At 44.8% G+C, this 121,896-nt stretch overlaps 1 protein-coding gene across 1 annotated transcript; it reads right to left on the bottom strand.

The window, feature by feature from the left end:
* Positions 1-19,602: 19,602 nt before the first annotated feature.
* On the bottom strand, positions 19,603-70,583 carry LOC142787001 (lysosomal aspartic protease-like). The gene is made up of 7 exons (XM_075884617.1): positions 70,482-70,583; positions 67,202-67,334; positions 43,820-43,943; positions 40,448-40,889; positions 30,791-30,935; positions 28,899-28,997; positions 19,603-19,806 (listed from the first exon to the last, which is right to left on the bottom strand). The coding sequence occupies exons 1-7, from the start codon at positions 70,547-70,549 to the stop codon at positions 19,729-19,731; spliced, it is 1,089 nt and encodes a 362-aa protein (XP_075740732.1). The 5' UTR covers positions 70,550-70,583; the 3' UTR covers positions 19,603-19,728.
* Positions 70,584-121,896: the final 51,313 nt, after the last annotated feature.

The following is a 121,896-nucleotide window of genomic DNA, read 5'->3' as shown; positions in this document are numbered from 1 at the left end:
TCTTTCCAAGCCTATCTAATGTCTTTGTGTAGAAATGTGGTGCGGGCAAGAGGAACATTGTCGAAATGATGGATGTACTAACGGGGAGCGTCCGCTGAGCCAATAAAACTTAGGGATCCAGCAGACATTTAGGTGCACGTGGTATGAAATGAAGCATTGCGCATAACAGAAAAACATTAACATCGCAAAATTCTGATAGGGCACACAAAACGAAGTCTGCGCGACAACAGCGCTGCAGTGTGTTCTGTAAGTATTACGGGCTGCTTTTTTTTAAAGTTATAAGCATAAGTCAAACATCCCAAGCCTGAACCTTAGTGAGCATCACGGCCACGTGATTTGCTGAGGCGCAGCTATCCTTCTGACATCTTGTGATCCAAATGTTCCAGGCTTAATTTATAAAGCACGATTCTCTCGATTTTTTTCGTTAAACGTTCTCGCCGTTATATAATTTTTTAATGTAACATATATAGTCACAAATGTCTGCAAAAATAAGAGCAAACAGTCAAGGATTGTGATTTAATGCACTTTTCTCAAAATTGTATCCCGCCATCGTTACGTTACATCAACGCTGAGTTCGCGGCTGTCACTTCATAAACGAAGACCTGTTCCACCCTGACCCCCCCTTTCCCGCCAAATAAAACGAAAGGTGTGGCGTATGGTGATAGGAAGGCCTGACTAAATCTTATTTAATATAGTGTACTTGTTTATCAATATCGACATTGCCTTCATGTTGTTCGAATCATTGGGATTGCATTGACAACTGCAATCATATTTTATCAAGTAAAGAGATGCATCTGATAGCCCTTAAAAGCTGAGAACATATCAAATTTTTAAAAAGAAGTCATAGTATAGCACTGCGAATGTTTTAAGTGTCCCAGAGTAAATGAGAATTATAAAGTTTGAAGTCTTCCCCAGAGAAGGCTTACTAAATGGGGCTGTAATGCCTCCGTTAACGTTATAATCACCTACTTTTGAAATTTCACAGCATTCTCATTACAACTTCTTTGCTTTAATTGCAGAAATACGAAAGAGGACAGCTGAATGCATACCAACAATTAACTCCGTTGGCAATACTTCCTTTACACGCATATAACCTTTGCGTGTTATTTTCAAAAGGTCAAGTGAAACTTCGCGTGGCGAAATTTCGAGGGCTTGAAGTAGGTTGCTCGAATGTGAATGTTGTTGACTGCCATCAAGCGAAAGATGCGCTTATTGTACCTCGATTCTTGTGACTGGCGGAGGCGTTCTTTCTTTTCGTTTTCGACAAATCGCAAAATGCAGCGAGTGGCCTTAATTTCGCATTGAAGTGTATTAATAAAACTCTTAAGTGCTGTCCTCGTTTCTTGATCTACTCTCAGTAGCGGACACATTATTGTTGTGCGAACGTTGATTCTACTAACGAGAATGTTGCGGGAAGCTAGCAGCAATGTAGCATCAACATTAATTTTGAGAAACAAGCGCTCTGAATGCTGGATTTGATTCCTGCATGTGGTATGCTGGAGAGATGGTGAGCTCTTCATCCAGCACTTGATTTTTTTATTATTCTCTATAACATGTAATCGTGTCCGCGGTACAGAAACAAGTTAGCAGAAATAAAATCGATAAATAACTAGACACACTATAGGACGTCCTTCATTTGCATCAAATTTCGAAGAGTTTTTTTTTGCTGTATCGAGATTTCTGGAACATCAGAAGGTTACCCAAGCTGTATAAACGGAGGGATATTGGAGCTTAGACGAGTAGAGTGTTGGGAAAGTTGGTAAAGCTTGTACTTCTCAACGAAAAAAAATAGGGCGAAGTTTGAACATCAGGCAAGATAAAGAAAACTGCATGAACAGCGCATACTAGCAGCTGTACTACCGAAATGAATGTCCTAGTCTAAAATCTGACTATCACCTTTCCTCGGTATTTCATACGTGAAATTGAGGCCTTCGCCGTCCTTCTAAAGAATCTCGGTTTGGTACTGCTCACACCTGTCGGCTAAATTCTCGCTTACGCTTACGCTCCAGCTCTTTTAAGTTGGTAAAAATGGCGCTGCTGTTTTTTGCTTCACTTCCGCTCTAAAGAAAACGGTCCTTCACCAGTTGGGGGAAAGTTTCACTAAGCAGCTATACAGGCTCCGAGAGTCGCGCTATGCTGTCGCCAGCTTGGACCGCCAATGGGAAAGAACTTTCCGGAGCTTAACATTTGAGCCGAAAGACTCTATACACAATGAAAAGGCTCGCGAGAAGCCGTTTCCCAGTTATCCCTTCGCCTGCAGAAGGTTGGCGCGAAATATCATATAGGTGTTGAATTTTAGTCTAAGAATAAGCTGGATAGGTTATGGGCCGCTGTTGTGGGAAAAGTGAGCGGTATTGCGCAGGAACAGCATGACTGTATGGTGAAACACGGCGAGAGTCCTTCAGAGTCTGATAAAAAAGTTAGTTGCATATCAGGTGCATTTTACGATTGGTACGTGCTATATGAGGCAGACAGGTCGCTTGCTGAGTGTGCACTGGCCAGATCACTGCTTACCTTTGAAGGGTCAGCGTTATTTCAATTCGTGTCTGCGCAGCCGTGAGTGTGGTGGTACCCCTCTCATGCAGAAGCGCACGTTCGTCATAAGCGAGCATGTGAGCTCGTTGAACTTTCGTATTTTGAAAACTCGAGATAACTGCGCGACGAAGCGTTTTCTCGCCTTGTATGAGGCGTAGGTAAGGTAGCTGAACGCGCACATCCGGATTGTTTGGTTCTTGTGTTTTTACCTGAGATGCATATTCGTTATTTCCAAGAAGGTTTGGTTGTAATTAGTATGCACTTGTCCTTTCGCTATCTTCGCTTCACCGCTCGTTTTTTAGTTATATTTCTTTCAGGTTACTGGAGTACACATATTTGCTTACGAAGGCAGGAAGGGTGTAGTTTGCCGACAAGAACCCAATCACGGCGTCAACGACGCAGCCGATGGAACCCCAGAGGCCCGCAAGTTGGATCGTAGCACTGCTCTCCTGTAAATATAGAATCAAATTGCACAGTTATCGTTTTTGTGAACGTATGTACAAAACAGATTTCTCCCGTACAGTTTGTCAATAGCCTGGCAAATTAGCCTGCAGCGCAGTGTTATTGGTGTATAGGCAGCATTGCCACCGTTAGTGTGAGCACCACATGCATATAAACGAGCGCACATCGCCCAGCTGCCACCGCGTTAGCCGGAGGTCGCAGCGGACAGTTGTGAGCGAAGGGCGATGCGGAGATTCTGACCAGAGCCACACAAATTATCTCAACGACGTCATCGTCATTGTGAGTTTAAGGAAAGGAAGATGACCAAATGTTAAGCCACTTAGTGCAAAGAATTGACGAGAAAGAAATCAATGTTCTGACTCCTAGGCATGATTTGAGCTGTTTGGTAAAGTGACGTTATGAAACCGGTACGCACAAAAAGACGGACCAAGAACCAAGGAAAAAAAAAGACACGATGAAGAAGATGACAGAGAGAGCGCGTGTGTGTGCCGTTTTCTGCGCGTCATCTTCTGGCACTTTTATGCTTGCGTTTACCAGTTTTATAAAGCAATGTCCCCCTTTACAAGGAAGTCTGACCACTCGTACTGTTCTTAATTCCGGTAGAATGTTCCTTATAGCCAATACTAGGGATGTGGGTGGTTAAGTTGTCAGAAATGAATTTGATTTTCGACGTTTGATGGGGCAGTGGCAGTAGTTTTTGTTTGAAAATTTTATCTATGCAAGCGGCAGGATTACTGTAACCTTACAGCACGGCATTTATTTCTGTAAAAGACAGGGCGTGGAAACACGGACCCAAGAAACCGCCAGGCCGGCGAGGAACGCGCAGCGCTACGACAGCGAAAGCTGCAAGAGCTACCTACTAGAGCCTTTTGCGTACTTTCTCTAGGTAACTGCTACAAACACACTTGCAGGATACCCATTACGCTATGAATAATATTTTTGTGTATTGGGGAGGCGTCCACTATGCCATTATTCGTCATACTTCGAGCTAGCGTGGTACCCTACAAACACTTTCGAGAGATTTCCTGCATGTTTTGGTGTTGTGGCTGACGATGTAATTGGTTGCAGAATACGACGACCCACACGTTACGCAATTGGAATTGTGTGACGCGTGGTTGTTCGTCTGCTGTTTTAAATGCTTCCTTTCACAAATTAACAAAATTCGTTTCCGGGCCTGACGAGTGCCTATGGACAGTGTGCAACTGAGCTTCAAGCACTGGCGCAGCTCAATTGTAAAAAACGGCGCTGGCACGCAGGGCAGCCTGGTTTGAATGCCACTGTGTCCATGGTGTTTTTATTTACTCATTTTTTTAATATTTTATGCGACAGTAGGTGGTTAAAGACACCGCTCATGGCAGCAGACAACTATAGCGCAACAACCCTTGCGATCTTATAGCAGCTTTCGTTGTAAACGGAAGTCGGCACGGCAAAAACAATAAAAGAAAGAAGTCTGGACACCAGAAATTTCAGGACACTAATGTCAGGACACCAAACACGTACAAAAGAAGGAAGTTGATACATTAGTAAATGTGAATAAGTGGCATGACATCGTAATAAGAATACACACATCATGCTTTAACTTACGCGGTGTTCTAAGAATGCCGTTATGAGCTCATCTATTTCTGTTGCAAAAAATATTATAGTTCATAGGAAGGCTTAGACACAGTCACGTTTCAGTTGAGGTAACAGTAAATCTGAAAAGGTAAAATATTTTGACTCCTGAATGTCTTTATTTGAGAGATGATTTCCTTAAATAAGGCAATCAGTTTTTCACTTTCATTATAATGCTAAGGAAGAGCCGTCTTACATAAAAGAAATGCACGCCACCAATTCAGATGTACTTCTACGTGTCAAGTCTTCTGCATGCCGCTTTTTGCTCAGTTCTCATGTCAAATTTGTTCATCCGATAACACGTCTTGTCGGAATGAACTTGCACAATTGTCCCAACGCGTTATTTCGAATATTTTAACATTAAGTAAAACGTTATCGTACTTAAATTCTATGAAGGCTTTGTTTTGCCAGGGTATCTATTCATAGGTGTCAAAATTTTCGAAGATTTTCTACGTTCTAGAGACTAAAATCTTCCCGCAAGCCAGGACGCAATGACAACATGAATAACAGTAATATTAACATTAGGAAAATCCTAGGTTCACGAAAGTTTGACGAAATACATTCGTTTCGGCGATTGCATGACGCATTGTTATAGGGCCTGCTCAAGAATCTCACGACGGCTGGAAAGAACACGCCTCGCTCTTTCCACACAGTGCCAGCCTAGAAAATTAATTACTTCGAACCTTAATTTTTTATTGACAGTTTTTATACCTCGATGTCGAGTACTAAACATAGCTTCACTGGGTATCCACCCTCAACCTTCACAGCACGGAATGGCTCCTCAATGATTTAACAAAAAAGCTGGTAAACCTCAAGATAAGCCCCGCCACGGTGGTCTAGTGGCTAAGGTACTCGGCTGCTGACCCGCAGGTAGCGGGATCAAATCCCGGCTGTGGCGGCTGCATTTCCGATGGAGGCAGAAATTTTGTAGGCCCATATGCTCAGATTTGGGTGCACGTTGAAGAACCCCAGGTGGTCTAAATTTCCGGAGCCCTCCACTACGGCGTCTCTCATAATAATATGGTGGTTCTGTGACGTTAAACCCCACATATCTATCAAACTTCGAGATAAAGCGTATGACTGAAAAAAAAAGAACTGTCATCATCACAAACTTGTTTTGCCACCAAAATTGAGCAAGTTGGTTCTCTTGAAATAAAGGAGGTCACAGTTAGGTCGGGAATTGGATTTCCTGCTAATTGTTGAAATTATGGTGCTCAACACTGGTTCTGCAGAAATGAAGAATGCAACAGTTAGCCCAAAAACGGCTGCGAAGCGATGGCGACGAGCTCAATACTATGGGTACGTAAAACTAGGTAATACAAGGGAACGGGAAAGGAAACAGTGGCTGCAAAAAGATCTCAAAAGTTACGGAAGGCCAGTGCCCTTGAATGAAGGCCTGTACCCTGCAGGGCTGTACAAGAGACGTGAACACTCGTGTCAGCGCGAGTTCCTTTCTGTGAAGTTCGGACATCCGCATCGTGTATGTAACTGACTCTGGTTTAAATAGAGCCTCTCTAAACAGAATCAATCTGGAAAAAACCTAGAAATTGGCAGTGCCTAGGGAATGAGAGAAACAGTACCCAGGAAATGGCAGTGCAAGCAATTTTCTCTTGATAAATGTCCTATTTCACGTGCCTCATTGCCACATTGATGTTTCTTCACTTGCATTCACATGTACTTGGCTATCAGCTATATCTTGGCAGTGATGTACGGAATCAGACTTGGAAGCACAAGAATTACAATAATAGCATTTATTATGGCTTTATTGTGTTTGGTACTTTAATGAGTCGTTTTGCATTACGAATTCCACGAAGCGTTTCGACACCATAAGGATTCATGGCATTGGTGTCTGAAAATATATACACCGCTCAGTCTTCAGTACGTCATAGTGAGAGTACATCAGCTCGATTAGCAAACGTAGATTTGCAATGACAAATGAGCACAAGTGAACGGTGGCAGCAGCAACACAACCGCGAATAGCGTTCTTAGTTTTAGCTCTATAAATAAGGTACGTTTTCCAGCCACTATCGATTCAACTGGAGGATCGTGCCTGCTAAATCCTTATTTTTATGGTGAGGAAGAAAACGTTCAGTGTCACATTGTTTCCACTGCGGTAGTCATCACACATGCTGGTTACTAAGTCGCGACGGTAAACGCTTGAAGGTGTCTTTGTGCTTGGCGCTGAGAGAATGCAACGAATGAAATTCACTTTATAGTACAAGAGGAGTCTATTAGTATGGAGTTTTTTTTCTGACACTGAAAATCAAGGAGTCAGATTCTGGTCACGATAGTCGCATGCGACGTAGCATACTTCTGTGTTTTCCGGTAATGCGAGTAGTCACAGCTCACTACTCACCAATTTACTGCATGTTAAAGAGTATGGGGCATACACATTTCGATCGCCAGGGGCTGTGCACAGTGAAACATTTTATAATTCGAAATACTTTATGATCAAAGAAATCTACAATTCTCTCAGTCAGCGCCACTTTCGCGCAGACACAAGACAGGTTGTTACCCTTGCTGCTCCAGCTAACAGGAGGACGTCGAAGATTAGGCTGACGCTTGCCAGTCCCATGGTGATCTCGTCGGAGGTTCTGCTGCTATTTACTGCACACAGAAGAATGTTGGGGTGAATTTGCATCCTCTCAGAACCAAAATAAAACGTCATAATGGACTGCTTGTTTGCTGGTGGACAAGGACAAAATGTACTAAATTGTCTGGTAATTACGTAATTTACTCCTGGTAAATAAATGTTTATTCAGAATCATTGAACTTGCTGGTTGAAAGATCAATACTTCTGGGCTAGTTTTTCCTTTGTTAGACAAAATCTTCATGAAAATCAAGAAACAAGGAAGCTACAGAGATTCTCATTAGCGGTCTTTTAACTATGTGTATTGCCACATAAAAGTGAGGTAATTATTGTTGGAGAAAAGACTGTATACTTGCTGCAGGGACCGAACTTGCCATTACGCCGTAGCTCAGCTTGAGAAAAAAAAAGCGCAGCTCAATCAGTAGAGCATTGGACGAGTTAGCCGAAGGTCGCAGGGTTCGATCGCGGCCCCGGTGGTTCATTTTCAATAGAGGGGAAATGGGAGAAGCCAGTGTACTCTGTGATGTGAGTACACGTTAAAGAAACACCAAATGGTCGATATTTTTGGAGCCCTTCACTGCGACGTCTCTCACAATGAGACCGTGGTTCTGGGATGTAAAAACCCAGATAATAATGCTAAGCTTGCACGTTTGGCCCAAGCTGATGGCAAGTTGGCTTAGGAAGTAGCCAGCAAGCGTGAGCACAGAGCTGGAGTTTTTTTTTTCGCTTCCTTAGTCGTTGACTGTACTTTCACGCTTACGTGCTTCGCGTTGCTCATTGTATTCATGAGGCCAAACCAGCTCGCCAACATTTCCATTCTCCTTTAGATCATTGTACTACCATGGCAGTTAAATTGTGCTGCAGTAAAAGGGTGCGTTTGTAACAGAGTACCCTAGGAAACGCACGAATACATCTTATCATTTGTTGTAGTCCTGACACTTTCGACGTTAATTTTTTTTACAGAAGGTGCGCAGCCGCTTATAACGCTTCCATGGGCAGTTGAATGTGGCTTACCCCAGCTTGAAAGGTCGGTGACATCCGGAATGTACGCGGCTATCTTGTGTTGGCGCAGCTCATTCCGAAAGCCAAAGAATCTTGACACAAGGTTGTACCCATTCATCCACTGCAGGCAAATGGGCCATCGACTTTCACTAAACCAGAGAGACGACACCAAGGTTAAGCCGGCATTCTATTTTGGAACTCCCGTGCCATATCTCCCCGCACTGCTCAGACGTAAAAATGGCTAACGCAGTGTGACCAGAACGTAGACGTTCCTCGTTGGTGCTATTGTACAGCGGAGATGATATTTATCTGAAGTGTCTGGAATGAGTACGGGGGGTGTTATGACTAGAAGGATGTATCCAGTTAGCGAGAAGGACACGTCAGGGGGGCATTTAAAACACAGGGAACACAGTGCTCTACAATGTCACAGCGGCTTGCAGAATACAGCGAACGGAACGTTAGGGTTACAACGCAACATTATTTGGGGGTGCGCAACACTTTTTCGGCATTGTAAGAAAACGATGCCGCTGGTATAGTTGAGCCTACTGAGTACACGTGCGCCGAAAAATATAGCGCTGCACGTGGCCTGCTTGATCTGTGTAGTTCATTCTCAGTCAGCTAGAAATCGCTCCTTATTTTGCCTATAAATGATGTCATATTCCCAACGTCACGGCCATTGGCTGATTGGAGCATCGTGCGCTGCATAGTTGCCGGTGCCGCCGCGGAGGCCTTCACGTGCCCGCGCGAACGCTCGCGATCACGCTAATAGTAAGCCGCGAGCTTGAAAAAAAAAGGAGGGGGGCTGAAGGCCTGGACGAGTGCGGGCCGCAACTTCTTTTCCTCGTGCCATCTCTCGCTGCTTAACTTCAAGCGAACTCATCAGCGCAAAAGGAGAAAGCGCCACGTATGAACACAGGTTGCTGTATGTTCGTACGTGGTGGGTTGGATAAATTAGGATGTAAAAGTGGATTCATGAGGCAATACACTCTTTAAATGAAGCTCTTCAATAGTTACTTGGGAAAGTTGTTCAGGGCTTTTTCATGCTGTTTTGGCAAACAGGATGTGAACTGACTATAGTTTAGGATTGGGCTAGTTGGTATTGGCTATCTACAAGATCGCTTTGCTTCAAATTAAGATAGACATACGTCACTACTGCTTTTATTGTGCACGTCTCATCTTTATATGAACTATCTACTTTGATTAGGTGCCTGGTGAGGTATAGCAAACTGGCTCGAGGAGCACGAGCGTAGTGGCGCCTTAACTGCAGCATATAGCAACGTTTCTTGATCTCATGTGACGTCTATCGTGCGCCATATATCAAGTCTGCAATATGCACCAACTAACACAAAATTATGCCGTAGTAGGTAGATATGGTTTGCGGGCTTAACCGGAATTGTGCGATCGACATGCGCATGCGCAGTCGGTTAAATTACCCGTAGCGTTTACTGTACGCACGCTGCGTTGTAGATAGAGAGTTGTCATTTCGTGCTTAACGCAGAGTATGCGAAACATGCCAGCTGTTTCTGACGGCTGCTTTAAACAAAGTTTGGCCTTGATGTGGAAAGATTTATTCTTTTCGCAGCGACCAGCTGTGTAAAAAGGCTGTGCTTGACGTCAGGTCTCTTTGACGACGGTGTATTGTGGCTAACTTAGGGTAGTTTTTTGTTCACTTCCTATTTTGAACATCTCCAAGGCTTGCTTGAAGGTCGATGCAAGGAAATCTGCAAGATGATAGTTTTTGGTTTCGGTTCATATTTATTTACTTTTATCTTTACTATGAAAGCAGTGATATTGCTTTGTTCTAAGATACAGGCAAGCATTCTCATTTTGTCTATATTCACTTTCTTTTATGCATTCGCCTTCCACCTGTTGACGCCATTGTGAAAGCTTGAATACGTGACGCTGTCTCACTAAAATAAAGCGCGCTTTCGTGAAGTAACGTTTGCGGCACGATAACGCTATTCCCTCAACCCGCCCTACGACGCTGGCGCTAAGCTTAACTCTTAAATAATTTCATGAGCAATTTCGAGCGATTATCGTTGTAACAAAGCTTACTTTCACTTCACGCGGAAGCTATGGTCTCGAAATGCGTGGCTCTTTTGGTTTGAGGCCAGTGAAGTGTCGAGATCTTTAGCGAGCCGTATTTGCAAGTTATCTACAAGCTACTTCTAAAATAATAAAAATATCTCCTACATATTTCTATGGTGGTCACACATGTGCCTGAACTCTCACCATGCACATGATGGAGACCAGGGTCAATGTTGTCTTCGCACTCCCCCAGCACATCACAGCGGCGGTCGACTGTCTGAAAGACAGGCAAATGCAACGATGCTATCAGATGTAGCGATGACATTTGATGAACTGTATATCAGATGCAACGATCATGAGAGCAGCTATTACATGTACTATAAAATTTTGCCATATTATTTTACTATAAAATAATATGGTTTACTTAGCTCTCGCCACATGTGAGGTTGTCAACCGATAGAGTAAAACACTTCACTGTTAGTTGAAGTGGTTTTCCTCCATCTCGCCACAAGCAAACACTTCAACTTACTGATGGCAGTAGTAATCCGGCGGGACCAGTCAGCATCAGGCCAAGGCTGTTTAAACTTGCCCACTTTCAGCGACGTCAGCCGATGCTCTAACGGTGACAAAGTGTCCACACGTTTGTTGTCGTTTTGTAACCTATAAGCAAACAGGGAAAACACTGAGCTTTCTAAAAATTACCTATAAGCACGATAGTTCTTAGTAGGTCAACAAAGAGTGAGTGAGACCTTTAACGAAGTCTATAGTTGTTATGATTCTGCATCATGACTTTTCTCTACAGTTGTATTACTGTGTATTATCCTATCTTTACATCTGTCTTAATGTGTGAATATATAAAAATTGTGAACTCTTGAACCCATGGCTGTAAAAATGCCTGACAGAATTGACAGTATCAATAAACAAATAAATAAATTAACAAATAGATGAATAAGTAGATAAATAAATAAAAATGCAATACCAAATAGAATACAATAGCACGGTTTATTTTTTTGGGTAGGAATCAAATTCTTCAACGAGCGAAAATGCCCGAGTCTAGTGCAGCGTAAACGTCGCTTCAAATTCTATCAGCTGCGGCGTTACGTGCGTTAAAGCTCTAACATGATGAGGAAGGCAGGTGTTCACTTAAGGAAACATGTGGCCATACAGCACAGCGCTGGCGCCAGACTGTCATGTTGAAACACAACGAATCAGAGAGGTATCAGCAAAAACTCCACTCTTCATCTTTGATCAAAACTGTCTACTTGAAGCGAAACAGCTATCATTGTAACCTTCACCAATCTCGGCCTACAGCTTCAACGTTTATTGTTCTTGCAGTGTTGTTAGGACAGAACTATTTTTGCAAAAACTCTATAGTTGTTGAAAAACTGTATGGAGGCGCACTGAAAGCATAATGATTCATTAACTCCTTTGCAAGTTACCTTTGACTTGGACACTAAGCAAGATGGAAAAATATTTTGCCCATTATACTCTATTTTTTGTCGATCAAAATTCGATTATCTACTCTTGAGTACCAAGATTTATCAAAAATAACATTGCTCTATGTCTATTTGACTACAAATATGGCACTATATTTAATTGGTTGGGCCACTTAGACTTTCTTTAGCAAGACTTTTGCCTCTTTTTCAGATTGGTCCAGCGGCAACCCCAAGAGAGGCGATGCTTTTTGCACATGGTTACTAAGGCTATATATACAGGTGTAAAGCTGATTTTCTGAGGATAAAAGCAGCTGTGAGTGAAGCCATTTTCTGTTATGTCTCGAGTTTTCCTTAGAGGTTACGTGCCTTTGGTTTTGTTATATCAGAATACTCTACAAACCTCCTGCAAGCTGATGCAATAACACGACAATATTATAACTTCACAGCACCTGCAATGCGCTAGATGTAGTAAATATCTTGTAAAGTTTAGTAATTGCATGTGAAACGAGGCAGTATCCGTATCCACTGTTCCTAACTCTCTGGTGCTTAGGAAAGCATTTTACTAACGTTTTTTACAGGCTTCGGCTGTACTGACCGCGGTTTCCTAGACAAAGAAATATTTTTTCCATTTATTACGCACATTTTCAGTTAAGATCAGGTTGAGTTGACAAAAGGCAATAATCAGCGGTGAAAAAGAATCATGTGAGTATAGGACGAGGGCTTATTCCCACTAAATTTGGTTATGTAGTCGCAAAAACTCTTAGAAGACAGGTGTTATGGGTGTAAGGGCTTCTGAAGAGCGTGGTGACAATAACGAAAAAAGACCTATGGTAATGTGACTTTACTGCGTTTTTCCTAGGAGCGATCAACAATGTAGGTTTCATCGCTTAGTGGTTGACTTTAGCACAAATTCATTTTTTTATCCCGTACATAAAGGTGCACGTTGAATGTCGTTTGCCCTCCTACCTATGCCATGTATAGGATCCTCACTTGCTTTTGCAAATGAACGACCGTTGATTGCTTGACTGCTAAACCTTCGCGAAGAGAAAGCGCTAACACTTGCGAAGCAATTCGTCGCAGTGCTGTTAATAAAACTTACGTTGTCTCGCTGCAGTTCCTGTAACGAACTATTCTTTGCACCTAGAGCGCTCTTCTTCTTTCTTTTCGACTACAAGGATTTACGCTTAAGTGGTTTTGTTCGTTTGATTGTTAGGTGCCTGTACTTACTGGCGCATTCCCACTCTGGGGGATTGTTCATGAAATCTAGTAGAGCTTATATGGGATACACTAATTGAGTGCATGTTAGTAAAAGAACAAAAACGATGAAATAAGTAAAATAATAGAAAAATAAAAAAAATATTTAAAACAATATTATAAAGAGTCAATAGGAGCAAAGGAGAGCTAGTACTATTTTAGAAGACTGAAATTTTGAGTAGACCAGACAGCTCAGTTTATCTCACCCGGCCGAAATCGAATGTTTGTGCGACTTTCACTTACATTATCACAAGTACTCGTCAAAAATATATTTAAGTAGGCGTTTTGATAACATGTGCTTATATTCTTGAATAAAATTGCATACGGCATCGAATACGTTTATGAGGCAATGTCCCAAGTCAGAGGCACCGAAACTAAGAACAATATCTGCAGCTAAATTTAAGCCAACTGTGGAAAACAGAACAACTAGAAGCCTTTTCCTAATTAAAGAATAGTTTCTACATAATATATAGAGTAATTCTTTAGTGCTTCTGTTTCTTCGCAGAATGGGCACAGAGGAGATATTTCAAGACCAGCTCTGTGTGAATAAGCGTTTAATAGAGGGACACGATATCTGACTTTCGTTAAAATAACTTCCAACTTTCTAGATTGACTCCACTGAGATTTCCAGGGAACTTCTGCTACAGATGCAGTGAGAAATTTTGTGAAAAAATAAGCCTTGGGCACCCTAAGTTTTTATCAGCGAAGCTGTTTCAAAAATCGTGCCTTGTTCAGACCGTAAGAAATAACTATCATCGTCATAAAATATTATGCACCACAGAAGTTGGCAAAAACCCACTGCTCATCTCTGTTGCTATAAAAATGAAGAACACAATAGTCAGCCAAAGAAAAAAAAATGCGACACACAACTTTGTATGGGCTATCAGAAAACTATGATCATTGTAAGTAGGTATGTACCACACGAATTTGCTAAATCCCAATAAAAAAAACTTTTGCTAAGTAGGAAGAAGGCAGCAGGTAGCTCAATAAATTGCCTTAGATGAACAAATGGCGACGGAGGTGGGACTAAGACACCGAGCACGTGCAGTGAGAGAATCGGCGGTTTACCGTTAGCGTAAAAGGTGGGGTTAAGAAAATTGCGTTAGCATGCAGCAGACATTCGTTGCGGACAGCGTCTTACAGTTTAGCGAGATAGCGTTTACGTGATTTACGTGCCCCTACGGGGATTGTGATGCCATATATAGGAGGGCCAATAAGTTAAAGAACAGTAAAAAGGAAAAGAAAATGAGAATTCTTGCCTGTGTCCCCACTCGAAGCAATGCTGCAAGTTGTTTTTAGTAATAATAAAAGTAAATAAATACGAAGCACGCACAACACGTGAAGGCATTTATGTTGCCAATTTGTTCACATCGATCTTCTAGTTGGACTTAGAGACGTTCGAAGCAGAAAGCTATCTAAAAAAAATACGCTAACTTATCCGGATGCTCGGTTATCAAAGCTAAATGATTTGATATGTGGGGTTTAACGTCCCAAAACCACTATATGATTATGAGAGACGCCGTAGTGGAGGGCTCCGGAAATTTAGACCACCTGGGGTTCTTTAACGTGCACCCAAATCCAAAGCTAAATGAAAGCAAGTGAAGTCATTTAAACAGTCGCTTGCTCCGAATGAAGCGAATCTTTCAACAACTATGCCAAAATCACTTCAAAGTGGGCGTTGAAGCGCCTCCACGTTTATGTACCATACGGGCACCACACTTACACGGCAACTTAGTCTGAACAATAGCGTGCGTATGGTGAGCGGTACGGCTCACGTACGTTGCCGAGCATGCACACTTCGGTCCCGCTGTTTCGGTAAGCCCGCTAAGTGTGTGGTTTAACTGGGACCCGCATTTAATGAGAAAAAACACAGAAACAACAGAGTGCATTATCTACCTGAAATCTAGAAACGGCTTAGAAGCAAAGTAACAACAGCGTGTATCACCTAGCGAAGGCCTCGAAAGAACCTAGAAGCAACCAGATTTGTCTTCAGCATAGTCCAGTTTGGCTGGTTGAAGGCTTGCACCAATTTTGTTTGTTTTGTTTACGGTACAATAGTAACTAAGCCCCTCCGTTGCAACTTCAAATGCGTGGACTGTGCCGATGGCATCGACAACTCAATACGTGTCCAATTTGAGTACCCGGGTGCAGCGGCGTTCTTGTTGAGTTATTTACCTGTAATATCTCGTTGCGGAAAGCACAATAGCGGGTTGATCGGCGTATCATAGAAGAGGTCTTCGCCCTGTAGTGGGCTAGTCAGGCTGATGATGATGAATATTGCTTCATGAATCATACCATGTACACCAGCAAGGCAACCCAAACAGATATCTTGCGACGAGTGAAAATAAATATTGCTTGGGCTGCAAAAACCAAGCTCGACAAAAGTCTGAATCACGTAGCACATCCAGAAATGCCTGAGTGGAGCATATTTACGCTGGCTGCAAGAATCGTGACGTGATTAACGTTTTGTGATTCGAGTTATATGCCTGGCAGCATATCGATTCCGATGCATCGGTGCCCTTCTGAAGGCTGCAGATTCGCAGAGCTTTAATTCGACGTATAGAAGTAATGGGCACATGAATGAATGCCAGAAGCACTTTTTAGGCTCTACTTAACAGCATGAATTTCTTAGCATTCTCTGGCAAACACAAGATTGGCGTTTGATTTGTGTTTGTAACGCCGAAAAGCGTGATACAGTGTTCAACACAGGGATGCATAGAAAGTGCGGGGCAACATTATGTTCAAGATGCTAGTTTATAGGGAGAGGTCGTGTATTGTATTTTTTAAGGGTAAGAACGCAGCGAAAACGATGGCTGCAAGACAGGAAGCAGCGAAAATAGCCTTCCAGCTCCAAATTCCTTCCAGTTGCCTTCTCCATTTTGCGCCTTGACACATTGCCGGCTCTTCTGTTGGCTGCTGGCATAACCTAATATAGGTGTTTGGGCCAACTTGAAAATCGGGTATGTTAGGGTGCACCGAAATTCGGGGACTGGCAAAATTAGAATGAATAAACAAGTGAACTTTACTAAAGTTCAAAATAATCTTTATATGACTACTTGAAGCCCCGCCGCGGTGGTCTAGTGGCTAAGGTACTCGGCTGCTGACCCGCAGGTCGCGGGATCAAATCCCGGCTGCGGCGGCTGCGTTTCCGATGGAGGCGGAAACGTTGTAGGCCCGTGTGCTCAGATTTGGGCGCACGTTAAAGAACCCCAGGTGGTCAAAATTTCCGGAGCCCTCCACTACGGCGTCTCTCATAATCATAGGGTGGTTTTGGGACGTTAATCCCCACGTATCAATCAATCAGATGACTACTTAAAGCTTTATTTCGACTCGCCTCGCAAATTATGAGTTCATTCTACGACAAATTTAGGGCTGAACCTACTTAGTTTCCACACATTCGGAATGTAAGCACAGCTTTTGTGACAGTGACGCCACACCACATGAGACATCACCCGTGGTATGACAAAATACACATGTGGCGTGTTGAGGTAAACGTATCAGCACACCGTCAATTTGCTTTTTTTTGCAGGGAATTTAGTGTGTGGCAATGATAGCAAGAAAGATGAATGCGTATACTTTATCTTTCATTGCGTGACGTGGTAGGCGATAGAAATTTGCCGCACTTGCGTTTTAATGACCAAAGCACGCTACGGTGGACGATATTCGGCGACTGCAATGTGCCACTACACTCATTCCTGTGAAATCTATAAGCCGTGGTCCGCACGATCAGTTGGTTTTGGAGACGGCAGAAATGCTACACCATATAACAGAGAAAGGGCATCAAGGTATATTTCAGTGGTTGCCAAATCACTGTGGAATCATCGGTAAAGGACGAGCTGATTAAGCTGCCCGTTCAGCTCATGCATACAGAAGATCACGACCAGTCAATACCCCTCTGTAGAACGGACGCTGCTAGAAAGCTCTGCATGCTTGCTCGTCAATGCTCCATGTCACTTTTGAATGAACCTCTTTTTTACGCATGCAAGATTGCGATTCCTTGACCCTACGTTAAGCTTAAGACTTTCACCAAAACTTCGACGAGGTGACGCTGCTGTTCTGTGCAGACTATGATGGTTGGGCGTTGTGTTTCCACGTGCTTACGCGTTCCTCATAGGAACGACCGACACCGCTGCCAGAGCACACTGCAGAGATGAATAGATAACTAGACACCTCCTATGTGACAGCCCGAAATATAACCTATAAAAAACAATACCTTTCTAATATACTCAACAAGCTAGATGACCAGCCGCTGTCATAATGAAGTATACTGAGCCATCTTCATCACTCATCACGAAAGAAGACCGTGCAAGCTTTACTGAGCTTTTTGTAAACTACAGGTCTGTCGTATTTAACCCCTCTCTCTCTCTCTCTCTCTTTCAACCCTCTGTTCTTCAACCATTGTGTAGGGTAGCATACCGGGTACTAGCCTCTGGTTACCCCCCTGCCTTCCTTTTCTCTCGTTTCTGTCTCTCTGTTTCATCGAAGAGCAGGTCCATGCTTACGCATACTTGCGCCACTCATCTAGAATTTCTGTGTGATGTCTGAACAAATAATAACTTAACAGTCATTCACAGCAGGGTAAACGCTAAATGAGTGCACCAGTGAGTGAAAGGGAGTCCATAAACTTCATGACGGTGTGAAATAACCTGCAAAAGACTGTTCAAAACCATATTTGTGGACTAGGTCATTAAACAACCCAGGCAAACACGCAAAGGCTTTTCAGGGATGTGGTTCACGAAAAAAAATGCGCGAAAGATATGTAGCCAGCCTTAAACATATCATTGAATTGTGTGCGTGTCTGTGCTGAGCACTTAAAAACCTAAGTGTTTATACTTTATACTTAACCACTTGTTAGCACCTTAGACGTGGCCAATTTCATTAGCTGACTGTCAAATCATTGATCAAATCAACAGTATTTTATAGTAAATACAGTTTACACAATCCGCTTAACGAGCTCGTCATCACGTCTCGCGCGTCCATCCACGTAATTAGTGCACTGTACGACCGTTGTTGATTTCGTAAGAACCGAAGAACGACCCTGGTATCGTGGTTTCTGAATAGATTATCAGCTATGAACAATCGGTTGAAATTTTACAGTAGAGCTTACTCAGTGAACAGTGAAGCTTATATGAGACACTGAAAAAAAAAAAACACACCATCTATTTCAACGGGTGACCATGGCCCTACCGCGGTGGTCTAGTGGCTAAGGTACTCGGCTGCTGACCCGCAGGTCGCGGGATCGAATCCCGGCTGCGGCGGCTGCAATTTCGCTGGAGGCGGAAATGTTGTAGGCCCTTGTGCTCAGATTTAGGTGCACGTTGAAGAACCCTAGGTGGTCGAAATTTCCGGAGCCCTCCACTACGGCGTCTCTCATAATCATATGGTGGTTTTGGGACGTAAACCCCACACATCAATCAATCAATACGGGTGACCATGGTAGGATGCGAGAGCATCGCCGTGGGTGCGCATCGAGTTCCCGCTTCTATTATACGACTTATGAGGCGGTGCATGGTTGTCGATGCGTTTGAATTACCACTTGCCAACTCGGACGTTTACGTCCGGCTTCCCGAACCTTCTTCTGCTCTGCGGCGAAGGCGCTGCTGCTGCAACTAGCAATCAAGCTGACGTTGTTCATGCCGTTTCGCACCCCATTGCAGAGAGAGAAAATGACGGAGGCACAGTGAACGCGCGCTTTTGCAGCTTCGGTATTCGCTTGCCGGCGTTGTCATTTACGTTCAGCTTCACGAGCGTACAAAGCAACGTTGCGAAGGAGAATGCAACAGGAGGTAGCGTGTGCCGTATTATATATGAGCGCATTGCTGTGGTGGAGACTGGAGAAAGAGCAAAGGGAGAGCAGAAACAAAGGGGAGGCAGTGCTCGCGCCACCTCCTCCACCCCACTTCTTCCCACCTGCTCGCGCTCACGCAGAGGGAGGGGGAGGGTTCGCGCGTGCGTAGTATGGACGATTGATCGATTGGTACGTGGGGTTTAACTTCCCAAAACAACCATATCATAATGAGAGACGCCCTTGTGGAGGGCTCCGAAAATTTCGACCTCCTGGGGTTCCTTAACGTGCACCCTATTCCGAGAACACGGGCCTACACCGTTTCCGCCTCCATCGAAAATGCAGCCGCCAAAGCTGGGATTCGATCTCGCCACCTGCAGGTCAGTAGCCAAGTACCTTAGCTACTAGACCACCGTGGTGTGGTATGCGCAGTATGGTGGCGTGCAAGCCACAGAACGGACACTAATCCGAGCATAACATGAATCCACATATGACACTAATATAGAGCTCTAGAGAATGCGAGTGAAACGACATCCGAATGCAAAGGCTGAATCTATCTAAAGTGACAAAAGATATTGTCAGCATCATTTGATCGTAATTTAGTTCTATTTTTATGAGGTAAGAGGAGCATTTTGTGCTGTATTTGTTGAGAGAGGTCACGCTGTTGTGGTCTTGAGTGATTTATAAAACAGTATTAGAGTGAAGGCATGGAAACAGTGATGTCGTTATTTTATTTATTTTGGTGCGTCCTCTTTCAGGCATGGCGAGTAACAAAAATGATGGACGATCAGTGAATCTTAGGTTGAATAGCAGAACTTGTAGAGTAGCGACAACCGTCTCTTTAAATACGCCGGAACAAACAGTACACCTTAAAAGCATTTTCAATAAGCGTTTGTGAAAGAAAGGGTAAATTTAGGACATTTCTTTTGAAGAGATGCTGACTACCGGGCCTCGGCAAAGCCCACGCGGTCGTTGCCTCTGTCGAAGATGGTGTAGTAGCGGCCTATGAACATGTCGCCCAGAATTCATAGGGGACCCGTTTCCGGTGGAAAGTCCATGGGGGTGAAGCCGCTCATACAGAAGGTTTTTCCTTGTTGTTTCACCTGCATCAGACGGAGAGATCGCCAAGATAGTTAAAGTGCGCCCGATCAACGGTAATCCGGCAGCAAATGTTTTAGCAAATTACCGGAAGTAAGCATTATGCGAATCGATGCCATAAGTTCGCGCAGTGTGAGTTTTCTTTTCGTCAAACAGCCACAGCCAGCCAAAAGCAAGAGAAAAAAAATTAACATAGGTTCACACTAGAGGTGCCAAGTCTACAGGAAGTGCAGAGCTGAAGAAGCTATCCTGTTTCTCTTCGTTTTTCTCCTCCTTTCATCAGCACTTTCTATCTTTTTTGTATTTGATGGTTCCTGTGTCTCTTTTATTTCTGTTTATTTCTATTTTGCTTCATGCTTTTCTCTTTTTCTATATTTTTGTTGTTTGTCGCTTTCTTTTTTTTGATTTTTTATGCGTGGGTTCATTTAGTTCTCCACTCTTATCGTTGTCAAAGCGGCTGGAGATCAAGATATGAGCGACTTGTCTTCGGCAGAAGCGCGCACTCGTAATGCTAAAGATGGCTCTCCTATATGTTGTTTCGCCTGCTTAAAAGCAGTACTTAATGCTATCGGAGAACAAGAAGAAGAAGGCAGCAGTTCGCTGTGAAAGCGGGCTAAAACCTGCGCAACGCAAATAGGTCTTTTCAAATTCTATCTATCCCTCAACATATTGATAGTATAAACAAATTTGTTTACAAAGCCAGGCACTGCCAGTTGTACAGCCGATCCTCCGCGGTGCGTTGTGCTAGTTTTATAAGGGTCCGTCAATCAATCAATCAATCAATCAATCAATCAATAAATAAATAAATAAATAAATAAATAAATAAATAAATCAGATGGCTATGCTATATGTGATTTTGCCTGCGTTACGTGAAGTGATGAACCCCGCCGTGGTGGTCTAGTGGCTAAGGTACTCGGCTGCTGACCCGCAGGTCGCGGGTTCAAATCCCGGCTGCGGCGGCTGCATTTCTGATGGAGGCGGAAATGTCGTAGGCCCGTGTGCTCAGATTTGGGTGCACGGTAAAGAACCCCAGGTGGTCAAAATTTCCGGAGTCCTCCACTACGGCGTCTCTCATAATCATATGGTGGTTTTGGGACGTTAAACCCCACAAATCAATCAACGTGAAGTGATGGGGACATGATATAACAGATTCTCCCCCCCCCATGAAATTCTTTGCTTTTTAAAGATGGTGCAGCATGTGCAAGTGAAACTCAGATCTTTCCGAAGGAAGCCCTGATGTTATGGGAGCAGCAGCGTTGCCTACGGCGATTCGGCGGGTGATTCGGCAGAGGGTGCACTTTCGAGACGTTGCAGAGGACGACGACTTCGAGGATTCTGGTGTTGGCCTGCCGGTGTAGGTGCTTCCACTCGGCTTCCTTGGCTGGCGTCTTATCAGTAATGCCCGCGTGCCGTTTTCATTCTCGAACTCGATCGGCGTGGTTGACTCGCACTTCGTCGGTGTTGCAGGGGCGACGTCGCCATTCGCAAACGAGATCGGCTGTGCTACCCCCCGCAACGCCGGCGACGGCTGCGTTAGGTCAAATCGCTTCGGCGCATGTTTCGGCGGGCGAAGGAGCTTCGCTTCTAGGCGTCTTCTCCATAGCAGATAAGCGAGCCGAAAGACTGTTCACTAGATGAGCACTCGAACGTTGCGAGCGGTGAAGAAGCTGAAGTGAAAGAGAGGTGACACGTGGCGAGTGCGTCAAAGGCGAGGTAACGAGTGACGTCACCGCGCACTGTGAGAGAAGGCGTGCTCTACATGCCACCGCCACAACACATGCGGCAAAGACAGCGCCGTGCGGTGCGTTGGCACGGAGATACAGACGAACAGCGTTACACAGGCTAGTCAAAGAGCTGCTTCGCATTTAAGACATTTGTCATTGTAACAAGAAAGCTCATGGGGAACAAAAATTATTTCAAAATTGTAGCATCTTCATTGTGCGGTGGTTATTGGTTTTTCAGAATAGACCCTTTTTTTGTATCTAAAGGACATTTGCTGAGCGATTATGCAGTTATTGCACAGAGTGACCTCCTTTTATTTCTGATGCGAAATGTGCTTGGACCAATTTATTCTGCTCCAGTCATCTCGGCAAATATTTACGCTATTTTGATTCTAAGGTGGCTACAAAAGCTTCAACATGTTAACACAGCGCGTCTAAAAATGTGGTTATGCTCATCTTTGAGCAGTTATAACAAAGACGGTTAGTTTTTTGCACATGTGACAAGTGCCTTCATATTTCAACATGGTGTGGTGAATGTTAAGGCTAATTAGGTAAACGGGCTAGCTCTGAGAGCAGATCAACATTAGAAAAACATAGGCACTGTAAGAAAGAGTCGATGAAAGCGGGAAGAAAATGTGACCTTGGCGGCGAGAGTAAGAGACGTGGAGAAAAGTTAACAAGGTGTTTATGAGGCTATGGCTAGAGGGAAGATGGTGTGGAGTATACTGAAAATGTTGGCTTTTGCGAAATACTAATACTTAGTGTGGCTTGAAGTTGCGCAAAAGATCTCTGTTGCACTTAACAATGTTGTTTGTTTCTTTTTTTTGGCGCATAATAGGCCAAAATACCAATTGCAGTCGCACATATGAAGGATTTGTATTGAAAAGTTAATAATTCACGATCTTCTAAATGTGACTCATTTACACAACTTTGCCTCTTAGCAAAGTTGTGTAAATGTAGACAGCCATAGTGTGGGGTAGCACTATCAACGTTACTAAATGCATTCGTAGTGCGACTTTTCTATTGCATCTTACTGATATGCCCTTCCCGAAGTCTCAACTTCGAATGACTCAATGTCGCAGGAAAAGGCACGCAGTGTACGCAAGGGTGCAACTGCTGCACCAATTGTGCCAATTGGATACTATACTCTGTTGTTGCTCTGAGCAGCGGCGAAACCATGAAATTTGTGAAAATTGTGTCACGCTGCGCCGAAATTCCCGACCAGCCTCAAGGATTTTTTCGGGTGCGCTAATTTCATCGAGAAATAGAGACTACGTTGGTCACCTGCAGTTTGCGTCATCAATAGATCCAAACACGCAGACCCTAATCCAAATCCGCGGTGTAAAGTGAGGTGAGGGCACATGCGAAAAGGCATTGTGACAGCGCCGCGCAAACATTGATCCCCTGACCACAGCGGACACCTAACGGTGGGACGACGGAGGAGGAGGAGGAAGAGAAGAAATGAAAGGCAGGGAGGTCAACCAAACGCACGTCCGGTTTGTTACCCTGCACTGGGGAAGGAATGAGGGAATTAAAGGAGAAGAGAGAGAGAAGTGAAGGGCAACGTGTGTGTAGGTGTGACCTTGTCCATTGCACGCTTATAAGCGGTCGCGTAGTCCGTTCGTCTTTAGAAAACTTAGCAATGGCCGCGTCGCTTTGCTGGCCTGCGACGCGTAGAGCCATGAACCAAGGATCTTCTCTTTGGAAAATGATCTACTGTCTAGTGTCTCTAACGTTTCACGCAGCAAGTTGCGTTCGCTCGCAAAACGTTCACATGAACACAGTAGATGTTCTATTGTCTCGTCAGTGTCGCACGATTCACGTCGGGAGCTATCCGCCATTCCAATGCGAAAGGAGTACGCCTTCGTAAAAGCTACGCCTAACCACAGGCGGCACAGTAAAGTTGCATCCTGGCGGGAGAGGTCAGATAGAACTTGAAGCTTTCTCGATGGGTCCAATTTGTGTAGGCGGCAGTTCCCGACACTGGGGTCACTCAGCTGTGTTCTGTGTTCTGCGACTCCAAGGCATCCCTTCAGAGCTTGCAATCAGCTTTACGACAAAGGGTGCATCAACAACTAGTGAATGAAATAAGAGAAGTGCTTCACGAAGTTTCGTCGAAAGTACATGACGTGGTGTTCCAGTGGTTACCGCGACATTGTGGTATTGTCGGTAACGGCCTTGCTGATAATGCTGCCCGATCCACACACGCGGACGCCCAGACAACCCCAATGCCATTGTCGACAACCGACGCTGCAAGATGCCTTCACTCGTTCGCTAACACAATGTCGTGGGACGACGGAAATAAAAAACGAAAATGCATTGCCGTAGCCACCGACACTTCGCGGGAGATATCAATTTCCTAATCAGAAAACAACGTAATTGTGGCATGTAGGAAACTGAAGCTTGAAGGTATGCCACGTTTCCTTCACGCAAAAAAGCTCGGTATGCTGCAAACGCCGGTGTTGCCTGCCACCACGCTGGTTGCGATAGCAAAGGCACATAAAACATTTTTCTGTATTGAAGTTTCGTCGTCACTACGATAGATATCCGGCGCCATCGCCGGGACAATTGACGCGTGCAGTTGTTACATTATCCGGTAAAACGCGTTGTGCAAGCGAGCCTAGAAGTGGTGCCTTAAACCTAGCCTTACTGTGAAAAAAAAAAACAGAAAAAGTAGGGGCGTGAAAGAGAGGGGAGTGTTGAGGGTCGAAAATATTTGGGCCTCGTTCTAACCCGCGCATAACGCTCCTTCGGCCACCTCCAACCCAGTACAGTAATGCTTCGCAGAAAAGCGCATTATGTTTTGGAAGTTCTGCCACTCGTGTTTCTGCATTGCGGTGCTCCTGTTCTGGTGTGCGGTTTCAGCGTTGGAGTCCTCGTGTCTATTAATGCAGTGTGTTTGTTAGCTTATAAGGTCTAACGTGTTTTTTTTGCTTCGCACAACCCACAGGCTAAATTTGGGAGGACCGAGGTGCTATTTCTGGACACTTCCCAAAAGACGAGTCCGTTTGACGCAAACATTTAATACCAATAGCTCCAGAGTTCCTAAACACAACACAAGTCCTAAGCACTCAGTTTCTACACAGAGAGTGTCGCGGAATGTCGAAGGAGTGGCGTCTCACACATATCGTTGTGTAGGAGCCTGGGTGCCGAGCACGGGTCGATGCTCTTGTCGTCCTAGTTGGCATCGGTGTTGGGCAGCCACACGAGTCGTAGGAGAAGCAGCCTTCCTAGGCTGTCGGTGGACGCTGCACCAGCTGACGCTGCATTTTGCGCACCGGCCTCGAGATAGAGTCACGGCCGGACAGACTCGCCTGAGCTCGAGCCCGAAGATCGACAGCTCAGACCTGTCCATGGGTACGGGAATGTCAGCGTAGCCTCGTAGTTCTGGAGCCCATCAGGTCACAGGACGATGAAGGTAGCAGCCTTGGCTCAAGTCCGAAACCCCGACGCCCTAATGCGTGCTTTATCTTCCTCTGGCCACCGCTGCGACTCCTCTCCCTTTTCTCTGTCTCGCACGTGCTTCGATGAACGCTGCGTCTGCGTCGAATTGGCGCTTCAGTCATTTCTTGTTATTTATTATCATCCTTGCCAACTTCTTCCTTGCCGACTTCCAACTTCGTTCATGGCGCGCACTTCAAATTCCGCTCGCCCCGTTTCAAGTTCCGCGCACTCCACCCACTTTGAATTCTACGCACTCCATCACATAAGGATACTTGCTTGGGCGAGTTGGAAGTTATTATTGTTACGTTATTGCGCACTGCATAAAAGACCAACACTTGAGATGAAGGACTAGATGGACACAAGTGCAAAGGCTGTTAGGGCTAATCACGTGGCATAGCACATTTTCTTCAGTTACTGATGCATGTATGCGCCGCGTAATTGAGTGCAAGTATGATAGTTGATGCCTAAAAAGGTTACTGGCAATTTATTTTAGCATTGAATGACATTTCCGCTGGCCTAAGAAAAACAATTTGTGCACCCGTATTTACTTTCGCCACCCGTGCTTCTCGGTTTTACGATTCTGTCAAATATAAAGGATGGCAGCTTTTAGTTCGCAGTTTGTCAAAGGATTTGAGAGGCACGGCAAGTGATAATGTGGACTTACTCATTGTTTGCCCAATGTGGTTGTTAAAAATAATATTTTTGTTGAAACAGCAGTAGTGATGTACATTCTGCACGATTTGCGGAGGTTGTATGGTTTGTACATACTTTTTTTCCCCAAATTTGAGCCTAGTTTTTATACGGCTTTAAACTCTGTCTTTTATGATAAAAAGTAGATGTTTGCTTTTACGTAAGCTGCTCCAAACTTGGGCTTTATTGCTCCAAAATTAACATATTGCTGCTCCAAATTACATCTTGGCTGTTGCACCCCAGCCTACGCAAAAATCTACCTTGTGGCTAGGTACACTTATATACGACTACATCGCACCTGGTAAATAGAATTCTATTTTATAATAAAATATTCAAAGAGGAAAGAATGATTTCATTTCGTAAGAAATTCATAGAGCAATTTGAAGCCACATAGAACCAAAATAGCTGGTACGCTTCCCCGAACGGGCAGTGCGAAATGCCCCGAAAAGTTGGCTTTGTCTTACGGATGGGGGCTTTTTCCCATAATTTTAAGACTGCGAACTGTGAAAGGGTTTGTTAGAATCTTCAGGCGCCTCACGTGTTCGCACAGCAGCACATGCAGGTACTAATGTGTTCTTTACAACGTTAATGTATTTTTTTCGTGTATAACTAAACTCCATATAACCCGCACCTCATACTGCGAAACATGGAAATATGAAAAGTAATATCAATAACTTCCCGTAGGTTGCCATCAAATCTCCTTTCCTGCAATATTGAGAAGTGGAGCAATGAAGCCAACATCAGCACCAATGATCGCAAGTTTTATACAGAACTGTGCGATGTCTCGATCTGACTCCCACTTTTTCAAATTGAGATTTCCGAGTGAAGTGTATTATAGTTTAACCAAATGATGCATTTTTATACCTGTGAGCTGCAGTATTATTTCCTCTCACAACATTTCAAACAACATTTACAAATTGCAGGGCGAACAATTTTGTTGTAGCAGTGGTGGTCAGTGAATAAAGAAAATTGATGGCTATATCATCATCATCAGCAGCAGCCTGATTACGTCCACTGCAGGACAAAAGCCTCTCCCATGTTCCGCCAGTTAACCCGGTACTGTGCTTGCTGCTGCCAATTTATACGCACAAACTTCTTAATCTCATCTGCCCTCCTAACCTTCTGTCTCCCCCTGACCCGCTTCCCTTCTCTGGGAATCTAGTTAGGTACGCTTAATGACCAGCGGTTATCCTGTCTACGCGCTACATGCCCAGCCCATGTCCATTTTCTCTTCTTTATTTCAACTATGATATCCTTAACCCCCGTTTGTCCCCTAATCCAATCTGGTCTCTTCTTGTCTCTTAACGTTACACCTACCATTTTTCTTTCCATTGCTCGCTGCGTCGTCCTCAATTTAAGCTGAACTCTTTTTGTAAGTCTCCAGGTTTCTGCTACATAGCTAAGTACTGGCAAGATACAGCTGTTATATACCTTCCTCGTGGGGGATAGTGGCAATCTACCTGTCATAATTTGAGAGTGCTTGCCGTATGTGCTCCACCCCATTCTTCTTCTTCTAGTTACTTCACTCTCGTGGTTCGGCACTGCGGTTATTACCTGCCCTAAGTAGACATAGTCTTTTACAACTTCAAGTGCACTATTACCTATCTCGAAGCGCTTCTTCTTTGCGAGGTTGTACATTACTTTCGTTTTCTGCAGATTAATTTTAAGACCCACCTTTCTGCTCTCCTCGTCTAACTCCGTAATCATGAGTTGCAATTCGTCCCCTGAGTTACTCAGCAATGCAATTAGCGGCGATGGCGTAGTGGTTAGAGCATTCGCCTCGCATGCAAGAGGTCCGTGGTTCGAATCCCGGTGCCGCGCAGTTTTCAACCGGATTAAAAAAATCCGCGTGGTGATAGAAATGCATTAAGAGGTCTGGGGTGCGGCCTCACCGGTAACCACCGCCGGGAACGCAGTCCCTCACCAGAGAAGGATTGGCCACCCTCGTGCAGTATCTGGCCACTACCTCCCACATGCATACGTCAAATAACTCGTGGCCCTCAGTCCCCAGCAGCTGCGAAGCAACTGACCACGGCAGTGGTCAGATCTGCAACGCAGCAGAGGGTGCTAAGGATCTCTGAATCCGGACAGGCCGCCATTGGAACCTGAACTTGGCAACGTTTAACGCTAGAACTTTATCTAGCGAGGGAAGTCTAGCTGTACTATTCGAGGAGCTAGAAGGTGTTAAATTGGATATAATAGGGCTCAGTGAGGTTAGGAGGGCAGATGAGGCCTATACGGTGCTACAGAATGGGCACGTCCTTTGCTATCGGGGCTTGGCAGACACGAGAGAACTGGGAGTGGGGCTCCTAATTCACAGAAACATAGCTGGCAACATAGAGGAATACTATAGCATTAATGAAAGGGTGGTAGGTATCGTAATTAAACTGAATAAAACATACAAGATGAAGGTAGTACAGGCTTATGCGCCTACATCCAGCCATGATGATGACGCTTCAGTTGAAAGCTTCTATGAAGACGTGGAATCGGCAATGAGTAAGGTAAAAACACAGTATACTATAGTGATGGGCGACTTTAATGCAAAGGTAGGAAAGAAACAGGCTGGAGACCAGGCAGTAGGAGATTATGGCATCGGTACTAGAAACGCCAGAGGAGAGCTACTGGTGGAATTCGCAGAACGCAATAATTTACGGATTTGGAATACCTTCCACCGAAAACGAGAAAACCGCAAGTGGACATGGAGGAGCCCCAATGGCGAAAATAAGAACTAAATAGACTTTATAATGAGTGCACACCCAGGAATCGTGCAGGATATGGAAGTGGTTGGCAAGGTACGATGCAGTGACCATAGAATGGTGCGGTCTCGAATTCGCCTAGACTTGAAGAAGAATGGCTATATATAGTTGTCTATTAGCGAGATAGACATGCCATTGTACGACATTTGAACATGGAGCATAAGCTAATGTCTAAAGATGTAGGCTATACAGCAATGGGTAAGAAACTATAAGATAACCACCCGTTGTGACCGGCATATTTCGTGTTACATGGCTGTGCACTGCTGTTCCAAAATTAAATATGTTATCCTTTTCATGACGTTTTGCAGGTACAGCTTGGAAACCAGCGACATCGTCGCATAGTATCATTCTAATAATATTTGAATACATGCAGTCATTTACTGCTTGCCGTAAGGTAGAGTCTATGTGGTACATGTATACATAAGCGGTCTTCTCTAAATGCTGAAAATCCATGCAAAACCGAGTGTAGGGCAATAAAGGCCTCACCTTCAAGATATAGTCGTCCGCACTTAGCACAAATTCCTTCTTGCTAAGGTGAAAGGTGACCTTTGGCAATGACGGCAGCGCTTCGCAGTCCACAAGATACTGCAAGTAACAGCGAAGAGAAATTTAAGTTCCATGAAGTACAGTATCACGGAAGCCAATTCGCAAAGCAGTGAGTAATTGATGAACATGTATCAACCACCCCAGACCTTCCTTCATATTGAAAAGAAAGGTATATACGGGCACATGACAACATTTGAAGGGACTACCGCAGATGGTATCGTGATATGAATCCCAACTTGGTACTCCAGCTGTAAGGTACTGACTATGATACTGTCACGTAGTCGTAACGTGGATAAAGACAGCAGACTCGATGCTAAGTTCAAACTTGTGGCCAAGGAACTGAAGGTGAGATTGCAGCAACACACGGGTGCTGATAACGGCGAACAGAGCGTCGGCCGGCGGTCAACAAACAAGTGGTGATGCGCGTCGGCATTTATACACGTGTCATAAGATATTCTAGCGTTATCACTTGTGGCCACGTAGGTTCCAGAATAATGTACAATGTTCTCGAAGTGCACGAGCGTAATCTTAACGTCATTATCTACAACATTCTGGATCCTTCGTGAACAGTGCATGAGTGGTTCGCGCTCGTAATTACGTGCAGCGTAACGGGGTGATAATAAGACTTGTGAAGGAACTCAGCAATACATACAATAACAACAATTATGCGCTTTAGGCACGCATATTGCGCACTCACTTACAAACATATGTGCACAAAATAGTCAATATGAACTTTGGTTAGGTCCAGTGGTCCCAAAGTAATTAGTAATTCCTAATTGCAAAAGCAGGAATATCTTCGTTCAGTTTTCGAGCGCTCATGTTTGGAACATGCGCTGTTTCAAGCTTTGCTTTTCGAACTAAACTGTCCACAGCTTCGCATATGACGTAATTTGTGTGATTTTTCTTTCGGCATGGCTTTTGAATGTAAGTCGCGTTTACAATAATAAATGGCTTTTGAAGGAACAACAAGGCGCACCGTCACTTTCACGAATTCCGATAGAGTAGCGACTTCCATGTCCTAATATTTATTATTGAGAACTGAACAAAAAAGACCCCTTGTCTACAATGACTCGTTAACAGCCCACGTCGAAAACCCCTAACAAAAATATGTTAATGATCGTTATTTTCTGTATTGTAACGCCGATGGCTTATGAATCGTGCATTGTAAATTTGGATTGGTCTGTAGTTGTATAGTATTTTGCAGCAAATTCAGTTTTGTTTGAATGACTCTGAGGACCTCAATGAAAATCCAGAGAACAGGAAGTGCGCGCTAGAGCAGACGTTTCTACAAGCAGATTTTTCTTGTTGAAAAAAAGTGAGGTAGATGCGCCATTGTACGCCATAAGTCTATAGTGAATTTGAAGAAGGCAAGTCTGCTTGTCGCAATGCCGGCTCCAGCACACATACGAGTTTTTCATCGCAAGCCTCCATCATCCCCTCGTTGCCTCTCCTTCAATTGATTTTCGTCACAAAATAACACGTGAACTCTGCAGCGGAGCGAGGGGCTTAAATTCTGGTGGTCCACGACTTTTCTAATATTACAGTGGAACTTAACTCTAAACAGACTTTGTGCGTCTTTTCCTCAATGAATTGTGAATGCGAAGGCTTCTAATCGCAGCCACCACTCTTTGTTTACCAGTCTCTGTTTGGGGTTGAATGACTTATGATATCAGTAGGCGTCTGACTTGATTTAAGCTCACTTACAATGTTCTTTGTCTGTTTTGAATGAAATTTACCCTTCACTTATTTTTTGAATCATTGATGGGATACGTTCCACTTCGACACAAGTAATATTAATGCCCTCGTGTGACACATCATATATTATGTCTCACCTGACCAGGTGAGGCTTCCTTAGCCCCAATAATTCTGTTGATCTTCTTGACGTCAACGGATGGCCCAGTTAGCAAGGACGTGCCGGTGTCCGCAATTGCTTGGCAGCCCTTTTTACAGAAGGTCGCCTTGTCAGATAGACTAATTCTGTGGAGAACAATATTATGCAATAATGGTCAATGCCGAAGGCGTTCAGTGCTGAGCATAAAAGAAAAAAAATCATCAACGTCCGCACGCATCAACCTCCCACATAAAACACGTGTATACACACATCAACGAAACACTTTGCTGCCATCATGACAACCAATAGGTGATGAAGTCAAGGCAGGTGTAGTGCAGTTTTTTAATTGTGTTAACTATGACACAAGTATGAAAAAATGAAGTGGCCGCAACTATAGCTTGCGCCGGCAAGGATCAAATCAGGAACCTTCACATAAGTAGCGTGATGCTGTATAAATTGAGTTAAGGCACCGTTATTTCTCCCGTAAAAAGACAGTCGACTACCCCCTCCGTATATTACCACTTTCGCTGATTTCTCGGGAGAGAGATGTCTGATTGTTTATAAAATTGGACTCCCCATTTTCGCCCACCTACCTGTGCTGAAAACCAAATCGCAGAAGAGCAACGCTCATGCGCTTAAGACAGTGACTGGGCTGGCTAATGTGCTTGGAGAGTGATAAATTACGGAGGCCTGTTTGATGGGTGCACTGGCAGTTGAAGTGTAGTCCAAGCGTGGTTTCTCTTTGTTCAATATATTTTCATTTTTGGCACATCCACAGCCGCTTTCTTAACCACGTTGTTCGAACAACAGCTGTGGTCATCATTGATTTGACACGCAAAGCCTGAGTGGGAAATTCTGGTAACATATTGCCAGGTGTGTTGAAATACTCCTCCGGCAGAGCCGCTGAAAGGCCACCTAATAAATGAAGACAACGACGCTGTTGTTGTGGGGCTCGGTCTGGATTGTCCTGCTGACTGCTGACTCACGGGAATGTTTGCGTGGCCATATGCGATTTTCTAAAGGCAACAAAACAAATAGAATGTTAAGCTGAGGCAATAATTCAGTTTATTTTATATAATATTAGCTTGATCGTTTTTATTAGTGCTATTCATTTTATTTTTTATTCCACCGTTTAACACTCTGTTTTTTGTTTAAACATCCCTATCTATATATCCCGGCTGGTAAAACAATTCAATCTCACAAATGAAGTGCCGTCCGTTTCATGGCCGATCCCCCGTGGTGGGTTTCACCAGGACTCTGAGGAACAATCGACCAACCAACCAATCATTTTGTGCGCCCTGTACACTGTGATTCCGGAATGGTAGCGACTCACGACCTCTAAATAAATATTACCCGTAACGTCTTCTTTGGCCGAGGTTGTGGGTCTTACAGCAACGCGGCTCTGGATCTCCACCATGCCTGAAGGTGGCCCACAGTCTTCGAAATCTGCGCCAACACCGGCCCTGCGATGCCTTCGTGCTTATTGACCCTGACACGTTTTGCGGAACCGACAAAACAGACGTCGACGAATGCCTCACCTTGTACGAGCGAGTGAGCAAGCACCACAGGTGGGACGAGACGCTTATGCTTGCCAACGTCCTATTCTATGAGGTACGGCACGCGCGAGGTATGAGACCCACGGGGAAGAATCGACTTGTGCAAACCGAAGCTCCGCGATTTGTTTTGTTCGGTCGGTCTCTTGCTCGACAAATGGCAGCCAGACAGGAACTCGCTTCACGTGTTCAATTGGCTACTGAATTCAACATCGTCTACATTCAAGACGTGCTCGCCCCTTGTCGCAACTGCGACAAAGACATGCCAGAGGTAGACAAGGTCAACAATGAGTTTAAGACCATAGCTGACGATGCCTTCAACATTTTCATGTGTACGAACTGTGCCACAGTCGACTGCATCATCACTGAATGTCTGCGCTTTCAGCAAGCTGAAAACAGGCTGATGACTCAGCGCTTCAACCACCTTCCGAACACTGCTGCGACTTGCTCGTGCGAATATCCTGCGCGACCCCGCCCATGCGCGAATTCTGCTATCACCAGGATTGTTCACCAGAAGCTGGAAGCCATGACCCCTGCTACCTGTAGGCCCCCTCCTCTTGACAACATGGCAACTATTTTTATAATTCAAGCCGTCGTCTGGCAGGAGTTTGCCAGCATGGGCTTGCTACCTTCCTCCTTCGCTCGCCTTGCGCCTCAGCCAACATGGACTCCCATCCACAACCCTGACCACAACGCTGCCCCACTTGTTGCCGCAGCTTCTTCAGTTCCACAATTCCCATAACGATACCACAACCCATCTGAGTGGTGCACGAATGACGATAGACCGCTTTGTTTTTTTTGTTCTCACGCTGCCCACATTTCCAGCCATTGCCGTAACCGATGGTCTTCCCAGCCAAGGTTTTCCAGTGACATCCGTCAGGCTGGCGTACAATATATTCCCCTGATGACTCGCGTACAGGACCATATTCCCCTGATGACCCCCTTCTGGACCTTCCATCACACTGCTCATTTACTAAATCTCAACCCACCTACGCGGACGTCGTCGCCCAGAGGAACTTCTCCAGCCGGTCGCTGTTCCCTCAGGTTAGCCAATCTGGCTCCCCTCTGCGCCATCGCTTTCCGTCACCGGATAATTCTCGTCACTCTTCGGAAAACTAACGTTTGCAGATCCTGGAGGTGGCGCTGCACTGGCGAATTGGACGCGAAACCCTCTACCGACTCCTCTTACTGAACGAAATTTACTTGCTGTCGTCGTCGATGGCCTGGCCGTTGCAGCACCTATTGGCACTGGCTACCGTTTATTTGTGGTGAGTTCAAAGCTTCGATCCCATCTCAAGGAAGCCCTGACACCTGCTGTATTTTCAACTGTGCGCGTAGCTAACGGTAGACAAACACCAAATTCGGTATGTGCACTGCTCGTGTTACTGTTGCAGGTCAGCAGACTTCGTTGCTCTTTGCTGTCCTTGCCCCTTGCCCACATGATGTCATCTTAACATTGATTTCCTGGCTAGTCACTTTGCCCTCATCGATTGCTTATCCAGCGTTTTAAAGCTCGACTGCCTTTGTGTGGTGATGCCCCTCCTGCAAGTTGCACGCGGCTACGGGCCACAGACTTTCTTCGAATTCCACCCCCAGTTGCGGTTTACATCCCTAAGATGCCGTTTTCGCCAGTCCCTCATGACGCATACTTGGCGGCTCCACTCCTTCACCTCACTCTTTGCCGCAACTCGTCGCAGATGAACAACAGCGAGATACTGTATTGGTTGTGGCCAACAATACGCTTCTTCCTGTCCTAAACTTTTCGAAGTCAGCCCAAGTTCGTTCCAAGGTATCACGCTAGCAGAGCTTTTCACTTTCGAAGGACGTAGAATTTCTTCCTTCACCCCTGCTACAAATACTGGGACCAAAGCTGTTATACCCGCGAACAATAGTACATTCCTAGGCAAAATGATATCCAGTGACCTCTAGCCTAGTCAAGTTGAAGTCTTTTGTGGTGTTTTGCTTTCTTACATCGATGTTTTTGATGTTCACGATCGTTCACTAGACCGCACAGGCATCGTAACCCACCGTATCGGCGCCGGAGACGCCAGTCCCCTTATAAAACGCCCTTACCATGTGTCGCTCTTTGAGGGCCATGTTATTGAGAAGGAGGTCAAGAAAATTCTAGAAAAAGATGTCATAGAACCTTCTTCCAGTTCTTGAGCATCATCTGGGGCATCACCTGTGGCGTCACCTGTGGCATCCCCTGTGGTGCTAGTTGAAAAAAGGGACAACAGATGGCGCTTTTGCGTCGACTATCAACATCTCAGTTGTATCACTAAAAACGACGTTTATACACTGCCTCGAATAGAAGATGCACTCGACTGCCTCCTTGGTGCCAAGTATTTTTCATCATTCGATCTTCGATCCAGATTCCGGCAAATTTCTGTCGATGACTATGACCGCGAGACGACAGCCTTGATCACACCCGACGTGCTTTACCAATTTAAGTTCCTGCCATTTTGGTTGTGTAATGGTTCTGCAGGTTTCGAACGCATGATAGACTCTCTCCTACGCGGTTCTAAATGTTCAACCTGCCTAGGCTATCTGGACAATGTCATCGTGTTCACGCCCACGTTTGAAAGCCACATCCCACGTCTGTCGGTCATTATTGACGTATTTCGCCTTGCTGGCCTCCAGCTGAATCCGTCAAAGTGCACTTTTGGGCGCCGTCAAACGACGCTACTTAGTCACCTTGTCGACACTACTAAAGTCCAACCCGACCCTGACAAAGTCCACCTTGTCCGTGATTTCTCCATTCGCGTTCCCCAAAGGAGGTCAGCAGTTTTCTGGGGCTCTGCTCATACATCCACCATTTTGTCGTCAACTTTGCGGATATTGTTCGATCTTTCTCAGATCCCCTCGAAAAGAACGTGGCTTTTTCCTTGGGCGCGGACCAGGTACATTGCTTCGCATCAATGATTCCCGCTCTCAGTTCACCGCCAGTACTGGCCCACTTTGAGCCAGCAAAAGAGCTTCGCACCAACGCAAGCGGCAGCGGCCGTGGCATTGGGGTATATACTCGCTCAAGTACAAAGTGGCACTAACCGTGTTATGGCATATTCCAGTAGCCTTCTGTCACAGTCTGGAAGGAATTATTCAATTACCGAGTGGAATGTCTAGCTCTCGTCTGGGCCATCGCCAAAGTTCGTCCGTATCTGTGCGGACGTCCGTTTGCAGTCATCAAAGATCATCATGTTCTGTGCTGGCTGTCAACGCTAAAGAACCCTACTGAAAGACCCGGCCGCTGGGCATTACGACTGAAGGAGTAAATGTTCTCGGTAGTGTACAAATCTGGGAAACTGCACAGTGATGCCGACTGCTTGTCCCACCACCCCGTTGAACCACCCGACTCCCCTAAATTGGAAGCCGACGCCTGTATTTTCGCCATCACAGACGTTCTGCACGTCGCAGATGAACAACGGCGAGATCCATCACTACTCTTCATCATGACCGCTTACAAGCCGATAATGCCGACCCTTCTATCAGCATGTTCTTCTGCAAGACTGTTTTGTATCACCGAATTTTACATCGAGAGGGCGCAAAACATTTATTTATGGTTCCACATCATCTGCGCAAAGACATATTTCTAGAGCTTCACGACCCCTCATCCTCAGAGCCATTAGGCGTCACCCGAACATACGACCTTATTGGACGGCGGTTTTTCTGGAAAGGCCTTTATCGTTTAATTCACCACAACGTTGCTGTTTGACACCTTTGTCAGCGCCAAAAGAAACCTACGACTCCTCCTGCTGGTCACCTCCAACTTATTCAAGTACCAGCTGAGCCGTTGAATCAAGTGGCATTGGACTTGCTTGGCCCTTTTCTAACTTTTATAAATGGAAATAAAGCGTTCGCAGTAGCCACGGATTATGTCACTCGGTACGCAACCACCCGAGCACTACCAATCAGTGGCGCGACTGATGTTGTTGATTTCCTCCTGTACCACGTCATTTTTCAGCATTGCGCTCCTTGCCACCTACTCACAGATCGTGGTCGCTGCTTCCTTTGTCGGGTGGTCAATGACCTACTGCGATCATGTGCTACTCATCACAACTTTAGCACTTCTTTTCATCGTGAGACCAAAGGGCTGACAGAACGAATCGACCGCACACTGAGAGACATAATTTCCATGCATTTTAAGGCAAAATTTCCTGAAAAAGGAGTAATGGAACCCAATAGGCGCGCGCGATGAACGGATAGACCGTTGAGGAGCAACCGCAGAGGAAAGATTGCAGCGCGAAACAACTTAGTCTCTAAAAAGGGATGAACCGCCCGGGGAATGCAGGCAGCGCGTTGCCAAGGTGACTAAGCCCTCCTACTCCACAAAACAGATGTCCTTCTCCTCCTCTGCAGGCTCAGTCTTTCCCCGTATTTTGTCGGTGACAGTTAGCGATGCATCGCGCTCGTTGTGCTCGACCACGGCAGCCTGGATTCGACGATCCAAGAATTACGACGTGGTGCTTGTGTGTACGCTTGGATGAGAGTGGGTGCTGCTTTTGCGTTTCGCTGCACCCATGAAGTCTGGGGCAAGCCTCGACACGTCACCAAGCGGCGCTGTATATCTCTGGCTTCAAGATAGTCATGACCAACAGACGACAGCAACAGTTGGGGAGGCCAATATGGCAGCCGAGAAGTCAACAGGCCTATCGGATATATACTTCAGTCCGACTCAGGGCAGAAAACAGTGCTCTATTCTAAAGCAAGTAGGTTATTATTCTTTATTCTACCTACTTGTCGCGTGTGCGATACGGATCGCGCTTGCCAGCAACGGGCTTGGTCATGTTGTATATCGCACGCACGAAATGCATCGCGAAAGTCAATCTCGGCGTCTGCAGTTCGCTGTGTTTTGCGACCGCCTGGAAATTGGCCGCCATTGCCGTCGGCCACCCGTACGCTCGCTCATCGAGTGCTCGCCTGTCTTCGCCACCGCGATGAGCTCCGGGCTGACGATATTGGGCTGAGACCAGGTCGCTGTGTTGGCAGTCGTCGAAAACACGTTGCCGGTTCTCATAAAGAGCTTGGTCTTGGTTATAGTATGTCGCGTGCTGTGTGTGCACCAGCACGGGCTGGCGTGGTTTTCGCTAGCGTCGGAACTCACTGAAAATCGGTCGCCATTACAGTCGGTCGCAAGCAGCTCAGCGCCGTCCGCTGGCCACGTCGGCGGACTCGCGTTTGCCCGCTGCACTCGCTCGAATTTGTGGAAAAGGGCCGCCTTACCGTCGATTTCTTCGGCGCTAGCTCCAAACCAGCTCGGCGCTGTTCGTGGCGGCGGTGAAGCGTACGCTCGCTTCACCGAAGTTCGCTGGCGGCAGACACTCCGCGTGCAACGCTGTGTTGGTTCTCGCGTTCGCTTGCTCGAGCTGAACGACGTTGCTCGCTTAGGACTCGCCGACTTGTTAGCGGCACGGAGGTTCGCGGAGTTGTGGCTGCAGCTGCCGCTCCTAAGCTGTACCCTACGATGATCGAAATGAATCTTTGACGACGTGTCACATCACGGTGGAATCATTAGCATGTCATATCTCACGTATGTTTTCATTTCACCTTGCACGTATTTCTCATATGCATTTGTATTCATCCTCTGTCACGTGTGACTCACTATTTTACATACTTATTGTAAAGCCGTGGGCACACAGCGTGCTGAAGACTGTGTGCGCTGGCTTCTGCGATGCCTGTCATCCATCTCTTTTGCCAGAGCAGCTTCAGAAAGACATTGCGAGATGTGAAGGTAAAGTTATTAGTGTGTCATATTTTAACGCTTGTTTTTATATTAACGTGCACGTACTTGTCATATTCGTGCATATTCATCTTCTGTCACGTGTGTCTAACTATTTTTACTGTATTGTTGTACATGTAGCCGTGGGAACACAACGGGCAGAAGGCCGCGTGCGCTGTCGTCTGCAATACCTGTCATTATTCGCTTCCGTCGGAGGAGCTCCACAAGGAGTGAACAAGATGTGACAACGAGACTGGACTTGTACACTTCACCATGAATTCACTTCTCTATTTTTTCTACTTTTCGCGTGTTCTTTTCTGCTCAATTTGTTTCTCACTGCGCAGAAAAACAGGCAAAAAAAGTATTAGGCCTGGCGGAAAACAAACAAAAAACAACATTTGAACTGGGGACAAAAAGTTCATCCGATTGGGGTATTTCAGTGGATCAACCGTTCGTTCGGCAGGTGCAACTGTGAAGACTAATGGTAGCCCGGTAAGGTGTAAATGTGAAGATTAACAGTTGCTCTATAAGGTGCAAACGTGAGGACTAAATGTTAGTTCCTTGAGGTGAATTGTTAGACTAACAGTTACTCACTAAGGTGTAAGTGTGAGGACTAAATGTTAGTCCCTTGAGCTCATCTGTGTGGACTATTTGTTAGACCCGGTGCCATCAGTCCTTAATGGGATTAATGGTTATGGCAGCCCCATTAGTCCCCAAAAGAACGAACCACACACCCTTTTAACACCCTTTTGCCTGAGTGTGTACGTTTCAGACGATCACACAGTTTGGGACATTGTACTATCATTTGTCACCTTTGCTTATAATTCATCGCGCTACAAAACTGCCGGCTATGCGCCTGTTTATCTACTCTTTGGGCGTGAACCTTCGTTGCCTTTTGTTTGATGGTTCCATTTGTCCCGAAATTCACGACTTTATACACTCAAGATGCTATCACCCGAGCTTTCATCGCACGCACGGTATTCCGCACTCGGATCTTACTGTCCCAGGCTCCACAAAAGACCCTGTATGATGGCCAACACAGGGAAGGTGATTTTCCTCTGGCCTTTGTCGTCCTACTGTAGCTCCCATCTCATAGTGTTGCCCTCAGTGAGAAGCTTCTATCGCACTACGTTAGGCCCTACCAAGTTGTGCACCAGGTGACACCTGTCACCTATGAAATTTCTCCGACAACCAAATCTTTTAATCTATTTCACTACTACTCTCAGAACCAACATAGTGAATGTCTCACGCCTGAAGGCCTACAATGATGACGCGCCCTTTTAGACATAGCTGGCACCGAGACGGTGCTTTACAAGCCGGGGTAATGTAATGGATGTTGAAATACCCCTCTGAATTAGCCACTGAAAGAGCACCTAATGGAAGAAGATGATGACGCTGTTGTTGTGCAGCTCGGTCTGGGTTGTCCTGTTCACAATCATTTTGTGCTGCCTGCACACTGTGATCCCGGGCTGGAACCGACTCAGGACCCCTAAATAAATACTCCCCGTGAAAAAATCGCTACATGCATGTTGAAATTTTGTGGGACGATGCGCGTGTGTGCCTGACGAAGAGGACGAAAGGTGGTCTCCGTATTTTTTGGGGGGGCTTTGTCCCTGGGATTCACTGACGGGAAAGTTCCCGATGCCTTGCAGGAGTTTATCAAAGCTTCATAAAGATTCAGACTGTAGAACGAATTATTACTCCTAAAGGACCTTTTTTCAAATTGCTTTATTCATTCATTAACCTATTGTTGTTGGTGAAACCATATGCTTCATTTTCTGTATTCGTTATTTCTAGTGTTCTATTTCTCAAATATTTTTGCCCTTTTTCAATAGTTTAAAACCGTGAGCTAACAAATTAACAGTATTACGTCAACCTACCCGGTTCTTTTCCAATCCCCAGCGTGGGTGCGTGCCACAGTTTCCAGGCAATTCTTTCCTTCCTTCCAACCGGTCACAGCGCTGCTGCTTGTTTGAAATATATTTCATTCACAGCCTCATCGATACGGCGTCTCTTCTCTTCCGTAACACATAGATGCTAACCATGTGGTGGGCACATTTCTGAGATTTCACTCGTGGTATGCAGGCGTGGGAATGCAGGTATGTAGAAAAAAATAAAAATCAGAGAGAGAAAGAGCGCAAGAAACGTTTTCAACGTCTTGAAAGAAAACGTGAACTTTGTTTCGTGCAAGTAATTTTGCTAGGTACGATGCGCCTTGTTGACCCAATCAAATTAAGTTGGAGACCGGTAATCGTCGAGGGTCGCGTATTCCAAGACTGGTGCAATGTGCGCTGCGTAACAACTTTGAGCCACTCTAACATAAGGTTCAAGTGTATGCAGAAGCTACAAAAAGTAGACACCTAGACGAAAAAAAAGAAATACTACTCACCCGTCCATGTTGAACTGCCAATAAGCTTTTTTAGTCACCGGTACGTAGGTGATATCGCCCTTGTAGTGCGCTTCGTCGATGCCACCGAAAAGCACTTCGCCTCCACTTGGGTCCTCGGCGTTGCGGTCGAGATAGAAAGAAAACACAGGTTTCTCCGCTACGCCTTGATCCAACATGAGATCGAAAACGGGCGGTACATTGAGGACTGCCATCTGCGGGTAACCCAAGCCCAGTACACCATCAAACTTTCCTGCGGCGAAGCTTTCGCCGTCCTCCTCTGTGATCTCGGCAAAAGTCTGGCCCTTGACTTTCACGTTGCCCAAGCCAAAAGTATCCGAGCTCAGTTCGCCCTTCACGCTGCCGCTGCCGTACTCAATTTCGATGTGGGTGCCATTCTTGACGTAAGTACTGGACTCATTGCTGTAGTACTTGTGGTGTACGCCTGCGTACAAGGAGAAAAGTGAAGGAAAACAAGTTACAGTATGCCGTATTGAATTCTCTGCACGGTGATGGCGATTCTCGGCAAAATATCAATGCTGAGTTTTGTCTTACTAAGATTCCATGAAATGAAGACCAAAGGCTATAAGAGAGAGAGAGAGAGAGGTTTATTGACAGAAAGGCGGAGAGGTCGGCCTGAGCGATAGCTTGCTCTAGCCTGCTACATTACACTGGGGGAGGGGAAAGGAGAGAAGGAAGACTAATGGAAGTCGTTGGTGAGATAGAGAGGTGAGTATATATAATTTTTTCTAGCTGAGAAAAATGTTATAGCGGCGCATATAGTCAAGTTGCTTCCGAAATAGTTATAACCGCTCTTATGACCACAGTTGTACTGTTGGTGTCTGGCCGAGGGCCCAACACGGTCTCATAAGCTAATGACTTGCTGTGATATTGTTCAGTAGAAAAAATCCGTGTTTGTCGATGCTTGGAACTCACAAGGTATGTGCTCTAGTGTTTCTGGCACATCACAGTGTTCACAATTAGGACCGGTGTCACTGCGACCGATGATATGTCTGTAACGTCTGGTGTACGCGACACCAAGACGAATGAGGTGGATCGCACTTGCGAGTTGCCGTTTAAATTTAGGAAGCTTGCGGAACCTCATTTCCGGGTCCCATTTGTAAAGTCACCGGTGTCGCCGTTCCGGTTCGGTCCAGTGCTAAAGTGTGTAGCTGCGATCACACAGCAATGCAGGGCATTCGTGTCAGCTCGTGAAAACGCAGTGTGTACTACAGGGGCACTGGTTAAGGCATTTTTAGCTTCAGCGTCTGCCTCTTCGTTTCCCATCACGCCGCAATGCGCGATAATCCACTGGAAAGTGATGAAATGGCCATTTATTGAAGCAACTTGAATAAGTTCCGTGATTTCTATTGCCAAGATGTAATACGGACTTTGCTTACGAACCATTAAACTCGGCGGTACGTTATGTGGCCGTGTGCCCATTGCAAATTCTCAGTGCGCGGCATCCAAAACTATATCGCCGCCTGTATGAAGCTTATGTGATGATTTATTCTGGAGAGCTAGTATACATTGAATAGAGCTAAATCTACAAGCGCCACGTTTTCATTCCATCACTGATAAAAAAATTCGACAAAAGATTACTCCCAGCCTCACATTACGGTACTGCGTCGACCTTGCACCTTTCCGCACCGCTTTCCTACGGGGCCGCAATATTGTTTTGTTGTGTTTCATGTAACAAATAAAGCAGAAAGACTGCCAATATTTTCTTGTATTAGCGACACCTTTTTCTTCTTTATTTGAAATTCAAAATAAAGCCGTTGATTATGGAACATTTTGTCTGAGGTCATTACATCGTCCTCATTATTTCACATTCTTTTTAAATGCGAAGCATTTCTTGATAAACTTCGGTGCCTTTGAGCGTATCTATCTATCTATCTATCTATCTATCTATCTATCTATCTATCTATCTATCTATCTATCTATCCGTTTACGACTTCTAGTTCTCCTGGTCGTTTTGTTAATGGTATCAGTACCAAACTTGGCATGGCATAACATGGCTGTATAACGAGCATAAATGACTAGTCACAACATGACTTTCATGACAAGTATGTCATGAATGTCATGATTTACATTTTATGGTCTTGTTGCTCTTGCGGTGGTTTCGTTCACATAATATCTTGCAAAACTTGTATGGTATGACATGACTGCATGGCGAAACAAGTGACAGACCCTAACGTAGAAATCATGACATGCATGTCATGCAAGGCATGACTACACACCATGCTCATGATGCGCTCGTAGCCGTCTCACTAGCTTCACATATATCAAATTTGGAACTACATGACGTCAATAGACAACGAAGTTAACTGACACGTCCGAACATGGTAATCATGATATGCGTGTCATGTAAAAAATGATACATGCTACGCTCATAGCGTGCTCGCGGTCGTTTCACTAGTTCCAAATATGCCAAATTTAGTTCACGTGACGTGAATGACTGACGAATGTAAAGGACACGTCCAAACACGATAATCATGACATGCGTGTCATGTAAAACTGGACTACATGCTACGCTCATAGCACGCTCGCGGCCGTTTCACTAGCTCCACATATACCAAATTGGTATCAGTTGGCGTGCATAGATGATGAAGGTAAATGACACGTAGAAACATGCTAATTTTGACAATGTCATGAACGACATAATTTACCCCCGCCTCGTAACGTTGTGCTGATTTTAAACTAGCATATAAACCTTCCTCATTCGTGCTGCATATCATTGATTCCCACTGTACGTCGGATCTGCGAATTTTTAAATTGATATTCTGATTTTTTTAGTGCTATTGTTCATTCTGTTTCTGCTGGTAGTGTTATTTGAGTTTCTATCTATTTCATTCCTTCCTCTTTCAGTGACAATTTTTCACAAATCACTTTCAACCGTCCTATTCTTAGTAGATCCGACTTATCAGATATACCATAAATACTACAAATAGTAGCCATATAAATGCAGAAAATCATCATTAGGCCTACTTTATTCTAAATCTTCTGAACATTACGTAGCATGTGCAAGACTTGCGTTGCTTCCTGACGAGAGATGCCACACATCATATGCCTGTCGTATATTCTAGTTCACCATTGAGTTGTACTCCTCAAGTACTCAGTACGCGTATAGGCACAAAATCCCACTTTCGTTGTCTCGCCTACCACAATCAGGTCACGAGATGTTTAGTTCGCAGTAGCTCACCTTCGTTTTGAAACTACGGAGGTTTATCTATTCCGCAACTGCGCAGAGCATCTACACAAACATAGTAGTGTAGAGGATGCTTTTTTAGGCATCAAAAATATTCAAGGAAGGGTGAAAATGATGCTTTGTTAGTCCGCCTGATGTCTCATGTAAAAGAATATAACAGTACTCACGGCATGCGGCACTGCTCGATGGGCACCGGCTGGAAGGCACCCACAGGTTCGATGAGCCAGTGTCGAAGATGACTGCGAAGACTTGAGGTGGGGTGCCCAAAGTGATGTTGCCATAGTACTGGACCTGTGCCACATCAGACAAGATGATTATATTAGTCGCGTTCTTTTTTTGTTTATAAACTTTAAATTGGTGGCGTAAACCATTAGTTCCACATTTTGTACGAAAGGCTCTAGAATAGAACGTGTAAAAGGTGCGTCTTTGGCATTACGTTAGCTGACAATAAAAAAACGTCAATGATACCGTAGGGTCACCCTCGGAATGAAGTGTACGATGAGAGCGCATGAGCCGAGTTGGCAAGGGTAGGGGACGTGGTTTTTCTTTGAAGTGCCAAGCCCGCATTAAACAGGCTTGGGGAAAATGCAGTTTGCTACTAAAAATGCCTGCCCCAACCATTTGTCAGCACGCTCACTCCCCAAAATGCCTCAAATCTACATTGCAGTTGTAAATATGCATATCTCAGTAGCACCACTACTCAGGGGAAACATTTTGATACCGCTAATGTAGGCAACACACTCAGTGTGGCTAAGTTTGATTGAAACATCTTATTTGGCCTTGAAGTGGCTAATAAAAATGTCCATATCGAAGCGCGTGAACGATGCCGCAAAGCTATGCGTCAAAGGTGGCACGACTGAGTTGCTTTACTTGGTACCGCGCTGAGTTTCGTGGGTCTATAGGTGGTGACTAGATTTGTAGAGTGGCCAGTCTTCTCTGGTAACAGGCGCACCTTGCTGGAAAGTCGGCAGCATTTGCTTATTCTTGGCATGAACTGATGACCCCGTAAAAAAGCCTCATTTCGTATTATCTGTTTTTTACGCAGCACTGTTTGTGTGAACTTCTCATTATTAAATATCTGGGTCGGCAGTTTATTCGCTTTTGTCATTTTATATGCGTAATATATAATCCTGGAACAAAATAGGCATTAAATTGTGGCGGAAAACTTAAAATCATGGCAGAACTGAGAGGCAGAAAAGAACATTAAATGTTGCCTCTTAGTCCTTCGCTAGCTATGCGCTCAGTTTAATTCAAAAATGGGTAGCATAAAGATCGGGGTTTTTATTCTTAACTGCTTTTTTGCAGTCCTCATCAAAACGACAAATGGGCGCGTTTTGATTCGATTTTTTATAGTACAGCGTTTAAATGCATTTAACCTTTCTGTGAAATTTAACACATTCTCGATGTTTGGTGATCGGCTGTTTCAGCGAAAAATCTCTCATATAATTTGTTAGGCATGTGCAGGGAATGACCTAACTTTGCAGCTGCCATGAAAATTAAAATGTCATACTGGCCAAATGAAGAATGAGCTTGTTGTTTTTATTAGCTATTTTACTAGCATGTGTTGCCACAATTCTGGAGCTGCTCTCTATACAGTTTTATAACCAGCACCTGCCTGCTTGTTAGCGTAGCAGGTGCCTCTAAATCTTCATCTTCATACACTTGCATACATGATCAACCTCAAAGGACTGACATTCACGTCATGCAATCGGGTAAGTACGTTTTATTATTACATTTATTCATTTCTTTCATTGTTAAGAAAAGGGTTTGGCGAGAACGAGGTATTATAGCGACATATGAATGCTGGTCGCCCAGAGCGTCCAGCGCAAAACTTTATGTTTCCTTCATTTAGCAAATATAGCACGCTGCAGCATTATGTAGGAAACCCCAGGTGAGTTTACCCATGAACGGCACCATGCAGAAAATAGATTTTCTTCAGAACGCTGGCACACGTGATATTCAAGGCGCGTTACCACGATGATTGCTCAGTTGTAAGGAGAATTCTGTATTTTTTACTTGTCATATTTCTCTTATTTGTCAGATACTGCTCTAGTCTATATTACGTGGTTCCAGCAAATACATTTTTTTAAGACAGTGCCACTGTCTGTGTCTTACTTTTCTTGTCCCTCTTTATTGGCGCTGTTTTTATGTGAATAATTGTGAGTGCTGTATGTGCACAGGCACAAACAAAGAGAAAAGCTTCTCCGTGGTCATTGTGCACTCCGCTGTAAGCAGTCAATGTACAATGGTTTCTTCCCCACGCAGAGTAGCAAGTTAGCGACATACACACGCCGGCTAAATTCTCTGCTTTTCAATGAAAAGCTCTCTCTCTCTCTTTCTTGCCACATAGGCCTCAGTCCGTGATGTCGGCCATCCCAGTGCGGAAAACCTAGGCGTTGGTAAACGCAATGCCTAACCTCAGCCTACCCAGCAAAAGGGTAAAAGGGAGAGAAAGAGAATAAAATGAGAGAATGGCAGGGAGGTTACCCAGAAATTGAAGCATCTGGTTTGCCACCCTGCACTAAGGGAAGGTAGAAAGGATATTAAAAAAAAGCGAGGAGCAAATAATACGCGCGAAAAAGAAAAGCACAAAAAGTGAGCTGGGGTGCTATAGCCTATTCAGTAGGCCACTACCACGCAAAAAGTTCAATAAGACGTTCAATGACTATGTGTGCGCAGACAGATTCTGTCGCCTTTCAAGCACTGAACTGACTGTTTTGACAAGGGTCTGTCGTCAAGGCAAGCTAACGCAGCAGATAGCTGGCCTCTTTGCATGCTGTAACGAGGCCAGTGACAGAAAACGTGCTCTGTCGTTTCATTGCTCCCTAAATGATCGCAAGCAGCCCTGAAAGGCTAAAACATTTGCATGCTCCCCTGAACTAACGTTGATAGATCGCCCTAACTGAGCAATGTATTGCTTATCGAAACTGAATAATTTGATTGATATGTACGGTTTAACGTCCGAAAACCTCCACATAATTGTGAGAGACGCCGTAGTGGAGGGCTTCGGAAACTTCGACCACCTGGGGTTCTTTAACGTGCACACGTATCTGAGCCTATTGGCCTACAGCATTTCAGCCTTCATTGGAAATGCAGCCGCCGCAGCCGTGATTCGATCCTGTGACCTGCGGGTCAGCAGCCGAGTATCTCAGCCACTAGACCACCACGGCGGGGCTGCTTATCAAAACTAAGAAGGATTCTGCACATAACACAGGTGTCCCTCGCGCAGTAATTCTTGACATGTTTGATGTCATCCTTCCTCTACCGAGCAGCGAAACCCTCTCACACAAACTAACAGGTCTGCTTTATGCAGAAAAGGCCAGTCTATTACGATTTCTCGCAGCAAACTTCTTTCAAAACTTGTCGCATCGTGTTTCTCTTCACGTCAAAAATCGAAACATTGGCTCCAGCGCCACTGGTTATGCCTCCTGTTTGAACAGATATTTCAAAATCAGTTGCCCGATTGCGGCTTCCATGATTCATGGTGGCTTTCATGGTTCCTATAGCCTTGAGTCGAACGCGCTTTGTGTTTGACCTCACGAGCTACTTATCCTTTCAGTTTCAAGAGTGAGTTATTCACGTCTACGGGGAAATTGAAACGAGCACATTTTTTTGCAGATAAAAAATGCGATTCAATTTCCTCAACTTTGGCCAAGCACTTGTGTAGTTTTTATGCATTTTCACGCTTTATTTGACAAAACTGTTGGATAGGGTATCTTGGAAGTTTCGTGGGTTTCAACGCTGTTACGTTCCACAAAAAGTGGGTTGACTGTAGTGCTTATGAGCTTGGGAAAGGATTGTCCGGCTATGGATGTGAAGACAAGTCATATAAGCCAGAATGTGCGGACCTATATGTGTCTGCAACAGCTTATAAGTGGGAGGCTCTGCACCAACAAGGCCTATCTTGGCTAATCGCTCACGAAAGCTATCTGTTGCGAGCCTCGTATTTGCGAAACTTGTCCGGGTACAATACAGGCCCTGTGATAAAATGCCGTGTAAACATCTCTGCAAATATGTATACACGCACGCTTGCGCCTTTTTTCCCCTTAACGCTAACGCTTATAGTTGTGCTCACATGAAACAAATACAAACGCACCCTGTATAATAATAATAATAATAATAATAATAATAATAATAATAATAATAATAATAATAATAATAGTAATAATAATAATAATAATAATAATAATAATAATATTATTATTATTATTATTATTATTATTAAAAGGTCCTTTACCTTTCATCATGCATAGGATGAGGAAGCTGGGGAGAAAAAGCTGACGAGCATATTGACTACGACCCCCCCCCCCCCGAATGTACACTTCAGCACATTTACAGATGACTGTGCCGAACACAAAAGAAAAACCAAAAACTGACTTCCAGAAAGACAAAGTGATAGGCAATAAAACAGTTTACGTAAAAAGGGCAGCGAGAAAATCCGGGAAGAGGAATTTAGGAATAGTACAATGCAATTTCATTGAAAACATCATGTAATCACACACTGCAACACTTGCTTGCTTGCTTGTTCCTTTCTTTTGTGGCTCTCACCCACTAAGGGGGATTGGCCAAGAAGCCGCTAGTTAAGGCAAGTCAATTACTTTAGATTTTCTAGACTAGAAGCATATGATTACTGTGTTTTAACTGTAAAATTAATTTGGCGCAATGTAAAAAAAAAGAAAAAAAGGGGGGGGAGAAATAATAGAGTTTGTTGAAAATCGGAGGTGGAATCGCGATATGAAATTCTCCTGAAAGTTGAATCATTGCAGTGTATCAGCTAAATAATAAGTGGTAGTGTGGCTATTAAAATTCGAGAGCTGATCGCTGACTCAGCAAGGTAATCTTTTCGTGTTATATAGGAATTCGCGGAGAGCCCCGCAGATGTTCCTGTCGCTGTGTCCCAATGAAGTGGCCCCAAAAGACATAATGTTGGGAGTATTAAGTGATATTCCTAGTTTTTTTAATAAAGTTTCGAAGCAGTTTTTTCTTTGATTTTTGAAACGGTGACATGTGATAAGAAAATGGTCGATATGTTCAGGTTCGTTACAGCTTGAGCACAGAGGGGATGGCACCAGACCAGATGTTTAAGTAGAAATTAAGAGGTGGTACACGGCAACATAATTTTGTGATTAAGACTTCCAATTTACGCGTGGGACACCATTTATTATTCCATGTGAAGTGCAGATGCGAGAAATCTGGATTCGGTATCATGATGTTTTATGAGTCTTCAAGAAGGGAAAGTTTTCTAACCTCGCTGCTGTTACATAAGCTGTAGAAGGCATGATTGGCACAATTGGAAGATCAAGAGATGTTCGCGCAAGTGTGTCAGCCATCTCGTTTATAAATATACTACGATGGCCTGGCACCCATATTATTCGCACTAGACGAATGATTTCTGGGATTAATTATTTAAAAGTTTCTAGTACTGCTGATGTCGACGAAGATGATAAAAATGAACATACGGAATACGGGTCAGACACTATCACAGCTGTCGAATGAGTCGCAGGAAGTTTACGAATAGCTAGTATAACGGCCATTAATTCCGCTTCAAATATTGGTGTATAATCTGGGAGGCGTAATGAAAATGACCAGAATAATGAGAGAGAAAAAACACCCACACCTGCCTTCTCGCCACTCATAGATGCATCTGTTGCAATTACTATATTAGTACCTGATTGAGACAGGTGTTGTTCTAATAAACCAATCAAATACTTATAGGGCAAGTGTTTAGCGTTCATGGGGAAGATATCGTCAAATGTTATTTGCACTTGGCCGATTGGTTTGACAGATGGTGGGATCTCGAATATATTAACATTTAAAGCATCTAGAAGTGTTTGAACAAATAGCACTTGTGGTTTATATACACGGGACCAATGCTCATTGAAAAAGACACCAGGCTCGGCAAAGAATACGAACTGTCGCCTTCTTAAAGAGGATTCAGAAAATTTTAAATATGTTTTTACTGTTAAAATACGAAATCTGCAAGCAAGGGTGGGTATCTGAGCTTCTTGATACAAAACATTGTTAGCTGTGAATTTTGGCACACCTAAACAACTACGTAGAGCTTCCCGCTCTAAGAGAATCAGGGGGTTTATTTTGTATGCTGGTCCACCAGAGAATAGTACACATCCAAATTTAAGAATCAGACGAACGTACATGCGATAAATCATGATCAGTGTATCTCTGCGAAGACCGGAACGGAGGCGGCCAAGCCTACTTATCATTCCAACAGCGCGTGTAGGCTTAGTTTTAATATATTCAATGTGGTCACACCAGCTCAGTTTTTGATCGTACAGTACACCTAGATATTTAATACAGTTAACCTGGGGAATTCTTTCTTGATGGTACTGAAGAGAAATAGTAACTGGTGCTTCCAATGGAAAAACTATTAGAGCACCTTTAGTTACGTTCAGGTTCATATAAATTTTCAGAAACCAGGTTTCCAATGTTGCCAAATAACACTGTAAAGTCGATTGTAGTAAATAAATATCGCTGTCAGATGCAAAGAACGCGATATCATCTGCATATACATATACTTGTACCTTATCACTCAGTGGTATTGAACTTAACAAAATGTTAAATAGCACAGGCGATAGAACAGAGCCTTGAGGAACACCTCTCGTTTGGCTATACTTCGGCGTGGAAACACCTCGTTGGAAGCAGTAAAAGTTTCTGTCTTTTAAAAATTTGTACATCATATTTGTTCTGTACTGCGGGAACGTAAGCTCTTTTAGGACATTGATAAGAATAGGATGTTCAACACTGTCATATGCCTTGGCTAAATCAAGGGTTACTAGGGCCGCATATTGTCGTCTGTGCCGAGCGAGCTTTATACGAGCCTCTAAATCAGCATGCGCCCACCATATAGAGTAACCTGGTCTAAATCCAATCTGGCACGCTATGAGTATCGCATTATCTGATATGAACTTTTTAACTCTAATGTAAAGTATTCTTTCTGTTAACTTAACCACGTGTGATGTTAAAGCGATTGGCTTAATGTTATCTATCTGCATTCCTAGTCCCTGTTTTTTAAGAAGCGGTATTATTTTTGCAAGTCTCCAGTCAGGAGGTATCCAACTATTTTGAAGTGAATAGCTGACAACGTTAAGGAGGTCTTCAGGAAAGATGTCGAATTACATTTTTAACATTTCTGAAGTGACGCCATATGGTCCTGCAACACTTGGTAACACTTGGTAAATGCAACACTTGGTAACACTTGGTAACTGCAACACTTGGTAACATATAGCCATTCACTTCTTTGCTCTCTTCTGCCACCAACACAAAAGGTCATTTTGAGCATGGATTTCCCGCAAGAATATGGAACAATATTCAGTCTGCGTGATTTGTTTGTCAGTTTTCTCCAGATTCCGACATCGAAAACGAAGATTGTGGCGTGGCCTTACGCGTAGTTGATGATTGCGTCACGTTGCCACCTCGCAGTAGTATCTTCGTGCTTGTTGAGTGTCCACGGGAGCAGTCAAATATGGGCGTCGCCGAAAGTAACCTGACGTTATTGCTTGATCGAGAAGCCGCCATTGCTCGAAGTCTTCTCCGAAATGGCCTGAGTATGTTCTTTGTTACGAACTTCAGTGGCGAATAAAAGCATTTTGCGAAACTCACAACCGTAGCTCATTTAGAGGCATTGCATAATTTGGACGCCTTCCCTTTGATTACGACGACCTCGACTGAGAGCAGCTGCGATACTGACGTGACTAGTGGCCTCATCGTCAATCGCCAGTTAAAACAACCTACGAGGGCAAGGCTTCTCAGTCGCCTCTCATCATTTAGTGACTGTTTTGCCACAACGTAGAAAGTCCGGTAGACCCTCCAATGAAGCACAGAATGATCACTAAGCCCAACGACCAACTAGTGCACCAACACGCTTACCGCGTGTCGCAGAAGTAGCAAGATGCCATCCATCATCAAGTGAAACAAATGCTCGACGACGACGTAATTCAACGACACGCCCGTTACTTCCCTTCCATGAACCTCCGTAGAAGACATTGGCAGGTTGAAATAGATAAATGGGACCGAGAAAACTAGCGTTTAATACACCTGATGGTCTTTATGAACTTAAAGTTCTCCCTTTTGGTCTGTGCTCCACTCCAGCCACATTCCAACAAATGATGGACACAGTTTTATGTGACCTGAAATGGCCCTCGTCTTCAGTGTATTTAGACGACGTAGTCGTTTTTTCTACGACCTTTGAACAGCACATCAAGCGGCTTGTGGCTGTTCTTCGGGCTATTCGCAGTGCCGTCCTGTCTTTAAAACCAGAAAAGTGTTATTTCGGATACGAGGAACTCAGATTCCTTGGCCATATTTTCAGCAGCAGTGGTGTTCATCCCGACCCTGGGAAGGATACGGCAGTGCCTTTGTTCCCGATACCGAAAACGAAGCAGGATGTACGCCACTTTTTGCGCCTTTGTGTATATTACCGCCCCTTCGTGCCAATTTTTTCGAACATCGCCGACCCTCTACAACAACTCGTCAAGGACCACGTCGCCTTCGTTTGGGGTCCCAAACAATCCGACACTTTCCGCGACCTCAACGCCAAGAAACGCCGCTGAAGTTTGGTCACTTCGACACCAAAGCTGACGCAGAAGTCCGTACTGGCGCGAGCAACCTTGGCCTCGGAGCTATTCTCGTGCAATATAAAGATGGCGTGGAACGCGTCATCGCCTACGCTAGCCGCGCGCTGTTATCAGTGGAGAAGAACTACTCGACGACTGAAAAAGAGTGTCTGGTGGTTGTACAGCCATAACGAAATTCAGGCTCCCACTTGTATGGACGCCCCTTCCAAATCTTCAGTGACTACCACTCTCTCTACTGGCTAGCGAATCTGAAAGACCCTTCGGGCCGTATCGCAAGATGGAGCCTTTGGTTACAGATGTTCGATATAATGATGGTTTCCAAGTCTGGCCAGAAACGCACTGGTTCTGACTCTGTTTCCCGCGCGCCCGTCGAGATCACTGCAGAAGACAAGAATGAAGACTTCAGCTGCCTTGCTATTCTCGCATCATTAAACGTCGCCGAGGAGGAACGCGAATACTTAGAACTGCAACCACTGATAGAATACCTTGAGGGACGTCTCCCACAACCGCCACATCAGTTTAACGCGATTTGTCATCTTTCTGTCTACGTCAAGACATCTTCTAGAAGCACAAGTTTCATCCAACGAAAACTCTTTACCTCCTCGTAGTTCCTGCTGTTCATTCCGATGATATTTTGCGTGCTTGTTACGACGAGCCATCGTCAGGGCATCTTGGCTTCCCGCGTACTCTGGCACGTATCTAGAACAAATACTACTGGCGGAAACTTACAAAAACCGCCCGGCAGTACGTCAAGGCATGCGCAGCTTGCCAGCGTCGCAAAAACCCAACGATAAAACCAGCTGGTCGGCTTCTGCCTTTGCGGCTCCCTCGCGCACCTTTTGAAAAGGTCGGGATTGCTTTACTCGGCCTATTTCCGAAGTCCACGTCTGGTAACCGCTGGATTAGAGTTGCCACTTACTACTTGACCAGATACTGCGAAACAAGTGGCCTAGCGAGCAACTGCTTTTGATGTGGCTACCTTTTTTAACAAAAACATCGTTCTCCGCCACTGTGCTCCCACTGTCGTCATCACAGGTCGTGGTACTGCTTTTACGGCATAGTTGCTCCGAGAGAGATCCTGTTGCTGAGTGGCACAATGCACTGAACAGCATCTGCGTACCACCCGCAGGATAACGGGTGAACCGAATGCCTCAACAAAACAATTGCAGATATGCTTTCGATGTATGTCGCCAAGGATCACAAGAATTGGGACGAAATTCTCCCGTATATAACCGTTGCCTACAATACAGCCCTGCAGGAAACCACCGGCACAGCTCTTTTTCGTCTGGTTTACGGCTGTGACGTAACCACAATGCTTGACACCAAACTGCAACCAACTCTGCCCGACATGATTACACAGGACGCAGATGTATTTGTTCAGGGTGCCGAAGACGCCCGGCAGCTTGCGCGCTTTCGCATTTTATCGCGGTAAAATCAAGATGCTCGCCGGTACAGCACCCACCACAGACCAGTAATATACGAACCAGGTGACCTATTATGGGTTTGGACTCCCATACGTTACCGTGGGCGCTCATAGAAATTATTATGTCAGTACTTCGGACACTACCGAGTTCTTCATCGCCTCGGGGAACTCAACTACGAAGTTGTCCCAGCAGACACATCGCACCGTTCTCGTTCACATCTCCAGGTCGAAGCCTTACTATTCGCTCTGACTGCAAGTCACGAACTTCGTCATGTGGCACTTGCCTTCAAAACAAGTGTACATTTATTTCTCGCTCTCTTTTTCATGTCCTGTTTTTCTTCTCAGTGGACACAGACATTTTAGACAACTGTTCGTTGTTTTTCCGAGCCGCGTAATTCATGCGATGCTACTTTTGCTTTTTTTTCTTTGGGGAGAGGGTAACGCCACGCTGTGGTGGCAGAATAAGACAGCGAAAAAGTGAGTGGCTGCTGCGGCTGAGTAAACAGTCGTTCACTTCGAGTTATATATATATATATATATATATATATATATATATATATATATATATATATATATATATATATATATATATATCGTAGTTTCGATTCCTGCTCACGGCTGGTCATTTTTTCACCCACTTTTCTTTCTTCTTCTTTACATTCCATTGGTTCTAATAACTTCCCCTATACATTTCTTGGCATTACTGTCTGTTAGATTTCATTAATATAGTGTCAAAACACGAAAAAACTAGCCCTTAGGCATACACTTCTTTCCCTTATTCATTAACGAGGGTCTCGTACTGGCAGACTTCGTGTCATTAGGTTGTATACGAGGAACTATTGATCAGCTGCCCGCTCGTAATAAGTTCACGTGCTACGTGACGCCACATATGCGCATAAAAATAGTGTTTCACACTCGTCGCTTGGCTTATAGATGGCGCTGACTGACACTCTTACTTCTAAATTCACATATAAACCAAAAAAGTGGATGGAGGGAAGGCCGCTGTGATAGCTCAGTGGCTAGAGCATCGAACGCATTATCTGAAGGTCGCAGGTACAATTCCTGCTCACGGCTCGTTTTTTCACCCACTTTTCTTTTTTCTTATTTACATTCCATTGGTTCCTATAACTTCCCCTATACATTCCTTGGCATTACTGTCTGTTAGATCTCATTAATATTGTGTCAAAACACAGAAAAACGAGCCCTTAGGTATACACTTTTTTCGCATATATATATATATAATTGCAGGGAATAAATTCTTGGACGCCGGTAAATAGTATAAATAAAAAGAAAACACAGGTCGAAAAAAAGAAAAGTTTCTTTACGTTTCGGCCGTGGGACCGGCATATATATATATATATATATATATATATATATATCATGAAGGCCAGACTCTAGGCCGAAACGTCGAAATAAACCACGTTGTGACCGCTCACGGAGGATCTACTAAACTATATATATATATATATATATATATATATATATATATATATATATATATATATATATATATATATATACGTTTGAAAGAGACCTGTAGAGGTTGAAAGAGGCCGTTTATTAGGTCGTGAGGGGCAGCTCAGTAGCGGCTGACTGGTTTTGAGATCTTCCTGATCCTCTTCTTCCTTTCTCGCTCCGGGTGACAAGGGTGTTCACCGTATACGCTTTTTTGTCTTCATGCATGTGCACAACATTCCTCTCCGCGCAGAGGAAGGCCGCCGGACAAGTCAGTCGAGTTGTCGTGGTGTGAACAGTTTCAGGCGGGTAACGTGAATGACTTGAGTTTTGGCAGCTCGTCGACCACATGCCGTGAGACGAGTTATTACATTGTTGACATCTGTAAATCTGTCGACAATGACAAAAAGTCCATCGTAAGTGGCCAAAAACTTTTGGCATAACCCGCGCTTGCGCATCGGATTCCACAACCACATCAGATCACCACGGCGATAAATCACTGGTCGATGGCAAATGTCATAGCGTGCCTTCGCTTTGTCTTGCGATGCCAATTTCGGTAGTCGAGCTATGCGACACGCCTCTTCAGCGAGGCAGAGAGTCTCGGCGACAGTGACGTTGTCATGATCACAGACAGGTAATATTGGGTCGATTGTGTGCCTGGGAGAACGTGCATAGAGCAAAAAGAAAGGGCTATAACCTGTAATCTCATGCTTCGCGGTGTTGAACGCGTACGTAAAGAACGGGAGTACGTCATCCCAGTTCTTGTGGTCGCATGAGACATACATAGACAACATGTCGATAATGGTGCGGTTGGTACGCTCCATCAGCCCATTAGTTTGGGGGTGGTATAGTGTCGAATGACGCAGGCGGGATTCACATAAACGGAGTAGCTCCTCCACGACATCAGCTGTGAATTGTCGTCCGCAATTGCTGATAATCAGAGGGTGGGCCGTGTCGGAGGATGAGTTACTGTATCAAAAATGACGAGACTTCACTGGCAGTTGCGGAGGGGACGGCTGCCGTCTCGCAGTAGCGTGTGTGGTAGTTGACGCAAACAATTATCCATCGGTTGCCCTTAGCCGATTTTGAAAGGGTCCCAGAAAGTCAATCCCCACTTGTTCGAAAGGTGCGCTTGGAGATGGCATCGGCTGTAGAAGACCAGCTGAACCAGTTGATGGGCGTTTGTGACACCGACATTTAATGCCGCTTGCCACATAACTCTCAACGGACTTCTGCATACCAGGCCAATAAAAGCGCTCTTTAGTCCGGTGAAGCGTCCGCGCCAAATCTAAATGTTCAGATGTAGGGTCGTCGTGCATGACACTCAGAATAACAGTTCGCAGGCTCTCCGGGACCACTAGAAGAAAACGCGCACCACTGCTGGAGAGGTTCCTTTTGAACAATAGTCCATCACGCATACTGAAACGGCGTGCACTAGTGGAAGCGGATGAAGCGGCAAATAGTGGTGATAGTTTAGCGTCCTTCCGCTGTTCTGCTCTGAAACTGGGATAGTCCGGAAACGTAGGCGAGACAGACGCTACAAGCTGGTCAAGGTCATCAGATTCACAGTCTGTTGTGCTAAGTGGCTTACGTGAAAGACAGTCCGCATCAGCATGTCGACGACCACTCTTGTAAGCGACGGTAAAACTGTATTCTTGTAGCCGGAGTGCCCAGCGCGCAAGGTGGCCACAAGGGTCACGAATGTTGACAGGCCAGCACAACGAGTGGTGGTCGGTTACGACTGTGAATGGGCGTCCGTACAGGTAAGACATAAACCGCTGAATTGCAAATAATACCGCCAGGCATTCTTGTTCTGTGAGAGTGTAGTTTTGTTCCGGCCTGCTTAGGGAGCGACTTGCGTGTGCGATGACGTGTTCGTGGTCCCCGTAACGTTGTACTAGGACGGCTCCAATACCTATGCCGCTAGCATCCGTATGAAGCTCTGTCGGAGCAGAAGGACTGAAGTGCTGAAAGACGGGTCGTGACGTCACCAAAAACTTTAATCGACGAAATGAAGAATCGCACTCTGGAGTCCACACAAAGGAATTGTGCTTTCGTAAGAGGCATGTGAGAGGATACGCAACGTCGGCAAACTTCGAAATAAAGCTGCTGAAGTACGAACAAAGCCACAGGAAACTACGAAGCTCCTTGACGGAACGCGGCGCATTGAAAGCCTCAACTGCTGCTGTCTTCTGGGGGTCAAGGTGGATGCCAACCTTGTCATAGAGATGCCCGAGCACAAGTGTCTGGCGGTCTCCGAAGTGGCGTTTCTTCGAGTTTAAAACTAGGCCAGCGTTTCGGATGCAGTTTAAAACAGTATCCAGACGAGAGTTGTGTTCACTGAACGTGCGGCCAAAGATGACGACGTCATTGAGGTAGCACATGCAGATGTTCCACTTCAAGCCACGCAGAATGTTGTCCATAAACCTCTCGAACGTTGCCGGTGCATTGCCCAGTCCAAATGGCATCACGTTGAATTCAAAGAGCCCATCAGGGGTTACAAAGGCAGTCTTCTCCTTGTCCTCTGGGTGCATCGAAATTTGCCAATAACCGGCTCTAAGTCTACGGAGGAAAAAAAAGAGGTCGAAGGTAAGCAGTCTATTGCGTCCTCTATACGGGGCAGTGGGTATACGTCCTTTTTAGTCACGGCATTCAGTCGGCGATAGTCGACGCAAAATCTTCAAGATCCATCTTTCTTCTTAACAAGAATTACCGATACTGCCCACGGACTGGCTGACTCTTGTACCACTCCCTTTTGCATCATTTCGTGCACTTGGTTGCTAATAATTTGTCTTTCTGACGGGGAAACATGATATGGGTGTTGGTGAATCAGACTTGCCGCCCCAGTGTGTATGGTATGGCGCGTTCGAGACAGGGCGATAGAGATTACTTTGCCCTTCTGCACAAAGTCAAATACCGAAACGTGCTTCAATAGCACATTCAATCAATTTCGGCGCTCGCTTGAGCTAAGCGACTTATTTATCGTTGCCATAAGCGCCCCGTCCAAATTGTGACCACCAGTTCCGTCACGTTCTTCCGGTACGTCTGTGAGCTCGACCACTGATAAGGTCGTGTGTTCTTTGCTGACCGAAGCTAATTTCAAACCATTGGGTAGTGTCACGGGCTCAGAGGAACAGTTTACAGTCCATAGACTAGTTATTCCGCCATCGATTGACACCACACAATGAGGAACACTCACATTCTTCTTCACGCAAATTATGTGCATTGGTTCTACGCTCGCATCGAAGCTGTCTGAATCCGCGCCGCGACAAACAACAGGAACACGTACAGTAGACAACGCAGGTATGAACGTATAGCCACAGACACACAGCGTAGTTTGGTCATCCACTGGAGTTTTCAGAAGTTCTGACGGCATCTGGCCACTCACAAAGACTTTCCCCATGCGACAGTCTACAGTGGCACCACATTCTCGCAAGAAGTCCATGCCGAGAATGATCTCATGTGTCGACCGAGGAATAATCGCAAACTCTGTCGTTATCATAAGGCCCCCCAAAAATACTTCAGCACTACACACACCAATAGTGCGCAACGGCTCTCTACTCACTCCACATAACGTCGAAGTTTCATCCCAGGTAAAAACAACTCTCCGCCCTAACACGTCTTTAAAGGAAGCACTCATCACGGAAATCGTTGCACATGTGTCCAGCAAGGCCATCACAGGCACATAATCCACCAAAACACAGACTTTGTTTTTAAACATACATATAGTAGGTGTTTCTGTCAGTGGCACGTTTCCAGCGACCTCACCCCCATTGGCCGCGCTGGCTAGTTTTCCGGTGGCGAAGAGGGCGCTTTGCGACGCAGCGGTGAAGGATAACGATGAGGACTAGCTCGCGTTGGGGGCGTTAAACTCCTGTTAGATGCCGGGGAGTGGTTGCGGAAGTTGCTGGGAAGTTGCTGGGTACACCGCAGGAATAGCAGACCGGCCGAGGTCGAAACGTGGTCGCTCGTCGATGAATAGAGCGTCATCATTTGCTCTTGTGTGACGGATGTACTGGTCGGGTACGTCGTACCGAGACGTCGGGTGTCGAGGAGGCATGCGCGGAGAGCGTCGCTCATACCACGCCGCGGGAAATCTGGTTGTCATCCTTGACTGTGGGGCTGGGCTGTACTCCACAGTTGCCGCGCTCATCGTCGGTTGCCATGGGGTCAAAGGAGGCACATCCATAGCCTCACGTGGCAGACACAACTCGGCATGGTCAGCTGTCGAATACGACATTTCTCGGTGGGACAGTTCTTTACGAACAATCTGTGAATGGTAGAAAAGAGGTCGAGGCCAGGATTCATGTCCACACTGGCAATAGTTGTAACGTTAGCCAGCTGACCAAACTTGGGCGCAATTCGACGCATTTGAGCGTTTCAAACGTTCGGCAATGCTGAATGACGTCGGACACAGAACTGAGGCTTTCTTTTCCAATGTAAAAATTATACACGTCCTCAGCAATCCCTTTAGGCAGATGCCCAACTTTGTCCTCTTCCGACGTGGTAGCACAGACCACCTTGCACAGCCTTAACACTTCTTTTATGTAAGTGGTGCATGTCTCACCTGATAGCTGTGCCCATTGAGACAGTGTTTGCTCAGCCCGCTTTTTTCGTGCAACCGAGTCGCCGAAACATGCCCTGAGCTCTTCAACAAAAAGATCCCACGTCATGAGTGCGTCCTCGTGGTTCTCGTACCATACCAGTGCGGTGTCGGTCAGGGAGAACACTACGTTGGCTAGCATAGCGGCTGCATCCCAACCGTTGGACTTGCCCACACGTTTGTACTTGGTGAGCCAGGCGTCCACATCTTCTTCGGTTTTTCCTTCGAAGAGCGGTGGAACTCGATAGTAAGGAAGCGGACCAGACGATGCCGTCCTGGAAATGCCTGCTTCTTCGGGCATGTCGAAGTCACTCACGGCAGATGGTGGGATACCGGCAAGTTGAAGGCTGTGTCGAAGCTGTGGCAGTGATCGTTCCGTAGTTTAAGCGCTTACCCAGCTCCTCCACCACTCTGTTACGTTTGAAAGAGACCGGTAGAGGTTGAAAGGGGCCGTTTATTATGTCGTGAGGGGCAGCTCAGAAGCGGCCGACTGGTTAGAGATCCTCCTGATCCTCTTCTTCCGTTCTCGCTCCGGGCGACAAGTGCGTTCACCGTATACGCTTCTTTCTCTTCGTGCATGTGCGCAACAATATACATATATATATATATATATATATATATATATATATATATATATATATATATATATATATATATATATATATATATATATATATTCTTAACTAGAAGAACTAGTGTTTTAAGTTATCAGCAGTAAACGAGCCAACGTATGCAGTATAATTAGAAAAAACCATTTTGCTAAAAATGGTGTAATAATCAAGTGTAGCGGATGCGGAACATGTTCTCGACTTGAATGATCCACAGGAGTGATTGGCAAGTCACAGCTGCGTTAGCGTTAAGGTAGTAGTACCTCTAACAACATCGGAAACGGGTACCTGGCCGGGTGCAGTGCCAGCAGTACCAGGGTTGAAGCCGTGGAGATTCTCATGCCGCTCCATGGAAGGTCGAGTTCGTAGTTCAGGGACACCAGTAAATGTAACATTCTGAGACGCGGTTTCGAAAACGCAGCGTGGTTTATTCCGCCACCGTTGCCACAACCTCTTGTTTCTATTTTGGAGACTACACACAGCCAGTTCATGTCCCAAGTTTGTCGTGTTAGAAGAAGAAAAAAAGTACGCCACACAAGTGCTTGATTATCAAGGGAGAAGCAATTTTAAAACTATGAATACAATTACCGTCAAAATATAAAAAAACGTACGCAGATTTATTTGTAGATAATCTTTGCGGTGCTATACTTTTGTTGCTAAGCGGGTTAAGTGATTCTGGAAGCTTGTGTTTAAGCATTTGGGTCCCACAATTTGTTCGACATAACGGTACTTTCCAAGTCTCTGGATGGCGCACTGAATATATTTGTATCCTCCTTTCTAAACAGGGTAATTGTGCTAAGAAATGGCCGTTAGCTTTAACTTCTGATTTGTATGCTATGGAGAGGTGGTAGGAGTATAGAGAGAAAATGCGTAGAATATAATGCCTATTGAATAGCAATGCTGAATGGTGGTAAAGCCTAACTACCTGTTGCAGTGTTTACCTACGTGAACAATGCAGCAATCTACATCATATGTCAAGCTCCTGAGATTTGATCACTGTATTTATTCGAATAAGTAGTAGGCAGTGCAATTAAAACAATCTATTTTCCTTATTTATATGACGTAAGGGTGTCCGCCAAAATGTATTTAAAATATTTATTTGATAAGGTTTGACATCCCACAACCACAAAATGAATATGAGAGGCGCTGTAGTAGAGAGCTCCGCAAATTGCAAGCACCTAGGTTTCTTTAAAGTGCAACTAAATTTAAGTACTAGGCATTGGGCAATTTAGAATCCATCAAAAAGGCGGGCTTCTGCAGGCGCGATCCGATACCGCAACCTGTGGGTTAGCATTTGAGCCCTATAGTGAAACGTCCAATATGGCGGGCCTGCCTAAATACTTAAATTTCACACGGCGTGTTAGTGCTAACTTCGATTGTAATTGTGCCTTATGGACGCGCGTTTAATCTACAAGATTAAACGCGCGCAAGCAAAATACATTACAGCTTTTCTCCTTCAGATAGAATGTCAGTGAACTTGAATATATATTGCTTCATCAGAGAGGTAGTTCTACTTCGCCAGTTACAAAAGTAAAGGTATTTAAACTGAGGGCAAACTATGTTTGCGTTCATTTGCCAGCGTACTTACTAAGTATTACAGCTGAACTCCTAAAAGGAAAAGGCAGGTCATGTACTGTCAATACATTAATATCTAACGTGTCCACCAATGTCTAAAGCAAGTGGAGTTCTTCAATATAGTTAGTCACTGTATTTTATTGTTCACGTCTTTTCTTTGTAAGCTGAACGCTCTTCTTTTCTAGGTTGCTCTTTTCGTGCTTCAACGTCAAAGAACTGATGAGAACTGGGCGCCATTCATTGGTTCTTTCTCGTTTTATGCTTTGTGTAACCGTAAGCTGTACACGTTAATATATAACGTGTACCAAATGTCCAAAGCATGCCGAGTCTTTCAATATAGTAAGCCACTGTATTGCTTAATTTACGTGTTTTCCTTGTTAATTTATAGCTCCACTTTTTTTAGGTCGCACGTTTAGTGCTTCAACGTGAGCTTATTCTTTATCGTTTGATACTTTGTGTAACCATAAGCTGTATTACCTAACCACATCAGCAAAACCTGGCTGCTCGAGTTTTAAGGAACACTGAGTTCCAGTTTTCCATTAAACATTTTGTGAAGAGCAAATTCTTTTTTAGCGATGGGGCTTCTGCCAACTTCTTGGACGAGGTCAGAAAGAAATGACACGCCGCTGGGTCGTGCCTTGCTGCTCTCGTCCAAGTAGCCGGCTTCCATCCCCTTGCTATGTGCAACCAATGATCTTAAATTCATTATTTTTCGCTTTGTTTCACATTTGCTTAAGAAAACTCACCGCTGCCACTTCCTGGAGACCTCTAGGTTAGCCCCAGGAAAGGAATTGCACGTGTTTGCTGACATATATCACGCTGGCAAATGATGCCTTCAAGCCCTCGTGAAGTGAATGAACAGTTCCCTTTTTGTGTACGTGTCGTTTCCTTTGTGGAAGTATGTTAATGGGTATACCTCTATAATGAATCACCTTTTTCCCCGCTCACCCCCACCACCCAAAAGTATCGGTGCCAAACGCAACTATAAGACTGCTACGGACGCGAATCATAAAGGTGTCGTCCGATTGGGGCGCTGATAGAACGTTTGCAGGATTAAGTTAGGGCAGCCAGGGAAAAATGCGTTCTTCTGAAGTATGGCGTTAGAACCTACGGATTAAAGGATTTAAGGACAGACAGAGCTCCAGGATAGGTGAGCGTGTTTTCTGAGACGAAGCGTTCACCGTTGTTTTAAACGTTGGCCCTAAAATAAGCAATCGCTGTACCCATGCTAGAATTCAATGATAAATTTGAAGTGTACTTTTGGGAACGCTTTCGGACAGTTGAGTGGGGTTGATTGCAAACCCAGCGCAAGCAATAAACATGAAAGGCAGCATTGTACTTATAATGTTTCGAAGAAATGTTTTAATCAGTTCTTTAAACTCAGATGAACGCTCTTTGAACGCCTGTGCATGGACAACAGCTATAGCACTTACAGAATGTAATAAGAAGAACTGGTGATGAAAGGTGTAAGGCGATGAACTGGGTGTAAGGCGATGAAAATAAAGCTTCAGAAAGAAGTGTGGGTATGTCTTGTATCCGTCCATTTTACAGTGATAGCTGTTATGAGATCACAGCTGCCATTTTTTTTGCGCCGTAGTCTCCCATCATGGCCGCTGCTGACGTTTATCTCCAAAAGTAGACAAAGTATAAAAATAAAGAAAAAATATTTCAGAGGTAATGTCTTTCTAACCTAGGCCCTATGCTTAGGTTCCTATTTGTTCTGCTACTCTGTAGAGAGTGGGAAAAAAGTCACAGCTTTGCCACAAAGGCGATGCAATGAATGCGATAGCAACAAATTGGAAGGTCACGTGCAGAATGGCAAGCAGATCGAAACGTGCACCGCGTTTCTAATGCACAGATAACGCACGAAACGTACTCACAGGTACAGATGAACCCAAATAAGCGTGTCAATTCTTACTTCACGTGCCTGAAAAGCGCGCTCTTTTTGCTAACGGAGACTGCACAATGGCAGTGACCTTTGTGCGCCCGATAACCACAACAGCATTGTTGCGGTGAAAACTTCAGGACAGCCAAGACAGAAGATGCTCCCAACCAAGAGATAAGGGCGCGTGGGCGTTCAAGGGCTTTACAACCACCTACTCCTCTCCGCGAGGCAAAGTACGCGTGGGAGATAAGAGCACGCGCCCCAGCGGGCTCACTGGGCCATATTGCTGGTAAGGCTGAAAACACGATAGTTCCCTTCCGAGGTGCCACTCACACGTGGTAAATGGTAGTCATATATAGCTTGCCTTTTGACCGCGGAAACACGTGCTTCCCCGTAGCTCAGTGGTTAACGCCTCACATACACGACTCGGAGATTGCACGTTCGATTCCACGCGCCAGGTTCTTTTTCTGGATTTTTTTCTTTCTTGTATTTACATATATCGTTACGTATACATATACGGTACATGACATCGACGTTGACGTTGGCGGCGAAATCCAGCTGAGAGTGCCCATATAAATGCTATCGCAATGATAGGGATCTACGCCACTTCTTGGAAAGGCTTTGCAAATTCAACTTTTGCAGGCTTCATGTTTTCTAGAAATTGAAGTTTACAATCAATTTAAGTTTAATAGAGCATTTTAGAAAATTAAGATAACAGCTAGGAGTCACACAGTCCAAATTGCGTAACGAGTGAGTCGTTAAATGTTTCCAACCCATCACGAAATGCTTAGCCATAATAATTTATTCCTGGACGTAGACCTCTGCCCCCCTCCACACAGTAAACTAAACAGAACTCAGGAAATTACGCTAGGACCCTTACAAACAAGAGCCTACCCAAACGCAATGTTACTTAACAATATTATTCTGTAGTTTTGTATTCCTACAACATGCGACAAATGCCACAACACAATAGATCTCTTTAATACGCGCTGGCGTGGCCCCGCGTTACGCAGCTACAAGGAAAAAACTTAGGAGTGGTGGGACACAGCTGTGCTCAGTGCGCCTTTTTGGGGGCGGTTACGGGCAGTCCAACGGGCCCGCAAAGCGGCTGGAAGGATAGATGTCTCGGTTGTAGCGCGGGAGCAGCCCGATTTGAGCTTGGACACTAGTACAACGTATTACACTTTAACGAAGTTCTTTCATCCATAATCCACCCTCAATTCTTCATCGTTATCAGCCACAGCATCAAGAAACTGCACGTGCCCTACAGGTGTGTAGCGGTTTCCACGCTTCTCCGAAGATGGAATAATCTGAAAATGATGCTTCGTTCACAGATATTATGATGTTTTATCGCATAATAGCTGCCATCAAACAAAGTGTACGGCATTAGCTGGCCAAGGAGTGTTTAAAATGGCTCTATTGGGGTAGGGTGCTCAACGCCTTTCACAAATCATGAGGTCGTGAAAAAAACAACAGGTTTAGATAACTTTCTAAATGATAGAATAGACTACAGAAGGCAGGAGGGGGGGGTCATAGTCTATCAACTATAAAGGGGTGCTCATTTCGCTATAGCTTAAACCCGGGAATGTGATTCGGGATTTTAGATCACGTCCTCCGGTTGTTGAAAACCAGTAGAGCCCTGAATGAACGGCTCCACTGGTCCAGTTTCAATTTCACTTTGTTTATTTGACATATATATGCATTATTCACAGTGTGAAATTTCTCTACAAGGCAAACAAAAAAAAATCACAGCATATCCACAGAGTAAATGATGACTGGTGGGGCGAAGCCTTCGTCAGTCCGTCAGTGCTTTCGTCCACCCATTCGTTCTTGCTTCCGTCTGTCCATGCGTCCATCCATCCGTGTGACCGTCGGTGCGTCAGTCCGTCTGCGTGTCCCTCCATGCGTCCGTCCATATATCCGTTCTTCCGTCTGACCACCCGTCCGTTCATGCGGCCCTCCCTCAGACTCCCTCTGTCTGTCCGTTCGTCAGTCCGTCCGTCCATCTGTATGTCGATTCGTACGTATGTCGGTCCGAACGTCTCTTTAGTGAACACTCCAAGTACAGCCATCTCACATCTTTTCATCATGTATTCATCATATAAAACTGGAGCCATCCAGCGGACATTCTAGGGACCGCTGTTTCGGGTATGTGCCACCGGTGGCTACATACACCAACGGAGGGTGGACAGACGCACACCCTAAGAAGCTTAGCCCTAAAATGAGACCTGCATGTCACCTGACGAGGCCTTTACACCGGGCTTACATGTCTGACAGCAAGGGCAAAACCAGTGAAATCAGGTGCATTGTAAAAAAATTCACTGCTGATTGCGCAGTATGCAAAAAAGGTCAAAAATAAAAAAAGGACACTTTGACACAAAATTGGGCAATAACTGAAACAAACTATATCAGTGCAAATAACAATCTTTGCAGATGGAGCACGTTAAACATAAAGTGGAAGGTAATTATAAGCATGTTATGAGACATCACAGAAAAAAACAGTTATAAATTTGGAAGAAACATTAGGAATATTTTAAGACATACATAAGTTTTCATCGACTAGTTTGATTAGGGATGGGTATAGATTGCCCAACAAAAGTATTTCATAATCTATAATATCAGTACTGTAGCTGATCCTTGGTCTTGGTCCAGTCAATGGAATAGCACTCAAGTCTTATGGCGCTTGTTTTGTTTTATAATTGTTTTAGAAGGTGGTATAAGTGTGTTTCTTTCCCGGAAAATTATTGTTCGAAGAAAATATTTATACAACTGTGGGACTGGTAGTACGTTTAGTGTTTCCTCTTGAATTCCTCTTTCCCTTCCCTGAAATTAAGCTTGTTATTCTTCTTCCAGCTTTCGCTGTGACTACGTGTGCTGGGCTGCGCACTGCGTATTGGTGAACGCGCAATGTCACAATGTGACATTGCACATTGACCACTGACACAAGGTTGCGATATTTCGTTCTGTAAGACTTACACTTTCCCGAACTACTTTTTTCAAGAACTTCAAAGAATGGAAGCACCTCCTAGCTTTGGGTGGAAATTAACTTTGAGTGCTTTCAAGGCTGCTTTTTTGCACTAGTTATACATATTTTATTTCGCTTTGTGACTTTTCACTCCTATGACTTACCCGCATTGCTTTTTTTTTTGGGGGGGGGGGGTAGGCGCGTCTTTTCGGTGCAGTTACACGGCTTTAATGAAAGGTTATCGTATCTCTTGTAACCACGTGATAAAGTGTTGTTTGTGGTTACAACGCATAGAGTGTAACCACGACAGTGCGACCAATCTTGTCTAACACGAATCACCGCAGAAAATAATCATGACCCTTGAAGTGGGCGTTGTTTTTTCCGCGTTCTTTTGGAAACGTACATGAACTTTAATATGTCACCTGGTTACGTTTCGGAACTCACATCGATGTAGTTCTTGAGGGGCTCCGGAATGGGTCCGTTGGCAGGGCTTAACGACCAATCATGAGTGAAGTCTAGTGGCCAGCCGAATTCTTGGTGCTGTTGCCTGATGCTTTTCATCTTGTGCAGCGGGACCCTGCCAGAATGTTGAGGGAGTCGCGTTTTAAAAGAATAGACTCAGGGACTAATTGCTGGCGAATAATTCAGAACAGCAGCGCAAAGAAGCACACGCACGGCGGCAGATCAAGATGGGACCCAGCGCCAGATAGCGCAGTGTCCCGTCTTGGTTGGTCGCCGCCTGTTTGCTTCTCTGCGCTACTCTTCTGAGTCATGTTTCATTTACTGTAATCATCGTAATTAGCTTGCAGGAAAGCAGAGGATATTATTTATGAGTGACAAAACACCCACGGAATGGCTACCGTTTTGTCAGTGTTAAGATAGTTTTTGGGGTCTAACTTCCCAAAACTACCATATCATTTTGAGAGACAACGCTGTGGAGGGCTGCGGAAACTTCTACCACGTGTGGTTTTTTGCTGTGCGCCTAAATCTAAGAATGTGGGCCTTGAGCGTTATCGCCTACACTGTTAATTCGGTCGGAATTCTCGGAATTCGAACCCCGGACTTTCGGCTTAGCAGATGATCACCATAAACACTAGACACCACAGCGTGGATCATATAGCCAGTGAATTATTTGTTCTACTACTCTTAGACGGTTTAAATAGTGAGTGTTAGGAATTTGTTTTATAGAAATTGCATTGGCGTTGAACGAAGCAAAGAAAGTCATTTGAAAAGCATAAAAATTATCAAGGTATATCCGATGCTGTGGTTTCCTGGTATTGTCTAGATAGCAGGATAACGATTTTTGCTGCTCCTGCCGGATGTCTCATTTCATTGGGGCACACGATAAAGCACATGATTTTGGAATGGCGTGGACTCGTGTTGATCATTGAGCAGTGCTACCGACAGTGCTACGAACAGTATGAAATGCTGAGAACACGGGGGGGGGGCATTTTGCTTCCCGTAGCGTGTCAGCAACCACTGTGCTTTTTCCGGAGTATGAACTACATGATTGCTTTAGGTATTACATTGCATTTAAACCAGGTAAACCGCTTGCTTGGTGGAGTATTTAGCCTATGTGCTCATACACTCTGGCTGTCCAACATATCCGGACTTGTTGAATCTGCTGACTGCTTGCCAACGAGTACTTTTTACGTTAGAACTGCAATACAGAAGAAAAAAGAGGCCTCTCACTAGCATAGTTCCACCTTAATTTTTTGTTGAAAAATTCTTTCTCTATGTATTTTTTCGCGTATCATTAGGGCGTATTGCAACTAAGCAACCGCTCTTAACTGATGTCAACCTGGGCAACTTGGGCACAGCTTAACGCTCTACAACCATCATCGCCTTCATCATCATCATCAGCCTCACTATGCCCACTGCAGAAAAAAAAAGCCTCTCCCGTGATCCGTGAATCAACCTGGTCTTGTACTTTCTGCTGCCACGTTATGCTGCGAACTTTTTAATTTCGTCGGCCCAGGTAACTTTTTGTCTGCCCCTCGTGCGTTTTGCCTTCTCGGGGAATTTAGTCAGTTACCCTAGACGACCAGTGGTTATCCTGCTTACGCGTTGCGTGCCTGGCCAGTGTCCATTTCTTCTTTATTTGAACTATGATATCCCTAACCCTGGTTAGTTCCCTGACCCAATCTGCACTCTTCTTGTTTCCTAAGGTTATGCTTAACATTTTCCTTTGCATCGCTCGCTGCGTCGTGCTGAATCTAAGCTGAACTATCTTTACAACCGTCCAGATTTTTTCTCCGCAGCGAAGTACCGGCACGATACAGCTGTTATACACCTTCCTCTTCAAGGTTAGTAATAGATTACCATACATAATTTGCGAATGCTTGCCGAATGTGATCCACCCGTCCTTATTCATTTAGTTATTTCCCTCTCATGATTAGGCTCCGCGGTGACTACCTGTCCTAAGTAGGCATAATCTCTTACAATTTCCAGCGTCTCATCACACATCGCCAATCGCTGTTTTCTTTTGAGACTGTTGCGCATGACCTCAGTCTTATGCATATTCATTTTGAGAATTGCTCTTCTGCTTTCCGTTTCCATTTCAGTAATCATGAGCTGTGATTCGTCCCCTTGGTTACCCATTAATGCAAAGTCATCATTGAATCACACGTTACTAAAATACTCTTCAATAACTTTTATCTTTAACTCTTCCAAATCTAGGGCCCTGACAGCCTCCTGTAAACACGCAGGGAATAGCATTGTAGGGATAGTATGTCCCTGCCTTACACCTTTCTATATTTGAATTATATCGTTTTCTTTACGGAGAACTATGGTGGGGTGATTCTGCTGTAGATTCCTTCTAGTATGTTTATGTAGAGCTCATCGATGGCCTGATTCCGTAGTGCCTGCATAACTGCTGATGTCCATCATCACTCAATCACTCCCACATTTTACATTACCATTACTCTTCACTCATGCCATTTTCTTGTAGACGAAGAATACGACTGCATTATATGTGAAAGATGTAGGCACTTGCAGTGCAATTTCAGTTCTTTACCAGTTTTCTCGACCATTTCTCTGCGTCTCTCTTCCTCTAATATCATTTTCCCGCAGGTACTGAGTAAGCTCTTACTGCGAACACATATAAAGTTTAAATACTCGGTTTACTCTGCCTGTGTATCTATGCCCTTCCATGTGCTGTCATCATAGACCACATGTGTCAGTCATGACCTATTATGAACTTCAGCAGCGCTCCAAAATGGCCGCACATCGCCTACCACTGGTGAGCTATCAGACCTCGTGTTCATAGCTACGGGTCTTCAATGGGTCTGATGAACTAAGCAATGTACAATTATGGAGTTAGGTGTCGCGTTACTTATACTGCTTCACGCATACCTTGGGTTGCCTTAGCGTTTTGCACAATATGTACCGCTACCTTTGATATATTCGCTGTGAGACTGATAGTGACGCGCAAGCATACTGAATGAAGTCGACTGCAATCAATACCCCGACAAGAAAAATGTTTAGCTTTTCTACCGACAGGAGAGATAGGTTTTGAATAACGAAATGAAGTGTTGGCGTTTCTTGCTAGAAAATGATCTGTGAAAACCTCACCCCACTCAAGTTTTCCTGAATATTGATTCTAAGTGGAATACACAGAATAGCAAAAATATAAGGACGCATTATTTTCAATGCGTTGGGCACCCAGTGGCAACTTAACATCTTGGCAAGGAATGTTCTTCTTTCTGACCGGGTATTGTCTCACCTTATCAATGCCGACGAGGCTCCAAAGAGCCCGATGCAGACACCCAGAGTAAGCAGCCTTCGTATCATCCTGCTCACATGTGCTCAACGTAGTACGGTGAGCAATATACTTCGGAAAAATCGGCCTGCTTATCTGTCTTTTAAGGGAGCCGACCGCTAGATAAACCCGTCACGTGAATGGCGGTGCTGCAGTTATCTTCGCCTCGCAGCTCTCTATTTCGCCTTCGTTCTGATTTTTTAGTTCTGAGAACGGCGCAGCAAGGTGGGGGAGTTCAGTAACATATATCGTGGCAATCATGTGAACATTCTACGTCGGTAAAGAGCCCGGATTTTTACACTCCACAAAATAAGGCGAAATATGGAAAGCGTTACAAAGTGAGAACAACGAGGGAAATGGATCATTTTGAAGCTTACGCCTGATATATTGGTTGATATGTCTCACTCAAATGCGTGATAGCGCTGCGCGTCGCCACTGTCCACAAACAGTTATACGTCATTCTTTGTCGTTTCAGAATGGTGGACACCGAGAAGAAATTCAAACTTCTCACACGAATAATGTAGAACAATATACATTGTACCAGCTCGCCTATTTTCTATAGAAATTTGGTTATTGAGACAGCGTCAGTAGACTCAGAGCACCATGCTGTGTGCTGAACATTTTTGTTGGTGTGCTATACCTATATTGTTTGAGTTATTTACAGAATTTCATCTATCCATCCATCCATTTAATGTGACACAAAATGCTAGTCGGAACGTTTTGGTCAATTTTTGACAATCCGGCAATGACACGGTTAGGCATGGTAATTTGTTTATATTTCTACAGGCCAAGTTTTGCACGTATTCATACAACATCTAATATTATGTGGGGTTTCGATTCCCCAAAACCCCACATGCTTATGAGAGATGCCGTAGTGGCGGGCTTCAGAAATTTTTGACGTGCACAGATATCGCAGTCAACGGGCCTCTACCGTTTGGCCTCCATCGTAATGCTACGGCCGCGGTGGGGATCGAGCTCACGACGTTTGGGTGAGTAGCGGAGCATCTTTTTGCAGGGAGGCTGTCTGCGCGGATAATCAGTCTCCCTCTCGTGCCCCTCTCCAAACTCGATGAAGTTCCAATGGGCAGATTTTGATTGATATGTGGAGTTTACCGTCCCAAAACCACCATTTGATTATGAGAGGCGCCGTAGGGGATGGCTGTGAAAATTTCGACCACCTGGAGTTTTTTGACGTGCCCCCAAATCTGAGCACATGAACCTACAACACTTCCGCCTCCATTGGAAAGTGCGCCGATTTTTAAAGTCATTCTATGAGTGTCTGGCAGAGAAAGCGCTTGCTTAAACCGAAACAGTTCATGGTGTTCACAACTAAATTTTTTGTTAGCGATTCGTGTGAAAATCTTGTAGCGAATGCCGCTGAGCAGAGGCCCAAATAAAGACAGGAGTTTTCTTATGCGTTTGACTAAAGAACCAAAGAGAAAATCTATTCGGTGTGGCATTTTCAGCGTACACTTGAAATCAAGCGAATGGTGTTCCTCTTGTATTTTTGAAATTGTTTTGGTTGCAAGAATTCTGAAAAAATAAACTCAGTGTGGACTTTGCACACATCGAACCCTGCATGTGAGAAAAAGTGACTTTTTTATTTTATCGCACTAACACCGCAAATATGCAGTGCAAGGAAATCTCGCCCCGTTATGAGATATTGATGTTGATCACAATATTTCTTGCGTCATTTTACCTACGATAGTGTTTTGTTTTACACCACATTCGCAAGACACTTTATAAGGCTGTCACAATTATAAACATTCTGAAATCTCGACATCACTGAGATGAACGATCCTATTTACAAGAAAACAATAAACGATGTTAGCGAACTGCAAGCAAAAAGGCAGTTCAGAATACAACACGTGAGACAAGGGGAAGTATATTGTGAGCTTATGCTAGAAGAGAGGTGTGTGAACAGTCAAGCAGTATTGTCAACCACGTTTGATTGTTACCTGGTTGGGCATTTGGATGGGAAGCTGGTGTAGATTTTTCGAGCTGCTTATGGGAAGGTTGGCTATTTCCGTCACCAGGTTCACCCATTTATTCCGAAGCCTATGCAGTGTTTCAAATGCCAGGAGATTAGCCACGTAAAGGGCGTTTGCAGAAATTACGCAGTGTGCCCCCGATGCGCTGAACACCACTCAGAAGACGACTGCAATACAACTACGTTGAAATGCCCCAACTGCCAAGGAGCTCACAGTGCTTCCTCCAAGGACTGTCCTCAGATTAAGAAATAGATTTTTATTCTGAGGCAAATGGTGCGAGACAACTCGACTCACAGAGAAGCTGCGCAAAAAGTAAGGCGAAGGTGCCGTCATCGTCGAAGGTCCTCACGAAGGACAGTGCAAAATCTGACGAGAAGGTCAGAAACTCAAGTGAAATCGACAGGCGCGGCTCCTAGCACGGCAAGCATCTGCGCTAAAAGAGAAGATGCTGGAAGGTCTCTCTCTCTCCAAAGGAATGGCCACCCCTTCAGCCTAGACGATCTGTTGAGCCTCAACAGAAGCCGCCTACACGACCTGTTGAGCCTCAACAGAAGCCGCCTCAAGAACAAGCACAAAGTGCTGCAACGGCCGGGAAGCCAGATCCTCGCGTGATGGTGATGCCAAGATCATTAGTGGGCACCATTCGCATGTTGTTAAGCGACATGAATACACAGTCTGCCAAAAGTGCCCTTCAAGCACTGGACGCGCTTAGTCCAGTGCTAGCAGCCCTAAAGTAGACCATGGCTAACCCACCACTGTCTTTCAGGGATGAGGTTCGTAAAGCAGCAATACTGCAGTGGAATGCCAGGGGACTGAGATGCAGTGGAATGCCAGGGGACTTTCGTCGATTTGTGTACGTCAATATATTTCCCGTAATCGTCATCTGTGAGCCGAACTTATCGAGTGCAATACGACTCTCGGGATACGAACCTTTTATGTCGTCTACTGTTACTGAAAACAGCAAGGTTCTGGTGTACATTCACCGAGACCTCACTTACATCCTTCAACCTGTACCACCTCATGACGGAAACCAATACGTATGCTTAAGAGTGAAAAATAGGAGGCTCAACATCACTGTGGTTGGCGCATACCTGTCACCATCAAGCCGTTTCGATCAAAAAAGACAACGAGACATCATAGCGTTACCTCCTGACCTGTGTGTTATCATTGGGGATTTTAACGCTCATCATACATTATGGGGAAGTCAGAATACCAACATGAAGGGCAGAAGCTTGGTGTCTTTTGCCTCTGACAACCAACTTTGGTTACTGAACGATGGCAGTCCTACATTTTTACGTGGCTCCACATACAGTAGCTGCCTCGACTTGGCTTTTGTTTCGCGAAGCCTAGTGAAACATACTGAATGGTTCAGGGTATAGAAACGCACGGGAGTGATCACGTTCCAACATACGTCAAGATCAGAGGATTGTCTCTCCTAAAGTGCGCGACAAGGTTAAAAGAGTGGACTGAAAAAAATTTCAGTCTCGTATGGAAGACCAATGCCAAGAACACATATCCGATTTACAAGAGGCCATGAAGAGCACTGTAAAAGAGACTGTGTGTACGATAGCCTGCCCTGTAAGAATCATGGACATCGACATAGAGCTGGAGCGGCTTCGAGCCTTGCGACGACGAGCTGTAAGAAGGTACCGGCGCACGAAGGACATAGAGAAAATTTATGGACTGCTAGACGTATGCGGAAGATCAAACGTTGGTTGGAGAAGCTAGAATTCCAAAGCTGGATTACTTTCTGCGAGTCACTCGACCCTCGTAAGCCTTTATCGTAGATATGGAGGACGGCTAGAGGTTTGCCGTCATCGCCCATTAAGAAGTCACCATCCAAGGCCTTAGCCCTTCACCAAAATCGACCAGATGTGGACGTTGCTGAAGAGTTTTGTGCCGGATTATCAGGGCAAGCTACAGCCCTCAGCAGCTGACCACTTTCGAGCAGTTCTCCGCCACCACGTGATTCCTGTATGGACTTCCCGTTCACCATTCAGGAGCTCAAAGCAGCACTCGCTTCACGCAAGCGTACCTCCGCACCAGGACCTGACGGAATCTCCTACAGAGCCCTGTGTCATCAGGGTGAGCACGCGAGAATAGCTCTACTTCAGCTATATAATGATTGCTGGCTAGAGGGCACTGTCCCCTTAAGTTGGAAAACTAGTCGTCTAGTACCATTACTAAAACCTGGCAAATCACCATTTGAACTCTCCTCCTATCGCCCGATCGCATTGGCGAGTTGCGTGGGTAAAGTGATGGAGAGAATGATTCTCGGCCGACTCGAGTGGTACTTGGAGTATCATGAGATCTACCCAAATGCCATGGCTGGCTTTCGACGGGGTCGATCATCGATCGATAGCGTCATCGACCTAATCACGTACGTTGAACACGAGAAAGGCCATAAGCGTCTTTGCGCCTCTCTGTTCCTTGACGTCAAAGGAGCCTATGATAACGTTACACATGAAGCTGTTCTTACCGCACTAGAAGAGATTGGAGTGGGTGGCCGAATTTTTAAGTGGATACGCAGTTATCTCCAAATGTGATCCTATTTTGTGAGTACAGAGACCGGGAACACGTCTACACATTTCAGTTGTCGTGGCGTCCCTCAGGGGGGTGTACTGAGCCCCGTGCTATTCAATATAACACTAATCGCTCTCCATACGCACCTACCAAACAATATTTATCTATCAACATACGCTAATGACATCTGCATCTGGACATCTGCGGTAACTCGCCTGCAGTTACGAGCGAGAATACAGAGAGCCACTACTGCAAGTGCTTTGTATCTACGCAATCAAGGCCTGGAAATTTTTCCGGAAAGCGCGCTCTTCTGGCATTTACGCGTAAACCCATGTCGAATTACAGAGTGCCAATTAACGGTAAAAATATACCATATCGTTGATCTCAAAAATTTTTGGGTGTCATAGTCGACAGAGACATATCATGGAGCCCTCATGTGTCGTATTTGAAAAAGCGATTGACAGGCATATGCCATCTTTTCAAGTTTCTCGCTGGAAAAACTTGGGGAATGCAGCCTAATGCTATGTTACGACTGCACAGGGTGCTTTTCTTTGGCTTTTTACGATACAGTCTGCCTGCATTATCAAACGCCAGCAAAACAAGTTGACGCATGATACAAAGCGTTCGGGCACAGGCGCTTCGAATATGTCTAGGTCTGCCTCAGGGTGCCTCAACAATGGCGACTATAGCTATAGCCAAAGACCACCTCGTGCAGACCCATATTGAAATTGAAGCTTTGAGGACACACATAAGGCATGTGGGCCGGACTCCCCATCACCACCTAGCCTCTCTACCAGTGAATGGACCTCATACTTCCTTTTGTCGAACAATAACTACACATGGTGACTCCCTACCAACTGGTTTTACGCCCACGGCGAGACCCTCAATTCCTCCATGGTGCCTTAAACAGCCAGCCATCAACCGGACAATACCAGGCATCCAGAAAAAACGACATTTATGAATACCAGCCCTCAAGCAGCTCGCTTTACTTCTGCTGTACGAGAAGTACCAAGACTGCACCCACGTCTACTCCGACGGCTCCGTCCTGCCAAACAGCTCAACTGCGGCGGTCGTTATTCCAACTCACGCCACAACCATCAAATTCAGGACAGCTCATGCAACCACAACAATGGCAGCAGAGCTTGCAGCGCTTCGTGCAGCGCTGCGTTTCATTAACGACCAAAGCAGGCAACCAAAAGCAGGCAACGACTGCAAGGCGGCACTGCAGTCACTTCTGTCAAATCTATGCCGTGGTCCACACGAGCAGTTGGTATTTGAAACAGCAGATATGCTACACCATATAACAGAGAAAGGGCACCACGTTATATTTCAGTGGTTGCGAAGCCACTGTAGAATTAACGGTAACGAACGAGCTGATCAAGCTGCCCGTTCAGCCCATACAGAAGACAACGACCAGTCAATACCTCTCTCAAGGACGGACGCTGCTAGGAGGCTCCGCATGCTTGCTCGCCTACGCTCCATGGCTCTTTGGAGTGAGCCTCTCTTTACGCATGCAAGATTACGATCCCTTGGCCCAACGTTAAGCATGCAGTTTCCAACAAAAATTCGACGAGGCGACGCTACTGCTCTGTGCAGACTATGGTTGGGAGTCGCGTTTACCTGTGCTTATGCGTTCCGCATAGGTATGGCCGACACCGCCGACTGTGCACACTGCGGAGATGAAGAAACAATTCGACATATCCTGTGTGACTGCCCGAAATACAACCTGGAAAGACAACACCTTTCTAATAAACTAAACAGGTTAGATGACCAGCCGCTGTCAGAAGAAAGTATACTGCGCCATCGTCATGACTCATTGTCACAGAAGAAAGCCGTGCAAGCGCTACTGGGCTTCTTACGAACTACTGGCCTGTCGGAACGCCTCTGAGTGGACTGATTTTGTGTGTGCGTGTGTGTCGGTGTTTTTCTTTTATTTATTTTTTAACTCTCCCTTTCTCTATCAACCCCCTATTCCCCAACCCAACTGTAGGGTAGCATACCGGATACTAGCATCCGGTTAACCTCCCTGCCTTCCTTTTTTCTCGTTTCTCTCTCTCTCTCTTGAGCTGCAACGCCGACAAAACATTGTCTGAGCTGAACTGCGCAACAAGCCTAATTTATTGGCATATTTGGAAACGTTCCAAAAGACCCAATGGTGTAGCAGCTACACTACAGAGCTCTCATTACCCGATCATCGCTCACATAAAGTGATTCGAGAAGTCTTGAGGGTGCTTCACTTTCTGTGGCCGGTTTTATTCACGTATATAAACATTTGTGAGCAGAATTCTAAAGTTAATTCTTGCACCATGTTGTTGTTTTATGTCACAGAACCGGCACTACTATGTTCACTTAAATTCACTCTCAATAGAAAGCCATGTACGCCATTCATAAATCCTTAGCTGTTCGCAGATAACGATGCCTGAATACATTAGGTACTCCAATTTGTTGGCAACAGCCCGCCTTGCCAGCAAACTTACTGTCACAGTCGTTCGCAAATAATGCCAAGAACGAGTACTCAGCTTTGCTTGGCAAAAAGTTGATGATCACTCTGTCTGCTGTTCTGGTACTGAATAAACAATTTGAAATGAAACCCCCCTTCTCTTGAAAGCAGCACAGCGCCAAGATTCCTAGCAGTATAACTGTTCAATGTTGCCTACATATTCCAGGCGAATGAATAAAACCCTCGAAAGATGTGCCCGGAACTCGTGTAGTGCATTTTTGTGAACAGCAAAGCGGCACTGCGGACGATCATGAAAAAAATACACATGTGTATGAGTGGGTTCCTTCGTTGCGTGATCGATTTTCATAACATTAATTTTTACGTGACAGTGTTAAAGAACTCTTTCAGGGGAAATCCCACTGTCAGTGGCGCTGTCATTGGTTGTGAGAGAAAAACAAATTTTGAGTCGCAACTGAATAGTCAGAAAATATTCAAATCAAAGAAATAATCAAAGGTTCAACCCGAGTAAGCATTGAGCTCAGGCCGGCTGCTTCGCTCAAAAGGGCTGCATTATTATTCTTATGTTACAGACATACATACACATGCATATGTGCCACACATCAGCCACAAGCATGTGTAGCACACGTTGCAACACTTTGTGCACTTTAGCTGTTTCAGGGCATCTAAAATGCGAAGTATCGCACCATGACTCCCTTTGTGCTCCAGTGATTTTGTGAGTTGCTTAACGTTTATGACACAAACTGCGCGTAAACCAACCCTGCTTAGTGTTGAGTGTTTTGTATATTCATACGTAACCTGCATGTGCTTGCAACATCTGCAAGCATGAGGGATTCATATAGGACGCTATTTCCTTGAATAGGCAGAAAATGAATTCCGTAAGCGTCGCTTGGTAGCTTTTTGCAGGACATCTCAACAAAACATAACGACGCGACAATCAATAAAACATGTTTTGTTCTTTCGCAATCAATCCAAACATGGTTTGATGCCTTGATAACTCAAAAATCAGTTTACTCCCCCAGGCACGAACCTTCGTCCTTAATCAAGTTTAGCTTTCACAGGTAGTGTGTCCGTGTGAAGTTTAAAGAAAAATGTTCTAGCCCCAGATGGAACTAACACATTTCAACGCGTATCAGGACATCACTTCGTGATTCCTTCACATAAATGGTTCCGACGATCGGGCGGAAAAAGTTGTGTGCAGCAGGTCTTGCAATAGGCACTTCCTGCGCAAGCACGTTGTTTCGAAGCCACACACACACACACACACACACACACACACACACACACACACACACACACACACACACGCACACACACACACAAACACACACACATAAATATATATATATATATATGTGTGTGTGTGTGTGTGTGTGTGTGTGTAATACTGCGTGGCAGAAGTATAAAATTGCGCCAGAGGTCAATACTTTTGAACTACGCAACAAATAGGTACATTTTTACAGGCGCGTCGATTCGAAAGAGTTCGAACATACGGTCGCTTGTCGCTTTACGAATTGTGTAGCGAACCCTATGACTAATTAGCAAAAGGCATAATTATGATGTAGTAGCAAGATTGCAGTATACAATCTAGGATTCATTTGTTTCTTTACAACATGGTTGATGCATGCAAGGAGAGTTGTAGCGAGAATGCCTATTGAGAAGAAGATGCAAACGATACCCGATAACGCTATCGCAGTCTACCCTTGAAGGTGAAGTCCAAGCGCCCTTGAAGTTTTCCTTTGCCTTTCCGTTCTAAAGGCACGAATGAGGAACTCTTTCGGTCTTCTGAAGTACGTGAAATACAAGTCTTCTCCTGACGGTAGCATTAACAGACTGTGCCTGTGCGCCCGTGAGAACCTATTCACCTGGTTTCTGCGAAGTAAAGTCAACTCATCCGCTTGTAATTCATAACTTGTAGGGTGTTCTTTGGCGAACTGCGCGTAAAAGCGATGCACACATTCTACGTAACCTCAAACTGTCAAGTCAGATGTCAATGGAGAGGCAATGAATATTTGCCCAAATGCCCCGCCGCGGTGGTCTAGTGGCTAAGGTACTCGGCTGCTGACCCGCAGGGCGCGGGTTCGAATCCCGGCTGCGGCGGCTGCATTTCCGATGGAGGCGGAAATGTTGTAGGCCCGTGTGCTCAGATTTGGGTGCACGTTAAAGAACCCCAGGTGGTCTAAATTTCCGGAGCCCTCCACTACGGCGTCTCTCATAATCATGTAGTGGTTTTGAGACGTTAAACCCCACATATCAATCAATCAATCAATCAATATTTGCCCAAATAGTCAATCCTTATATACGCGCAGAAATCGGAAAGTTCCTAACAGTCGACAAGTATAACTTAGTAGTCTACTTTTAAACCATAAATTTTCAGCATTCTTTATCAGCTATATTTTTTTATTCTTCTTGAAAGCATCCCCCTGTGCAAGGTGATTCGTGGTATAAATGGAGCTGCATAGGTACAGGACTGCCGCCATCGCTAGGGGCCAATCGATACAAATGCACATTATATTACATGCCTTGAGAGCTCACATCATTATCACTCGAGTTGATTGCCGCCACGTTGTAAGACTTGGTTCAGAAATGCCGTAAGCATCAAACTACGCAAATACCTCAAGCTATTTTACCAACTTTCCATCACGCTTCAGCCCGCATCAACATCAGTTCCCCCTTGTTTTATTCATCCTATAGTGCACCTAAGCGTACCAGAAATCAGGAAAATCCCTGAGCTATCATCACATACCTATATCTGCTTCACAGGACACACCTATATCATCACAGGACACACCTATATCTGCTTCTACTGCCGCACGTGGCTTATGCACTGGCGAAGTGCACCGGCCGCGTAAATATTTGCACAGATGACTCAAGGACTACCCTGTGTTTACCCATAGCAGGGATAGTCTCGTCCAGTCGTTTAACCTTTGTTTTAAGGGCTGTGAAACTTTTAGCTTTTGCGCTGCACTTTTGATCAATCTCGAATGATCACAATAATAAATTTTCAGTGACTCCAAGGCAGCCCTGCATTATCTGATATCAGCTCTGACGGAAATAGCTGGTATTTGAAATGAAAAATTGGCCCAGTATCTGCATGTTACACTGCAAGTACCGTCGAAAGACGATAGGTAGTCTGGCATCTAGAGGGACTGAGCGAAACGTTTATTTGATGTTCTGCACAAGAAAATCGGTGAATGGTGTACTGAAGGCGCTGCGCTAAAGTGCCTCGAGCGTTCAGCGAAAGCGAACGAGCGCATCAAGACACGTTACACGTGAGACATGAGCGCTATCTGGATGTTATCTTGGAGAACGAAGCGCGTGTGCCCTGTGTGCCCGTCTCGGAGGTGATAAGGTGTAGATCGCAAGGCGACGGTTAGGTGCCACCACCGTGTCGTCTTAGCAAAGCGTAGGAAACACTTGACTTTTCGTGCAAACATTGCTTTGTCAGCGCAACGTGATAAATGCTACGGTCCATATAATTGCCTATGTATGCCTTTTCTAGTAAGCGACACACATACAGAATATTGACGTGTTGTTATGGTGCCTCATATATGTGCAATAATTGCTTTTTAATTGACAATTGTACAAGTACGAAGGCTGAATCTTGAGCAATATTGGTGGTCGCTGCGTATGGGGTCGGCCATTTGGAGTATCGTTTGGCCACTTTGGTGCCATTTAGGGTACCATCAAGGGCGCACAAACAGAAAAAATGTACAGACAGACAGACAGACAGATCAAAATTTTTGCATTGAAGGTCGCCAAGAAAGACTATCGTCTTTATAACTCAGATTAATGTGTCGTTTAGGAAAAGCAAGCCCGATACATGCGGTGGCTCTCAAGTCACGGTGACGTGACAGGCAAAGAACATGCCGAGAATGTCACTCGGTTAGCTTTTCACGGCGACATGGAACAACTATACCTCTTTCAAGGTCTGATGGGGATGTCAGTCTTCAATGATCGTACAGGACATTACACACAACACACTGAACAGACCAAGTAGGCAAAAATATCAGCCTCACCAGGTAAGCAGGTCACTACGGTTTCATATAACAACGAACTCTACCGCAGAGAGGTGACTCTGACATAGCGACTAGGTCTATAGGAGTGGCTTTAACAGTCATCTTTGTTTCCTTTAGGAATGGCTGACAACACTGCTTATGACATCTGCAGTACTTAGGAGACCCTTTGCGGCATATATTCTGCATCTGACCTTACTATGCTGCTAAGAAGCGATCACCCACAATTGATCTCAGTCGCCTTGACCCCAGGCCGAACTGCTAACTGTCCTCAAAGCTTATACTGAAAAGTAATCGAGAATCAAAATGATGGTATTGTTAAATTTTCTAAGGGCTACGGACTTGCATGAGTGGCTGTAAAACGATAATGTATGCCCCATATGACACATGATGCCTGGGTGTGTGTGCGTGCTCACCTGTTTATCTTCCCCTTTTTGTTGACTCTTTAAATATTTCCCACATTATCCCCCGTCCAAGTTACCATACCAAGCAGTAATGCTAAACTAGTTCACAATGCTATTTTTGCTCTCTTTTCTGTTTTACTTCTTTCGTTCGAACATGCCAAGTGTATTATCACTCCAAGAGGACTTTTATTTCATATTTAAGGAGTATCGTCCGCACCGAGCTTTGGCTGTGTCAGGCTGTTATGAGTGTAAATAATTTCACATATGATATGTGGCAATCACCACGACAGCGCTGAAATTAACATTTCAACAAATCACCGCATATCGCGAGGTGAATCATGATGAGTGGGCGAAGCCCTGGTGATCATTCGGGTAACCTAGAATCTCCGTACATGGCCCGATTGAGCACGCAATTGCGTGCAAACACGTGTGCACAATATAGGTTCACTGCTTCGGGATTGTCTTGACAGATTTCACGTTGTGCTGCTGGCTCGCGCTTCCTCACCACCTCCAGGTTTGCTGGACGGTGCCGACGTTTCACTTGGGCTTCCCGAGTTTTCGTTGTATCCGCAGCTTCTTGTCGGCGTTTACGGTGCTCTTCTGCTTTTTTACCCCTCAGATCTAGTTTCTCATTTGTTTGCATTGCAATTCTCACTCGCAATGCAAACGCAGATGCAAATGCAACGTCAAGCCGTTTATACCGCGTCATATTATACCGTAGAGATACTGTGGTGCCTAAAGCGGCGATAGTAAAAGAGCATCAGAGAAACCTCGAGTGATACGGGCGATGGGCAAGAGAACTAGGCACAGCTGTGGCACATCAGCAGTGCGCTGTGAGGAAGTACTAGCTTAGACGGTGGAGTGAGGGGGGGGGGAGTAGCGTCGACCATAAACTGCTTCGGATCTAACAGCGAAGCATTCACTATAAGAAAAGATGCAGGCGAAGACAGCATTGAACTGCATATGCAATCTTGACGCAGATATTGTTGTCTGCGGCGACTTAGCAACTTCCCCTGAGGGAAGTAGCCTTATCGAGTGCGCTCACTTTGTCAATATTAATGGCAATAAAATGCCACCGAACACGCCCTTTCTTCAATTGCAGTGATTGGGAACAAACACAAGATTACCAATATACGCTAGCTGATTTGATATTGTTATACACATGCGAAATATTCACTTATGACAGCAATAATCCAAAATAATTCACATGACGAGTTTACCGTCACAAAAGCATATATGATTATGAGAGACACCATAGTGGAGAGATCCGAAAATTTTGACCACCTGCCGTTTTTTAACGCGTACCCAAATCTGAGCACACGGGCAAACAGCATTTTCGCCTCCATCGAAAATGCAGCCGCCACACCTGGCCTTCGATCCCGTGATCTGCGGGTCAGCAGCTGAGTACATTAGCCACTAGACCCCCGCGGTAGGGTCTACTTATGACAGTAAAATCTGGTAGTGAATTTCTCAAACATGCCCTACGACCATCTTCGACCGTGCTATATTTATGGCAATTCGGTTTCGAGTCCCCAACCATACATTGTAATCACACCACTGGAAGTTTTCTTTTTATTTATTGTTGAAATATATATTTTTTCGGCTCCGTAGGAACATTTTTACCTGGCGCGGAGACAATACCTTTCATCACACAGACAATAAGGCAGACATCAGGATCTGACACCCATAGAACTTCAGGTGGGGACGTACTCTAATCTCACGCGATTGTGCAATATATATTCTGAAATGCGTTCAACTAATACATGCACCTTACGCGCGAATATAGCTAACTTCAAAGAAATTAAGAAAAAAAGAGGATGACCTTTTTTAGGTCTGGTGGTTCATGCCGCCGATTTCCCACGGCGTGGGTGCCCTCTAAAGCTTTCACCAGGCCGTAAGTGCGCATGTAACTATTTATTCAGTAGGTACCTGGCAGCAGCACTTCTCTGCCTTCCCCCCCCCCCCCATTAGCAGCGGTGGATGCGTAACTATTTCACCAAGGGTATGATTGCTTAAGATACACCAAGGGGCTTTCGGAGAAACTTATGGGGCTATTTTTCGGATTGAGTACCTAGAAACAACCGAATGCCAGATCGGTGTACTTCTTACCCATCGGGAAAAACCGTTGGTTCGCTGTCGGCAAGGGAATCGAGCCCGGCACCCGAAGTTAGCTGTATCCGCGCATAAGGTACATGCAATAAAGAAAGACGACCTGAATTTTAGTTTTTTTTACATACATGTACCATATGCGTAGAAATTGCTAACTTTAAACAAGCGCTTTCTTTTTCATTCAAAGCTTTATGCATGGATATAGCTAACTTCAACCACTGTTGTGGCGGTGCCTTGCGTTACGCTGTGATGAAGTCATCACGCCGTTGTAATAGGAGGTTGCTATTACCAGCTTCGGACTGGAACAGCAAATATAGGCAGTCCAACGGGCCCGTGAAGGAACAAAGAGACTTGGTCTTTTGTTCCGATTAGGGAGTGACCCGTAACGTGATAAAGGGCTTTTTGAAGAACCCGATAAAGTTTTTTTTATCCGTCTGTAGGAATGCCATCTAAATACCAGTACGTGGAAAAATTCTTGTTTTCATCACTTTCCTTGTGTGAATACTCTTCAGCACACCGCTCCTCAACAATATCACAAGGCCCGTTGCGCCCTGTCGTTATCTCCGACACCTCCCCTCACATGTCTGCCGAGTCACCAGTACCTTTTTCTCTTCAGGCCATTCATCGTACGCAGACAAGAGAAATCCTAGTGATAAAGCGGCAAAAGCAAAAAGCGCTACGCAATTGTTATCGAAAGAGCGGTATTGTGAATAAGCGAGATGTAAAAAAACAAAAAAAGGTTGTGTAACACCACACGATCAAACACGAGAGCGAGATAAGGTAACTCCTCCTAGACATGTACCCGTATACGTGCAGTAATACACTTAGTCGGGTATTTTTCACCGCAGAGCGGAGTGACAGTGGCGCAGCCTTGCATACCATTTGCTTTTCGTGCTAAATACACCCGAGAAGTTCGGATGGCGCCACCTAGCAGGAGGCCTGGATGACGTCTTGGGAAGCACTCTTCGACGCCTGCCGTGGCGCTCCTTCGTGACAGTCGCTCTCGCTCACTTTGTACGGCGTTGTTTGCGCTCGTTTCTTGCTTATATCAATATTCTTACGAGAGATGAAAACATCATCGATAGTGTTTCTAGTGAGACAACAAAAAACTACATTCCTTCAGTACAGTGGCCATGGGCACACGCGCTCTGGGGGAACGTTAAGGAATTCGGGATGGCCAAAATCATTCTACAGGCTGCCTCGTATGCACGTCGTGGCTTCGACACATAAGACATTGTAGTTGCCTTATTAGCTGCGTTGTTTCCCGCATGAGATGTGATTATTTCGTCTCCTAAATTAGTACTCAGCATCCGAAACATGCGTGTATCTGCGGATAGCATGTTTCTCAGTGTGCCAAATGCCACACACAGTAATAAACCTGGCAATATATCTCCAACGGTCGCGTGTAAACGATGCCTATTTCAGTGATAACCACCCACACCCTTTGTTTTTTGCCGTATTCTGCTTTCTTTTTGATATCAGAGTTGGTACGCTAACATTTTCGACAGTTCGTCGAAACAAAACACTAAACACAAAAACACTAAAACTTTGTTTACACATGCAGAAAAACATGACGTCAACATGACTGCACATCGCCTATTTTACAGATTTTTCCAGGCCTTGCACATATAGGACACTCCAACAATTTTTTTTATTCTTTTTCTTTATCGGCCGGCCATACTGGTCAGCATGATTCATCTTGTTTTTTTTTTGGCAGGACGCGAACCAGCGACTTGATCAGAGTGTGGACTCCCCTCTCAATCAAGGTGGGACACCCACGCCATAGTCTCTACTAGAGATGACTTCAGTGGAGGTTTTCTTAAACAAGACAAAATAATGCCCTGTTTAACAATGTTGGTGTGATTGCAGGGGTTCGCGACGGACGGTTTCTTTCCCTAAGTTCCATACAACCACCTCACTTATCGTACAGTCAAGTGAAACTTTACATGAAGCAACTTCAGAGATTATCCCACCACAAGTTCATGCGTCAACACTGGTGGCCTAGGACAGTCGCCAAATGAAGCCGATACACGTGAACCGACGTTTGTATGCTCTTGGCACCAAATTTTTAAAAAACAAGATTGTCACTGACGTACTTGAAAACATGCCTCATATTCCCCGCTTTTAAACGGTATTTCATTCAGAGAAACGTTATTTGCGCCGGCTGATATACTGTGCCTCTTATAAGTGATATTTACCTATCGTGCTGTGGTCGTATTTTGAGTGAACGCTGTAGTCGTTTACGGGCCCGCGCTGGGTGCGTGCCAACGTGGGCCAGTAAACAACCGTAACAAAGCCATTGGTCTACCCAATAATAAACGGCTTAGCTGCGATAATTTAAACAGCTCCCCTTCTGAAGTTCGTTGCAGCGTCGTGTCAGCAGTCATCCATGTTTTTACCTCTAAGAAAGCATTCAAGTCTGAAAAGCCACGCAGAGAACAATTATCAATAGATCCATGACAATGCACTTGATGAAATAAAATTTATAGGCCGAACAAATGGTCACCGCATGCTGTTTCAGCTTGAGGAGACAAGGCTTAATAACCATTTCCAAATATTTTCAACCAGGCTAACAACACAGGCCGCCAAAGGAAGTCATTACGTTTTCCTGATCGTGAGACTGCGAGACCATGTCTCGTATCTTAGATCACCGATTCATGGACGTAAACACCGGTGCCTACGGTTTTATGAATTGTGCTTCCAGAAACTCCTGTACTGCCAGATAGGGCTGCAGCGCCACTGACATCGATGGAATCACATGGTGAAGGAAGAGGTCGAGCGTGATCTCGTGCGGGGTGACAGCTAGCCTGGAGCGATAGATGCAGAAAAAAAAGAAAAAAATGGCAGACCCCACGTTTTGTGAGAATCGATTATATGAGAAGCACGATTGAGAAATGTTGATATGCCACTTTAAAATCAGCACAACGTTATGAGCTGGACGTAAATGATGCCGTACATGACTTCCGTGTCATGAGAACCGCGTGTGGACGAGTCATTTACCTTCGTCGTCTCTTAACGCACCTGATACCGAATTTGGTATATGTGTAGCTGTAGCTTGCGAAACGGCCAAGAGCATGCTATGAGCATAGAATATAGTTTAGTTTTAAATGTCATGCGTGTCATGATTATCATGTTTGAACGTGTCATTTACATTCATCGTCCATTCACGTCACGTAATGCCAAATTTGGTATATGGGTAACCAGTGAAACGGCCGCTAGCATGCTATCAGCGTTGAAATGATGTCTTCAGCCGTAGTGAGATTGTCAACAGCCTAGGCGTTGGATGCAATTGGGCCGATTCCTTTAGGAATGTGGCGAACTCGCTCGTATTCCGTCTTATTATTGTTCGCATGGCGACAGGGGGCCATTGGTGCAAATATATACAAATTCCAAATCCGGACAAAGGCGGTTCTCTTCCATTGAGTTGCACGCTATTGGGCTATACGAGCCGTGACGAATGCTGTGACGTTCCGAGTGACGTGGGCTGGGGTGTCACTTGACTGTTTTGTTCCGGTTTTCGGAGGAAGGCAAAGGAACGGTCGGAGAGACCGTCCGAAAGGAACCGGATGGATTGAAATGGCTGCAAGGCGGCCTCGATTATATTGAAATGTAAGTGCTTCACGAATTTTCAGCATCCGCGCACTTAGACAACATGGCGTTTCCCACTGCCACGGTTTTTGTCTCGCCTGTGCGGCCGCTGCAGCCGAGCAGAGACGACGAAGCGAGGTTAAAGATGCGTTTGAAAAGTTCACTGAAGAAGAGTTCCGACAATGTTCTCGTCTGTCCGAACGAACAGTGCGTAGCTTGTGCGACGAACTTGTCCCTGTCATCGGATGCCAGTGAGCCAATGACCTTTCCACAGAGAGGAAAGTGTGTGCGCTGCGATCTTTCACCCCCAGTTGCTTCTAGAAGAGCGTTGGTCGCGTGGAGCACATCGGCAAGTCGTCTCAGCCGGCCGTGAGCAACGCTATCCACGAGGTGACGCAGGCTATCGTCACCGTGGCTGCTAGAAAAAAGCTGGCGGACTTCCCACTGACAACAGCTGCTAAGGATGAGGCAAAGGCGGAGTTTGTGCTACGCGGTTGCATCCCAGACGTGCTGGCATGCGTCGATGGCACCTTGGTCACCATTCGCAAGCCAGAGGAATTCAGACTAACCGACACGGCGAGCTTCATGTCCAGAAAGGGCTATTATGCCCTGAACGTCATGATCGTAAGTACCGTGAGCATCCTTTCTTACTCGTCCATCGGAGCAATTGTTAAAATGTGGCGCTAAAGCTGGGAAAAGTAATAATGCAACAAATAAAAAAGAACCTTCAGGGAACTGTGTGAGAGCTAGTTGTTGGCTCGCAACGCCTTGGTAATATTAAGTGGCAAGTGTTTTGTGCGTGAGCCAGTTGCCGTTTTTTTACTGGCGTGCATGCACAATTGAGCTGTGCATTTTAGAGGTAATCGGTAATATGGGCAGCAGACGTAGCAAAAATATATACACGACAGGGAAGTATTTTCACCACGAAAGTGCTTACAATCACAATTGCATGAGCTGGCTTTGGCATTTACGAGTGTTCTTTCTCAAGAGCAACGCGTAGGTTTTCACCTATTGATTATTCAGTGGAAGTCGTAGCCATATGTACAGCAGAGGAGGGGTCGTTGCCTCCCCCCTCCTGAGTGTGCTACACCCTGTGTTTTCTTCTAAGTGAAGTTTTTTGTACCAATGACTGTACTAGTAAGCATTGTTTGCTGCATATGCGTAGAAAAAAAGATATTTATTCTGAGTATAAATGCAGTACTATTTTATATCGCTCCTCATCGCAGGTGTGCAACGCATGGCGGCACATCCTTGTCATAGACCCGTGATTCCCAGATTCATGCCACGGCTCCTGGGTGTGAAAACAAAGCCCATTGCGTGCACGCCTAGCTGCACATCTGCAGCCTGGCGAATATCTGCTTTGAAAGTATTAATGTGTACTAACTGGGGCAGAGCACTCAGCTTTTATGTTTCTATTGCAGGAGACGCAGGGTATCTCCACGAGTCATGGCTCCTAATTCCAGTCCTTGGCAGTCAACCATGCAACACTTCCGAAGGTCGATACAACAAGGAACACGCATCCATGCGTAATGTTGTGGAAAGATGTATCGCAGTGTTGAAGAGCAAGTGCCGCTGCTTGCAGCACTTTCGAACGATGCTCTACAACTACGATCGGGCAGCGCAAATCATCTATGCTTGTGTTGCTCTCCACAACATTACGTTGCATGCAGGCGACAGGACCTTGGACGAGTATGTTGTGGACATGCCACCAGCTGAGGATGACGATGGGAGCCAAGGGAGAGCCATATGCTCACACCATGCAACGTGCTGCTAGGAGACGGAGGCAGCGCAGCACTGTCTTGGGTCTTTTTTTAAGTACACAAGAACGGTGAGTCTTCATGTTTTCATATGAGACGCATAATTTATTTATACTGATTCTAGTGCATCTAGACATGACAGGGTTGGGTTTGCCACTTTTGAATACACAAAGTACTTATTCGTAATTCAATATTAAACTAGGTGGCAATGTGAAAATGCTGCATTTTCTTTAAATGGCACATGGAATATGCAACAGAAACACCCTTTTCCGTAGCAGTGATCACAGTCATAACAAACTAGATTGGAGCAAGCATATATCAGCGGCACTTTGTGCTGATTGTTGCCATCACAAAATTGTGCGAACAATGCTGCAACATCGAACAATTTCTTTTATCAGAACACATAGAAGTTGCGATTCCATTAGTAACATGTCGCATGAACAGATGATGCATAAGTTCGTATCTTCTCATAGTGACTGGCTACAAGCGTTCAATTTTGCACGCCAGGCTTGACGAGCAATTGTGCTCGTCAAGTTTGACTTGTATTTTGTTCATATTTCTAAACATTGTATGAATGCTGAAATAACATATGATTTAAATTCTTGACTGTAGTCATGCTGCAATGCTAAAAAATACGCAAATCAAGACAGCAAACGACAGACCAGTTGTTTTGATAACAAAGAGCATAAATAATTCGCTAAACAGTCTTGCGGCTCCCAAACCATACCACGTTCAAAATTTCGTCCCGCAACGAGTCGTTTACAATGAAAACTAGATGAAATCAATCGCTGGCATGTTGCTGTGATGATTACCTTTTTCATATGTGAAACTGTGCGACATGGCCATTTACTAACTTAGTGCTCTCAAAAAAAGACTCAGAATGTAGCTGTTGTACCTTAGCCTCATTGTGCTGAAATGAAAATATCACAGTGAACTGCAAAACAGTGTGATGCAAAAAAATATCACATTACTACACAATGTGGTAATGCTGCATAAAAAGCGCAGTGAGCTAGACAACACAGAGGGGCAATACAAATATAAAAGAAACATTAACAAAAAATGTCATCTAAACACTCGTGGTGTCGGTGTGAATGACTAGACACCTTTGAAATGTGGGGAAAAATACTGCTACTGGAGCAGCTGAAACATACATAAAGAAATACATATGTCAAACATAAGAAATGCTGCACTCCTTGTACAGAGTAAATGCTAACCTAAATCTAGTAATATGTACTGAATGCGCACAAAAAACGTAATAAATAGAACAAGAACCGCAGCACGTAAACATTTTAAAAACAATAAGCAAATTATGAATGATAAAACGTTGAAAACATGGTGAAAAACAAACTAAACTATGTATATGTCTTCCGAAGCGTATAAAATTGAACATGAACAGCACCACCTAAACAAATTGAAACCGACAAATCATTAATGAATTATGACAAGAAAAAACATTGAACACATGACGAAAAATTAAACTAATATACGTATCCCTTTCTCGCAGAAAGCCCTCAGCCATGGCCCATGCCAAGGATTGGACTGCCTGCAGTACGCCCTTCTGCTCCGCTGCCGCCTTCTCCTGTGCTGCTGCCACACGCCGTGCTGCAGAAGCGATGCGGGTGGTTGATGTTTTCATCTCCCGCAGCAGCTGCGATGAATCATCGTGGTGGAAATGTTTAAGTGAGCTGACGGTGAACCCTTAACCACCTCGTCGCTGGAAGCTGCTGCTGCTGCCAAGAATTGCGATGGGCACAACAATATCCCCTCAGTCGAAGATCAACTGGTCTGCAGGCATCATTTGAAAGGGTGAAGCTTCGTGTACAAGCTATGCCCTCCTCGTGCGGACCAACAAACATGTGTTGAAACTACTCTTCATCAATCTCCTCAAATGCATCTCTCACCTTCAAACAGCCCTTTTCAGGGCTAACCAACCTTTTCCCCGGCAGTTTATCATCGCAGATATCCCATACCATGCCCTCAATACAATGTACGGTTCTTATTTACAGCCCAAGTTGGTTTCAGTCATCATAATAGAGCATGGAGAATGTTTACGCCCCTTATGTAAAATGTAAAGAAAGGGTCTACTCACCTTGAGTACCTTGTCGCCTTGCTCAAAGCTCCGGTCCTGCGCTCAATAAAGCACTAAGTTCTCGGATGCTTGCGTGTTACTGTGTTACTGCCAACTGCAGCCACTTCAGTGGCCTCCACCTCTATTTCCACCGCAGCAGTGGGAACATCCGCCTGCTGGTAAGGGTCGTAAGCATGATCTTTCAGAAAGTGGGTATTCGTTACTCTGGCTGTTTTACAACTTCACGTACTAAACATCTGCGGACAAGTTCTGCAGCTATTCAGTGGTCATGGATATCATGTATTACCATTTTAGTGCATGAACTTGCCCGCAGGCATTGCGTGTTTTATGATAAATTAATACCCCTTGTACTGCAAGGGCTGCGAACTGAGATTTTATGTAATAAACCCACCCACTTTTGAATTATTTTTCCTGCACTAGATATGGCACATATTCTTTGGCAATGCGAAAGAGATGAAGATATGCCACGAGAAAGGATGACGTCAACTGCGGGACCCACCGAAATTGGGCACCTTGCTGAGCGATGGCAAGCCGCCCTTCTCAGCGAGGCCTTCGAAGACCAGGTGTGGGCCATCCAGCGGGCCAGGGCCGTCGCCGAGGACCTCAAAAGATGTTCCTCGAACGTTGTGTCCCTGATGGCCTAGCCCCGGCCACAGCAACAACCGTTGGGCAATTAAGTTTATTCAACTCAACTCAACTATTACCGTTGAACAAGGTTCCACTAAAAGCACCCCTTCAAATGTGAAACTCTGTCATGGCACCGCTCAGAAACCAATGATACTGCGGCGACAGAGTGCTTAGCTGTTGATAGGTGAGACCAGAGACGCGACTGAAGCGTGTCATTCCAGTCAACTGTAGAACCCGGCCGCGGAAGCCAGGTAGCCAACCCCCTTCAGTGCCCCTGAAAATATACACCAATGTCAAAGAACAAATTGCCCGCGCAATTCGACGGTCACTCACGTTTGTGCCTCTCTGATGGCGGCGGCGTCACGTCGGGCCTCGTGCACCTGCCTAGGCCACCAAGCCTGCCACTCCTGCGCAGGCACTACATGATTCAGCGCGTCGCTGAGCTCTTGCCACAGCCGCCGCCAGTAAGCGATGGTGACGCCGTGCCGCAGCTCGATGGCTCTCGCCATGAGCTGGGGATGATAATCCATAAAGGCTAGCACCAGTGCGCGCTGAACCTCGGAAACGCGGATAAGCCGCTGCTGCTGTTGGCTACTGGTGCCGTAGCCCTCCGCCATAATCGCGCTCGACTGAGCCAACAACTTCGAAAGTTGCGCCGTTTAGGTTTGTATAGTGGTGAAGATATTATAGTGGTGGAGATATGGGAACAGTAACTGCTTGAAATGGTGTTGTACTTAGCGCCATTACTTACCAACCCGTTAAATTTAGCGTCATTTCAAAACAATAACGGAAAAAATACGTTTGGATTGTACCGTATTCCTTATTTATTGTTTCAAAACTAGTGACAACACTTTTTGATAGTGAGCAGTAATAGTTAAACATTTTTCAACACGTTACAGAAACTTTTCACTTTGCTATACGGTCCCCAAGTCAACGTCAAAATGATGACGCAAGCCTTCATTTCCCTCATTGGCTGTTCACTTCTCCTCGTCCTCGCGACCGCTGTAGACCGCCCACTTTGTGATGTCACCGACAGACCGCCTCCGTCCGGATTTGAAATTTGTATATAATTGCATTACAGAAAATTATCTATATACGAAGTGTATAACTCACGTGCAAGTTGAAGACGCACAGCCAGCTTCTGTTTCGCGGTTTTGGAATGACCCGTTGAGCAACCGAAGATTTGTCGCAGTTTGTTGGCAAAGGTCGACCAATCGACGAAGTCAGCTTCATGAATAAAATACCAGGTTCTGGCTAAACTGGTCAAGTAGAAAGGGAGGTAGCTTAATTTCTCCGCTCTCCACGCCAAAACGATTAAAACAGTTAATTTCTCCGCTTCGGTCTATTTATTGGCTGAACCCACACGGTTGGTAAGGTTGAGCCATTCCCTGACTTCGTCAACGCTGAGACCCGCGGACATAGGCGGTGCATGCTCAGAGCTGGTAACAGTAGATGAAAAGTGGGTAGCCACCGGCATAGAAGCTGTAGCATTAGGGCCAAGTGTTATGTTCGATGTCTGCATACCTATGGTGGTGGCCGGGTGCAAGCAGCGACCGGATCGGAGCTCCGGGTGGGACACGAACGTAGGAGGACATCAGGATTTTGACCCACCACCACCACTCTGAAAGACGAAGTCAGACTTTACCAGGCAGGGCAAGCAGAAACGTTTGTTACACGTCGTCTCCCTTGGCACAGAACACCAACGAGAAGGAACGATAATGATAAGTATGTACAAATGAGAATGATGAAGTGCTTGGATTGTGCGTACAATACATCATACAATTCCGTTAGGCTACAATATTTGTTTGCAGGGCTGCTGAAAAGCAGGACTTGTTGCTGCAGTTGCGTCATAGCGCGCGCTGGAATGCGGCAATGTACGCCGCAGGTCATCCACCGCATGCGTCAGAGATCGTTCCTGAAAGAGGGCGCAGATCACGACAATGACCTGTGGTGTAAAGGCAAATGCATGCATTAAGCACTGCCCTTTTTGTGTGCACTCAACTAAACCTCAGTGTTTAGGCCTGACGTAGAAGATAGTATAAAAAGATCATTCACGCCACAGTTCTCTCTGGAGTGTAGATGCTTCTATTCGAATGTCTCGGAATGCGCTGGTGTCAGAGTGCGAGCTGCGCCTCTTCTCTCGCTTTTTTTACTTTTTTTTCGTCGGATAGAAGCATTGTGCTTCAACGGTGTGCTGCGGCAGCTGCTTCCTGCTGTTGCGGGAGCACGTAAAAAGAACGTCGTTGATTTTTGTAGTTAGTTGTCGCATCTTTTTGCTTTCACATGAAACTTGACATTTCAAGTCACCCAATAGCGGCGTGACGGCATCGACACTGCTGTCTCTTTAGTTTGCCAGGAGATACGGAGAAAATCAGCTCTACGTCTCTAGCCAAGCGACGCCACGGGTGGAGGTCCACGGTGGAACCGGCGGTTTGAACACTGAGCTGGTATGTGACAATTTAGTTCGAAGTGCGCTACATGAGCCTCTTATTGGAGACTAGGGTCAGTACTTATATAAATATGTTCATTTTCTCGTTAATATCATTCGTTATACATAATGATGACTTTCGCCTGTGTTTTAGGCCGTACAGAGTCACCAGGTTCATGAGGACTTAAAGCAAAAAAATCTAGTGAGAAAAACCGCGAATCAATTCGACTTGATTACTTTTTGCGTAAAATATATCTTTGTTTGATCATGCGCCTGTGCACAACCAGCGGAGTGAAGTTTTGTACTACCGTGTATAATGTGACCAGCGTGTTCGCGTAATTGGAAATCGATAGTTGTGTAGCCTGGAATATTTGCTTCGTTGAAAAACTAGCAGCCAAGAAATGTTTGTACAAACGCACCCTTCTTCTAGAACGACGAAAAAAAAAAGAAAGTTAGAAAAGGCAGTATTTGAAACACAAAGTTCGGCTACGTGCAGACTTCTACTACGAAATTACCATCCCGAGAATAAAATGAAAAATAGCAGCGGCTTAGCTCGGCTAAGCCACTGTATCGGGGCTATGCCACTGCACGTAGCATGAGCAAAGTGGCGCCACTGAACTCAAAGCTTCACGCGTGGCGCTACTTACCCGCTTCAAATTTTCCATGTGCCACAGTCAAACACACACATATACAAACGGACTGTTTACGAAGTTCATTCCGAAGGTCCGAGTTGCACAGGCGCTTTCGCTAAGTTTCTCTGAATAGATCGTCAATCGGCAAGCCTTGACGCCAGAGACGGCGTTTAGTAGTTGCTGCTTCGGTGTCTCCACAGCCCATTTAGCCTTCTTCTGTTCTTTCTTCCTCTTCCCAACCGCTCATTGTGAGGCAAATACTTTAGAATTCCATAAGTTAAGTTTCTCCATTCTTCTGCGCCGCTGAGTGACAATTTCGCTCTCCTTCTACATAGCTTCACCATACTAGCGAACGCTCCGCTATATGTATGTAGTGCCACGGCAGACGTGAGTAAAGAAGTGAGCAGCGTGACTCCAGTTTTGGTACAATCAGAATGCATATGCCGCGTCTAAGGGGTCATTCTGGAATGAACAGACCTGCGAGGCGCCCGCATTCGCTGGTCCGCGCCATGCGGCGCACGTCTTACCGTAAGCCACACAAAACTGCTCAACTTCGGCCATTGTACATCTCACTGATAAATATCACAGCCTATCCACGGAGTGAATGATAATACGTCAGCGAAACTCCGAAAGTACATCGAAAACCCTTGATTACTCCGTCAAATATGCCTAGTTGAAACGTCATATTCACGAAGGGAATGGGGATGAGGGAGCTAGCTTCTGCTGTCTCTCCGTCCGGTCGTCCATCCATCCGCCCGCCTCCCTCTCTTTCTGTGTGTCTGCATGTCTGTTGGAAACTAGGGGAGGCTACTATCAACAACTATGGTGGAGAAGCCTACGCCTCTAGGAGCTTTACTCCTAATAATATGGTTAATCTCTCCGTCATAAAAACTGGTACAAGGCGAAATTGAAACAATGCCTTCACATGAGTAGCTGACCGTTTATTGTACAGTTATGTTACAAACCTTGCACAAAGTCCAAAAGTGCCTGGCATCGTTTGATTTGGCTGCACCAACGCTGACCCTTTGTGGTACATCAACATCCATCACCCTATATAGCCCTTGCGGGGCTTGACGTGCTCAATATACACACGGACACTTTCAGTCAGTGCATATTCAATAAGCACTGACTCAAAGCGTTGTAATTGTTGAGTATTTTACAGCGCAATGGGATAGAGACGGAGAGAGAAGGGACACAGCGCTGATTACACCAGCGACATCAGCGCTTTGTCCCTAATTTCTCCGGCTCTAACCCGTTGAGCTGTAAAACGTTCTACGATAAACATCCACTAACTTGCACAACTTGCGATCCTGATTCAGTGTTGTAATACGACGAGACGCATACCAAGAAATCCACTCATCGATAACTAAGTATGCTGTGCCAGTGCTCGTTCATAAAGTACGACACCGGGCTTCAGTAACATGAGAGGCAGAGAACGTAAGTTGAGCCGCGAATGTGGGAAGGCGTTGCTATAACCACTGGCTTCCCTCTCGTTGCACATAGTTACTGAATACTAATAGTGTGCGAATATTCAATATTTGCACACCATTAGAATGATAGTGAATTGCAATTTATTATATTTGCTGCGTTACTCGAATAGAATAGTGCATATTAAAAACACTGAATAATTTTCTGATATTTCTCAAATAATTAACATCGATGAGCAAACCTCAAGGAAACGCAACCTTTTAAAAGAGTGTGGTAACATAACTTGTTTATTAATATAATTATCAATACACATTAGTTCAAGGTTATATAGCATCATAGATGTAATTTATTTTTTACAGGGTGAAGGTGTTTTCGCTTAAAACACCTGTGTCACTGCAGTGGCATAGTGATCCATCCACTATCATAATGAGGGAATTCCTGGTGTTGTTGACCCATGAATATTTTAAATGCGAAGCACTTTTTAATAAACTTTGGTGACTTTGAGCGTATCTATCTATCTATCTATCTATCTATCTATCTATCTATCTATCTATCTATCTATCTATCTATCTATCTATCTATCTATCTATCTATCTATCTATCTATCTATCTATCTATCTATCTATCTAATCTATCTATCTATCTATCTATCTATCTATCTATCTATCTATCTATCTATCTATCTATCTATCTATCTATCTATCTATCTATCTATCTATCTATCTATCTATCTATCTAGTTGCTTACGTTTGGGAGCTCTCGTGGTCACCCCCTAAATTTGGCGTAAACCAAAATTAGCATGGCAGGGTAAGATGGTTTGACGAAAATTCTGCGCAGGTTAGGACATGAATATTGTCACAATCCCGTCGCGTATGTCATCAAACTCTTCCCGCCAGAGAGTGGCATATACCCACGGGTAGGTATGTGCCGATGACATGCGGGTATGTGCCACAGGTTATTGACACTTCGTGTCTACCCAGGAACGACGAGAACACACATGGGCAATTTCAGCGCGTGATCGTTAAGTAATGCCTGACACCGGTAGCGTCGACCAAACGAATTCAAAAAATAAATGTCAGGGTCCCAGCTGAGATCAAACCCAAGCATTCTGCGTGGCAATGAAGCGTTGTACCACAGAGCTATGCCAGATCTCGGAGCTACGTTTCAAATAGACGCTAATCTTCTTGAAGCGTCAATAGTGATCGCAGTGCTGCCTATACAATTTGATAAACTTTACATATGTACTCCTTTGATACAGCCGTCACGTCGGGTAACGTCAATTGTGGTTAGTGGCCATGCGCTGAAGTTGACTTATGTAGCAGTGTCCAGGGCCAGCTTCCTCGCGAGCATCAGTGCATATTAACAGCTTCTGGTGTTGATAATACGCATGTGGCAGTTGGCATCGTTGTGCAAGTTCAAGCAAGTGGTTATTTAAAAATCTGCAACTCTTCAACATATGTCTGTGCGTGCAATATTTGTTCGTATATTTAGCGTCATTCCATGACGTGTCGCTCAATAAAAAATTACAACACAGTTGCCTTCTCTCCGCATGCTTCGCATAAAGTCGATTCCCAGTTACGTGGGATCTGCCGAACTTTTTTATTGATGTGTGAGATTTAACGTCCCAAAACCACCATATGATTATGAGAGACGCCGTGGTGGATAGCTCCGGAAATTTTGACCACCTGGGGTTCTTTAACGTGCACCCAAATCTGAGCTCACGGGCCTACAACATTTTCGCCTCCATCGGGAATGCAGCCGCCGAAGCCGGGATTTTAACCCGCGGCCTGTAGGTCAGCACCGGAGTACCTTAGCCACCAGACCACCACGGCGGGGCCTGCCGGATTTTTTTTAAAGAGGCTATTTGTACCTTTCATTTAAAAGCTTTTACAATGCTATGCTTGATTGATAAAGTTAATGCTGCATTTGAGTCTGCAGTTAAAAGTAACTTCTAAGGCTCTAGCTGCTGCTGCATACGAGTTTTCTTCAGTTTACGTAACTGTGGTGTCTTTTCATCAGTTACAAGATATCGCAATGTTTCTTGCTCAAAACTAGTGAGAACATTTTCTCGAGCAAAATGTGGAATGTTTGAGTAGTTTTGATATTGTTGCATTGCAATTCTAGGGGTGGTTTGAACAAGGTTCCCGTAGTATTTGAAAATTATTCAAATAACACATGCTTGGTGTTTGTACTCTACTTGTATTAGATTCAGTCTTGAATTTCGCTATTTGCGTACCCCTTCTTATTACGTAACATTCAATCGTCGATATTATTAGCTTTCCGTGCCTCCCATTCATCATTATCATCAGCACCACTACGCCCACTGAAGGCCAAAGGCCTCTTCCATGATCCGTCAATAAACCCGGTCTTGTGCTTTCTGTTGCCATGTTCAACCAGTGAACTTTTAAATCTCATCGGCCTTCCTAACTTTCTGACTCCCTTTCGTGCGTTTTCCTGTTGTAGGAATTCAGTCAGTCATCCTTAATGGTGAGTGGTTATCCTGCGTACGTGCTACGTGCCCGGCCAGTGTCAATTTCTTCTTCTTAATTTCAACTATGACATCCCTAACCCCGGTGTGTTCGCTGACCCACTCTGTTCTCTTCTTGTCTCTTAAGGTCACACCTAAAATTTTGCTCTCCATCGCTCTCTGCGTTATCCTCCATTTAAGCTGAACACTCTCTGTAAACCGTAAGGTTTCTGCTCCTTAGTTGGTTGGCTGGTTCTTCCTCAGGGTCCTGGCGCAACCCACTACAGGGGGATCGGCCTTGAAACAGACAGTATCTCATCTTCGAGATGTAATATTTTTACCAAATGAGATGCTCAGATAGGGAAGCTACCAGAGAATAAATAGGTAAACCAAGTATTTGAAATAAAATAAATGAAGGCAATAAAGAAGAAAAATTCAACGTGATAATATGGTTGAAAATGAAGTAAATTTATGGTTAAGGTTAACAATCAGTTCGTTTTGTGTCTTTGAGAAAACCGCACGCTGCCTCGCAAACATTCCTGTGGCTAAATCGCTTTTCATTTGCTACAAAAGAAAGGACAACCGGAAGGGATGAATTTTCTAACAGAGAGGTTTTTATAATAGTATTTTTTAGTTGTAAATAACTTGCATAATTAGAGGAAATTATGCAGAGACTCACTATTGTTGCAGTGGAAGCATGGGGGAGACTCTGCTACAACAGACCTGTGTAGATAAAAAGTCAGTGGGGGAACTGGGCATCGTAGTGTCGTAGTTGATATCTATGCCCTTCTGGAGGAGCACCATCAATTTTTCCAGGGGTAATTAAGATGACAACACTGACATGTTTCCAAGCGAGACTATGCAAACATATCTGATGTGGCAAATTTCTCAAAGCGTGCCACGACAATAAATGCTAGCGTCAGCAATATAGAAATTATGGGACTATTATGTGAGACCACTGCGAGTGCATGCGCGATTCCTTCAAGGTTGAACCTTTATGCACTGGTATCCACACAAAGCGAATGGCTCATAAATGTTTTGGGGCAAAGGCGCAAAACACTTCAAAAGCATTGGGCATATTAGGCGCCATTAATGAAGTACAGAAAGACAGGCAGTGTGCACCAAATAGTTAGCCTCCGTCTATTTATTTCTACCTGTTTAAAGTCTAATTTGCCTTCAGTGTCCGTAAGCCCCGATTATTTTAAAAATTCGGCACCATTATCTTTGACTATAGGGTGGAGCCCTTTACAAAATATTATCAAATGTTCAGCCGATTCATCCTCCTCTCCACACTCACTACATACCGCGTCAGTGCCTTCGTATTTGGCTCGGTACGTCTTGGTCCGCAATACTCCCGTTCTAGCCTCGACGAGCACAGAAATACCCCGAGATTTATCGTAGATCTTTTCCCTTGCAATTGAAGTTCAGTAGCTCTCCAGTGACGGTTTCGTAAGCATTCCCATCTTCCATATGTCCCTCTTTGTTTCCTTCGCCTTCTTTGGCTTGGTATTATGCTGTTATCAAAATAATTGCTTGACAATTTCCGCGTTGGTTTCATTCATTTAGGATCGACATTCTTCATGCACAAGTAACTGAAAACGTTCCTAGCCCAACGCTCCTCTCCCATTTTTATCAATCATTCCTCAAATTCTATCTTGCTGCTAGCTTTCCTGCACTCAAACGATGTCCATCCCATATCACCCTGTACCTCCTGATTTGGGGTATTCCCGTGTGCTCCCAAAGCAAGTATATCTATGCCACGTTCTTTAATGCGCAATCTTGCTTAAACTTTTGATTTCATGCACAATACCATATTGCCGAACGACATACTCGGGACCATGACACATTTACAAATACCTCTCCCAATTTCATACCCATACTGTAGTTGCACAGTGCCCGACTTTTTGTTACATCTGCATTACTGGTGCCCTTAGTCATTACGTATCTTTCGTGCTCCCTTAGATACTCAGCCCCGCTATTTATCCATGCGACCATGTATTAGTGTTGATGCACTCTTTCTAGCATGACTTCCTGTGTCTTATGCTCACTGCCATTGCTACTATTGAAACTCATGATGGCCGATTTTTGCCTGCTGAACTTCAAATTTAACCTATGTCCCTCATTACCACAGATGTATATCAATCTCTGCAGATCTTCCTTGTTATCGGCTATAATACTATATCATGTACATACATCAATGCTGGTAATGACTGTTCAATGTGTTTTCCTTGCTTGGCTATAGAGAGACTGAATACGAGTCGACTCCCCTCTAATTTTTGCATCTAGTCTCTGGAGATACAGCAGAAGTAACAAAAGTGACAAGGGACATCCCCGTCGAAGCCCTCGTTGTATGTTTATAGGTTCAAATACCTGTTCTTCTCATTTGATAAGTACCTTGTTACTTTTACAGATATCCTTCAGAAGATTAGTTATTCCACCTTTGGCATCTAGTGTGTCCAGTATTCCTCACAAGTCTTCTTGGATCACACTAACGTAAGCTCCTTTAGTATCTAGATATGCAAGCCACAGGGGCCTGCGTTCTTTGAGCAAAATCCGTGAAAGACAACACAGACATGAGCGAAACATGAGTGAAATGCGCGAAAAGAACACCGACCACGCGCGCAATTTAGTGCGAAAAGGCACAGACGGTCAGCCAGGTTGAGCTTCACTCGCTAGTAACAGTATTGTTGCATAGGCTTCGTGCGCCAATCCGGCAGATATGAGCGTAAATATTGTTACGAAAAAGAAGAGACGCCGTATCGATGAGGCTGGGGATTAGATATATTCGACACCAGGGGTAATGGCGTGACCGGTTCATGAGCGATCGAGCGGAGGCAACCCTACGTCTTCCCCGTCCGGCACACATGCGCGTCGCCCCCTAAAATATCAATATATATGCATGTAGCTTAACTGCGGTGGCCCAAGCACCATCTCGGCGCATCTAAATGTAAACGTCACTAGGAGAGTTGTAAGGCTTCAAGCGCGCAACATGTACAATATCGCTAGCTTGTTGGGCACAATAAGGCGACAGGGTGGCAGGACCGATTTTATATGTTACAGGTGTAACCACACAAAGGACTCGGTATGGACCTGTGTAGCGAGTAAGCAGTTTTTCTGCCAAGCCAGCTTGACGGATCGGAGACCAGAGCAGGACCAAAGAACTGGTGGAAAGTGTACGTCGTGGTGTCGTAGGTTATACAAGTGCCGTTGCTTCTCTTGAGAGGTGTAATGGTTCGGAAGGAAGGTCGCTGGTGATGGCATCCCACCGCTGCCACCAGTCTACCCTGTCTCTTGTGGTAGCTTGGCCTCTCTATGCAGCGCAGCATCTTTCGCAGCTGTCACATTTGGTTCGTCTTCGAACCTGCTGCGCTTTTCACACTTGCTAGCCTTCTCTATAGCTCTGGACTGCACCTTACTTGTTTGAACATCGTACTTCTCTTAAGCTACACTTACCGATGGCTGAATTTTCCATCTCATTGCCTCGATTTTCTGTTCCAATTGTTCGATCACCAAGGCGCGTGCTCGATCACGCTCTTTTCTATCCCTTATTTTCCTTTCTTCTCTATCTCGTTTCCGTGCCTCTCTTTCGCGTTCCTCTCGTTTCCGTTCCTCTCTCTCCCGTTCTTCTCTTTTCCGTTCTCTCTCTCGCTTCTCCATTTTCTGTTTTTGTTCTGCCAAACTTTTTGAAAGCTTTTAAGGCGTATCCAATATCCTCCTCACTGGCGCTTTCCAATATTAGCTCTAAAATTACTGACCTGCCCATTCCTTCCTTAAGCTTAATACCAAGGTCTTCAAAAATGTACAAAAGACCATCTTTTAGCAGTGTCTTCTCCTCCATGAATGCCATTGTACTTTGGTCCTGCATTTCACACATAATTAGGTGATTTCTACAACTCAAAACTTGGAAAAGGTAATCTCCCTAATTCCCACACAATCCAGTTTCTACTGAACTCACACATTTGAAGCCTGGAAAGTCAAAGCAAAGACGAAGCACTCACCACAGCACAGCACCACGTCGTGAAGTTCATCTCACCACTGCCAACCAGTTGTTAAGGTCGCAGAAGGAGGAAGTTGCTGATGACACCCCAGCACTGCCAACCAGTTGTAAAGGATGGGGGACTACCCGGTCTCTTGTGGTAGCGTGGTGTAATCGGGTGGAGGAAACGAACACTGACAAGAAGAGGATACGAAAAACAAACAGGTTTATGGCACTATTTACACATATTTACAGAAAAGAAAGGTAAGAGGTTTCACAATCCACGAGCGTGGTGGCTGAACCGTTACATGGTTCAGAGCGACGTCCAGCACTCGGCGGCGTCGTTTTAAGCCCTGTCGGCTCCTCTTCTCCGAGTGGAACACGAATCACACACACACAAAACAGGTGAGGGGGACGAGCATGCACGGCCCACGTGCACGTCCAATATTGAGTTGTTATCACTTCACTGCAAGGTGGCGCCAGTGGGGCTTTTCCTCATCGTGTGTGTGCCGCTAGTCGAGCGGTCCCACGATCCTGACAGCTTACATCAAAGGGTCCGCCGATTTGTTCGCTTAATTAGCGGGGTGATTCGCGGTGGCCGCCACTGTCTCTTCCATGGAAGATTCTGTCTTTGTTGACCTCTCTGGAACGGTTTACGATGTCGTGGCGACACGACGTTTCATCCTCGGGACAATGCCTGGCGGGCATAGGCAGCCGGCCGGTTGGCTACTTGATTGAGGATTAAAAGAGCGCCACTCCCCCGTCAGCTCTGGCGCCGGTCACAACAGCTTCCCCGTCTCCAGATGAGTCGCCGAGGTTATCAGGCACCACTTGCTCTTGAAGTGACGACCATAGAGTCCGCATTTGAAAGTTAGGAACTCGCCTTTGCTTGCCACATTGTCTGGGTAATTGCCGAAATCTTCGACATCGTCTGGCAGATTAGGCTCAGATGGAGCTGAGAGCCTCCCCAGTAGATCGGCTTACGTACAATGGCGTCTGTCCAGACGAATCGCCGGGCCGAACGTAACAGCTCCTCCGCCGCCCGGAAAATCTCGGCTGGCCAGCGCTTCCAACCGCTGGGCACAAAGAGAATGGCTGGTGACGAGGACGATGGCCTGGCTTTGACCCTCCAGCTGCGAACTCGTAACCAACTCCCACACCAGCTCACAATGATCGACAACAGCAAGGCTAACCACACAACACAATACCATGCTGCAGTCAAGCACATTGGACCCGCTTAAAACCCTCCAGGCTTCTCAACACAAAAAGGAAAACCTGTACGCTAATATTTTGAGACAATTTGGTGCCGCCAAAGTTACATTAATCATGGATGTGGAGATGCTTACCAAAGATGGAACGAAATGCCGTGCGAGAAAAGCACACAAAGGCAAATACAATTTGTCCCAATATAACCATGATTACACTCTTTCAAAATTAACTTCCTACCATCCGCTCTATGTTGTAACTTACTCTGCTAATTTCATGACTAACTTCATTAAACACAACCAACTACAGTGGTTTTCGCACAAATGCAGCCTGAACCTAACTCAATGTAACTGTGCGCATTCTTCACTCTCCTAATTACACACTTACAAGGCGTAGTCGAGAGTACCCACTTTTATGTCACTCTGACGCCAACAAATCTCTCTCACACATCAGATCAAACTGCGTTTTTATACATCGGTAAAATGTATTTCTAGCCTCCGAATTCGGTGAACGCAATGCTCTCAGCTCAAGCGATCATACGATCCTTATAAGCAATCACTAAAACAACAAAATGAAGAGAATAAACCTCTCATACTACACGCACACTTATTGAATGTAGCTTCATGTCAGCCCATGTTTTTAAAGAACGCACATGACTGCTGTGCGCCCTAGCACGACATCATAGTATCATCTAAAGAGCACTAGCATACCAACACACACCTAATCATAGGTCATATCACTAAAACCTATAGCCACCACTCTTTCAAATTTAGTGGGCGTACCAAATCTTCATTCGTGAACTACATGCTTTTATCTAAAAGAAAAACTAATTTCAGGCAGTCGGCAGACTAATTGCGGGCCACTGCTTCCGCATATCAACCTAACTGAAAACGCTTACAATGCTTACAAATACGAGAAGTGAAATCTGTAGCTAAACAAACTAACCGTGGAGATGACACAGGCATACTACTGTAAAATCAAAATTAAACAAACATGCATGCTTCTAATAAAACTTCTTTGTCCGACCCTCCAGCTTACAGCTGTCCCTCACTTCAATCGTACACGTGGCGGTCGAGGTCTTGGCGGATTTCGAGAACGCACGAGGCAACGACGCGTATGTGCTATCCAGCTGAACGGCGCAGTCACGCATAACTCGCGCTTTCAGCCTGCCTCTGTCAGTCTGGCGGAGGGGACCCGAGCGATGCGTGGGACAAAGTGGCCACGCCTTCTTTGGGCTAGCTCCCGTGTGGTATTTAGCTATTGTGGCCTTTCTTCTAGGACCCCTTCGACTATCCTGCCCCCGTAAAGCTTTAAATCTCCTGCGTACATCCCGTCGCGAGGGTGCGTGCTGTGGCTAGTCCCTTTCGCCGCTGGCGCCTTACTTCCTCACAAAGGCATCTTCGCTGAACTGGCCGATGAGCTACCCTCTTGCCTTTCTCCCCGATGCTTGCTTCCTCCTTCTTGCCTTCACTTTGTCGCGCGCGTACCCTTCACTCCTCCACGGTGACGTCTGCGACCGACTTTTCCTGCACCGTTAAGAAACTGGCCTCGGGTTGCGTCATCGGTAGTTTTACAGCTCAAGGGTGCTTCTGCACCACCTGCCACAGTACTTCGGCACTTTGATTTCTTAGCTCTGTTGCCTTGTCTGGCCAATCCACCTGTGCTAACGCTGTTTTCAGGTGCGCCCTGAAACGTTCTGCGGACAAAACGGAAAGACCGGCGCTCTCCACGCAATTCCATTCGCGAACTCGCTTTTCTCTTACTTTTCGTCCGGTTGCTCGGGCGCATGCAACGAAGTTTTGACGCTGCTGCAAAGCTCTTATTTGCTACGCTGACAGGTTTTGCGCCTTCTTTTACACGCGTAGTATTGTTCGTCTTTCTCGCGGCTTCGCGACGTCTCTTTCGTCTGCGCCGCTTTTTGCGTCTCGTTTCCGAGCCTCCCGATCGCATCTCACACTCGTGAACCCTCTCACAGCTTTTGTCAGCTGTCTCAGTCGCGCGGTCTAAATGATTTTCGACCAAATCATCTTTATTCTCACCCTCTAGACCAGTGGACTGGTTAACACACTTAGGAACAATGCCCTGCTTCCCTTCGAAAAAACTTGTTTGCATTCCTGAGAGCTGTCTGCAACTGCAATGATACCATTCTCTACTGTTGCTGCTTCACCTCAGCTTTCTCCGGTGTTCGTGACTACTTCCACATTGTCTGCAAGATCAACCGTCGCGACAAACACAGCTGAGGTCTGTACCAGCCTGTCTACCGCTATTCTAGCTGTCTCGCTAGTATTAAACTGGCATAGCACCTCGTCGCATTCGCTCTGGCCTTCGTCGGCCTCTCTATGCAGCGCAGCATCTTTCGCGGCTGTCACATTTGGTTCGTCTTCGAACCTGCTGCGCTTTTCACACTTGCTAGCCTTCTCTATAGCTCTGGACTGCACCTTACTTGTTTGAACATCGTACTTCTCTTAAGCTACACTTACCGATGGCTGAATTTTCCATCTCATTGCCTCGATTTTCTGTTCCAATTGTTCGATCACCAAGGCGCGTGCTCGATCACGCTCTTTTCTATCCCTTATTTTCTTTTCTTCTCTATCTCGTTTTCGTGCCTCTCTTTCGCGTTCCTCTCGTTTCCGTTCCTCTCTCTCCCGTTCTTCTCTTTTCCGTTCTCTCTCTCGCTTCTCCATTTTCTGTTTTTGTTCTGCCAAACTTTTTGAAAGCTTTTAAGGCGTATCCAATATCCTCCTCACTGGCGCTTTCCAATATTAGCTCTAAAATTACTGACCTGCCCATTCCTTCCTTAAGCTTAATACCAAGGTCTTCAAAAATGTACAAAAGACCATCTTTTAGCAGTGTCTTCTCCTCCATGAATGCCATTGTACTTTGGTCCTGCATTTCACACATAATTAGGTGATTTCTACAACTCAAAACTCGGAAAAGGTAATCTCCCTAATTCCCACACAATCCAGTTTCTACTGAACTCACACATTTAAAGCCTGGAAAGTCAAAGCAAAGACGAAGCACTCACCACAGCACAGCACCACGTCGTGAAGTTCATCTCACCACTGCCAACCAGTTGTTAAGGTCGCAGAAGGAGGAAGTTGCTGATGACACCCCAGCACTGCCAACCAGTTGTAAAGGATGGGGGACTACCCGGTCTCTTGTGGTAGCGTGGTGTAACCGGGTGGAGGAAACGAACACTGACAAGAAGAGGATACGAAAAACAAACAGGTTTATGGCACTATTTACACATATTTACAGAAAAGAAAGGTAAGAGGTTTCACAATCCACGAGCGTGGTGGTTGAACCGTTACATATTTCAGAGCGACGTCCAGCACTCGGCGGCGTCGTTTTAAGCCCTGTCGGGCTCCTCCTCTCCGAGTGGAACACCAATCACACACACACACAACAGGTGAGGGGGACGAGCATGCATGGCCCACGTGCACGTCCAATATTGAGTCGTGATCACTGCACTGCAAGGTGGCGCCAGTGGGGCTCTTCCTCATCGTGTGTGTGCTGCTAGTCGAGAGGTCCCACGATCCTGACAGCTTACATCAAAGGGTCCGCCGATTTGTTCGCTTAACTAGCGGGGCGATTTGCGGCGGCTGCCACGGTCTCTTCCAAGGAAGATGCTGTCTTTGTTGTCCTCTCTAGAACGGTTTACGATGTCGTGGCGACACGACGTCTCATTCTCCGGACAATGCCTAGCAGGCATAGGCAACCGGCCGGTCGGCTACTTGATTGAGGATTAAAAGAGCGCCGCTCCCCCGTCAGCTCTGGCGCCGGTCACAACAGCTTTCCCGTCTCCAGGTGAGTCGCAGAGGTCATCAGGCACCACTGCTGCTTGAAGTGACGACGAAAGGGTTCGCATTTGAAAGTTAGTAACTCGCTTTTGCTTGCCACATTGTCAGGGTGATTGCCAAAATCTTCGACAGCGTCTGGCACACTTGGCGCCGATGGAGCTGAGAGCCTCCCCAGTAGACCAGCTTACGCACAATGGCGTCTGCCCAGACGAATCGCCGGGCCAAACGTGACAGAGTTCAGAAGGCGAGTACCGGTGATTTCACGTGCGTGAGCGGCCCGAGTGGTAGCGTCATCGGCATATTCTCTGCTCGGTACTCCATGGGACGGTATGACGGTGTCTAGAGGCAATGTTGGTTCTCGGCCAAACAGCAGAAAAAATGTAGAGTATCCGGCAGTGTCATGGCGCGAAGAATTGTAGGCAAATGTGACGTACGGCAACGCCAGATCCCAGTCGGTGTGGTTGGTAGAAACATACTTAGCGAGCATGTCTGTAGGAGTCCGAATGAAACGCTCCGTTAGTCCATTGATTTGCGGGTGGTATGACGTAGTCAGCTTGTGTCTCGTTTTACAGGACTGCAAGATGTCGGCTATGACCTCCGACAAAAAGGTGCGGCCATGGTCTGTAAGCAGCTGCCGTGGGGCTCCGTGTTGCAAAATCACGTCCTTGAGGAAGTCGGCGGCATCTGTGGCGCAGCTTTTTAGAAAAGCTCGTGTGATTGCATGACGCATGGCGTAGTCTGTGGCCACGGCTATCCACTTGTTACCCGAGGAAGACAAGGGGAAAGGGCTAAGTAGGTCCAAGCCAACGCGGAAGAACGGTTCTGACGGAATATCAAGTGGTGAAAGGAGTCTCGCGGGAAGTGTCCATGAAGTTTTGTGGCACTGACATCTCTCACAAGCCGCAACGTATCTTCTAACTGAGCGTGGAAGCCCTGGCCAAACGGAGCGTAGGCATATTCGGTCATAAGTGCGTGACACACCAAGGTGACCAGCAGTCGGAAGGTCATGACGTTCATGTAGAACTTCCGAGCGAAGGTGTTTCGGAATGACAAGCAGCAGAGCTGGTTCATCCGGCTCAAAGCTTTGGTGGTATAATACACCATCGTGGAGCACGAATGAGCGATGGGACTGATTGGAAGATGGTAATTCGAGGCGCTCAATGATAGTACGCAAGGACGCATCATGGCACTGCTCGTCACCGATGCATGTCATTTGCAAAAGGGAAAAGACGTAAGGATTGGTGTCGGCGTCAGGCATAGTGCTCGACTCAGCAACCGGGTAGGGGGACAGGCAGTCTGCGTCCTAATGTAGGCCTCCGGACTTTTACGTCACCGTGTAGGTATACTCTTGCAGTCGCAGAACCCAGCGCCCGAGCCAACCAGTAGAATCCTTCAGTGACGTAAGCCAACATATCGCATGACGGTCAGTTATCACAGAGAAATTTGTGCCATATAAATATGGGTGGAAATTTGAGACTGCCTAAACAAGAGCAAGACATTCACGCTCTCTAATGGCATAGTTGCGCTCAGCAGCTGTGAGGAGGCGGCTAGCGTAGCCGGCAACTCGGTCGTGTCCCCGTTGGCATTGGGCTAAGACAGCTTCGATTCCGTGACCACTAGCATCGGTTCGGACTTATGTCGGAGCGAATGGGTCAAAGTGAGCCAATATAGGTGGAGTCGTCAGTAGCGTGATTAGGTGAGAAAAAGAAGCAGCTTGGTCGGTACCCTACGTAAATGTGGCGTCTTTCTTCGGAAGCTCTCTGAGGGGTCGAGCGATGGTTGCGAAATCTTTCACAAACCTTCTAAAATAGGAACAAAGTCCTACAAAGCTCCGGACTTCTTTGGCTGACTTGGGTACAGAAAAACTGGTGACTGCACGAATTTTCTCATGATCCGGCTGCACACCATAGGCGTCGACAAGGTAGCCCAACACTGTAATTTACCGGCGTCCGAAGTGGCACTTCGACGAGTTTATTTGAAGGCCTGCAGTGCGGAATATGTCGAGAATAGCTGACTAACTCTGAAGGTGGGTTTCAAATGTTAGGGAATATGCCACGACATTGTCAAGATAACAAAGACTTCACTATTTGAACCCTTGTAGCAGAGAGTCTATCATGCCCGAACGTGGCTGGGGCGTTGCATAGCCCAAACGACATAACCTTGAACTGATATAGGCTGTCTGGAGTTAAAAATGCAGTCTTATCTTGGTCTTTTTCGTCGACAGCAATCTGCCAGTGGCCGAAAGAAACGAAGGTCTATTGTAGAAAATTATCAAGCGCCAAGGAGACAATCGAGAACGTCATCGATGTGGGGCAAAGGGTAAACGTCCTTTTTTGTGATTCTATTCAGATGACAGTAATCCACGCAGAAGCGCCGCGTGCCATCTTTCATTTTAACGAGCACAACGGGGGACGCCCAAGGGCTCGAAGAGGGTTCAATAATTCCTTTGGCTAACATCTTGGTGTCGTCTTGTTTAATTACTTTACGCTCGGTGGCAGACACCCGGTACGGTCGCTGGTGAATGGGATGAGAATCACCTGTGTTAATGTGCTGCTTGACGAATGAAGTCTGGCCGAGTGAACGGCTGTCGATGTCGATTATGTCGCCGTATGAAGCCAGAAGGCGGCATAGCGCGGCTGACTCTTCAGGTTTGAGGTACGGGGCGCTCATGGAGTGTAAGGTCGCATCAAGGCACGTGGTAACCTACGAGTGATGTGGGTACTCAGGACATACGTCTGCCATAAAACAGGTGATGTGGTCGTCAATTAAGGGTCTTAGTATGGCGACCGAAATTCCTTGGGGTAGCACTTGTTTTATGAAACCGAAATTGATAATAAGTACATATATTCGGTTACAGGTCATGGCTACGACAGAGTGTGGGGCAGTAATGTCACGCGCCAGGAGAACATAAGTGATCGGCGTCACGATATAATCACCGTCTAGCCCGGGAGAGGCTGTTATCAATTCAACGTATGTGAGGGCTTTAAGCAGCATCCAGAAGAAATCAGTGGTGCACAGGCTGTTCGGGAGTTCAGGATGAGAATCCGGGAGAAGAGGAAGTTCTAGGCAGGGAATACCAGCGGCACAATCTATCAGGGCAGAATGCATCGATAGGAAGTCCATGCCGAAGATTAGGTCGTGAGGGCAATTTTCAAGCTATGTAAATAAAACAGGAACATGGCGGCCGGTAATAATGACACGAGCGGTACACATTCCACCATCAGCTATTCGGAGGGCTTCAGTCGCTGCTGACGTGAGGACTTTTTTGTGTAGGCGACACAGGGGAGCACTCATTATGGACACTTGACCTCCGGTATCAACTAACGCCGTCTAAAAAATACCATCCACATACACCTAAATCAAGTTCGTAGTAGCGGGGAGTGTCAACGGAGGATTTGGACCAGTCGCACTATTTCCTGGAGCTGCATCTTTTTTTTGAAAAATGTCTGAGCAGGCGACATATTTACTTTATTTGAGATATGTTTTCTCCTAAGGTATACCACTTTGCTTTTCATAACTTGGTGGCATATTACAACATAAATTTCGCAATATTGTCCGCCAATACCATTGAGGTACCTAAATACGCAATTTTGTAAATGCTTTGAAGCTTTCAATTCTGCCGACAGTTAAGCCTATCGAAAAATTGTTATTTGAAAATTCATATGAAATTTTGCTTAACATTCCACAAAAGGGCCTTCGGGTTTCATAGAAAACATTATTAAGAAACGCGTTGCAATATTTTATTTGTAGCGAGAACATTACGGGTGTGAGTCCCAGCTTTTCGAGGATGCACTAAGGCAAAAACACAGGATAAGTCGGCCTCAGAAAATGGGCACCACCTTGTGGGTCGTTTGAACGTGACCATATTTACAGAAGAAAGGCAGTTGAGGTAAACGGGGAGGACCATTTTAAGCAAGTTCTTCTGGAATACCTAGATTTACGCTTTGAAGTCGATGCTTGAGATTCCCAACTTATTGGCACCTCGGTTACTGACGTCCTCACATGTGGTAGCTATGACAGTCATCTGTTTTTTTTTTACGTTTGGGCTCATTACATTGAAATTTGAATAGGCAGCGAAAAAGACAACTGAAGCATTACGAATATTGAAATGGAGTAACGCTGCTTTATCAATCATTTTGATGTGCCGGTTGCCTGTTAAAAATAATAATGCACCCCCTTTTGGAGACAATGTTTGATATCATAAGGCTTCAATTCTAGAAAGCCGTAAAAATCTGCAATTTTAACAGAACATGGGCTAGTAAACGCTAACAAGGCACCCTGCGATTCAAGAGTGGCAAGCTCGGATGTTATTAGGCCGGCATCTGAAATCCAAAATGGTCACATGGCTGAAGAATGTCGAAATGTTTCATGCAAATGCTGATGACCTAGAAACAATCTGTTATTTTAGGATAGTTGAGTGCATATTTTTGCGACTTGTAGCACGGCCGTGTTGTCGGTACGTTTTCTTAAGATCATATAACGACGGATCATGGCCGTGCTTTGCTAGTGTCGACCACTGCTTTAAGAGATCTGAAAAACATGCAAAGTTTTGAGCACACCATGCCTTTCGTTCAGCGCATTTATAAGCTTAAGAGAGAAGAGGCGAGAAGGCCACTCCAAGTTTTCATGTTCTACCTCCTGGGGTACTATTCTGGTGTTGGAGCATTTTACTTTATCGCTTTGTCTGCAAAGATGTACGGATTGCCTGAGCGTGTATCACTCTTATGTGATTTCCAGCATTAAAACTGAGCGAAGAGCACCGGCAATGCACCTTCACAGTAATATGTTCCTTAAAGTGTCATAACAGCTTATGTAGAACAAGAACACTTGGTCGTGTCTCTCAACGACGACGTTTACTCGATCAGGGCTAGCTCCGCCATTCTACTTCCTTCTTCCATTTCTCTACCTCCGTTGCGCGTCCCGCCAAGCCCATGCCCCTTTATTTACTTTCAACGCTGCTTATACTCTGTAACTATGGTAACGTTGAAACGACTCGAAAGCTAAAGCCTACCCGCCTTTTTTTTTGGGGGGGGGGGGGGAGAGGAGGTGATTTGTCATGTGTTTATTGTCTTATATAGTGCATCCTAGAAAAGTTGGATCTCGTACCCGTAGTATTCGCGCTGCTAATAAAAGACTGCAACATGTTTCCTAATATTATTTCTGTATGATTTGCGAGGGTCGATCATGTGGAAGTTTAGTAAAAATCGAAGATGGCATTTAAAAAAATTAAATTTTCAATAGGTTCACGCCGAAGTCGAAAGTTTGAGGCCATTTATAAAAATATTTATTTCAAGTACAGCACAGTATTGGTAGGAAATAATTCCAATAGTGTCGCAATGCAACACGATAAAAGATGATAGTGACTTGTGGAAGCGAAAGAGCGTGTTCAAGATCTAACACAACTGAGCAGGAAGGTATATCTGATTCAGAATCAATAAGTAATCGGGATGTAGATATGAATGCTCGCCTTTTGAAACGCACCAGATCACCCACTAGCAAACATAATAATTCTTCTCATCCAAAAAACAAAAAAGAGTGCGAAGGAACCTAGAACTGCAGCGGACTTCTTAAAAAATAGTATCTTAGATCAAGCAGTTGATACTGCTTACTTATCATCATAGGGTGCCTTAGAGTACTTCAGTGGAACTGCCGTTCAATTCTTTCTGCAACTACAGACTTATTATACCTAATTTCTCAACAATCTCCAGACGTCATAATTTTACAAGAAACTTGGTTGTCTGCTGATCAAAACTTCTATCTAAAAACTATCAGTGCTTTCGACTGGACCAAGACTCATGTGGTGGAGGATTAATGTTTTTCATTTGATCCGAAATTTGTCATAAAACACACTTCGTTTACCAACAAATAACACACGATTATGAAGTATTGGTTCTGGAAATTCACTTTCCCGGATGCGTGCCACTATCTATAGTCAACAACTACTTTTCGGCTGGAATACAAGATGAAAGAGCCCTTGAAGTGACTGTGAGTTTTTGCAGAAACAGTATACTATTTGCGGGAGACTTCGATTCCCATCACGTTTCATGGGGATTCCGCACTGATTCATCAGGAAAACGGTTGTGGGACTGGACTAATCGGAATAACCTTATTTGTTGAAACTCCAGAGTTCCGACATTCGTTCAATGTAATTCGAGGTCCGTCTTAGATTTGACATTTGCTAGCTGAAGTGGGACAATATCGTCTTGGACTGTTTTGATACCGCTACAAGTAGTGATCACTGCCCCCGGGTATTTGAAGTCAGCATTCCTTTAGTGACGGTAGATCGCCAGGTGCAAAGTTTTGTAAAGTACTCTAAATTTGAAAAGAACTTACAGTCAACGCTGTCTTCCTTGCCCAATATGGAAGCAAATATGAAAGCTATGAGCCTTTGTTCCACCCTAAAGTGTACAATTAAAAAATCACAGTTCATTATATCTTCAACAAAGGGAAAATTCATATCTGCCTGGTGGAATGCGGATTGCGCCAGAGATTATAGATGCCGCAACGCTGCATGGAAAAAACTCCTCTCCAACCAATGTCCGACTAATTGGAGAAATTATTCATTTGCTAAAGGTACCTTTAAGAGAACAGTTTCATTGGCGAAAGACGATTATGAAGAAAAACGGTGCAGCTATTTATCCAAGAGTGGCAACAAGAAAGCTCTATTCAGATTTCTCCGTAATCGTAAAGCTATTACAGCAGACGTAAATATTGACTCAGTCATTTGTTCTCCAACTGAGTTGGTAGATACATTAACTCAAATTGCAATAGGATTGGAGAAGAGATTTACATCACAAATCAAAATAAAGTGTGCAAAACCGTCATTCGGAAATTATTTTATTGAAGTAAGGAGGGATGAACTTGCGCACGTCGTTCGTATTCTGCCAAACACAGGTCCTGGACCAGATGGCGTCACTTCAGAAATGTTAAAAATGTTATTCGACATCTCTCCTGAAGACCTCCTTAACGTTGTCAATTATTCACTTGAAAATAGTTGGATACCTCCTGACTGGAGACTTGCAAAAATAATACCGCTTCTTAAAAACAGGGAGTAGAAATGCAGATAGATTAACCTGGTTATTTAAACCAGGTTATTCTATATGGTGGGCGCATGTTGATTTAGAGGCTCGTGTAAAGCTTGCTCGGCACAGACGACAACATGCGGCCCTAGTAACCCTTGATTTAGCCAAGGCTTATGACAGTGTTGAACATGCTATTCTTATCAATGTCCTGAAAGAGCTTACGTTCCCGCAGTACATAACAAATTAAATATACGAACTTTTAAAAGACAGAAAATGTTATTGCTTCCAACGAGGTGTTTCCACGCCGAAGTATAGTCAAACGAGAGGTGTTGCTCAAGGCTCTGTTCTATCACCTGTGCTATTTAACATTTTGTTAAGTTCAATACCACTGAGTGATAAGGTACAAGTATATGTATATGCAGATGATATCGCGTTCTTTGCATCTGACAACGATATTTATTCACTACATTCGACTTTACAGTGTTATTTGGCAACATTGAAAGCCTGCTTTCAGAAAATTCATATGAACATGAACGTAACTAAAAGTGCTATAATAGTTTTTCTATTGGACGCACCAGTTACTATTTCTCTTCGGTACCATCAATAAATAATACCCCAGGTTAATTGTATTAAATATCTGTGTGTACTGTACGATCAAAAACTGAGCTGGCGTGACCACATTGAATATATTAAAATTAAGGCTACACGCACTGTTGGAATGATAGGTAGGCTTGGCTGCCTCCATTCCGGCCTTCGCAGAGATACGCTGATCATGATTTATCACATTTACGTTCGTCCGATTCTTGAATTCGGATGTGTACTATTCTCTGGTGGACCAGCATACAAAATAAACCCCCTTATTCTCTTAGAGCGGGAAGCTCTACGTAGTTGTTTAGGCGTGCCAAAATTCACAGCTAACAATGTTTTGTATCAAGAACCTCGGATACCCACCCTTGCTTGCAGATTTCATATTTTAACAGTAAAAACCTATTTCAAATTTTCTGAATCCACTTTAGGAAGGCGACAGTTTGTATTCTTTGCCGAGCCTGGTGTCTTCTTCAGTGAGCATTGGTCCCGTGCATATAAACCCCAAGTGCTATTTGTTCAAACACTTCCAGATGCTTTAAATGTTATTATATTTGAGATCATACCATCTGTCAAACCAATCGGCCAAGTGCAAATAAAATTTGGCGATATCTTCCCCATGAACGCTAAACATTTGCCCTCCAAATATTTGATTGGTTTATTAGAACAACACCTATGTCAATTAGGTACTAATATAGTAATTGCAACGGATGCATCTATGAGTGGCGAGAAGGCAGGTGTGGGTATTTTTTCTCTCTCATTATTCTGGTCATTTTCATTACGCCTCCCAGATTATACACCAATATTTGAAGCGGAAATAATGGCCGTTATACTTGCTATTCGTAAACTTCCTGCGACTCATTCGACAGCCGTGATAGTGTCTGACTCGTATTCCGTGTATTCAATCTTATCATCGTCGTCGACATCAGCAGTACTAGAAACTTTTAAATCTTTAATCTCAGCAAACATTCGTCTAGTGCGAATGATATGGGTGCTAGGCCATCGTAGTATATTTATAAACGAGGTGGCTGACACACTTGCGCGAACATCTCTTGATCTTCCGATTGTGACAATCATGCCTCCTACAGCTTATGTAACAGCAGCGAGGTTTAGAAAACTTTCCCTTCTTGAAGACTCATCAGAAATCATAATACCGAATCCAGATTTCTCGCACCTGCACTTCACATGGAATAATAAATAATGTCTCACGCGTAAATTGGAAGTCTTGATAACAAAATTACGTTGCCGTGTACCACCTCTTAATTTCTACTTGAACAGGTCTGGTCTGGTGCCATGCCCTCTGTGCTCAAACTGTAACGAACCTGAACATATCGACCATTTTCTTATCACATGTCACCGTTTCATAAATCAAAGAAAAAACTTCTTCGAAATTTTATTCAGAAAACTAGGAATATCACCTAATACTCCCAATATTTTGTCTTTTGGAGCCACTTCTTTGGGACACAGCGACAGGAACATCTGCGGGGCTCTCTGCGAATTCATATATAACACAAGAAGATTACCTTGCTGAGTCAGTGATCAGCTCTCGAATTTCAATAGCCACACTAACACTTATTATTTAGCTGATACACTACAATGATTCAACTTTCAGGAAAATTTCATATAATGATTCCACCTCAGATATTCAACAAATTCTATTATTTCTCTCCCTTCCTTTTTTCTTTTTTTACATTGCGCCAAATTAGGTTCACAGTCAAAACACAGTAATCATATTCCCCTAGTCTACAAAATGTATAGGTATTGCATTAACCACTTGCTTCTTGGCCAATCCCCCTTAGTGGGTGAGAGCCACAAAAGAAAGGAACAAGCAAGCAAGCAAGATCACTTGTACAGCTTGTTTGTTTGTTTGTTTGTTTGTTTGTAGGCTGGAATTCATTGGACATACCTACCCTGCGGGATTGACAAAACCAAAAACATATAGTAATGTGTGGACGGTGATCACACTATTGTTTACCGAAAACAGAAAAAGATGTAAAAGAATGAAGACAATATAAGAAAACATCCAGAGAGTGAGAAAAAAAGAAGACATTATTTACTAATATAATCACTATAATTTATTTTAGGTGCCGACCCGACAGCCGAGTTTACCAAATCTGATTATATTGGGATGTATGTCTCATATTTAATCACATTTTAACAGTGATAATGCATGATGATGATTCCACAGCCAAGGCTCGTACCCACTCAGGGGGATTGGCCAAGAATCAATGACTTCATTCAGTGAGATGTTTTTAATATTCAATATCAAGACCACCTAACGGAGAAAAAAAAAGAAAAAGAAAAGACACCGTCTGCAGAGTGAAAGAAGTGCAATAATTGTTTGTCACTCATTCGGATCAGACAATCATTCATCGCCTTGAATAAGAATAAGCGTAGTTAAACAAAGCTCCTGTTTATGTTGGAATATTTTTGCAGGAATAATAATCACGCAATTAAAAGCTTCCATCTTTTACTTTCATTAATGTACTTGCAAACTGCATAGAAAACGTTCTCGTGGCTGAAGCCCAGATCGGAAGCACCGAAGGAAAGTATATTGTGAAGTGCAGCCCCAGGCTAACGAATGGGATTAATAAAAGTCTTTTTCTGAGCAATTTTTATCGGCGCCATGATAAAAAATAGTGTTCTATTGTTTCTGATTCTGAACAAAAGTTGCATAGCGGTGATATCGCCAGACCAGCCCTATGCGAATAGAAATTGAACAGGGGGACACGACATCGAAATCTGGCGAATATGGCTTCCAACTGTTTTTGAACACCTATGAGTTTTCCATGGCAATCCTAATTGAGTAAATTCTGGTGCTGACGTTATTGCTTCCATAGCGTCTGCACGAAGCGAAAGTTTTCTTTATCTTGTCGCGGTTATAGTGGCCCCTTCGGGGAGGACTGAAAGTACTGGCCCTTGCAATGCTGCTCGTGCTAGATAGTAAGTGATTTCATTTATTTCTAAGCCGCAATGACCAGGTACCCACACTAATTTCAGTAGCTGCAGCTGAGAAGAACTAGCATAAGGAGCGTCTTTAAGATCATGAATTTTTTTGACGCCGTAATTGACGTACATAATGACAGAAAATCCGTGTTTATGATCGCGTTACAGGCATTCAAAGGTAGCTTTTGCAGCGCTAGAACTATTGTAAACACTTCAGCTTCAAAAACTGGAGTGAACTTCAGTATTCCTAATGAAAAAGACCAGTCAAGCCAATTAGAGTATATACCCACACCTGTCTTTTCTCAATTATTGAAGCATCTGTGGCTTTATTGTTGTTTGTTTCTGCATGTGCAAAATAATCCTGCAGTCGGCTATTTAGGACCCTATAAGATTGTAACTTGGGCTTAGAGGGAAAAAAACTCATCGAATTCTGTCTTAAGAGTCTGCTTTGTGATCTGCGCCGCAATCACATCTCAAAATTTTACATTTATCCCATCTAGTTGTTTCTCGACAAAAGCAATCTGAGGTGTTCGAAACCGTGGCCAATGGGCAAGAAAAAAGGTGTATGGGTCGTTTATAAAAGCATATTTAGATCGTCTTGGCGCATATCTACAAAATTTCAGAAACGTCTGAACCGTTAGGATACGAAAACGAGAAATTAATGTAGGTAATCCTGCTTACTGACACAAAACATTCTTTGTTACAAACCTAGGAAGCCCTAGACTCAATCTCAAGGCTTCTTGTTCATGCATAACCAGAGGCTTTATTTTGTAAGCAGGGCCACCTGACAACAATAAGCACCCAAATTCCAGCATTGGTCGCATATACATTTTATATATCATCACCATTGTGCTTGTACGTAGACCCTATCAACGGCTGCTAAGCTACGAAGAATTCCTAAGACACGTTGTGCTTTAGATGCCATGCTTTCTATGTGGGAAGTCCAGTTTAGGTTTGACTTATAAATTACTCTAAATATTTAAGAGATTACACCTGCGGAGTGGGCTCTTGTTTATAACATATTGAAATTTAGATGGTATCTGATAACAGGAGTATCAATACTGCACTCTTACTTACATTTTAGGTCATGCAGATTGCATCTAGTCATCTCTCCAGCATATTTACACATCTCTGTACATTTTGATATAAACAATATATGTCACTATGTGCCATGAAAAATGCAATATCAACGGCATATACAAACACGCTCACGTTCTGGCAATGCGGGATTGTGCTCATTAACATGTTAAATAGAAATGGCGACAATACATTGCATTGGAGGACAACACCGCGAGTTTGTTTGCACTTTGACGTTGCACAACCATCTTTAAAACAATAAAACTCTCTTCCACTCAAAAATTCTCCAACCCACGCCGATATATATTTTGGGAGATTATAACTCTCTACTATGTATAATAAAACTGAATGTTCTACACTATCATATCCCTTAGCTATATCCAATGTCACTAGTACCGCATGTTGTCTTCTTTTGCGAGCAAGCTGAATGCAGCTTTCTAAATCTGCGTGTGAACACCAGATTGAACAATCTGTTCTGAAACCAATTTAATTAGGGTTTATTATCAAGCACAGGAGTGTTTAATATCAAGCAGAGGAGGCAGCACAGGAGCAGATAGCCAGACCACTAAAAGGCCAGCGGGACGGGATGCTTGCGAATAGCCCTAATCTCGTAGTGTTGATTTTTACCCTTTAGATGAAGACACTTGAAGGTATGCTTCAGCCGTTTTCAAGCACCCACTTTTGCTTTCTAGATTGTATGGAGTAATAGCTGGACATAATTTTTAAGTGCAGGTCAAAGAACCATCATTATTATATTCCTTATTCTAATCATGCAATGATATCAGTTCATCGCTGCTGAATGCATCGATAGATAGTCACCGCATCGACCCACAGTGACACATTTCCTCTCGGATAGCATCAAGCTCTGTGGCTGTTGATGTGACTCTACCTCGATTCGTCGAGTGATATATATTTTTGGGATGACAAAGGCGGAGGTATATAGCGGAGGTATGTAGGTATATAGGTATATCGGGGTATAGTACATAGGTATATAGGTATATATGGTATATAGGTATATAGGTATCAAGCGGAGGTATATAGCGTAGTAGCTCTGTCGGTGTACACGTGCACGGTACATTAGTTTGCTGTGTAAAGGTAATTGATGAAACTAGAGACTTCTTCGTCGAAGCGAAAATCATATCTAACAGACGATTTGGGTAATACCCACGGTCGTATTCGAGGAACACTTGGGGGAGAAAACCTAGCTGGCAGAATGTTCGCGTGCCATGAGGCTGCTCTTGAAAAAAAAAAACTGCAGTCTGCGACGAGCTGACGGCGGGTGCTGCGTCTGCGGGTCAACAAGTGAAGAAACATACGCAGTGGGTTGTGGCGTATGTATAGGCTGATGGGACAAGTCTGAGTTTCCTTATTGGATCCGTTCGTCGACGTCATGCGTGGTGGGCCCAAGCATGGTCGCAACCATTGAGCTTGAATGATAAATCTCCTCTTTGAGAGCATGGACATGCCTTACCGTATATATCCTATAAAAATAGCAGTGTGAATTGAAGAAGTGACGATTATGACAGGTATCATCTTGCTCCTGTCACAGTCCGAAGAACGAGAACAAAACTTTTTAATTATTATAGCAGGGCTGTGACGTTTATCGACCACGCCAGATCCCTCTTTATGATTACCCAAAAAAACTTGTAGTGCGTTACAGCTGGTATTATTGTTCTATTAATAGTTATAAGGTATCTTAGCAGAAGACTACGCCTGGGACAAGCACTGCGCATTTGCCAATTCAAAGAATGGGATCCTAAGGCCAGAGCTATTTGTCTGTGAATGTCACTTCACGTTGAAGTTGAGCACGCAGTTGTACGGAAGAAGCTCCGGACGCCTATAAGCATATGTCGTCTTTCTGTGCCCTCATCTTCACCGTGCTTTAAATTTCTGCTTTCAGTCCTGGAAGTTTACTTCTAGTCCAAACATTGAATAAGATTGGGCTGAGAACTCTCCGTTGTAGAACACCACGGTGAATGTTACATCGAACGGTGTCTCCATCCCAAGTGACCCTGTAAATTCGTTGGCCACAAAGGTAATTTACCATCCAGGTGCACGTCGTCCACCGAAGTTTATATCTTCCAGAGCGTCAAGAATGGAATATTCAGGTACACTATCGTAGGCAACATTTATGTCTAGGAAGTCAGTTGACTCTAGTTTGCGTCGGCTTCTTTCCGCTTCAACATTTTAAATCCAGTCGACCATGCCATCAACTGCAAATAGGTCTCTTCTAAAATCAATATTAAATTC

The sequence above is a fragment of the Rhipicephalus microplus genome, unplaced genomic scaffold (assembly GCF_043290135.1).
Source record: "Rhipicephalus microplus isolate Deutch F79 unplaced genomic scaffold, USDA_Rmic scaffold_41, whole genome shotgun sequence".
Classification (NCBI taxonomy): Eukaryota; Metazoa; Arthropoda; class Arachnida; order Ixodida; family Ixodidae; genus Rhipicephalus; species Rhipicephalus microplus.
This window is presented reverse-complemented; position numbering and strand designations above follow the sequence as displayed.

Excerpts from the sequence above, each read along its gene's own strand:
- LOC142787001 (XM_075884617.1), bottom strand. The coding sequence starts at position 70,549 with ATGATACGAAGGCTGCTTACTCTGGGTGTCTGCATCGGGCTCTTTGGA. Across the intron at positions 30,936-40,447 it reads TGGCAGTTCAACATGGACGG|AATTAGTCTATCTGACAAGG; the intron begins GTGAGTAGTATT and ends TGTTCTCCACAG. Across the intron at positions 28,998-30,790 it reads AGGAAGCCTCACCTGGTCAG|TATCTTGTGGACTGCGAAGC; the intron begins GTGAGACATAAT and ends TGTTACTTGCAG.